The sequence below is a fragment of the Amblyomma maculatum genome, chromosome 11, assembly GCF_055883805.1.
Source record: "Amblyomma maculatum isolate TAMU_Amacu chromosome 11, ASM5588380v1, whole genome shotgun sequence".
Lineage (NCBI taxonomy): Eukaryota > Metazoa > Arthropoda > Arachnida > Ixodida > Ixodidae > Amblyomma > Amblyomma maculatum.
Genome location: NC_139354.1, coordinates 46657713 through 46766661, shown reverse-complemented (window position 1 = coordinate 46766661; position 108949 = coordinate 46657713). Strand labels below are relative to the sequence as shown.

The following is a 108949-nucleotide window of genomic DNA, read 5'->3' as shown; positions in this document are numbered from 1 at the left end:
GTTCGGTGACCTTGGCCACGATGCCAGCCCGCTCCATTCCATAGAGCCATAGAGGTATTCAACAAAAAGTTGTTGAATACCTCAGCTTAAATTTGATAGCTTACTAGTTATGTGCAATGTCCAATAAATTGTGTGGGAAATTGCAAACATTTTATTTCAAAGAAACAGCAAGAAATAATGTTTGAATACAGTGTGTAAAAAAGTGTATAGAGTGCTAATTGTGCTAAAACGCTATATTTGCATAGTCGCAACAGGAAGTATTTAATGGTTGTAAAGGAGGCTGTTGACCTCATCGCCGTGCCTCGATCGAACCTTGAGCGGTGTATGGGCAATATTGATGTTTTTCTCTTCGGCACAAACATTCCAATGTCTGTAATTTGTGTATTACTTAAGCTTTGCCTTTCATGGTATGATGCCATCCCAGTATTGGCATCTGTCTGGGGCTTCCCCTTCAGATCTATATTTGCACTCTTACAATTGGCTGCTCGCTTGATCACTGTTTTCTTAATTTGTGCCCTGTGTCATCACATATAAACTCTTCCAACACATCACCTCAAACATATGTAGCATACAAGGCATACTTGCTTGTTGTGACGTTTGGAAATTCACGCCGCAAAGTAATGCCAGTGTGCTGTGTGATGTCAGTGCATGGGCCACATTACTCCGGAGCCCTCCACTACGACTTCCCTTTCTCTCTTTCCGCTTTCACTCCCACCTTCCATTATGGTGCAGTTCAGGTGTCCAATGAACAAGTGTGACAGATACCATGCCTTTCCTTTCCTGTGAACCAATTATTACTACCTGCCATGGCTGCAGGTAGCTGGTTACACTGACCACTGCTCCAACAATAGCGATGTCCAATCCAAGAGTGGGTGCCTAGAGTGCCTTTTAAAAAAAGGAGCTGTAGTCCACAGAAAGGCAACATTCAAGTCGCAGGGTGCAGGAATGCAGAACCAGAAGGTGGCTGCCATTGGGAGAAGCTGAAGGAATGAACGGTACTCTAAAAGGAGGAGCTTATGGTGAGGCCGTTTGAATGCGCAACCTGAGGTTGATGCTGCGAAGAGCCAGTAGATGACTGCCTGGAGAGCAGGATTTTATGGTGACAGCAGAGGAATGCTCAACAAAAAGGCGAGCATGTAAGGCGTAGGAGAGAGATATGCAGCTGGAAGATGGACAAGAGTAAGGGTTGAAAGTGGAAGGAGTAGGGTACAGGAGGGGCACGGATGAGGGTTCATGTAACTTTTGCACTGGAAGGATGATTGCATGGTTTCTTTCAATGTCTCTTTACTAGCGTTCCTGTGCCTTTTGCCATATCCACAGTGAAACAAGCACTCGAGGCAAAGGCTGGCCTCGGTGACAGGAGAAGCCTGAACTCGGAACTCTGCCAGGTATTGGAGTTCTACCTGAACAGTACTGCCTTCTTCAAAGGAATATTCTCCAAGCAAATAAGTGGCATGGGCATGGCTATGGGGGCTGCAAGATCAGCCACTGCTGCCAATTTGGCAATGGAGGCCATTGAAAAGAAAGCACTCCAATCATCCCCAAAAATAGTTAGCTGTGATTTAGCTTGTGGTTAAACCTGGAGTTATGTTCCAGACATGAGTTCCAGACTGCGCAGGATCACAGAGAAGTTGTAAAGAAAGCAAACGAAATGCTGCTGTAATGAAAAATCGCAGGCTCTGGGGATATAACAAATATGACGCTATTCTATGAGTCTGGAAATGTGCAATGGTACCAGGCTTGACGTTTGCAAGCATGTGCTGTGCTTAGGATTTGCCACAACTTCAGCACTTGAAATAAAGCTGAGGACAGTCGGCAGACTAGCTTTGGGGGCATATGAAGCCACTACTAATGAGGCAGTTCAAGGTGATATGGGATGGTCGACGTTCGAAGCACGGGAGGCGAAAAGTAAGGTCATTATGAAGAATGTTGAGGCAAATAAATGAGAAGAGCTGGGTGGCAAAATTTTTCAGGCACCTGTACCATAGAGAAAGGGATTGCCTGCACCGGTGCAGTATTGATACGACATGGAGGAGAACTAGATGGCTTGCGAATAAATACAAATGCCATATGGGGGAAGACAACAATATAAAACCCACCTTGAAACAAAAAATGAAATCCTCAAAAAATGCCCATTGGCAAAAGAGAATGCTGAACAAACCGACAATGGAGCTTTATAGTGCGGCTAAGACCAAAATGCCGGGTTGGTGCAGTGGTAAGACGCCCGACTATACTGCGCCAGAGTACCCGGGTTCGATTTCGACCTCGGTGGCTGCGTTTCGATGGAAGCGAAACGAAGGGGCGTCCGTGTGCTGTGCGATGTCAGTGCACGTTAAAGATCCCCAGGTGGTCGAAATTACTCCGTAACCCTCCAGATCCCCAGGTGGTCGAAATTACTCCGTAACCCTCCACTATGGCTCCTCTTTCTCTCTTTCCAGTTTCACTCCCACCTTCCTCCCTTCCCGTACGGCGCGGTTCAGGTGTCCACAGAAACAAGTGTCACAGATACTGCACCTTTCCCTTCCTGTGAACCAATTATCAAATTACCAAATTTTTTTTTTTTTACAATTCCAAAGGTAGAGGTTTAATTTTTGAGGATGGGGCTCTTGAGGGTGAATGAATGAATGAATGAAAACTTTATTGGTTCTTTAAGAAGTAGTAGCGGTAGAGGACGGAGTCTTTGTCTTGAAGTCTGTGTCCTCCTTGGCCGTAGGTGGGCCCCTAGTCCAGGGCTCCACTGAATCGGGCCACCTCGCTTGCGTGTACTATGAGTGCCCTTTGGGCCTCTAGCTCGCAGCTGGTGAGCCGGCTCTCCTATTGTGATCCGCACTTGGTGTTTTGTACTTGTGAAATGTTTGATTCCTTCCGCACTCCCATGTGACATGCTACCGGCAAAAATTTAACAGCACAGGTGACATTTGCTGCTGCTGCAGGCAAAGCCGGGAAACGACTCGTATTATTATAGAATGTAAGGCACTTCAACCACCAGTGTACGACGCCGACGTAGTGATTCGAGAAGCACTGGGGTTTCGGGACATCATGACAGGCTAAATTATGTAACAGTGAAAGGAAGTAAAGTGACTTCAGGGATGCAAAAGGTCAAGGGAGTAGTCGAGTAGTGTTGAACTGTGCAGAGGCTATAATCAACTAACAAAAAAATATTGAGCATTCGACGTATTACGAGCCAGGTGACACTTCTCACCACCCTGTTAAAAAGGGGATGCTAATAATTATACATCTAGCAAAAAAAAAAAAAAAAAACTCGTCATTCCTTGCGCTTGCTAACTGTGCTTCAAATTATGTGCGCGTGTCGTCTGTTCTTGAAAGCTTATTTCGTTCATGTTCTCACAGCCGAACGCGCGGACATAATCATAAACTATGCAAAAGGAAAATAATATGCACAACATTAAGTGAAACGTTTATAATCGTTCCTAATAATTTTAGCTATGTAGCCATCGACAGGTCGGGCGAACGGTGGCGTTTGGCATTTTGGGCGCTCTGGTAGAAGCGCGAAGTTTGCCATCGCGCCACATTTTGGTTGGACCAGCACCACCTAGACAAACACGGAGCTAGGTCTACAGGCTGGTGCTTGAGACTGGGTTTGTACTATATTCTAGTTCACTGTACTTTGTACTGAGAGTTTAGTGAGAGGTTAGTTTTTTCGTCTTTGGCGCCGTCTGCTTCGCCGGTCGCACGAAGCAAAGCACAGAGCCACGCCAATCCATAGGCAGCAACTTGTGTCGGTCTGCTACAGTGTACTCTGCTGCAGGGCCGGTCGTTTTTGATTGTTTCATGTTGAGGGGTTGAAGGTTCAGACTGTTGAGGCGTACGGAGACCTTGTGACACTGACAGACATGACCCGAAGTGAGAGTTCTCTTCTAAGATGAAGCTATCTAAAGCTGCGCTATCCAATATGCATGATGAGCGCGTCCGTGCCATTGTCCGTGCATGAGAGTGCACCCGCGAAATCTATGGCCGCATCGGCCGACGGTAGGATATTACTGTGCTGCGGCCCGCCGACCAAGTACTGCCGAATGAACACTGTACATACATGCTAGGCGGCTGATAACAGTGGTCTATGGACATCATTGGTGTCACCTGTGTCAAGTGAACGCAAACATCAGGACCAAAGCGGCCAGGTGGGTGCAATTTCACTGTCCTCTTCTCGAATGTTGTCACCCTTCTGTTGGTGATTGCAGCCAGGAAGAATTGGCCCAGTCAGATTAAAAACTGGTACAAACACAGAGCGTCAAGTTTGCAGGCCCGCCACGGCGGAGAAAAGAGCGGCACTGCAGCGTGCGGGCCGACCAGATGCAGAAACCCGTGGGTAGGGGTTCAAGCTGTGTTTCGTGGCCCCAAAGAGCATCGCAATGCACGAACGCTGTGTGGGCATCGTAAACGATCTAGGCTCTCTGAAACTCGGACTTTTTTTTTTTTCTCGCGGTTTTGTACAAATGCATTGTGCCATGGGTCGAGTGTCTGTGCGTTCGTTGCGTGTTGGTCGCACTTGCATACCAATGTGTTGTTCGTCGTAGTGCAACACCTGCAGAGTCCATTTGAGCTCAGAAGCAGAGTCGATGCGATTTTGCGTAGGAAACTTTCGTATCCAACTGCCGTTCGGGCTACCAGATGTTTAAAACCTTATTTAAGTGATGCCACTCCACGAGCTAGAAGTTGCAAGATATTGCACTCTGCTTGCTATGGTGCATCATGAGTACCATGTGATCAGCGAGCATGATCTGCTCCCCCAGTGAAGCTTAGAAGGGCACTGCTTCCAAGTTTCTGTTCCGGCTTCCTAGGAATTCCGGCTTCCCTAGTTTGAATACTTAATGCTCTAGGTTCCTAGTGCATCCTGTACACAAATTTCCAATAACTGTATTCATCATTCTAGCATGACATAGATATCTAGATGCCTGGGCAGAGATAGCGACTTTCTTGCGACATTGACTTCCTTCCAGTGTTTGGGAACCCTCCTCTGTGGCATCCTTCATAACCCGAGCGGCTTTGAAATACTAAACCCTGTAAACCAAAGCAAAGCACACTAATACTGGTAAATATTTTAAGGTATATAACGTCACTGAACAAATGATTAGCATTACTCTATCGGAGTGCCACTGCATCCCTTCTGTATTTTCTTTCAGCATTATAAATTCTCAATATTCAGTGTAGTTTATTCACTGTAAATTTTTATTTAGCATGCTGAATCAGTGCACTCAATGATAACTCAGGAGGAAGACAACACAAGTACACTGTAGATTGTGCTCGTGTAGCCTGAAGGTGCCAATTGAAAATAAATGTGCATAAAGTGGTTGGGAAGGTTAGACAAAAAAAGTCCAGAAAAAAAATTGTGAGGGACCAGGTGGGTAAACAACACATGAAAGCTTTTGAACAACATTTGGAACATTGCCATTTTGTGACTTGCAGCAGGCTCTTTTTCAGTGAGAGGTATGAAGGGGGCATGGACTAGCTCGGTCCGTCAACGCATGTGGGGTCTCTATTGAACGTTAGTGCTCCTATTCACATTGATGTGTGCACATCTTCGACTGAATGGATTACCTGCAAGTCCACACTGCTGTCCCAAGTGACTACGCTTTTACTACCCTTCAGTGCTTCTGAAAGCTTGAGGCATTGTCTTATTAAATTGCAGGCTTCTGATATTCGATAGTAACTGTTGGGTTGTCACAATTGCTGACTACTCATAATAATGTCCTGAGAATTATGTTGACCTAGCGCTGCACTGGAACCTGCACAGAAGTGGACAACAAGGCTTGACGTAGCAGCCTTTGGGTTTGGATTGGACCAATAATATTTACCTATGCCACTGCAGCAGATGTCATGGGAGCAAGAAAGGATGCCTTTATATGCGAACTGCACCAGTTCATTCAAATATATCTCAGTTCAGAACGTAGTGGACTCGTCTTGCCTCTGCCTGACCAAAATTTCACCAATGGTGTGCCATGCAAATGCATAGTCGGTCCACTTCACACAAACTTTTCTCAAGGAAAGAATAATATGGGAATTTTCAATCATGTTTTCTAAAATATATTGGCCATCATCAGTTAGTCTCAGTACCCTTCTTTTGCAAGCCATTTGCTCTTGATTGGCAAAACAGCAATGTCAATAGTCCGGTTCAAATTTGAGGGCAATCTGTGATGAGGTTTGACATCCTGTTCAAAAGGGGCCCAGTGTTTAAGACTGATTAAATCAGCTTTTATAAACATTGTATGGAGATGTGCACACTAGAAAAGCAAAATTGCCAAAAGGCAGAGAATAAAATGCTAGAGAAAAACAGGTTCCTACTTCACTGCAGGGTGCTGGTCTTCATTGGAACTTGAACAGAGGTTCACCCACACGGTGGGATTTTAATGCTCGGGCTCTTTTCTCGAGTAATGACACCGCTCAGCTGAACAGCTAGGCTAGGCCAAGTCATGTGTCGTGAAGGCGCTGAAACAAAAAATTGCTTCAATGCATTTCGACATGTCGAACTATAGGATCCTCATGTGTTTGGCTCATCGAGCAGCTCGTGCCTGAAAGAGGTTTTTCGACCACAACTTTGGAAAGGTTTCTATGATCCATACTCACCTTAAGTTATGTCAGTCAGTTTGTCATCTTTTTGTTTGCCTGAAAGGCCTGCCACTTGTTGTACATTTTTTGCAAGGTTATATGGCTTAAAACCGATGGTGGAAGTGTTTTGGAGCACTCTTTGAATGCAAATAGAGCTAGCTTGATCATCCATTGAACAGTCTCTGCTCTTCTTAATGCCTTTAAATTCTTCCCATGTAATAGCTAGCCATACGGAGATGTCCTAAATAGTTCATCTGTTTTCTATCCCTATATTTGCACACTTCGTATCTAGATTGCACTTTGGCTCTTTTGTCTATTGCACTGGGCTCGAGAAAGAGGCGTTTAAAATTGCACTTTTATTTTGACACTTTACAATTGTTCATTGTTTAATATGAAGAAAATGTTGCTCGCTACTGACATCGATCATGACAGACTAACTTTAATATATGTTTACTATACTTTGTGTGGTTTTCATTTCTTTTGTCCCTTTTTTTTAGGGGGTGGGGGGCGGGGGATGGGAGGGAGTTACAGCTGCAGTCCTCTCTTTGCCCCAGAAGAGGGCTAGTCTTGGCAGACCTTTCATTTCAGAGAGTCCTGGTGTGAGTCAAACTGATACTATGTATTTTGTCCCCTCAGAGAATTGCCAACACGTCCTCCTGTGTCCCTGTTTGACTGGACTCGCAGACGCTGCTTCCGGTGTCCAAGTGTTGTGCACTGCTCCAGTGCAGCACTGCATTGTTCCTTCCACCAGAAGTCCTGGTCCTGCACTAGGCCTGGATGACCTTCGTGCCCCAGTGTTCTGGTGGTGGTGGCAGTGACCGGACACTGCCAGAGGCCGAGCAACGTTTTCGGTGTTCGGGCCTTTTCCTTTCTGGTGCCATGGCCACCTCTTCCGGCAACGCTGGGGATGCAATCATGTCGCAGGTTTGTACTGAATAATTTGCTGGGATGCGGATGTTAAAGGGACACTGAGGGTAAATTGAAGTTGGCCTTTGTTAGTGGAATACCATGTTCCAGTGATAATTTGAACGACTGAAGTTAGTGACGTCAGTAGAATGCCAGGAATCGGTGCTCATATAGGCCTAGGAAAGGGGAAGAAATGAAATACACGTATTGCCACCCAGTTCCTTCTTCACGGAGATTATTTTCGCATCAAAGCCAATTCCAACTAGATCTCAGGCTAGAGTTTAGTTCAGTTCCAAAACATTGATCATAGAGTCCTTCTTAGCCTTGACATCATGGGGTTGAATCCTATTTAAGAGATAAAACATGTTCCAATTTCAACTCCGACTTTCTTAGCTATAATAGTTTCTTTTGCTGCTAAAAAACATTAACATTACAAAAGAGAGCCACATAATTATGTTTGCTAACAAAAATAATGCATTGTTTGCAGGGTCTCTTTAAATGGTGGTGGTTGTATCCTTTGTCCAGCTTTTCATGTTTGCGTTTAAGTGTGCATTTAAACCAAGGAAATTAAAATTTTTGTCACATTTCTGGTTGAAAATACTTCTAGCCACACGTAATGTTGTTCTGAATCGATCAGGATTGAATTGTATGACCCATGTTGATCAGAGAGGATTTGCCCAACAGTGATACTTCAAGTTGTAATGAAACATTGAATTGCAATTGCATGCTGTTGACAACACATTGCAGCTTTTGTATTTCTTTTGTATTGTAGCCTTTACAAAAAAAAAGAAAGAAAAGAAAAATCTGCTTGTTCCAATTACCACTTTGCACAGTTCGCTTTAGTAAATCTTTGCAGTATATAACGCAGAGCAGAAGGGTTCCTGAATCGATGGCTCCATGTGGGCATGCTCACATAGCATTGCTCAAACCTTGTTCCATTTTAGCAATTTCTTTGTGTCACAGATGCAAACTGCACAGCTGCGATATACAAAGTATTTTGTCTAAGTTTACCTCTTCACTGCTTTACAAAGCTTGGCCTTCCTGAGCGCTGCTTTCTTCGCCGTTGCCTCTCAACCCCATGGTGGATAAATGTTCACTTTATCGCCATTGTCGAGGTGCAACAGCTGCACCATTTTGGTACAGCTGCATATTTCCGCGCTATGCTGCGCCGTATGTGTGAAATTGGTTAAATTTGCTCCAAGCTGCGCCAAAATGCCCCGACTAGCCGTCACAGTTTGCGATACTCAGGGACAACTTTCCACGGCCGTGATATGGCCAGTCACCACATTTCAGACACTGCATGATGCGTCACTGGCCTTTTAGTTTTAAGGTGAAAGCCTTTAATGGCTCATGCTGTCGTGACGTCATAGAGGTCTCGAACAATCACAGAGCACCACCACAGTATGCACGAATGCATGCCTTATATGGCCATTTACCAATTAATGACTAATTAAATAATTACTAACTGATGGCCGAGTAATTAATTAACTAATACATGATTAATTGCCCACCTGCTTAATGACCAATAAATAACTAATGCTTAATTAATCAATTACTAATTAGTGCCAGTTGCATAGCAGAATGCGGCACTCAGACTTTCGCCTTTCACTACTGTAGTCGCTGAAGTCCCTCATAATTTTTTCTCTTGAGATGATGTCACACCATTCTAACTCGTATTCATATTTTTCTTTACAGTTACAGTTTGTGGATGCTTCACCACGGGTCACACAGTCTGTGAGGTGAAGCATCCCCTTAACGCAAAGGGGCTATTTGTAATGAGGCACCATTGATACTGCATCGCATCACGAAAAGGGCTGTGGCGGTACTTGCAATATTAAAGCAATACTCCAACACTGTGTTTTAAGCACCTCATGCTTTTAATGGATGTGCCTCTAGTTCTTTTGGCGCTCTTGGAAGTTTTTGGTATTTTCTGGGGCCAGTCGTGTACACTAAAGTTGTTTTGATGCTGTCTCATCAATAGATTCACTTTCCTGTCATCAGATAGTGTAGGCAGTATGTCAGTGATGGCTTCTGTGTTTGTGCTAGTATAACTTTAGGTGGTACATGTGAAATTTATTCCGTGCATCAGCAGGTCAGGAAACGCGCAGCAGCCTTAGATTTTGAATTTCATAACGCCTCAGAGGAACCCAAGACTACCAAAATTAACATTTATGGATGCTGGAACATCAAAATACTATAATGTCGCTGCTCTATACACGAAATATATATCGAATATCCAGAGTCATCGCCCACCCCTGTTAATCAAGATATCGAGTCACAACCACGGAGCCATCGCCAGCCCCTACAGAAACGGATCGTGGGCTGAAGAAGTGTTTGCTTATCAGTTTTTTTGGCTTACAACTTGCTTTCTTATCTGCTTTCGGCATTCTGCCTTTTACCTTTTGGCTGCTATTTTTCTTTCCCTTTTGTCTTTCTTTCCGTGTTTGCTTTTGAATCAGCATTTTATTGTTTGTCTTGCTTTTGGGTACAGACTGATCACAGTCGCGGCTTTGAATCGGGCTATTCTGGAGCTGCCCTTACACGACACAAGCTGTGGATTTTGCAGACTGTAAAACATTTTTGTATGAGTCTTGCGAGCAATTAGGAAAAGGTCCCGTGATTAAGATTGTCAAACCGTGCTAGTTACAAAAGAAAAAAAAGCATATTCTCTAGCTGTTTTCTTTCTTATTGGGTCCCCAAAGTTTGAAAAATTAGCCTTCTCAGTTTTATGGACCAAATTCTCTCTTTTTTTAGTGTGATAGCATGCCTTGCACTACAAAGCACTTATTTACAAAAATATGTACTTGCCGGATTCTTAAACAAAATATAATAAGCGCTGGTGATCAGTGGCCCTTCATAGATTTACTTTGGATCACATTCATACAGTCCGATATTCACATCTCTTCAGTTGGTTTTTGCGCTGAAAGTAAGATTTCTTTCCTATTTAACAGCTCCAAAGTTTGGATTCGTGCTGCAAAGTGGTTTTTTTTTTTTCTTGTGAGCTGCTCCAAATATGGATTTTACTGCTCCAAAATTAAGCTTTTGCTGCTCCAAAAATTGCTACTAATCCCATTTCAGCTGTTGCGCCCCTGCCATTTTTCACACATGTACAATGCATTCAGCAAGCTGGCCTAATATACAGCTGCTGCAAATTATCTCATGGTTCCCTTTCAGCCACTATATATGTACACATGTGTGTACAGAGTGAACACAAATGTTCCTTGGAGTATGGCACACATAGGTGGGATTGTTTTTCACCTGAAGTTGTAGAGAGAGTGCCTTTTTTGATGCTAAATAGCAAACCCTTTGCGTAATATTGTGCAAACACTGACAAATTGTGCAGTGGAGTGGGCAGAGCTCTTAGGTTATTAGCACAGGCCATTAAAGGTGTTGCATCTTGTCATCATTTTGTCCCCTTTTTGGGCTTTTCATTGTGTACTGGAAGATGCCGATGCCCTGGAGGTGAAATGGGGATTAATGCAGTGATGGATGCTAGACAGGAAGGTGATATTAATGCTGGGCAGAGATTCCCGAGTGCTTCGTAAGCAAAAATTGAAGTATACTTTAAGTAACAGTGCATGAAGGTGACTTTGCTGAACCTATTTTAATCAGTACATTTAAACCTATATGTAGTTAACCTCTATGTAGCAGATTCCTTGATGTTATGAAGCTTTCCAATTCCCCAGTACTTCCACCATTGAATTGCGTGTATTTGAAAGCTCCGTGTAATGAAAACATTGTGGTGGTTGACCACTGTTGGTATCACTTGAGTATCATGGCTGGCATACTTGAGGCATTGTTCGAGACGTTTTCGTCACTTGGTGCTGTTCCTTGCGAGATGAGTAAACCATTGCAAGTTGTTATGTTCGTTGCAGTATGCAAAGTGCATTTGGTTTTCCAGAATGGCATGGTGTCGCGACCGAAAGTTTACAGCAGTTTTCGTGCATCTGTGCACATATCACAGAATTGACATAGTGTTTTGTTTCTTATATGTTGCAGCCTAAAATGGTCTGAATATTTTTTTAATGCTCTGCTACTTGATCCTGGTAATTTTTGGCATTGATAATGCACTACTAATTAGCTCTTCAATGCCTTCCAGGCTGATAAATTGACCCAGCACATGGCGCAAGACGCTACCACATCAGTGAAGCTGTTCAACCTGTCCAAGTCAATGCAGTGCTCTCCAGTGATGACGTCTACGCTTTCACAAACTGTGGAAAGGGTTATGGAGAACAAAGGTAAAGGACGCTTCTATTTTAATCAACACTTTGCTGCCCACACCCATCCCATCCATAGCCTGGTACCAATGGTTTGAGGGTTGTATGTTCCTGCTTTTCAAGTGTTCCTGGACAGCTAGTCCAGTGAGTAGCAGAGGAACTGCGACCTCTCATCGATTACCTCGAAAAGACCGCCTTGCCGCGGCCTCGCCTTTTTACATGTGGCGTATTATCATCCTACTGGCGAGACGGCATCCTCTATAAGGAAAACTATGCTTCCACAGGCACTCAGTGCCAGCTAGTGGTCCTGACACCACTGCAAACCGACGTTTTACAAGCATGCCACGACGAGCTTTCTGCCGGGCATCTCGGTTTTTCTCGGACATTGGGTCGGATACTACAGAAATACTGCTGGCCCAAGCTTACTGCTGTTGTCCAGCACTGTGTTAAGATGTGCCGGGATTGTTAATTTCCTAGGACGCCGCCTGCCAAGCCAGCTGGCCTGCTGCGACCGATTGATCTTCTTTGAGTACCTTTTCACCGTGTTGGTATGGACTTCCTCAGGCCACTTCCTATTAATCATCAGGCAACCAGTACAGTATAGTTGTCACCGTTTACCTCTCCCGGTATTGTGGAAGAAAAGCCTTTCCCAGCGAGACCTCTATTGATATTAATCGCTTTTACATCAACCTAATCCTTTGTCACAGTGCCCCTGCAGTCATTTTAACTGACAGAGGCATGGCATTTAATTGAGCTCTAACCCAGGAAGTTATGTGTTTCAGTTGCACTTATCACCATAGAACAACAGCCTACCATCCTCAGACGAATAGTCTTACTGAGCGGCTCAGCAAGACCGTCACCGATATAATTTCTGTGTACGTTGACGACGACTATAAGAGCTGGAACCAGATACTACTACGTATTTACTCGCATAATGCTCGCACTCGCATAATGCTCGCACCCCCCACATTGCCTATCGAAAATTGGAATTTTTTTTTTCCTCGCATAATCATCGCACCCCCAACATCACTGCCGCGAGAGTCGACATGTTGCACCGCGGCAGTCGACTACGCGTAGCGAGCGCCATCTTTCTAGTGCTACTGAAACTAGCTGGCCCCGTTAGGTGCGTGTGCTACCAGGAGGCGCTACCTGACCCAACCGACGATCATCATCACCAGCTCCGACCACTCCGAGCGCCTCGAGAAGGAAACGTCAAGGTGTTTCGTCAGTTTTGTTCCGCTGGTACTGCCGCACGTTCTCCCGAGTTCCGCGCATAGTTCTGCCATTTTGCGAAGACTTTCGTAGGCCTCGCTCAGTGCGTGCTACTTTTGTCACCGTGCTCTCTGTGCCGCTTCGCCATGGGGCGATACGCAAGCTACACCGCTGCCTTTAAGCTAAAAGCTGTCGAGTACGCTTTGGAGCACGGCAACCGCGCTGCCAGCAGACACTTCGGAGTCAACGAGTTTTGTGTCCGCTACTGGAGACGGCAGCACGACAAGCTCAAGGCAACCAGCAAGACTCGGCGTGCCTTCCGTGGTCCGAAGACGGGAAAGTTTCCTGGGGTTGAAACTGCACTCCTGGACTACATTAAGGCTCTACGGGCGGATGGTTGCGCCGTGTCAATAGAGCTGATGCGGAACCAGGCGCGCGTAATTGCAAGGAAAGAAGGCATCTCGGCGCAAGATTTCCAGGCAAGTAACGGGTGGGCCACGCGGTTCATGCGGCGCAATGGACTTTCGCTCAGGAGGCGGACGACGCTTTGCTAGCGGCTACCTGCAGCCTATGAAGACAAGATTGTGGACTTCCATCGCTTCGTGATACGAATTCGGCAGGAAAGAAACTTCTTGCTCTCCCAGATCGGAAACGCGGACCAAACGCCCCTCAATTTTGATATGCCGAGCAGCACTACAGTGGAGCAGACAGGTGCGCGGTCTGTGCACATAAGGACGACTGGTGCCGAAAAACAACGATGCACGGTCATGCTAGGCGTGACTGCGGACGGGCGGAAGCTGCCACCATATGTGATTTTTAAGCGGAAAACCCTGCCAAAAGGAAAGCTGCCCTCCGGAATACACGTGCGGGTGCAAGAGAAAGGTTGGATGACGGCAGAATTGATGATCGACTGGTTGAAGACGGTGTGGGCACGGCGATCGGGAGCACTTCTTTGTCCGTCGCTTCTCGTTCTTGATAGCTTCCGCGGTCACCTCATGGACTCTGTTCGCGCGAAGTTGACGGAATTGCGTACGGACATCGCAGTAATACCAGGTGGCCTCACATCGATGCTGCAGCCTCTGGACGTGTCTTTGAACAAGCCGTTCAAAGATAACGTTCGGAGGCTGTATGCAGAATGGATGGCCGAAGGCCAACACGCTCTTACGCCGGGTGGCAAGATAAAGAGGCCATCTGTGGAGCTGCTGTGCAACTGGGTAGCAGATGCATGGAGCATGATTGGCGCTGACGTGGTCGTGAAGAGTTTCAAGAAAACTGGCATTTCCAACGCCCTGGACGCGACAGAAGACCACTTGGTGTGGGACGAAGATGAAGAGGGTGAAGCTGAGGAAGCCGACGAAGCAGCGACCAGCGATAGCGATGGCAATGTCAACGTGGACTCCGCGGACTCTGAGTGATGGTGATGTTGCGGGCGGCCAGCCTTCGCAAATAAAGTGTTTCTGCAGCTAGTGTTTGTCGTCTCTGTGGTTTTATTACAAATGTAAGTCCTGCTTGCAATTGAAGTTTTGGTTAAATTTACAATAGCTGGCTTGAGAACCCCGGTTCACAGCCTATTTACATTTGCTTTCAACACTCCAAAGCATTGTTCAAAAATTTTCCCCGCGTAATTATCGCACCCCCTAACTTCGCACCGATTTTCTGCGAAAAAAAGTGCGAGGATTATGCGAGTAAATACGGTATACGTCACATTCGCATATAACACCACAGTTCAAAAGACGACGCACTTCACACTGTTTCGTTTCGTGTGCAGATGCGAAGTTGTTACCATGCTGGACGCAATGTTACTACTGCCAGATGTTACGCACCCATCACTTGCTGGTTCTGATCAATTCATTCAGTATCTGAGGCCGTCTGCCAGCTGGCTAGGCTGAGAACCTGTGCACAGCAAGTGAGTGGCGCTCAATGCTACAGCTTTCGTCACCGGGCAGTAATTTACAATCCTGGTGATCAAGTTTGGGTGTGGATTCTAGTCAGAACAGCAAGGTCACTCTAAGAAGCTTTCGCACGGCCAATATAAAGTGCTACGCAAACTTGGCGACGTCACTTACGAAGTGATCCTGCAAGAGACTGTTCGCTCCTCCAAACTGTAGGCTCAAACCGAAATCGTATGCAGTCGAACCCGGATACATCGAACTCGAAGGGGATCGCGAAATTGTTCGATATATCGATAATTCGATATACAGAAATTGGCTTGAGAAGCCACTTGCGATCATGAAAAATGATACGGTATTTGTCGCGTAGTCAACCCACGCTCATAATGAACCCACTCCCCATTTTCGCCCCCGAGAATAAAAAAAAAAAAAAAAAAATGTTCGGTGGCGCGTCCTTCGTTTCGACTGTCGCATCCACAGCTCATTTATTGGCAGCGTGCCGGATGCTGCGCAGCGATAACGCCACAACGTGTTTATCTTTTAACTACACTTTTTGTAGATCCTGTGGTGGCAGGGAGCGAACTTAGCAGAGTGCCCGCGTGATGGCTTGATTGCAGAAGCCATGGTTCGAGTTATCATGCCGCGCTTGGGGTGGGGCGGGCGTAGACCACTGCTACAAAATCATTGCCAAGCGTGACAGCTGCAAATGCCGTTTGGAGCGAACAATGCTAAAAGCCGGTGGCATGACCGCAGCCGACCGCGTGCTTTCGTTGATTCATAGATGCAAGAATAAACGACTCTCGCAAAAAAAAAAAAAAAAAAAAACTGCCGCTTCTTAAAGTCCGCAGCCGTCATAGCTTACGCTGGGCCAACGTTCAGCCCGACAAGAACAACTCTCGCGAAAGAAAAAAAAAAAATTGCCGCTTCTTAACCTCCGCAGCCGCCATAGCATACGTTCAGCCCGACGGCAAGAATAAACGACCCGTGGCTGGTGCGGATGTTAAGAAGCGGCAGGCGTTTTTTTTTCTTCTTCTTTTTTTTTTTGCGGGAGTCGTTTAACCTTGCATGTATGAATCAACGAAAGCACGCGGTCAGCTGCGATCATGACACCGGCTTTTAGCATTTTTCTCTTCAAACAGCATTTGCAGCTATCACGCTTTCTACTGATTTAGTGGCAGTGGACTCGGCCGCCCCAAGTGCGGCACGATAAATCGAACCAAGCTTGTGCAGTCAAGTCATCACGGGCACTCTGCTAAGTTCACTCCCCGCCACCGCAGGAGCTATCAAAAGAGAAACGCGTCGTGACGTTATCGCTGCGCAGCATCTTGGCACGCTGCCAAGAAATGCGCTGTGGATGAAACGTCCAAAACGGAGTGGCGCCCACTATCAACATGCAGGCGTAAACACTCGCGATTTCTGTGTGGCGACGCAGAACCCGTGTTTTGAGCTGCCACGGTGGCTCGAGCGGAGAGAGGGACGCAGTTCCAACAAGTTGGGAATTTTTCGCTCTATCGCTGCCGCTCATCGCTGAGATCGCTCAATCGCTTGCATGTGAGCGAGCTGGCCTCAACACTTTTTTTTTTTTTTTAAGAATTCTCGGGTGCAAAAGTGGAGGGTGGGTTCATTATGCGAGTGGGTTGATTACGCAACGAATACGGTATAGGTTTTGTGCATTGTAAGTGCTGTCACAAGCGGATTTCTGTATATCGAATTATCGATATATCGAACTATTTCGCGATCCCCTTCGAGTTCGATATATCCGGGTTCGACTGTATTTGCATATTCTGTTGGCTCCACAACTTGAAGAAAGAGTATTTTGTAACTAGGCCTAGTTGCCTGCAGAGTTGGTGTTTATTTAAAATGTGCATTTGCAGTGTTTCTTTAACGGCAGAACTGCATTTATATATATCTCCTCCAGAAGTATTGCAGCTGTCAAATTGGTGTTTTTGGATAAGATGACTGCAGGTTTACAGGTGGCACTTTCAGATGTAAAGAAATTGTGTTGGATATGTTATTCTTACTTCTATGAGACATTAGTGCACTCTTTGTGCGAGGGATGTATCTGAAGAAAGACATTGCTTAAAGTTATCAAGGCTTTTACTGTGCTATAAGGTCAGGCATAGTTTTTGTCATTTCAGCTCTTCTTCAGTTGCCATGCTGATGAGAGGCAGGTGTAAGCTTTTAAAGAGATACCCTTTTCCGCAAGTCTCCAGTCTGTCAGTTTAAAATTTCAGACTGCATGCGTCAATTTCATAAAAGTCACTAGGAAATATAACCCCATGGTATGGTGACCTTTCGTTGTACGAGGATCTCCAATTTGACTCATATTTATTTGTAATTTGCAGATGCAGCCACCAATACAAGCTGGAGCAGGTCTGTGCCTTCGCAAAATCCTCCAGGAGGAAACAAGCTGTACCAGTGCTCTGAATGCAGCTTTGCCACAAATCGTGCAGGCGTAAAACACCACCACAAGATGCTATTCATAGAGAGCCGCTTTCAGTGCAGTGAATGCAGCAAGTGCTTTACGCAACACGTCAATTTGGTGCGGCACCTTCGCATCCACACAGGCGAGAGACCCTACCAGTGCACACGCTGCAGCAGTACCTTCATACAAGCCAACAGTCTAACAAGGCACCTTCGCACTCATACTGGTGAGAGGCTGTACAAATTCCACCTGCGTTTCATGGTTTTTGAAAATCTAGTCGAACCCGGATATATCGATTTTCGGTTATATCAACCTCACGAAATATCTCCTTGAAAATCCCATGTAAAAGTATAGGAAAGCTGCGTCATATATCGAGCTCAATTTCACCGGTCGTTCAATATATCGAGCTACACACTACGCACTGGAAAGTGTGCCTTCCCCAAAGACGATTGCAGCACCCTCGGCCGTTTGCCGCGTGACGTTTTCAAGCCACGCGTGGAAGGAATGAGAGGGGACAGTTCGGCGACGGCTGGTCTAGGGCAGCACCGTGCCCATTCCCCAAAGGCGAGCCCATCTGCGCTTATCGTTTCCCGCGCGGCAGCACGTGTCGTTTGCAAGCCATGTGCGTGAATGAACCAGAGAGAACCGGTAGGAACGAGAGGGGAAAAACGCGATAGAGTGAAGCGCAAGGGTGTGCCGATTCCTTTGCCGAGCTATCTCTCTCCTTCCTCTCTCCCGGCTTTCATTCGCAGCAGAACGCGCTACACATGCGCCAAGCCAGCTCAGCCCGTTTTCAGACAGAACGTCAGACGCTTTCGCCAGCTTGTCGTGAACCCTCTGAGCGCGGCGGCTGACGTGGCTATGGCGCCTGCAGATGTTAAAGGGCCACTGTCCAGGGAAGGCCCTTTTAAGCAAAGGAGCCCAGTGTTTCTGATCAGGTACCGGAGATAGTCTGTGCAAAATGCTACAGTGACACGCGCGCCGCAAAGCATCGAAAATACAATTCAAAGCTCACTCATGCTCTCCTTTGGGAAGCCAGCTTCCCCGTTTCCTGCGCTGGCCCGACGGGCCACAATAATGACGTACGTACCACGAACGACTTCCATTGGTCCGTCTCGCTGACTGACGGGAGAAGGATGGGTGTCTACCGCTCGCTGCACGCTTTTCCCTCGCCACGGCCAGACTGAATCTAGCGGCGCGCGCTCCCTCGGTTTTTTTTTTTTTTTTTTTTTTCGCGCTAGCGGAGTGCCACGCCCCACCTCCCGCCAAACGCGGAGGAGGAAGGAGAATTTGTCTTGCGGAGGCTAGACGACCTCGGGCAGGAGAGTGAAAAACCTTTGCGAGGGAACGGAAGGAGAAAAGAATGACAGAATCCGGTGATTGCGGTGGCTGTAACTGCGTTATTAGTTGCTCTTTTCAAAAACATTTTACGGCCTTGCGTTCTAGGGGCGAAGTCTCACAGTCACCGGGGAAGAAAATATTTTCGACCGGAGGGTGGACAGTGGGCCTTTAAGAAGCGGCAGATCTCACTCTCTCTAACTATCTTTTTTTTCTTTTTGTGCAAGAGCCGTTTATTTTTATCATTGTGCTGTACGCACGGCATAGCGTAAGATATGGTGGCTGCGGACGTTAAGAAGTGGCAGTTTTTGTTTTCTTTTTTTTTTTGCGGGAGTCGTTTATCCTTGCATGTATGAATCAACGAAAGCACGCGGTCAGCTACGATCATGACTCTGGTTTTTAGTATTTTTCCCTTCAAACAGCATTTAGCGATCACTCTTTCCAATGATTTTGTGGCAGTGGACTACGCCCGCCCCAAGCGAAACCGTGGCGTGATAAATCTGACCAGGCTTGTGCAATCAAGTCATCACGGGCACTCTGCCAAGTTCGCTCCCCACCACCGCAGGAGCTATCAAAAGATAAACACGCCGCCACGTTATCGCTGCGCAGCATCTTGGCACGCTGCCAAGAAATAAGCTGTGGATGAGACGACCGAAACGGAGTGGCGTGCGCCATGCAAGTGAAAACGCTCGTGAGTTCTGCTGCGGCGACACAGAAACCTTGTTTTGAGTTGCCGCGGTGGCTCGAGCGGCGAAAGGGACGCAGTTCCAACATGTTGGAAATTTTTTGCTCTGTCGCTGCCACTCATCGCTGAGATCGCTCAATCGCTCAATCTCTTGCATATGAGCAAGCTGGCCTTAACGCTTATTTTTTTTTTTTTCATATTCTCGGGTGCAAAAGTGGAGGTTGGGTTCATTATGGGAGTGAGTTGATTACGCGACAAATACGATATAATTTTTTGGCATCGTAAGTGCCGTCACAAGCCGATTTCTGTATATCGAATTATTGATATATCGATATATCGAACTATTTCGCTATCCCCTTCGAGTTTGATATATCCGGGTTCGACTGTATATCGAGTCTGAATTGAAGCCACAAGCAAGGACAATGATTGGCATGCCACAAAACCTACATGCCAATCGCTGTTACTTGCAGGGCGTATCTTAAGTGCCATAACTGAAACTTCGTGTTATGTCTTCTTCTGCTCCACGAGTGCAACATGTTATGCAGGCATTCAGGGAGGGCAACTGCTTTGCATATGCAAAGCAAATGTGCACTGGATGTGCACTGTTGAGATAAAACGTAACTAATGAATAACCTGGTCTATGGTTCGCGCGGTGGCTAAGGAAGTCGGCACAAAAACCTTGAAAAGTGGGGAGACAAACAAATTCAAGGAACCTGCAACTAGCCCTAAGGAAAAAAAAAAAAAAAAAAAAACAGAAGAAGGAATGGCGGTAATTTTGGAATAGGTGAACTGCAGCATGAGACCCTCGATATCACATTACGTTAACCAGCACCTCCAAAAGCGTGGTGCCTATTAAGCCATTCCATGTGATTCCGAGAACTCAAAAGTGATTCCCGCCAGTTCATGTAAAAAAAGAAAGGAGAATATTGGGTGTGTTGACAATCATGCGAAAAGTGTTTTGTCAAAGAATGTGCTTAGGAACATTGTTTGCTGGTTAAAACCCTGTTGAAGTGCCTACGATGCAAAAGGTGGTCTAAGGAAGTTTTTAAGTTGTTCATAAAGCAACATTTAATAACCGAAATTTTATAATTTCATGTTCATCATATGATTTCATAAATGACCCAAGAAAAAATGTATTTTCTTCGGTCTATAAAAATGTAAAAAGTGTAGCATTTTAGGAATTGTGTCGCAATTATTTAAAGGCAGATTTATGCCAAACTTTCCTAGTTTGTGCATGTCCGTGTTCTGATTCCAAATCTGCATAATTTTTTCTTCTACAGCAAATAGTTTTAGATATAGCAATGAAGGCTTTTCTTTTGCTTGGAGGAGCTTTGGTTATTAGAAATTTTATATTATGGTGATGATTTCTGTTTATGAAAGGTCTAGAGTTACCAAGGAGTGTGATAAATATAAATAAGCATTCTAGTACAGTTTGAATGAAAGTTACAGCTTGTCAAAGTTTGCAGAGAATAAGGTTGTTATGGCAACTTAGACAAATTATTTAAAAGAAATGTTAACTAACTTCTGATTTAAAGTTAGCATTGTTGTAAAGTTGATGAGCTTATCTTCCTAGCAAGAAAGGAAGAACAGCAACAGCTGATGCAGAATTGTAGATATTGCTCTTCCAAAATGCCAAATGTATCCAAAGTGCACTTTTGAGAAATCAGGGAGAAATATTTTGGGATATATCTGAAGCAGCGGCTCATTAAAGTGGGTTTTGACTTATTTCCGGTATTGATGCACCACAACGTAGTTTCAATATAATTGCCTGTACAAGAAGGAAATTTTCAATGAACGGAATATGTGGTAGGAGACTGGCACTGAAACGAGTGCGTGTGCATCGCGACCTCTGCAAAGTTGGCGCTGATGTGTTGTGTGACCGTCATTCTCACAACCACATTGTACTGTATTTACTCGCATAATGCTCGCACCCCTAACATTGGGCGCCAAAACTCTGAATTTTATTTCCTCGCATAATCATCGCACCACCAATATCACCACCGTGAGTCGTCTGCTAGTATTAAGAAGCGCCATCTTTGGAGTGCTACTGAACCTAGCTGGCCTCGTGTGCACGCGCTACCAGGCGGCAATAGCGTGCTCGGGTATGTCATCATCAGTTATGCTCCTCTTTTTGTTTTTTTTTAGCTCCATGATGCTCGTAGCTGTTGCTATTTTGCGAGGTGTCTCCACGTGTCGTCATTGTTTCTTCGTTCCGTCTGTGTTACTTGCTTTGTTCCACCATCTACCATGTTCTTGGTGCCGCATCGCAGTGGGGCGTTACGCAAGTTATACAGCTGCTTTTAAGCTGAAAGCTTTCGAGTACGGGCTACAGCATAGCAACCGCGCTGCTAGCAGGCATTTCGGCGTCAACAAGTTCTGCGTAGTGCGCTACTGGAGGCAGCGATTGCAGTGTCGATATGGACTCGGATCAAGTCTCTGATCGAGAGTAGAACTGTAAGGTCTGCTGTGAGCATTATACCACGGAACGCGGGGAGTAATGATGAGGCTGCGTGCGGTAAATAAAGTGCTTTAGCAATTTGTGCTTTTGGCACTCTGTGCTTTTATAACAAGGGTAAGCTCTTCTTGAAAGTAATGTTTTGGGTATATTTACATTAGCTGACCTAAGAATCCCGATTTGCGCCTATTTAAATTTTCTTTCAGCGCTTCAAAACATTTGCTCGAAAATTTTTCCCGCATAATTATCGCACCCCCCAACGTAGCATCAATTTTCCGCGCAAAAAAATTCAAGCATTATGCGAGTAAATACAGTAATTGCAGTCAGCTTGTTTCTAGTGATATGCATTTTTTGCTCGTCTTGCATTAATAACATTCAAAAGCAAGTTCATTTCGACAAGATTTGGGAATCCACTCGTTGCTGGACGCCGTTTTGCCACTAATTCTGCCTGTCAGCGCGATCTGTCGCAATGTTGAAAATATCGCTTATGCGCTGACATGCCTTCTTTCACAAAGGAGATTCATCTGAATGAACTGCCGAGTGTAATGCCTCATTCTATGTGCTGATGTTTCTACTGACCTCACATCCTGTTTTCTGGCAATTCGACCCCTCTGCACCAACTGAAGTTCATACTGATGCTAGTGGTGTTGGCATCGGCGCTGTTTTGGTTCAGCGTAGAGATGATCAAAAGCATGTTATTACATATGTGAGCCGCTCCCTCAGCAAGCCAGAGCGCAGCTATACTGTCACAGAACAAGAATGCCTTGTTGTGATCTTCCCTGTGTAGAGGTTCCAGTCGTACTTGTATGGGCGCCCATTCACGATTGTGACCGGCTATCACTCCCTGTTCTGGCTCGGCAATCTTCGAGAACCATGCAGTCGGCTCATGCGCTGGGCCCTTCATCTCCAGGAGTATAACTTCAATGTTGTCTACAAGAGCGGGCATCGTCACGCCGATGCAGACTGTCTCGCGAATGCTGCTGCCATCAACAAAGTGTAACAGTGACAATTTTGATCACTACATTTCCGCCATCATCCCAGACTTTGCTGACGTTGAGGTTGTGGGGCCCTGCTCCGCGCACGAGGCAGTGCAGCGCACCAGCCACATTTGAAGGGTGCGCCCCATCCCGGCACTTATCACTGCCCCTCTCCCGCCGACGGGGACACCGGTTTTTGATCGATTCCCGCTCGGACCCCATAAAACGAGGCGCGTGGTCGTCTTGCTCCCTCTTCGTTCTCCTGCTGCCCACTTCCTGGCTGCTCTCCCGACCTTGTGGTAGAGCATCCGCCTCGCATTCGGGAGGTACCGGGCTTGATCCCTGGTGTCGCCAGGTACCCACCAGTTTTAAAAACGGGTGCAAGCATTCCCCCGGCCTGGTGCTCGGCTCTTCTTGGGTGAAATGCTTGGGAAAAGGGGTCATGGCCCAAACAGTTGCGCCGATGTGGCAGTGATCCGTTCCACCTCACGTGGCAAAAGCCCATTATGTGGCCCTTTTTTTTTTATTGTGCTTACTCGGCACGTCTGCATGGGCCTGCCAACAACTCGACGACTGCTCAAAGTCTCGAGTCAACTCTCCTCTCGTGGGGTCGAGCTGCCCTCAGCCTGGGGTCAACTCATCACTGAACTTCTCGAAAGTTCCAATAGCCCCACATGGGGTCACACACAACACTTCGTCGAACTTGCAAGTTCCAACCGATGGTAATCTCGAACCACCTTTACAGGTTGAAGTGTTCGAAACTGATTCCGTCCCGGAGGACACAGCGGAGTTAGCGAAGCTTCTTCCAAGCTCTTCTCCTGAGGAAGCTGGGCGCCAAGGCTGGGGGTTCGCTTGTACCCAGTTTCTGCCGGTGGGTGTCCGGCGGTGGGTTTCGAACCAACCACCTCCCACAGTCGAGACGGACGCCCAAACCACTCAGCCACGACTGCTGTATCCGCGATGGTCTTTTGCGGAAAAAGAACTACTCTTCTGTGGGTCCACGATACCTGCTTGTTGTTCCAAAGGCTCTGTGCTCCTCTATTTTACGTGTTATGCATGACGACCCCGTATCCAGACATCTGGGATCGGCTCGCACGCTCCATTGAGTTCAAGCGCGGTTTTACTGGCTGAGAATGCGTTCCGCGGCAGAACAATATGTGGCCAGCTGCATGCAGTGTCAGCGTCATAAATGCGCTACATCCGCTTCACCTGGCCTACTTCACCCTGTTGCGCCTTCCAGGAGTCCGTTTGAGCAGATTGGAATCGACCTTTTTGGACCTTTTCCCAAATTTCCAAACTCTGGATCGTGATATGTGCTGACTACCTTACTTACTATTGTGAAACAGCTGCTCTTTCATTGGCTACCGCGCATCAAGTGTCGCTGTTCCTTTGGACTCGGCCCTCTTGCGGCATGTACCTCCACGAGCAGTAATCAGTGACTGAGGCCGCCAATTCACTGCCGGTATCGTTGAGGAGCTGCTACGTCTATAAACACTCACCTGCAGGCACCCAACATCATATCACCCACAGACAAACAGTTTGACTGAACGCGTCAACAGGACACTGACCACGCTTGCCATGTATGTGGTCTCCGAGCATAAGAACTGGGACACCATACTGCCCTACCTCACATACGCTTTCAATACTGCAACTCATGAAACTACCGGATACAGTCCATTCTACCTCTTGGATGCTCGTCTGCCACGCTAAACCCTCGACACAATCCTGCCATTTTCTATCATTGAAAATCTGGATGTCGCCGAGATGCTGTTCTTAGTTGAAGAAGCTCGTCGGATTACCCGTTTGCGATCAATTGCATCACAAGAGCGTTTCAAGGACTGTTATGATGGCCGCCGGCATGTTACCTATGCTCTGGGCTACATGGTTTGGCTTTGAAGTCCAGTTCGGTGCCACGGCTTGCACCAAAAGCTACTCGCCCACTATGATAGCCCTTATGTGATCATGGCCAGAATTAGTGATATCACTTATATAATTGCACGCGTTTCCTCAACTGGTCGCTGTTCCACGAAAACTGAACTGTTGCATGTCGCTCGCCTGAAGCCATGCCACTCTCGAGAGACAGCATAACTCACCTGATGGGCTTCGGTTGCGCAGAGGGAAATTGTCACGGAGGAACGAAGACGAAGTATTGGAAGGACAGAGTTGTGCGTGGTAAAAGAAGTGGAAGTGCTGTGCTGAACGGGACCAAGATCTGACGTCCGTCTTGCGCGACCCCGTCCTGTGTGAAGGCTTAATTTGCCTTGTCACAATATGTTTAGATAATTAAATATATAACCATGTTCAACTCAAAAACGAAATGACGAATCTTAAATAAAATGTCACGCAAATCATTTTATTTTCCTTTCGTTTGAAGAGGTCATAATGAGTCACAAGGAACGTGGATACCAGCTGTACGTGATGCAATGCCAGCAAATACAGTTTGGTAGACAGAGACTTCAGAATGGTATGCTGACACTAATGGGGGGAGGCTGCCTTTGGCAGCAATATACAGGTCTGTTCTCGAGTTGTATCTGAACATAGTACAAAGATGATTCTATAAGTCAATTTGTCCTTTTCTTCCTTTTGTCCCTAGCCATGTCTGCTAGTTTTATTTCCCTTGTCAAGTTTTACTGTGTCAGGAGCGAAGTTCCATGTTCAAATGTGAAGGCTGGGTGGAGCAAGGAACTGCTTCACCCAGCCTACACAAGCTCCACGAGCTCTATTTTTTGTGCTATCATTTCAGGCCGTACAGCTATGGTGTTGGAAAAAAAAAATGCGTTTGATCGGTTTAGCCACCATCAATGATGCGCATACAAAAGACAGTCTATAAAATGGTGACACTGAAAGCTAGATGTGCACTGTTGAGATAAAACGTAACTAATGAATAACCTGGTCTATGGCTCGCGCGGTGACTAAGGAGGTCGGCACAAAAACCTTGGAAAGTGGGGAGACAGACGAGGTCAAGGAACCTGTGACTAGCCCTAAGGAGAAAAAAAAAAATAACAGAAGAAGGAATGGCAGTAATTCTGGAATAGGTGAACTGCAGCATGAGACCCTCGATATCACATTACGTTAACCAGCGAGGGAAGGGGCATAGCAAAACAACATTTGGTCACCACATGTAAGCGGCTTTGCAGCGGCAATTAAGTACCGCCACGGTTGGGAGCAGAATCTCTGCCTAAGATTTTACAAGCTGCATGATGAGGAGCTTGAATCGTTTCTTTTGGAAACAGAAAAAAATTGCCTGTAAGGACTCGGAAACGGAGACAGCCGCAGTTATCTCAGAATTGAAGGAGAGCAGAGCCTGCTCTGTGCAGTTGAAAAGGTGCCCAGACTATAACGACTCAAGTGTTTTGAAATTTTGGGAGTATAAGTTGAGGCGCCCAGAACTGTATTCACTACAGTTTTAGTAGTGCTTGCTGTGCCATCCACTGTAATCAGCTTTAAGAGAGCATTTTCTGGACTAAAGTATATGCTCTCTTGTCATTGAACCCGGATAAATTTAACCCTCGACAATGTCCTTTTCCTTCACTCTTTCTATGCTGGCAAATAAATAAAAGTTGGTTGCATTTACTGAGCACATAATGAAATTTTGGCGAGCAGCCATGATGTCATGCCATGCTTGTTGCAAATGCTGCGACTAAACGTACTACTCTAGCCTCAAATTGGTTTTAGAAGAAGGTGTATAGCGTGCCTATGCAGGCAATTATAATACTCAGCAAGACCGTGGTCGCATTGTGTCGCAGTCACAGGAGTGAGACCGTAATTAATCCGGTTCTCCGGCAAATATGATAATGACTACAACCCCAATACGTGCCAGAGGGGACCTTTGTCAGCGTTTTTCGGACCACAACCCACGGATTCTTTTGTGCTTCACTCCCATAGAAACGCTAAGCGTCCAGGTGTTTTGCAATATTTAGTCGCACATGATATATACATTGTTAGCCTTGGGGTGTGTGCTTCGTTTGACCTTGATCTGATTTGAAAGCCCTGTAATGGGAGTTGGACGAACCGTTGTACACATAGTAGTATAGGTCTTGCTCTAAACTAAAATTCTTGTGGAATTGTGTACCTGAAAAGCGCTGTAGGAAACATTGTTTTGTTTTAAATTTCAGTGCATGACAGCTTTAGTCGGTTATGTGCCAATGAAAATAATCATTATTTACACCCATCCTGCTCTAATCGTTGGTTACTCATAAGCATTTTGTTGAGGTCTGTGCAACCAGTTGGAGCTCATCGCATCTCACAAAAAACAATACATGGATTTCCAGCTTTTAACTAGTTAAATCTCGTTACAAGAGGCACTGTTATAAGAGACACTCGGTTATAAGAGACACTTGAAAATGGTTTGGTTGGTTTTCCTATGTCTGCCATGTTAACAAAATTGCATAGAAGAGACATGGTTACAAGAGACACTCGGTTACTAAGGACAACTTTTTCAGGTCCCTGGAATAAATTCTTTACTATTTAGAAGAGACACAACCCAGGTGTGCTCATGCAATGCAGCTGAAGCGCACCAATTCATAAATGATGCAATTCAGATTCCCTTAGCTAAATTCTGTTCCATATCAGCATAGTTTTTGTTGTATATGTCAAAAACTGAAAAAGAGTGCTTCCCTATTATTGGGAAGTCAAAACGACCTCGTTGTTTCAGCCACTGGCATTGCATTACTGACACCTTCGAAGCAAATCAAAATGCATGAATGACATCCAGCATATTTAACTCCTCGCTGGTAAAATTTGATCACAAGATGAAAGTTCTGAATCCCGATGCCTTTCTCTTTGTGGACAATGCTTCTTGCAGCACCAAAGTTCTCGTACTCAAAGCCATCGAAGTTATTTTTTCCCTCCAAACTCCACACTCTACTTTCCACCAATAGACAAAAGCATTTAGCACTCTGTCAAGGTGCTGTACAAAACAAGATTGGTAGAACGCCTATTACTCGATGGGCAGCAGGACTTTACAATAGTAATTGATGCAAAGTTTGCTGTTCAGGTGATTTCAGGTGTCTGGAATGGCCTGAGAAGTGAAGCTGTGAAAAACCGTTTCATACAAGCAGGCTTTAAATGTGATGACATAATGTAAAAGGGCCCATACATGATTACTGTGGAAAGCTTCCTTGAAGATGAAACCTGGGCGAGCATCCAAGAGACTGCTGAGGTACGAGAATCTATTGAGGAATTCGTATCTGCACATGTGGATCTTGTGTGCTTCCGAAGAGCTTACAGACTGTGCAATTCTCGCGCAAGTAACTGGCACATGTGCCGTAGAGGACGACTACGAGGACACTTCAGAGGAAAAGTGTCAACATCTGAGGGTGACAAGCATGTAAGAGTGCTTCAAAGGTATTAGAGCAACAGGAAGGCTTGCAAAGTGAAGTGCTTTACTACCAGAATTTGGGAAGGAATACACTCTGCACTCACAAAAATACATACTGGTATGAATAACTTCTTTAAGCTTTCCTGAACAATTCCCTGTTAATGCGCATGAATGCATTTATATGCTGATGTGCAATAAACTGATCAACACAGTGCTTTTAGAATTTTTGGTTACAAGAGAGTTTGCTTACAAGAGACATCTTTTTCGGGTCCCTTGAGTGTCTTTTGTAACGAGATTTTACTGTACTGGAACAGAAAAGAAAACTAATTGTTAAAAAAGGGGAGTAAAAAAAATACACCCGAAGTTTTTTTTAGAACCGAACCCGAACCGACCCTGAAAAAGTTTTGGTTCAACACCCTGGTTTTAGCCATAAATTTTGTTGCAATTTCGCAGGTTGGTGTAGGGAATGACGAGAATAGCTTGAACTCGTGAACGAAGTGGTTTGCAAAATGATCTGTTCCCAACTTTGCACAAAGTGATGTTTTTTTGGTATTCAGGCTTAGTATGGCAAATCAAGGCCCTCGAGGTAAATATACCTGAGGTGGATACGCAGCACCATCTTAGGTTTTAATCTTGAGAATTTTATGGACTAAATTTTTTGAATGGAGAAATTTCTTTTCAAAGTCGATAACAAGCCACAACGGCAGGCACATCCAAGCGGTGACTTCACTGCAAGACATGTACAACTGGCAACCAATGTCTTGGACTCTCAAGGGGCCGAAATTGCATCTGAAAAATCGGGCAGTCGAAAAAATACAAAAAAAACAAACGAATTTGCACTCAAAACATCTCTTTATTTACCGAGTGGCTTGAAAAACTTGTCAGACTGTTCCTGCGGGTCGCTACTTTGCCATACCAATAGGTCAGCTTGCACATCGGTGAGGGTTTTGTTCTCGCTGTAAACAGGATAATTCTTCGGTCCATTAGCTGTGATAGTGATTTCGTATTTGGCGGCAAGAATTCCAACTGCACAGCTTTGAGGTCCTTAATGTGGCCATGCGCAGCGTATTTGTCTACAACCATTAGAACTTTGTGACTTTGGTGCTCGAGCTTCCTTTCAAGCTTTGGTTTGTAATTCTCAAAATAATGTTGTGTTATCCAACCCTTCCTGTTCCTTTCGTACAACATCGGAACATGCACAACCTTAAAATATCCCGGATTTTTTTATTTTCCGATAATGAGCATCGGAAGTTTTTCGGTGCCTAGCATGTTGCTGCCAACTAGGACGGTCAGCTATTCCTTACTGTGGCAAGCGTCTCCAGCAAATGCAGTTTTTTTCCAGTAACAATTTATAAAAGAACCTGGATTTATCACAATTAAACGTGTCTTCGGGCGCAAACTGCTGGAGCAATGTTTACCACAGCGATAATCTTTAACAACAGACGTGTCAAAAGAGCATTTTCACTGCACATCTTTTTAAAGTTCAAGTTGTTTCTCTTCTTAAAATTTCGGACCCAGCCATCAATAAATTCACAACCATCAACGTTCATCTGAAGGGTCTCTGCCTTTTTCTCTACTACATCACCGGCACCTGTTTGGCAATCATGGCTTTCTGCCACATCAGAAGAGCTTCTTCAAGTTTTGGGTGTGCACCCTGGCTCACATTCTTTTGTCGTGATCCAGTATATTTCTCGGCAGCTTCGAAAATCTTCACCATGTTTTTAGTTGGTGCAATATCGTTTGCTTCGAGATTTTAAGTTTCTTGACGACGTCTGTTGGCGACCATCTGCTTTGTACTTGCCTGATAATGACAGCTTTCTTTTCTAATGTCAATCATTTGTAATTTCCTCGCTTTTTGTCAAGTTGGCAGCGGATGATGAAGGCAGTGTCGGCGCCTTACATATCAGCAAGCGATGAAATGATAAAACCAGGATCGGTTGCTGAAGCTGCTAAGCTTAGCGTTGCAGAAGTGAATAACAGTGTGCCCATGGTGCATTGCGAAGAGCACCGCAGACTATGCACATACGCGGCCGACGACTGGCTGCTTGCAGAGGAGCGGACATGTCGCAGGAGTGTGCACCTAGCGGTGCCTGCTACCAAGGGTATAGCAGGTATGCGGGGTGCATGCAACACGGGTTTGAGGTTGCAGAAAAACAAAGTGGCTGTCAAAACATGATACAAAATGGGGCCACTTAACCTTTCCTTACCGTTTCTATACGTGAATTTCTTGAGTGTTTGACAGCTGCAGGAATTCAGCACAAAGTGTTGAAATTGTAGCTGGTCTGAAGGGAACGAACTTTGATCAACTATGACTGCAATTGCCATAACGAATTTGTAAGGGGTTCTAGTTTTGAACTTGGCAACCAGAGTACCCTAATCCTTTCTATGTTATTTCTGGCTCAAATGCACCATCATTTGGCTTACTCCCGTAATATTATTTTAGCTCAGGAAGCTTGCTGCTGTTGCAACAAGTTTCATTGTGCCACAGATAGCGTACAATGCACTTTGCATTTGAAATCGTGAAGAGGTTTTATTCTGGCAATAAATTAAAGTTTGCCTGGTGATGGCAGAGGTTCAAGAGGTTCTTTTGAATCCTTTATTTTGCTGAAGACCTACTATGTTATATATCAAATTCACTTTATGTACACAAAAAAAGGAACCATGAAATCGATGAAATCAAAGAAATCAAACCAAGGTTTGGTTAGTATTAAAAGTAGGGGTGTCCAGATACTCGAATATTCGATTCGCGGACCGAATACCTAGTACTCGCGGGACTGAATATTTGGTACTCGGGTGAACACGCTGATGCGAGATCTGCCATTCCTCTATCTTCTCCCGATTTTTCAGTGTAGTAGCTGGTTTTCTGATCGTACTGCACTCATTTTTAATCTACAGCTGCCGCACAGCAGGCGGAAATAAATTTTCAATATAACAAACCTGATAGACTGAGACTAATCTGAACGCTTGGCCGTTTAAATTGAGGTCAAATTACGCTGAGATTTGATCGGCCGCAGTTCGATAAATACGATCGCTGCTGCCATTATTTTGGTCTTGTTCAAAAGATCGGGATTATGGCTATTCCCCTACCTCGATTGGTGTCTGAGCAAACACTCAAAGCGGGAAATAAAGGGACGAAATTGCGCGAAGCACTCGCTGCTATTGGGTTCCAGGAGCATGTGACCAAACTGATCACTTTTAGTTGGCTGCCGGCGTCGACTGTTTACGGCTTGGAGCCATTTTGAAAATATTGTGCAGTTAGGCCTAGCGGGCTTAGCTCCGTTCCGTCGTCATGACCACTGCATAAAATGCAGAAAATAGACTCGGGCATGATACTGGCCGAAAAAATGAAAAAAGGTAGAGTAAGAGGCCTCGGCATCACTGCATCTTGTTATCTGCATCAGTGACAAAGTGGCGTAGCTACTGGTGTTCGGCGCGACAGCGAGGAGCGGTAACTATTTATTCGAGGGGATTCCTGCCACGTACAGGCAGTGAAATAATGATGGTACAGATGAAAAGCCACTAAGCTGGTAGAGACTGCGTTAATTGATTTATGGCAGAGTGCTTTGCCACACAGTGGGTGTAATCAGGCCAGTGGCGATGGTAATGATGTACTCTATTGTTTTGATATCTTCATCTTTTATGCGGAGAGGTTTGAAACAGTCATTTCACTAAAACAAGCAGCCTTCAACTGAGCAGATCCCGGAAGCCTGTAACCACAGTACCATTCTCTAAATCCTTGAAAAATCACTGTCATCGGCCACTTTTCTTTCCTTGCCTGGAGCTCACTGCTGTTGCTTAAGTCCTTAACAAACATTGGCACCACCCCAATGTTTTCTGTTTGCATTTAGGAAATGCACTGAACAACTTCAAGTCATTACAACATTTTCTGTATGTGTGTTTGTCTGGGGGAAAATAATTTTCTGATACAGTAACTTGTTAGTGTCCCTCTGCCATGTAGTTCGGAGGGTCGGCCTCCACGGAGCCTCTCACTGCAGTTTCAGTTTCGTTTCTGCGGCCAGTGAGAAGCGCTTTCCACAGCTTACTTGTTGGAGTCCGATATCTTTTTTTAATAGGTTCAAGCGCGCTTTATAGCCACCAATAATGACGAGGAGCCAGATGAGAACGTACAGACATTGCTGTTTCCTTTTATACGTGCAATCAACCATGCGCAGCAACTTTCAGTAAGGCATTATAACTCTTGGCTCGCACATTTTTCACTAACGAAGTAAAATAGATTTTTTAACACTAGAAGCCAACACTAACTTGTGGTAATGCGCGATATATTGTTACGTTTCCGTTAGAAATAAAAAGTAAATTGCGAAGAAGAGACAGCGCCTAAAATGACCTTTGCTAATGCTCGTAGAAACTATATATCTGTCGTATTTTTGTCTAAGTAAGCATTCAATAAATGCTTGCACCAGTAGATCACACCACATATTTTCATATAGCACAGAAAGCTACAGCAGGTAGTTTTTCTGTGTAAACACAGCACTGTAGTCGAATAAATTAACAAAAATATATGGATGCTCCACAACACTGTCATCACACAACGTGACAATAGTTTTCAGCGAAAATGATAAGAAATTCTTCTGAATCAGCAATCTTGATGTCCCCCTTCCAATTCTTCCACGCCACTCATTTTGCTGCTTTTGCTGGATGAGCTAGATTCCGAGTCCAGAGAAATTATAATGGCATCCAGCTGCGTGTCAATTACTCCATCACGTTCCCATGCTTCTTCTTCAAGGCGTACAACATGGGCACAGTCCCGTGACCAATTCTCTCTTGTAACTCGGAAGACCCCTTCGTTCACGAGTTTTTCTACTGCAGATAGAGTGAACGTAGTGTTGTTGGCAGCAACGTAGCCTTTCATTTGACTCCACACCAGCTCAATGGGATTAAATTCACAATGATAAGGAGGCAGCCGGACTACGTCGTGGCCAGCGCTCTTTGCCAGAGCATCAATGCGGTACCCAGAATATCGATGTTTGTGTTGGTTTACAACCTGCAACAGTTCCGCCTTTAGCTGGTCGCCCGAAAACGGAATGTTTATTTCTGTCAACCAAGATTCAATGTCACTTTTTCGAGTACGCGAAGTTGGTACTTTTTCCAGTTGCACACTACGGTACGGAGCGTTATCCATCACTATTACACTGTTTTGATCAATGTTCGGCACTAATTGTTCCATGAACCACTTTTCGAATCAAGCACCGTCCATTTCGGTGTGGTAATCGGCAGTTTCTTTTATAGCGCGAAAAATCAGGCACGCGTTTTCGACGAATCCATTCTCACTGCCGGCGTGAACCACAATCAATCTACCGTCTTTGCCGCTTGGTGCACAAAGTCCAGTTGTTAGGCCTTGGCGAAAGGCATCTTCCCTTGACGCCACTGTGGTATCTGTCCAAACTTTATCTTTAACGGGACCTGCATTAACCCAGGTCTCATCAAGGTAGTAAACGGTCCTGCAAAAGGAAGTGAATTTATGTGGCACGCGGTTTTCTGCATCCATTGCTAGTTGAAAGCTAAATACTACTACTACTACTACTAATAGTAATAATAATAATAATAGTAATAAACAACGAGCCTAAAGTGATTTTGACGCGATCTTCGATTTAGTACGGACAGAGGTTTAAAAAAAAAAGCATGCAGACTCATACATGCAGCCCCGAAGCGGCCCCGTCGCTATAAGTGATCGCAGGGTACTTGAGACGATGCACCTGGACGGTTTTCATCGCGATCACATGACACGACGAAGCCGGCAGCGCAAGGCACTCAACTTACGTATGACTGTATCACTTCGTCTATTACGCGTCTGCCTCTCCAGGTTCATCCGAACCGCTTCCGACACTGCACTGCGCTTTTCCATAGTAATTGTCTTACAGCTCTGCAATTACAAAAATAATACATGTTTCATCCTTGCCTTCTCACATAATGCATTCAGTTACATGTCCAAAAATACCTAACAAAAAGCGTACTTGCCTCTGCTTCTTTCTCATTTCCCGCATCGTCCGGAGGTACTTTCGTCGCCACACGATGACGTCGTCTCTTTCCAGAAGGGAAGAGTTGCGCTTGCGGAACGCAAACCCAATATCGTTTAGTATCCTCTGCAACGTACGGACACTTATATTTGGCATATCCATATCGAGATCATTTACTACGTCCTCCCGTAGCTTTGCGGCAGTCGGCACTTCGTTGCGCATATAATGCTGATGCACTTTGCGCCTCAGAGCAGCGAGAGTGAAAGTGTCGTACCTTTCAAGCTCGTCTTCCCGGCTTTTTTTGAAAACAAGCCCAGGTGGTGACTTCAGCCTTCTTCGCTTTGGAGATTTAAGAGTGCCAGAGAGGGCCTCCGCTTTAATACGGGAGACGGCACGCTCACTCACACCTGTGAGCTAGCTGACTTTGCGGCGCACAGATGATATAGAAAGCTGAGGCTGACTGCTCCTTACGCCAGTGTACACGTTGCACACCATCTCTTTTGCCGGCTTGGACAACCATCAGTTTTTCAGTCTTACTTGCATCTTTGGCGAAAGAAGAAGTATAGTTTCGGAAGAACCCGACACGGCGCAAAGAGCAGACACCATCCTCTTTCAGCGCGCTCGGTGTTTTGAAGACCCGCGACAGAACTCAAGCCAACCCAGAAAACCCGGAAAAGAAAACAAAACGCTTCGCAGTCACCTTCCAACGCAAGCGTATCGTAGTTATGTTAGAAATGTGCCTAAAATCACAAGTTTTATGATTTCTATTTTCTTCAAGGCTAAACACTAATTTTAACTTACAAACTATATTCACCCACGCAGGGAGACAATGCGTTTCGGCCCCGCAGCCTTCCCAGCGGTGCCAAGAAAAGTTGACGCGGAGTATAGAAATCACATTTTTTGTGAGGATCTCATTTTTGATGAATGTTGTGCATCTCCTTGGCACCATTCAGTGGATTGCCCGATGATAAGGCATTGTGACTTGTTGTTCTATCTCTGTTGGATATGCCTTATATTGTGGCTTTTGTGTGGAATGAAGCCTTGACGGCACTGTTTAGTGTACTACTGTTATCACTTTGTTTTGAGAGCTCAACCAATGAGAAATCGTGCAGTGGCCAGAATTGTCTGTTTTTTTTTGCTGGCTACATCTCCTGCTGTGTCTTTTAATTGTAGTCTGCCTGTGGCTTGACATGATAAATTCATATTTTAGTAGCTGAAATTTTTCGTTCACATCTGAGTTAAATTTGTGCATTGTTTACTGTGTTAGGAATGGCTGCAACGTAGGCAAACCATGAGAGAAAGCATTCTTGGTGTGCGTTGGCTTTTTTGGGAGGATGCATGAACAGTCCATGCACTGAAGAGGCATTCCTCCCTACCTAAGGAACAACCTTTCCTCTACTATGCGTGCTGTTATGTTACCAACCCCTTTAATAATTCAGGTTTCTCTTTCATATTTCTGTCTTATTCTTCGTTTAGTAATTGCCGTCTTTCAGTTTATTCTCCATCATACTGAAGACATCTCAACTGTGGCTTCTACTTTTTCTTGTTTGCAGCTGCATATTTAGCCACGAAGGTGGCAGAGAGGCTAGTCAACTCGCAGTTCACTCTTTCGGCCCGTTATTTTCAACTGTTCACTTGTGGAACACGCAATGTAACTTTTATTTGTGCATGGTCTGGTGCAGAGTCTGCCAATGCAAAAACCATACCTCTTATTCCCATGGGTTTGTTGTGGGGGTGTGCTTCCAACAGAATCTGTGATATTGGTAATGCATGGGACTCATCGCAGTAATTCGTTTCAGATATCATGGAACTTATGTCACTCGCTTCATGGTGTCCTTGGCATTCAAACCCAGTGAAGGGATTGCTGTCACATAGAAAGGAATGGGTGCTTTTGGGCATCCAAGAAAGCATTGATTGTTGATTTAAGGCGCTCTGTCTCTGTGTGAAAGCAACCGTGTTCTGTTTATCCTCACAGCCCACCTATAGTTACTGCTGCCTTTGAGCCCCAGCAACTAACTTGTAATGTTGATTAAGAATGTGGTTTGCTATACTGCATATGGCGTACAGCTCCATTCATATATGCATATTCTGTTGGTTCCACAACTTGAAGTAAGAGGATTTTGTAACTAGGCCTAGTTGTCTGCATAGTTGGTGTTTATTAAAAGTGTGCATTTGCAGTGGGTTTTTTTAACGGCAGAACTGCATTTATATATATCTCCTCTAGAAATATTGCAGCTGTCAAAGAGGTGTTTTTGGATAGGATGGCTGCAGGTTTACAGGTGACACTTTCAGATGTAAAGAATTTGTGTTGGATATGTTATTCTTACTTCTATGAGACATTAGTGCACTCTTTGTATGTGCAAAGGATGTATCTGAAGAAGGACATTGCTTAAAGTTATCAAGGCTTTTACTAAGCTACAAGGTCAGGCATAGTTTTTGTCATTTCATCTCTTCTTCAGTTGCCATGCTGATGAGAGGCAGGTGTAAGCTTTTAAAGAGATACCCTTTTCTGCAAGTCTCCAATCTGTCAGTCTAAAATTTCAGACTGCATCCGTCAATTTCATAAAAGTGTCACTAGGAAATAACCCCATCGTATGGTGACCTTTTGTTGTACGAGGATCTTCAATTTGACTCATATTTATTTGTAATTTGCAGATGCAGCCACTAGTAAAAGCTGGAGCAGGGTTGTGCCTTCGCAAAATCCACCAGGAGGAAACAAGCGGTACCAGTGCTCTGAGTGCAGCTTTGCCACAAATCGTTCAGGCGTAAAACACCACCACAAGATGCTATTCATAGAGCGCCCCTTTCAGTGCAGTGAATGCAGCAAGTGCTTTGCACACCATGTCAGCTTGGTGCGGCACCTTCGCATCCACACAGGCGAGAGACCCTACCAATGCACACGCTGCAGCAGGACCTTTACACAAGCCAACACCCTAACAAGGCACCTTCGCACTCATACTGGTGAGAAGCCGTACAAATTCCATCTGTGTTTCATGGTTTTTGCAAAAATATCGAGCCTGAATTGAAGCCACAAGTAAGAATAGCAATTGGCATGCCAAAAAACCTACATGCCAATCGCTCTTACTTGTAGGACATATCCTAAATGCCATAACTGAAACTTCGCGTTAAGTCTCCTTCTGCTCCATGAGTGCAACATTTTATGCAGGCATTGAGGGAGCGCAACTGCTTTCCATCAGTGTGATGCATAACTTTATGTATCTGGTCTCACAGCGAGAATACATTTTCAGAATTGGCATGCCTAAATTTGCATCCTGTAATAGGGATATAGCTCTCTTAGTACCTCCAAAAAGCACAGCACTTTTTTGATGTGCATTACTTTTGTGAAGGTGCCTATTAGGCCATTCCATGTGATTCCCTAAACTCAAAAGTGGCCAGTTCATGTAAAAAGAGAAAGAAGAATGTTGGGTGTGTTGACAATTATGTGAAAAGTCTTTTGTCAAAGAATTTGCTTAGGAAAATTGTTTGCCGGCTAAAACCCTGTTGAAGTGTCTACGATGCAAAAGATGGTCTAAGGAAAAGTTTTTAAATTGTTCATAAAGCAACATGTAATAACTGATATTTTATAATTTCACGTGCATCGTATGATTTCATAAATGACGCAAGAAAAAATGTTTTGTATTTGCTTCGGTCTATAAAAATGCTAAAAGTATGGCATTTGAGGAAATGTGTCGCAATAAATTAGGCCCTGGTCTTTAATCTAGATGCTTTTCTATTTAAAGGCAGATTTATGCCAAACTTTCCTAGTTTGTGCATGTCCGTGTTCTGATTCCAGATCTGCATAATTTTTTCTTCTACAGCAAATAGTTTTAGATATAGCAATGAAGGCTTTTCTTTTGCTTGGAGGAGCTTTGGTTATTACAAATTTTATCTTGTGGAGATGATTTCTATTTATAAACGGTCTGAAGTTACCAAGGAGTGTGATAAATATAAATGAGCATTCTAGTACAGTTTCAATGAAAGTTACAGCTTTTCAGTTTGCAGAGAAAAAGTTTGTTATGACAACTTAGACAAATTATTTAGAAGAAATGTTAACTAACCACTGCTTTAAAGTTAGCATTATTTTAAAGTTGCGCTTATCTCCCTAGCAAGGAAGGAACAACAGCTGATGCAGAATTGGAGATATAGCTCTTCCAAAATGCCAAATGTATCTAAAGTGCACTTTTGAGAAATCAGGGAGAAACATTTTGGGATATATCTGAAGCAGCTGCTCATTAAAGTGGGTTTTGACTTATTTCCGGTATTGATGTACCAGAATGTAGTATCAATATAATTGCCCGCACAAGAAGGAAATTTCCAATAAACGGAATATGTGGTAGGAGACTTGCACTGAGAGTGCGTGTGCGTTGCGACCTCTGCGAAGTTGGCGCTGATGTGTTGTGCGACCGTCATTCGCACAACCACGTTGAAATTGCAGTCAGCTTGTTGTAACTAGTGATATGCGTTCTTTGCTCGTCTTGCATAAGTAACATTCAGAAGCAAGTTCATTTCGGCAAAATTTGGGAATCCACTTGTTGCTAAACGCCGTTTTGCCATTCTGCCTGGCAGCGCAATCTGTCGCGATGTTTAAAATTGCTTTAACGTCTCTTGCTCATCTGCACTGTCACAATTATGGTGTCCATACATGGCTGGAACACTGCCTTTAAAAGATTGTGCCCACTTCTTGCTGCCTACTGATCTCCTCCGGCTACGCCGTTATCAGGCTATTGCAGAAAGCTGACGCTTTGTCACTGATTGTAGATAGCAGGATGGGGTGATGCAGTGCCCCCACCTTGCTTATATCTTCGCTACCTTTTATGCTAATAACCATGTGCAAATCAAAATATTGCGCATTTCACGATGTAGTCATGATGACAAAAAAGCTCTAGGCTTAGCAGTGTGACCTCAGCATGGCGCCAAACTGCGAGCAGTTAATTACATCAGCCAACCAATGATTGCCATTTTGGTCATGTGCATTAGGAGACCAATGGCAGTGCTTGTTTCATGCAATTTTGTTCCCTAGTTTTTCGCTTCGGTGGGCTCGGGTCATGGTCGCCAACTGAAACATACGAATACAGTAAAAGCTCATTAATTCAAACTTAAGACATCCTTACTACACTGACTGTATTATAGTTTTTATGTTGCCACTTGACGGTTTGAGGCAGCGCTTGAAAGACGAAGAAGTTGTAGACTATCGGGCGCTTCGGCTAGCTAGGACTGTGGACTCTTGAGCCTGGGTCTTTGTGTTACCGTTTCCTGTGAACCTATCTTGACTGTGTGTCTCTGCCCCTGTTGCCGATTCCCATAAATCCCTGTCTTCATGACAGTTTTGGTGGAGGTGCTGTGTATTGCTTATAGCAGCTGTAAGAGGCTCGGCAGCAGTCGTAGCGAGGATTGGGCTGTCATAGACCGCCGAGCGCTGGTGTAGGATCTTTTCCATGGTGACCGCCTCTGTTAAAAATGAGGTAACTGTAGTTGGTGGGCTATGTACAAGACCAGCAAAAAGCTGTTCATTAACCCCACGCATCAGGTGGCGCAGCATTCTGTCTTCAGACATGTTGGGATCCGCACGTCGAAATAGTTTCGTCATGTCCTCAACATACATCATGACCGACTCGTTCGGCATCTGTTTCCGAGATTGTAGAGCACGTTCTGCTCGTTCGCGCCTATCCAGGCTGACAGACGCCTCTATGATAAGACGGTGGAACTGAGGCCATGATGTTAATGTGCCTTCTCGGTTCTCATACCATGTCAAAGCATGGTCTTCCAGGCAAAAAATGGCGTTCCGTAGCTTTAAGTTGTCGTCCCACTGATTAAAGGCTGCGACTCGTTCGAACTGAGTTAACCAGTCCTCAAAGTCTTCATGTGCAGTGCCATGGAACGATTTCGGCACTCGGGGGTTTTGAAGGTAAACAGGAGTAACTTGCATGACTGACGCAGTGCTTTGCGTGGCTGGCCGGAGGCTTGTTGTTGAAGTGGACTCTAAGGGCCCGTGTTCGGGAGGAAGGCCCAGGTTCCTCCGGCTGACGCGATGAACTGACGTGTCCACAGGCAAAAGCTCGGTGTCATTGGTTCGCGAAGGGGTGTGCAACATTGAGAAGACAATTACCCAGCCGGCTCCACCAAAACGAAAGCGTTTATTGCCTCATTGTTGTCGTCAGCAAAAGTGTCACGCTTGATTGGTCGAGACAGGATGACGTCATGTAGTCTCGACCAATCACAGAGCACCACCACAGTATGTGCGAATGCGTACCTTATATGGCCATATGCAATCAATGACGAAGTAATAATAATGAATAATTAATTAGTTAATGAATACTAATTACTTAATACTTATTAATATTCTAATAATTCCTAATACCTAATTGATTAGTTAATTACAATTTACTAATTGCAAATTATTAACTAATTACTAATAATTGACTAGTTAATTACTAATTGGTGATGTTCGCATAATTAATTTACTAATTAATGCTGCACACACGGTAAAGTCAACCACACAACAGTAAACAGAACAACTGCGAAGATACAAGGAGTGTGACCTCATCGCTGCCAAGCAGAATTCACTGAATAAATGCACTCGCAGAATGTGAAAGAGTAGTCGCTAGCTTTACTCGTATCAGCATTCATCGCTACATGCGCTTAGCAGAATGCAGCACTCAGGCTTTCAGCGTTCATCACTTTAGTCGCCAAAGTGTCCTCGAATTTTTAAAATTTATTCTGCCTGGTCCTTTCTCCCTGTCTCTCACCTCATTCATTTCTTTTCCCTTTCGCTTCGCTGTTTCTTTTTTTCCGCCGCCCCAGTTCCGGCGCCTCAGGAATTCTGATAGCAAATACTGGGATGGCAAAAACCATCTTACTGCCTTTTCTTATTATCTTAAAGGGACTGAACACTGGCCAACATATGTTATGAGATTATGGTGGAGATGAAAAGACCTTGCCTTATTTAGTGCAGATCAAGCACTACCATTTCAAAGAAAAAAAGGCTTTATAATTTTAATTTTGCTATTGAAAATCCCATAAAAACAACTGAGGCACTATCTAGCGGAGAAACCCTATTACTTTCAGTGTAGTAGCCCATGTGACTACATCTCGGCAAAATATAGCTAATTTTCGTAAGTGCAAACTGTTCTTTTTCACTGCTACTACTTCGCTGGGTCAGAAAAAAGCTTTATTAAATGGCATAAAAAAACTGATGAGAACCATTTGCATTACAGTCAAATTACTCTATTTACTCATATAATGAACCCACCTGCCACTTTTGCCTTTGAGAATTTGAAAACAGAAAGAAGGCATTAGTCTTTAGCATGCCCCTTCATTTCATGCCGACGCAGTCAACGCATTTCTTGGCAGCTTACCAAGATGCTGTGCAGGGATAACATAGTGTCTTTTGACAATGGGGGATGAGCTCGGCACAGTGCCCGGCCTTCAAAGGGGTGGCGGTGTCTTGCTCCGCTTGTTGAGTTCTGCAAGCCTAGTTTTTGGTATATTTGCTTCATCTTGCTACAGTTGAGGTGGACGTCATCCACTGCCACAAAATCATTAGAATGTATGATGGCAGCAAACGCCTCTTGAAGCAAAAAATGCTAAAAGCTGGTGTCATGATCACTGCGGGTTTTCGTTGATGTGTGGAAGGATCAACAGCTCTGACAAAAAAAAAATCATACTTTTTTCCTGCGTTATGAGCCCTTGTCTGTCTCCTTGTCAGACTGGTGTCAAATTTTTATTTCAAAACAAGTGGGTTTATTACGTGAGTAAATACGGTCTTTGGCGGAAAATTGTGCAATGATCGCCTGCTGTTTTGATGAGAACAGCGCACCAGGAACTATTTTTCGCATTACAACTGATTTTTACTGCGTGCACACTGTTGGGAGTGCCAAAGCAGAAGTGCCCGAAAAGCATAAGCGCCCGTCAGGCATCCTTCACGGTGCGATGCGGTAGCGGCATTACCTCTCATGAGCAGCCTGTGTCGCGTGCAGGATGTAAGAATATTTAGAGGGGGACACAGTATGGGCAATGCACTGGATGCATGTAACCAGATAAAGTACCAGCCACACTCCTCCTTGCCGGGCCGCTGATTGCATCGTTAGCATCGATGCAGCGGTGAATCTTTGCTAGAAGAAAAAAATACATACATAAACCGCATCATTGCGATATTAACGAACTGATATCGCATGGTACGGTTCTTCTAGGCAAGCCGTTCACATAACTTGAAGTTTTTCCGTCATCGCCAGAAGCATCACCGTTGCGCTTCGTTCTTAAGCTGTGCCTACACCATGGCTGCTGTTTATTGCATCAGTGTAGAAGCGAAGTCCAGAATAATTTATTGGCATGTCAATACTATTGATGCAATTTATATCCTAACATTGTGACGAAAAAAAGGTTAAAGATGCACTTTATCACTCAACCATTGTGTGGTTATTCAATCGAAGCAGTTTTTCCATATTAGATCCACGAATCCAATATTCGATAAGGTGAACGGGAGAAAAATAACAAAAAAGAATTCATAGGGCATCCTTACTCACTTATTTAACATGTGTGGATGGATGGATGGAATAGAGGAGTGAATAGAGGAGTAGCAGTTGCTATCATGCTCATTTTTTTCCCCTATATTTAATTATTGTTTTAGATTGGTTAATTATACCATCAAAGAAAATGCAACACCGGCCCCTACCGCTTATATATCACACAAATCACTAACATGCAAATGACTTAGTGGACGAATGGGATAAGCAAGTGAACAAAAGTACGGACGAGTTACGTGTAAAAAAAAAAAAGAAACAAATGCTGCCATGATTTGGGGATTTTTCGCCTCGAGCAAGCCCAATAGCCATCAATATTTGCATGAACCTCCGACTGCATGATCCCCAAAATGCGTAACCAGTTGCGCCTTCCATGCCCTCTTAATACATCTGCTCAGGGTTGTAGACATACAAGTAATGAGAAAGCGAGTTGACGGGCTACCATTTCACCAGGTGGGCTGCTGCTGTCAACATAACAAGCAGTCGGCGCACAGCATCTTGACCAACACCGATAGCGGCGAAAGTGAGTAATTATTTAGGTAAAGAAAAGTTAAGGCTCTAAAATGGATTTCAACAAACTAGACACTGTTCATGGTTTGTATGTGCAGCAGTTTTTCTTTGTAGCCGTATGGGTCTACTTTTGTGGACGTCAGTGAATAATTACTACCTTAGTATTTACAAGTGTCCTCCATCTTGAGGGTGCCCCTAAACGTTTGGCCAACACCGTTCCCACTGCGGTTTATAGATCAATTCCCTCTAGCCCTACCATCTGATCTGCTGACCGTCCTGGCTAGCTCAGTTGGTAGAGCGACTTCCTTGGAAAGGCGGTAGTCCCAGGTTTGATCCCCGGATTAGGATAAATTTTTCTTTAACTGGGAAGTTTCTCAGAAAGCTGTATAGCTTTTCTTTGTACAGTTAAACCTCGATATAACGAATTCGTAAAAATTGGCAGTTTACTTCGGTATAATAAAATTTTGTTGTATAGAAATTTCGTGCCTAGCATGCGGAAACATTATCAAAGCACTTGCCAGTTGTAAGGACTTCGTTTTTATTTCCTCTGAAAATAATCCATGACCTTCTTTTGCGTCTGCTTAGCTTCAATGGCCTCACACTGCGTTCATAGGCCCACAGGGATTGCATCGCTTTGCGTTCATAGGCCCACAGGGATTGCATCGCTTCTTGCTGTGCTGTTCAACTCGCGTAGCGCTGTAGCACGTCAATTGCCTCAAGCACTTCACGGTTGCTTGGGGCTTCGCCGCCTTTGTGTTATTGTCACTGCCTGGGTACTCCTGTGTGTTTCCCTGCACGTCTTGCACGATGGAGTCATTCGTCACTTCTTCGGCAGCAACATCGAAATTGTCGGCGTAGAGGAAGTCCTTCAAAGTGACACCGTCAAGAGCAGCCCCATAGGTAGCTGTCCTCAATCGCTTACGCTTGGCGCTCGATTGCCGCTTTTTGCTCGAGTGACAGCGTTTTCTGCTTACAACCACTCATGGCGGCAATGCACGCAGGAAATCAAAGCGAAGGAGAGTCGTAGAGGAGAATCGACAAACCGAGCAGAAAGCAGCGTACAAACAGTGGCTGCAGCAACGCACGCTGGAAACCAAAGCGAAGGAGAGTCGGAATCGGCAAACCGAGCGGCAAGCAGTGCAAAAACGACTGCTGAAGTGGCGGCCACGCGAGAGCGTGCGAGAAAGGGCCAATCACAAACGGGCGTTCACGCTGATGCATCAGCCTCAGCAGGCACGCGGAAGGGTCTTTGGATCGCAGCGAAGGAGTGAGCAGAGCAGAAGGGGGGGGGGGATGTGTAGCCGCCGCTCTCCTCCTTTGTGACGAAACAAAAAGTCAGAGGGAGAAAAAAAAGAAAAGCAGGAGGTGGGGGCGCGGATACTCTAGCGGCTTATCGCTTATCTCTTGCTTGTTGGGAGTGATTGCCGCGTGCCCCAGGAGGCCCGTCCGCGTGGGTTACCCAAGTTTCGCGCGCTGGCAACGTTTTTCTCTTGGCCGTTGTCACCTCTACGGAATTTTCGGCCTTTCGGGTAAAATTTATTTGTCTGAAGATTTCGTTGTAATGAAATTGCAGAAACAATTACTTTGCTATATCGAGATAAAATATGCATGGTTTCCAATGGGCATTATGTTATGTATTCCTTGCTCCTTTGTTATATCAAGGATTTTGTTATACTGAAGTTCGTTATACCGAGGTTTAACTGTAGCCGTATGGCTGCACTTTGGTGGGCGTCAATGAATGATTACTTCCTTGTATTTACAAGCGTTCTCCACCTTGAGCATTCCCCTAAATATTCGGCCAACACCGTTCTCACTGCAATAATCAATAAGCTCTCGCCCTACCATCTGATCTGCTGACCATCCTGGTTAGCTCAGCTGGTAGAACAACGTCCCCAGAAAGGCGGTAGTCCTGGGTTCAATCCCCAAATCAAGACAAATTTTTATTTAACTCTGAAGTTTCTGAGAAAGCTATATGGCTACACTTAGGTGGACGTCGAGCGTAATTACTTCTTTATTTACAAATTACTCCACCTTGGGGGTTTCCCCTAAATATTCGACCAACCAACACCCCTCATTTCTTATCGTCGTAACTGCGAATAAAGTCTCGGTGTGCCAATGCAATACTGTGACCTGTGCACAATCTTATTTTCTAAGAACATATAAGTGATGGAATTCCTTATCCCATTTTTACCTAGCTTGAATCGTCCCATTCATTAGAAATGTCCTTACAACGCTAATGTGTTTGTGTTCATTAGCTGATTTATTATGCTGCTTAGGTGCACCACATCACATATTTTTCTCCAAGTCTCTAATGTAGTTTGAAGAAAACTGATAACCTTATTTTACCTCTATTGTTTTGTATTATATAAGTTATGCTTGGTATTCCTTTTTATTGTGACATTCTCTTCATCTCTGTACTGAACACTGTACGGTATTGCACTGGAACAGCAATGCAAACCAGAACCAAACCCAGATTTTTGTGCCACCTTGGAACTGAATGCGAAGCAGAACAAATCGGAGGAACTGTTCCGAGCCTGTTCGTGGCACGGCTGCGACCCACTTTCGCTGGCAACTTACCTTCATTATTTTTCTTTTATAGCTGCTCGTAAGGTGCTCTTCTCGCTAATTTCCAAACCGCCACTGCACACCTCGAACATCACAACAATGTTAAAATATTGTCCCTTGCAAAAAGATGACAAGAACATTGCCACATGCATAGCATCAATCTCTGGTGTCGGGCTATTGTTTCATCCCGACGCGGGTGGCCGCTGCACTGCGAAGTGGCGTCGCTCATGGCGAAAGTTGTACCATTCCCATTCAGTGAAATTATAGCATATAATTTGTAACTTGAGTTACATATATTAAGGTATCAAACCGGAATTTTTCGGGTTCGGTTCGGGTTTGGGTTCAGCTTTGGCTCCGGAGACACATTCCATTCCAGTTCGAACCGGTTTGAACATGCCCGAACCCGTTCAAAGAGATTCAGAAAAAAAAGCTGCTTACAAAACACAAGGTCCCTTAAGCTGTTCCTCTTATCGCCAAGTTTTTTCTGAACCGATTTGAACAATTTCAGGCAGGATCGATCCAGTTCAATCCGAACAAATGTGTCTCTGGAGCCGAAGCCGAACCCGAAAAAATTCCGGTTCAACATCCTTACCTGAGAAAAAAAGAAGCAGAGAAAGAATGGTGTAGAGGAAGAGGGGGGAGGGCAGTACAGTGGAAGCTTGTAGAACCCAGTTAGCCTCTAATTTAAAGAAGGAAAAATTAAAGAGCACTGCAGAATCTGCATTGGAGTAATGCAAAAGCACGGATGCTGTTGTTGGTTGCTTCTAGTTGCTTAACTCACTTCTTGTTTACCCATTTTAGTCTTTGGTACTTTCAAATTACACGCCAGTCCCTTCCCATCCCCTTTTTTGGATCTACTTCCGGTTGCGTGACATCACATTAATTCACTTCTTGTTTATTCATTTTTGTCTTTCGTACTTTCAAATTGCTCGTCAATCCCTTCCTATGCCCTTTTTCGGCTCTACTTCCAGTTGCATGACGTCACATTATATTCACTTCTTGTTTACCCATTTTAGTCTTCGGTACTTTCAAATTGCATGTCAATCCCTTCCTATGCTCTTTTTCGGCTCTACTTCTGGTTGTGACATCACATTCTTGACATCACCCTAATTAACTGATTTAATTAACTATATTACTATTTCATACATTCAAATGTGGCACCAAGCCATTTGCTAATGAGACCATTTTTGCCTTTAATTTTTTATTTTTTACCTCTAATTAATTACATAATTAGCCTATCGGCCTAATTATCTTTTTGCACACATTACATCACCCTCTGTCAATTTGCACCACTGATTAACCTCTATGACTTCTCAATTCCAACTGTTATGAACACAATTTTGTGTGTTTTGCCTTTAAATTACCTAATTACCTTATTGGCCTAATTATTATTTCGGACACAACAATCTGTCACCCTCTTTTGATTGACACCACTCATATGCTCTACCACTTCTTAATTACTAACGTCTGCTGTGGACAACTTTTACATTTCTTGCCTGTAATTAATTACCTAATTGACTTATTGGCCTAATTATTTTTTCTGCTGCAACATTACGTCAGCCTCTATCGATTGACACCACTCACTAACCTCTACCACTTCTTAATTACCCGCAATTGCTGCAGACACGATTTTGCGGACGTGGTCCACGAGTAGAAATCTGTGAACATAGCGAAGTAACGCTTTCGTGTTAGTAAAGTAACGAATGAATAGGGGTCAGATGAGTGCGCGTGGAGAGGGCAAAAGAGCAAGCAGACTGATGTGCTAACCAAGGAGGCATAGTCAGAACAAATGAGGCAGGTGATTGTTAATGCTTTGTTATCAACGTGCAGCCGCTTATTCATGGAGCATCTGCAATATTCGTGTGACAAATTCTTCGTCTTCTACACCTCTTTTTAAGCATGCTTGAAGTCGTGATTCCTGGAACGACGTTTAAGAATGGACCATGACAAAAACAACACTCCTAAAATGTTTTCCTCATCAGCCACAATGTATGAGAAACTGGCCCTAAAAAAATGCATGTTCTCTATTGAAAAGGATTGCCTCCCAGTGCGTCATGGGCCACTGAGCAAACTGCCATCTTGTAGGGCTTAGATGAACTAGAGGACATTACCTGACACCGGCGTGGCAGTAGACTCGATAATTCAAACCGATAATTCGTATTTTCGGTTAATTCAAAGAAAAATCAAATTTTTGGTTGGTTCGTCATGTTTTCAATGTACAGTAGACACTCATTAATTCAAAGTCGAAGGGACCGTAGGATTTTGTTTGAATTATCAGAAGTTTGAATTATTGGAAGTTCTCGAATATATGACTCTGAGCAAGATTACAGTGCACATTATAATTAAGTATCCACTTAAATCACATTTTAAGCACTTCTCTTTTATTACACAATAAAAACACCAGAGGTGAAGGATCTAGAACAAGTTTATTGGAAATCTATAGCTGACTAGGCCGTTTGAAATCATGAATTGTTGATTGCTTCTTTTTTACATGTACATTCAGAACAAAGTTCTCTATTCCAGTAAGAGCAGCCAGTTCTTTTTCAGAATTTTCTGCTGCAGTCAAAAATTTCCGTACCCCATCAAGGTAGTTGAAGGCTTGTGCTGCTGTCACAGAGGATTGCTCTTCTGATTCCTCCTCTTCACTTTCGCTGCTGTACTGTGCTGGCAGCACCTCAGCTACCAAGTTGTCCAGAGTGTCTTCCCTGCACACGCAGAGGTTATCGTCAGCAGCTGCAAATTCACTGAGGTCAGCAGCTATGTTGTGTGCTTGGAGGGCAGAAAGCATTAGCCTTGCATCATCGCTCTCCATTTGGAGGCAGCCTTCATATTCATTTTGAGCGCAGTCAGGCAAAGTATCATTGCTGTGGCCTGGTATGAGGAAGGCATGCTGGAAGCAGTTCCATATCGTTTCTGGCATTACTGCACTCCATGCGTCAGCTAGCGTTCCCACCGACGACAGCAATCTTACACTGTACGACTTGGAATTGTCCATGCATACTAGCATCCTCTTAATGAGTAGCTTCCTGTAGTTTGGCTTCAGACATTTGATCACCCCCTGATCCAGGGGCTGGAGAACAGCAGTTGTGTTTGGAGGGAGGAATTCAAGACGAATTGCCTCCAGGCCCTCCACATCACCGTGAGCAGGACAGTTGTGAACAATTATCAGCACTTTTCTTTTATAGTGCTTGAACATCACGTCAAGATTCCGCAGCCACTCTTCAAACAAAGATTGCATCATCCACGCACGTGAATTTGATGCATATGAAACAGGTAGAGTTCGGATGCCTTTAAAGCACCTCGGATGCTTTAATTTGCCCACAACAAGTTTGGGCTTGTGGCTACCATCCATATTGTCACAAACCATGACTGTGAGTCGCTCCTTGCTCAGCTTACCGCTGATACAACGTTCCCCCTTGCGACAGAATGTTTGCTGAGGCAGCCACTTGAAGAATAGTCCCATTTCATCAGCATTATGAATATCAGCCGGGGAGTATTCAAGCAGTAGGCTCTGAAGATGTATCTGCTGCCAGTCGGTAGTAACCGCCTCATTCACCGCTGCCGCTTCTCCACTTAGTTTTGAAAGCGAGGCCATGTCGCTCCTTGAATCGTGACGCCCATCCATCACTACACTTGAAATCGTCAATTCCAAAATGCACAGACAGTTCTTCGGCCTTCTCTCGCAATATCGGTTCACTTACTGGTTGATTGGAGCTCCGAGCGTGCTTAAGCTAAAGGAGAACCACCTTCTCAACCTCCGGATGCATCATCATCATCAGCCTGACTATTCCCACTGCAGGGCGAAGGCCTCTCCCATATTTCTCCAATTAACCCGGTTCTGTACTAGCTGCATCCACTTGACCCCTCCGGATGCGCGGCCTCCCTAAGCCTTTTCCTGTCAGGAGCGAAGCGACTTGCGTTGTTTCGCAGCTTGTCTTTCGCTTTCACAATCGTCAGCATACTTTTCGTTATCCCATGCTTTAATGACACAGGAGTCTTCTTCGTTCCAACCTCAACTTCTTCTATGGCTGCCAATTTTTATTTCGCAGTGAGCGTCAGATACGTCTCTCGCAGAGACATGGTGCTACCGACGCGGGCAACCGACCAGGGAAAGAAAAGCACGAGCGGTCACGTAATTCGCAGTCGGCCGACGCTACTCGCGTCACTTTCGCATCCTTTTTTTTGTTTTCTTTTTTCTCCTGCAGTTTTGAGAATTTTGACAAGCGCAAGCGGACAGTCGTCTTTTCTACAAGTTTTAGGGTTAAGTTTTCTTTTAATTTCGAATTTTCTCCATTCAACTGGCTTGCCACAAAAAGTTGAGGAGTGCCCTTTGGGAGGCTTTTGTTTCGTTTCGAATCTGTTTGTTAAGGCTTTTTTTCGCTTTCTTTTCTTTTTTAAGTCATAGTGCGCTTATTTTCGCATTTTCCACTGTTGTAGTGTTATAAGAACTCAGATTTTTCGCCAGTGGCGGAAACGATAGCCGATACTTTTCCGGTATGGACAAGCAAAAAGTATGAATTAACTGAATTGCGGTGTTTGAATTAAGCGATGTTGAAATACTATATCTTGCATTGTGGTCACGTGTGAGGCCTCACCTAAGAGACATGCTGAATGACACTAGACGAGTAGGGAAAGAACTACGATTGGTTAGCTAGTGAATGTGCGACCGAATACCACCATTTCCGCAGGCTGGTGGGACGGTGCAAAGCTCATAAAAGTGAAACCGAAACTACATAGTTGGCCTATTATTGAAGAAGAGGCCATTTGTGTTCAGTCACACTGGTTCAGCAAGCAGCCACCATCTCCCTACCTTCCAGTACCGTCGGCTGCTGCGCCGGTCATATCGTGCCAGTTAGGCTTTACCCACTCTTCCTGGTTTTACATGATTGTACTTTCTGACTCCGTTTTGGATGTGCACATCCTCGTAACTAAGCTGCCCTATCGTAGCTGTTTCTTTGACCATGGGCTGGGTGCCAGGCTGCCCGGAAGCGGCTGTGTGAAGTTTTGACTACCTGTAGCGGGACCAGCTTGCGCTCAAATTGGCGGTCTTTTTTTAAGGGGCTTCAGGACGTTCTTGGTATTCAAACCAATTGAAATTGTAGATGCCACATAGGAAGGAGTGTGTGTTTTTGAGCATTCAAAAAGCATTAACTGTAGTTTTAGGATGCTCGGTGTGATTGTGAAAGCAACTAAGTGTGTGCATCCTACCACAGAAGTAGTTGATTGAAGTCTGTGGGTCCCAGCAGTTAGCTTCTAATGTCAACTGGGCATCTGGTTTGCCAGACTGCTTATTGCACAAATCACGATTTATATTTTCATACTCTGGTTCTATAAGCTGAAGGAAGAAAGAGGATATTTATTGAGCACCATATTCAATCGCAATATTCTGGTATTGTTATAATGGAGTGACAAGTGAAGCAAACATTTCTTGTCAGTGCTTCACTTTAGGTGTTTCCCTTTGAACATTTTTTTTTCTGTTTTCATGCTAATGAGACAGGTGTGGGCTCTTATGGAATAATTCTAGATTTCAAGTACGCAATTATTCAGGGTCTAAATTTCACACCACATATTTTATTTAACAATGGGTTAAAGAGGACATCTTCATTGTACAGTAGCTGTCTAATTGACTTGTGTTTATTGCTAATTTTCAGATGCAGACAGTAATGCAAGCTGGAGCAGGTCTGGGTGTTCAGAAAATTCACCAGAAGGCAAAAAGCAGTTCCAGTGTCCCGAGTGCAGCTATGCCACAAATCACTGCGCTCACCTAAATCACCACTACAGGGTGCACACCAGAGCGCACCCCTTTCGATGCAGCGAATGCAGCAAGTGCTTTGCTTGGAAATTTGATTTGATGCGGCACCTTCGCACCCACACAGGCGAAAGACCATTCCAGTGCACACATTGCGTGAAGAGCTTTAAACAAAGAGGCGACCTAACAGTGCACCTTCGCATTCACACTGATGAAAGGCCCTACAAATGCCACCTATGTCCCGTGCTTTTTAGAAATGTGTCGAATTTGAATCGTCATGTACGACGCCATGAGCAGGAATAGTAATTGGCAAGTCGCTTTTGTAACATGTCAGTTGCTGTTACTTGCAGGGCATGTATGAAGGGTCATCAACTGGATCTTCACCCGAAGTTTCCTACTGCTCCATCAAGTCACAGCGTGTTATGCAGGCTTTCAAAGAGAGACAAACAGACATCCTTGAACTAATTTTCGGAGTTGGTGCATCTAAACTGGCATCTTGTGGTCAGTTATGTAGCTCTTTTAGCACCTTCAAGAGCTCTTATGTGTGTTACTGTGAAAACTCGAATCGGTGTTGATAGACTGGAGTTGGTTCTGAGGCAGCCCTTTCATAATTAAATCGCATGAACTTGGAAGGTTGTGAGCATGCCTGTTTCTGCTTTGACTTCTTCGAGATGTCTTGTGTTACATATAGCTTTAATGAGCGCTTCTTAAAAGCCTGTGCATGTGTGTTCCATCTTGCATTCATGACTCATTACATACTAGGAAAGCGGGTAGACATCCCCGCTAGTACGCAGACTGCGGTGAGGTGCACTGACAGAAGAATGAGGCGTGATCGGCAAAAAGGGCTTCGCTTGCTGTGGGAAAAATGACTGCGTTTTACCATGGAAGCTCGTGCTCGTCGTGTGAGCCGTCAATTGCCCTTTGACACGCAGGTGAACTTGAGCTATGAAAGACCGAGGTGATGCGACAAAATTGCGAGAAAGACACAGATATGGAGCAATGCAAGGGAGAGGTGGAACACAGCAGATGTTATGAGGACGTGGAACTGAGACTAGAAGCACTAGCGCTTGTCCTGTTGTCCATTTGCTTTCTCTTGTGTTTCGGTTTCTTTTGCGCTGCCATTTCCTACAAGAGTAGTACTTTCGAATTGTCACATCTAAGCAGTCTTCAATGTTTCTAGCAAATTTTGACATTTAAGTTGAAGTTGTCACTACGCAAGTGACTGAAATCTATTGATTGCCTCCTGGAATTCTTCACATGCTTCACAGTAAAAAGGGATGCTTTGAGATTTGAGAGGCACTTACTTGGACATCTTGGCAAACCATGCTGTGTACTTTCTCAAGATTAGACGACTGTGCATTGCATTTCCATTTTTGCATCCCTTTTTCTGTTTAACGATTTGGTTGTTCACTACAGCTGAAAGCTTATGCTTAGAAGGTCCACGTTCCTGAAAAATGCTGCGTTGGTGTCTCATTTGCAAAATATATTAGTTGCCTGAAGATGATGTTTTTAATACATTGGTTTTTCATTCATGAACAGCAGTGCAAATGAATTGCATTTGTCTGCAACATTAGTGCTTGTTTCATGTCAAGGTTAGATTTTATTAACAACTTTGTTTTGTTACTCTGTCTCTCAACCACATTGTGCAAAGTGCAAACAGTGGTTATTATATTGGAATTATAACTCTGCAAGGTTATCTTTAACTAAAAGGCCTTGCATTGTTTTTATAGCCATTAATAGAATTTTTTTATTTGTTACTTAGACTGTGTCTAAATAATGTAATTTTGACACTTCCTGTTTTGTGTTGATGCACCATAACGGGAATTGGTTTAAAGCCTTACTTACTATGAGTGGTGTGAGTAGGAAGTGTAGACATGAAGTGACAACACAAACATAATATGATTTCATATCAAAATTGTAACACAAAGACTCTTTATGCATCATTCAGGGTGGTTTAGTACCATTAAGCATTCATCTGCTAGTCAAATTCAAGGCTGGTTTGTGATAAACTTGCAACAGGTGATAAAAGGCTAGTTTTTGAACTGGCGACATGTATTTAACTTCAAGTGTATGCCGTTGATTGTTCAAGTAGATGTTCACTGAGTTGAACAGGAGCTGTGCCTTTCCTTTCTTGAACTGGCTAAGGATTTTCAATGCTTTGATAAACTCGAAAGCTAAACTCCTAAACAAAATGATGTCAACCCATGCCAAATGGTGCTTTCACACATGCTAACCAATTTAAGTGAAGTTAAACACTGGGTTATTATTTTGTTTTTTTACGCATTGTCTTCATTTTTGGTTGAAGCAGAATTGAAGTAAGCTGGCATATTTTCATTGAATTTTCCTTTAAAGAGCTCTTTCTCTGCGTTTCTTATGACACCAGTCTCTTTGTGGCATTCAGTTTACACATCTATGCAAAATGATTGTGGTAAATTTTGAAATGAAAATAAAATTCTGTCTTCTAAATCAAGACCACTTCTGTTGTTTGATGATTGGGCCACTGTGCACATGGCCATTGAATCACCAGTTTTGTTAGCAAGTGTGGGTGTTCCAAATATCCCAAATGTATTAATGGACTATTTTCTGATACACAGATTTCACCGAAACACCCTTGTTATAGACTGTCATTCGGGCATTAAATCACAACAAGCCATTTTAAACACTTTGGATACGAATGGATGCTAATAATGGATTCATAAAAGCAGACCAGATCATAGGTGGTCCACCTCTGTCATGGTGCTCAGTGTGTCACTACGCAAATGTGATCCGATTTTCGTGACATTCATGCTGAAATTGAAGATAATGTCTAGTGATTTAAATGTCTCCATTATTTCAGGTATGTTGTAGAGATGAATCACAGAGACAAGTCTTTATCGAGTCTCCACAAATATATTTGGCAGGACCCGCTCAGCCAAGCGGGAACGGGATAGCACGCTGCCAGCATTCAGTTCAGCAGCCACAAAAATCGTATCTGCACGTGCTTGACAGGCGTGCTGATGCTTTCGTCTTCTGTGGCCAGACCACGATGGTATGCTACAGGGCCCCCTCTCTGCGATGAAGCCATGAGCAAAGGGTGAATGGCAAAAAGCGGATACTGCTGGTACGTAATGTATGCGGCGAGGACTGGCACTGTCGAGAGGGGGTATGCAGTGGCATGGTTGGCGATGACTTCTGAGTCAAGGTAGGCAGATTTAAGATGGTCAACGGATATCATGCTTTCCCAGCCATCGATGTGCAGTAGAAAGTGCTTAAGAGCAAACCGAAGCACTTGGAATGGACCATTGTATTGGGGCCATAAGGGCGAGCGTGTGGTGTTCTGGAAAACAAAGATGTGAGTGCACTGCGGGAGGTCGGGGGATACGTGAACACGACGAGCATATCGACAGTGACGTGGTGGTACGACAGTGCTTATAGCGCTACGTAGGTGGCAGACGTAATTTGTGAAGCAGCAGTCGTGGATGGCGCGGGTTCGAAGCATTCGCCAGCTCTGATGCTCGGGTAGAATGTCGCTGCGAAGTGCGGCGCGGAGACCAAGATAATGAAGGGTAGGTGCTTAATTCATGGTGAAGGGAAAGTGGACACCATAAGTGAAGCTTTAAACTGCTGATGAGAACGGTCAATGATACTGTTGAAAAGGAGAAGGGACTGACAATGTCGACCTGCAGGTGGCTGAAGCGAGCGTCCAGGGATGGGAAGGTGCCAAGAGGTGCCGCAGTGCGTCGGTGCACTTTGCTTTGCTGATAGCTGAGGCACGTGTGCGACCAGCGGCGAATGCTGATGCGAGGCCACACATAACGAGCTGTAACAAGGCACTGAGTTGCGTGGATGCTAGGATGGACCAAAGAATGGAGGGCATCAAAGTTGGTTCGGCGGTATGATGGAGGCATGTAGGGGCGAGGTCGACTGGTCATCGTATCACAGCAAGAGGAACGGCACATCAGGGAGCCAGACATCTTCCAACACCGGAGAGACGTGCTTGCAAAGCCATTGCAGCTCGGCATTGGCTTATTGAGCAGCAGCCATAGCTGTGAAGTGGATGATTGGAGCGTCGGTAATTATTTTCGACTTTCCACTGATGTGACGAATGCCGCAGGTAAATTCGGAAATGTAGGCGAGCTGCCTGATTTTGTGAGAAGCATAAAATGTACTGCTGTATGCCAGCGTGGACGTCAGAGGTTTGTAGTTGGTAAGGATATAAAAGGTACGTCCCTCGACAAAATGGCGGAAGTGCTTTATGACTGAATGTATTGCTAGCAGCTCTTGGTCATAGGTGCTGTAGCAGGCCTCTGAGGTGCTGTAGCAGCCCTCAGAGGCCGCAAGCTTCTTGGAAAAAAAGGTGATTGGCTGCCAAACACCAACGACGAACTGTTCCAAAACCGCGCCAACAGCAGTGTCGGATGCGTCAACCATGACGAACATCGGGACGTCGCGTAATTTTTTATTCAGGAAGGACTGCCTTTTATACTTAAAAAAAAAACGTAACATTCATGGGTTAGAAAAAATAAACAGATATCATGATTAATGAAAGTTTCCTTACCCACAGTAATCTACAAATTGTGAGAAAAAAAAAACAGTCAGTTTCGCCGACTGAATACTGATTGCAGCCACGCAGTCTTATTCTTGGGAAGGCTATCCGACGGTTTTGCTACGTCTCCCCGTCTTACCAGATAAAACATGCTTGAGACACTTCGCGTGACACTTGATTACAATTTCTGTACAAAATGCATGTGCCCTTAAAGACCTGTTTGCACCCTCTGGAGTTCTGACAGTGAAGAATCTGGTTGGAACTGGGTGCTTTGTTTAGGGAATCATGGTTCTCTATTAGGCGTGTATTCAGACATCGCCCAGTCGCCCAATGGTTTTGCCACAGGACAAGAAAACTTGATACACTACCCCCGCCCTGAATGACAAATACACCTCATCATGGCGGACACTGCATTTTTTTGTGGTTGCTATGCCCATTTCTCAAGCGCATGCTGGCCGCTGGACATATCTTCACTAGCTTATCTGCTTTGAAGACGACTTTCCTATTTACCAATTTTCTTCAGGCGGTGTGAAACGCCGTGAACGTAAGCGCGATGACCATCGTCCTATCTTGCGATCCTCCATTTTTTTTCCGACGAAGTTTCTTTTTTTCATCGGCTTGACCATTCGCTCACAGATTTGTCCCAGAGTCACTTCTAAAAAACCCGCTTCCATCAGGCGACCGGCTTGGAATTTTAAGGAGGCCTCCATTCTGTGCAGGCACAATTTCGTGAGTGACGCCTTGAGGCATGTAGAGGCTCCCGCCTGCTTGACGGTATTCTTGAGTGTGTGGAGTCAAAACTGAGCAGTGATTTGGCCGACCGGGGGAATATTCCCAACAGGTATGTCCTGTTGAAAACATAACCTTCATGTCCAAAAACTATACATACCTTTCTTTGGTTGGCTCCACTGAGAACTTCAGTCCATATACGAGAACTCCTAAAAAAATCTCCTGACTTCTTCAATCATTAACAGTAGGGTCCTTGGTGCGCGTGAAGAAGTCGTGAGATTTTCTGAGGAGTTCTCTACACTAGTTCTCGTAGATACTGGTGCAACTGTTTCTGTGGTTAGTATGTGATTTCAATGCCTGCTGGGACGCAGTGATGTTCAAGTGTGACGAAACCCCAACGTTTTGTGGTTTGAAAGGCGAGCCGCTGCATCCTTTGGAGTGTGTAATCTTGAAGTTCGACTGGGTGGAGCCGTTAATCTAACGGAATTCGTTGTTATTCCTAGCTCTACTCGTGACGTCATCTTAGGAATAGCCGTTTTGAAGTTGTGCGGAGCGACGGTCGATTGCGCAAGTGAAGTTTATTTTGAGCGTATGAATGTGCCCAGCCTTATAGAAAGTGCACGTGACGCCAGAAAGGTACTATGTGTATCTCAAGATTCCATCGAGACATCGCAGGCTGTAGTGTGTGTTCTGGTGTTCGCTGCCTTTGGCAAAGGTGAATGTTTGAAGCGCTATACTCCCAGACAAGTTTTTGTGGCTATGCAGCCAGATACAAAACGCACCCACTCACTGCGGAGCAGAATATAGTCTTTTGAAAAAGTATGTCGATCGTGCTCTGGAATTTTATATCATTACAGAAATGCCTATATGTTGCTGTTACATCAAGATTTTGCTACAATGTAGGCAAGTAAAAAGTTATTGCAGAGCATTTTAATATCAGTACACACCAATGCGCAAACTAGGGAGCCTACATATTTCGCCGCGGTGCCCGGCTTAGGGTGGTGACATCTCCTGCCAGGGTTGTCGATTTTGTCCAAAAACAGCCGTCAAGCTTGGTGGGCCGCCATTTTGGTACCCAGCTTAAGGGTGGCATGCTTTGTATACGTAGAACCAGGGTGAGCTAAGAGGAGAAATTGGCCGAATTAACTGATAAGGAACATTATGTGAATTTTTGTGGGGATCACAGCTTGGCAAATAAACCGAAATGACATTCCTTAGTAGAAAATATCGTTAGCAAACGCATTGTTTCAATGTGTAGCATTACTTGGCTGATGAGCGTTGTGTACCTAATGTGTAGATATAGGGTCCATGGCCACTGTGTAGTGTTTTATTCTAAGTACAATACTACAACTGCTATATAAATTTAAAGCTTGTGTCGAGTATAATAGAATAAAATTATGTAGGCACAATAATTAATCAGTTAAGTGTGAATAAAAATGAACTTTGCACTGCAATATCAAGTCATATATCATTGGATACCTTGTGTCGACTATATTGCACGTGACTATTTGAAATTGTTAATTACTTGCCATTCGTTAATTAACTGTGAATAAAAATTGAACTTCTCACTATAGCACCAAGTCATATATCATTGGATAGCTTATACAGAGCATGTTTGCACTACACTAATTGCCGGTTTAGTTAAAAACTGTTAGTTAATTGTAATTAACATTTAAATTCTCCTTTAGTTGTTTTCAGATAATCACTGTTGATTACATAATTTTGATTATCACTTGCTTTAGGCTGCAATGCCAAGTCATATAAAAGAGGATAGCTTATATCTAGAACGATTGCAATACACTGATTGCCGGTATTCGTTAATTGCCATTATTTTATTACATATGATTAAAAGTTTAACTTCAAACTATAGCATCAAGTCATATATTATTGGATAGCTTATACAGAGCATGTTTGCACTACACTACTTGCTCGTTTAGTTAAGAACTGGTAACTAATTAATGGTGATTAACATTTGAACTTTAGTTAATATTAATTGCCATTAATTCGATAATTGTGATTACCACTTAAAATTTAGGCTACGTCAAGTCATACATCACAGGATAGCTTATCTCCATCACGATTGCAATACACTAATTGCTAGTCTTTGTTAATTACCGTTATTCAATGAAATGTGATAAAATATTTAACTTCAGACTATAGTATCACGTCATATGTCATTGGGTAGCTTATACTGAGCATGTTTTCGCTACACTAATTGCCAGTTTGGTTAAGAACTGTTAACTAGTTAATGGTGATTAACATGTGAACTTTAGTTAATATTAGTTAATCACCCTTAATTAGATAACTGTGAATAACACTTCAACTTAAGGCTAGAATGTCAAGTCATATATCACAGGATCGCTTATATGTAGCATGATCGCAATGCACTAATTGCCGGTCTTTGTTTAAACCTTTTTAACCCCATTTACAAATTTGTATTTTGAGAATTTTTAGATCCTTAATGAAAATAAATTAGTTTGATACCATTACTTAATTTTCCTTATATTAGTCTCACCAAACATTGGCTGTTTCGGAGAAATTTCACACATTTGAACTCCTTTTCCAAGTTTTCATTTTTCCAATTATTTCAATTACTTAATTGTTCAATTACAAAGACTTTCTTATTTAGCCTCATCAAGCATTGGTGTTTCATTATGAGCATTTTCACACCTTTGAAACCACTTTTTCAGTGTCTCGTTTTGATAATTCAATAACTTCATTCAATAATTACATGCTCTAAATTTTCTTATTTAGCATCATAAGCATTGTATTTACATTCTGAGCATTTTGACATCTTTGAACCCCATTTTTTATTTTTTATTATTTACATCTCACTCGTCATTGCCTATCACACCAATCAGTCATCAGTCACTCGAACCACAAATTACCATCATACGATTTTTTACGCGGCCCCCGATTATTTCCAGCACTTGGTTCAGCTACTACAACAACTACTACTCATTTTTCTACTATGCGACGGCTTTTCTACGGAACGAGTTGTATAAAATGCATCAGTTAATATTTCCCGCAGTGAGCAAATATTTCATGCAGATAGCAGCGAAAATAAATCACACCGCTGCAATGTACGAACGCCAACGCTCTCCTTCATGTAGAGCGCCCGGCAACACCGATTTAGTTGGGGACCAAAATGGCGCCGCTAGCTCATCTGGCAAAACTGGTCTTTAGCGGGCGGTGGCAAGTGCCTCTTCAAAGAATGGCCACCTAGGGAACGTACATGTTGCGCCGCGGCGCCCGGCTTAGGGTAGTGCCATCCTTTGAAGGGGCACTTGCCGCCGCCTGCTAAAGACCAGTGTTACCAGATGAGCTAGCGGTGCCATTTTGGTCCCCAATTGAACTGGCGCGGCTGGGCACTCCACATGAAAGAGAACGCTGGCACTCGTACATAGCGGCGGTCTGATTTTTTCTTGGCTGCTAGCTGCATAAAACATTTGCGCACTGCGGTAAATATTAAGCGATGCATTTTATACAGCTGATTCGGTAGAAAGGCCGTCGGCATAGTAGAAATAGTAGTAGTAGTTGTAGCAGTAGTCTGAACCATGTGCTGGATATCAGGGGCAGCGTAAAAAATCGTATCATGGTAATTTGTAGTCCTAGCGATTGATGATTGATTGATGTATGATAAGCAATAACGAGCTAATAAATTGTAATTATAAATAAAACAGAAAAAAAGAGAATGGGGTTCAGAGGTGCCAAAATCTGAGAATATAAAGCCAATGCTCTATGTTATGAAAATTTAGGGTGCGGAATTGATCAATTACTCAATTCCAATAATTAAAAAGAAATGAAAAATCCGAAAAAGTGGTCTCAAAGGTGTCAAATATTTGAGCATATAATTAATGAAATAATTTAATTGACAAAAATGAGACACCGAAAAAGGGGTTTCAAAGATGCGGAAATACTAAGTGAAAAGCCTATGCTTGATGAGGCTAATTAAGAATGTTTAAACTTTTAATTGAACAATTAAGTAATTGAACTAACTGGAAAAATGAAAACTTAGAAACGGGGGTTCAAAGGTGGGGAAGTGCTCCGAAAGAAAAGCCAATGCTTGGTGAGGCTAATGTAAAAAATTAAATATATTTCACAAATGTAAATAATTTTCACTAAGTATTGAAATATTCTTAAAATCAAAATTAATAAACGGGATTTAAAAGGTGTCAAAACGCACAGAATGAAAATCGGATGCTTGTTGATGCTGAATAATAAATGTAGTGTGTAACTGATCATATAACTGAAATACTTTGAAAAATAAAATCTTTGAAAAAGGAGGTTCAAAGGAGTCAAATTGCTCAGAATGGAGAGCCAATGTTTGCTGTTGCTAAGTATCGATGTAGAAAAGATAAAAACAAAAATGTGCAGTCAATGATTTCTATTAGTTACAATTCACTGGGCGCTTATAGACAAACGCCGCCAATGAGCATACTGCAATGATACTTGATATAAGATACCCCGTGATATTACTTGGTGCAGCCAAAAGTACAAGTGTTAATCATAATGAGCTAATTAACAGTTAATAACTAACCCGAAATTAGTGTACTGGAATATACCGCATAAAAGCTATCCTGTGATATATGACTTCACATAACTTAAAGTTCAAGCATTAATCACAGTTAACTATAACAGTTCTTAATTAAAGCCGGTAATTAAAGCCTCACCAAAACACCTTTGGAAGTGTTTTGGGTGTAACCCCAGTTGGTATGGTGGGCATTGAAGTCGCGTAAAATGACTAGGGCATAGCGGCAAGTGCAGAGGAGCGCTGAAGGGCCTTTTGGAGGGCCGTACCAATGATAATAGCTTGCCTCAGTGCGACAATGGTGAAGGATTTCGAGATGCGCACAGCATTGCAGCAACGCTGCGGTGCACCAGTGTGGCAATATTTGGGTGCGATGTGAGAATTAGGATGAAAGGAGGTATTACCGCACAGTTTTACGGGGTTCGTGGAATGTTATGGCGGAGGAAAGTGTGTCTGGAGGGACGTACTGGAGGTGGAGTTGCAGGAGGCTCTGTTTTCCACGGAACTCCAGATAGTTGCACTGCCAAAAATAAAGATGCGGGAGAGGGCGAATACGTGCTGGTTTTTACATGATCACGAATTGAAAGATACAAAGAAACAGCACTACTGAGATGGGACAGGAGAGCAGAAAAATACAGCGCATGTGTTTGTCTTCAGTTCTGTCCCGTCTTAAGCTCGGTTCACACTGCGGAAACATGTGGTCGACTCTGTCTGGCGACAGTGTGTTCGCGTAATGCCAGCTACCCTCTCACACTGCTTTAACACGAACTGTCCGGAAGTACGTATTTGTCGCCCGGCTACACGGAACGGAAACTTTTGCAGGAACCCTTGGTGAACACTTTGTCACGCCGAAAAAAAACAACTTCGGCGACGCTCCTTTGCAGCCGCGAGCGACTCCGGTGCACAAAAGAGGAAGGGAGTCACCCGGGCGCCATCACAGCTGTTGCCAATCACGGCAGCGTGCCCGACTTCTTGCAAGACGCAGTACCGCGGAAGACAAAGCGACGAAGGCAAGATTTTTTTTTCAAGTGATGTTTGCGAGCATGAAGACCATTAAAGACGATCAATCACGGTTACATGCATGCTGGGGTAGTGTGTTGTGCCGAGATTTTCGCTCGGCCAACGAACAGGTCGAACACTGCTGACGGCCGCTGTTTGCATTTAATTTTCGTTGCCCAACTCTGTCATACCGAGGTAACACCCCGGCAACGTACCTTGTTTCTTAGCTTCTTGTGCAGTGTGACAAGCTGTTCGGAAACAACTGTCTTGGAAAACAGGTCTCCGAGTTAACAGGCAGACGTGGTTTGGACTTGGGCGTGAGTCCTGCCACTGTGTTGGTATTGTGGACCACTGCCGTGGTCAACCACCTGCCACGGTAGGGACCGCCAATGTCCACGTATTATGCATGTTGTTGACCATAATGTCGCTCCAGTGCTTCCGCACGCGTCTGGCGACGGCCATTATGGTCAGAGTGTGACATGTTGTGAATAATGGGTCTGACCCTGAAGGTGCATCTTCAGGGTTTTGGCGCTCATATCCGTTTCTCAAAGAAGCGTTTTCAGTGAAGACATTGGGTTTGATGGGGGTAGTATATGTTGGCTAAAAATGAATGACATAGTGCGTATGTGGTGTATAATCTCGGTGATGACAGAAGGCGCGTCGGATGTATCAATGCGTATGCGTTTGAAATGTGATCGAGCTACACAACAAACGGTGAGTTGCGTTTTGCATCTAAGAGGCTGCTAATAAATGCGGCTGCCATGGCACAGTAGTCGTACGGTCTGACTAATGTACCACCGCTAGTGGGTACTAGACAATATTATCGACCTGTTTTCATCCAGTCACAGTTCCTCATATTAAGTAATATGGTAATTGATTTGACTTATGCCATCCCCAGCGAGTCAAGCAATAGAAATTCCAAAGGAAATAATCATTCCAGAATGAACATCGGTGGATGACATCGGCTGGAATAACTACATGCTTGTGTCTTGCGTCACTAGAGCCCTCTTAACAATCTTCAATAACTGCTCATACTAAAGGTTATGCATTGTTTCAAGACAGCACCTGCGAATGACTGCAAGACGGGACAATGGAGCAAAATGAGATGAGGTTCTACTCTAGTAACACAATTAGGTCGGGCGAAAGCACTGTTGAACAGTTCGGTTTTACAATTTAGCAGTGATAGTAATAAATGGTTCACAGGAAAAGAAATGTGCAGTATCTGTCACACGTGTTCTGTGGATACCTGACCAGCGCAATAAGGGAAGGAAGGTGAGTGTGGAAGTGGAAAGGGGAGAAGAGGCGCAGTGAAAGGATACGGAATAATTTCGGCCGCCTCTGGATTTTTAATGTGAACTTGCATCGCACAACACACGGACGCCTCTCGGTTTCGCCCTACATCAAAATGCAGTCTTGTTAGTCGGATTCACTTTCAGAACTAAAGGTATACATTTGGAAGCGCATATGCTTTTAGCTGGAGTACCTGTCGTAAAACAGCCTAGAATGTGACCATAATATAGATGCTAAAACGGAAGCGGAATGGCGTGACACGTCTTGAATGTTGCGCTGAGAAAGTTTGCGTCAAGAGTTTGTTGAGAAATCACTTGATATTTTGGTTGTTACTTCCTGTCCACACTTTCTGCTCATGCCATTCATGATCCCATGATGCAAATATTGCTTTCGCTTTAATAAAAATTAAGGCGAACTACATGTTTCGCTATACAGCACAGAAACCTACATAAGAGTCATCCAACCATGTTGTCATTCGCTCATCTTATTTTTTGCCGTCTCCTGGTACGTTTTCCATCTCTCGAAATTCAGTTTGTTATTATAAGCGAGCATTGGTTGCTCTCCATTTGCACAAGATATCCCGACGAGGACCATTTGTTCTTTATTTCGACTAGAATGCCATTAAATTGAGTTTGTTCCTTCGCCAACTTTCCACGATTCCTATTTCTTAACGTTATACGTCAAACTCTCCAAAAGCGCGTCAAAGTATCTGTGTTCGATTAAATGGAAGATGGGAGTGTTGTTAGGGTTTGCCCCAGGATGATTAATGGACTGGAACACGACATTTGTTTGCAAGGTTCGAACAGCAGTATTACAGAACTCCGTCGGTCCGACAGGAACACTGAGCAAAGAGTATAGTTTTCTGTTTGCAACCAATTTATTGCCTACATGTTTTAAAGTTTACCTCCTAGCTTTCCTTTTCTGGTTTTAGCAGCCTTCTTCTAGGCTGCCTCGGCAGGTTACCCTGAAAAGCCACCTATGGTTACAGCCTAGGATGGAAGAGAGTGAACGTGCTGCACTGCGGATAAAATGGAAAATATGATATTTAGCAATGGAATGTCCGTAATTTTCAAATATGAGCGCCTCCCCGCGTCAGCTTGCTCCAATCGCCTGGGCTCTACCTTCTGCGGCGCCAATATCAAAACGCGCAAATGGCGTCACATAAATGATGCTTTGTGGCAGAGAGCAAGTATTGCTGCCATCCGAACCTACATGTTTCGTGTATATCACCTACAGTTCCAATACTGCGACTACTTCGCTTGAATTTTGTAATATATATCGTAATCGCCGGTCAATTTTTCACATGATCTTACTGCCGTCAGTAAATATGAGTCATCTTTTTTCAGGTTCATTCAGCTCTGTTTATTACGCTTAAGGCACTAGACAGATACAAAGTTATTGCCTATGTATGCTATAGGAACGCCCGGATAACATTCAGTAATGCCCCTTTCCTTGTGTCGCCGGCTCAGGAACCAATTGATTTGGCATTTTATGGTGTCTGGGTGGTCTATTTTTAGGTTTAGATTCAAGTTGAACGTGATGTGTCTCATTTCCGTAACTGCTAATCTGGCGCACAAAAAATTATCATCTTGAACTGTACACCCAGTAGTGAACACTTCCACCGGCTGACTGCCATCGCGAATCATATCTAGCCAGTGTCACTTTAGTGAAATAATTTGTTAATCCCAAAGCCACATAACACCAGACATAAGAGAACTAGGGGAGTGTAATTTATTTTGTCTGGTTTATCTTTCCTCTATTATAGCCTGTTGTTTTTCGAATATGCATGAGCTTTTGGAGTTGTATTTATGTATTTTCAAATTTGGCACCGAATGTTCCATAATATTAACGAGTAACATTTGAAATGTCATAAAAATTATGCTGCTGTAAGGTAAAGGGTCAGATGGTACTGTAATTGGAGGTGCTGGTATCATATTGGGGATGAATGTAATCCCTGTAGTGAGGTGACATGAAGAGGGGGGGGGGGGTGATTTCTTGCTCACTATTCATACCGAATGTTATGAACATTCCAAAGTATTTTCTTGTAACTCCTTCCAACGGTTTTATGAGTATTTTTGTTCCCTCGTTCTTGGAACGCGAACGCAAAGCATTTCTTGTAAAAAAATGCTCGGAAAATAAAATATGATGAACGCATGTCAATATGGATGGTATATCGACACCTCTAAAACAGATAACATTCCTTGTTGAAAATCTTCTTACGGCCGTAAGGTTTGAGGATAACGATGAGAAACCAAGGGGACATACATTTACGACGAAACACTAGTTGGTAGTGCTTAGAAGAAAACACAATAGCTCTGCCTTTTCATATAGCGGCAAGGTAGGGGGCTATGTTCTGATGATATTGCTAACTCTTAGGTATCCGTGCTACTCACGTTTATCTGAGGCCTTGTAAATAGCATAAAGATATTATTTAAATAACCTTATGAATACAAAATAAAACAGTTTCGAGTAGTGAAGACTAGTCGAGATGGTGAATTGAATATGAATGTTGGGCTTATCTTCTCTTCCCGCTTCCCGCATGAAAATTCTCTTAAATATGGTGTCATAATACCCAAAAATGTCACGAGGAACTATCCTTGGCGAATCTTTACGCTGAACGGGTGGCCTTTATGCGTAGGCGCGGATAAAAATTAGGAGTCTAAGTTTTGTGCCATTACAGCAAATTTTATTTTCTGTTTTCCCGTTTAGCAGCATATTTCAGAACAATAAATGTACACAAACTAACAATTTTTGATGAATGAGCCGGCATTAAACTTATGACATTTAAATTTCTCATGGACTTTTGAACAATGATTATAAATTGTTCAACGTCAAGAAATGCGTTTTGAGTTTCAAAGCAAGAATCAAAATAAGAGAGTGCTTAAGAAAATAACTAAAATACAGTGCTGGCTTTTTACATTTTACATGAGCTTGAAATCTCGGAGGAAATTTCTAAATGTCAGGGGCTTTCTTAGATAGTACATTTCTTTCTTTTCAGATTAGGTGCTCAAACAAAATGCCATTTCGTGCAATGAAGTGTGACGCGAGTACGTTGCTTACAGCCAATATAAAAAGCATAGGCTAGTGTCAGGGGACACGTTTTGGCTATCATGGCTGTCTTTGCGTTTATAGCCACTTTGCAAATTCTGTGTGTCTACCCTGCAGCGGCAAAAACTTCTTGGGTGCCACCGGAAGGTGGCGCGGACGTCAACTTACGGAACGCAAGTTAATCTTTTACCATAGTTTCATACTTTCAAAATTAATGGATATGTTCCTTTCGTAGATTCATTCATTGAACGGCGCTTGCGATGTTTTAGAGATTATATACTGCGAATTCCTAATGCCCGTTTCAACGACAAATAAATGTCGTTCGTAGAGCAATATGCGTTGTAGCACTATAGTTCAGTAATTAAAGTTTTCTTGCGGAAAAGAGGACGACACAGAAACATACAAGGAAGACAGGAAAAAGCGCTAACGTGCTGCTAATTTGAATATGACGGGTGACATAATAACAGGTTAAAAGATGTTCTTATCAAAGCAGGCGAGCGTTTCAGAAATAAAGAAAGAACGGCCTAGATGACTCAAATGGGTGTTTTGCCTATCAAGAAACGCAACATCCTCAATACCGATTGACACTGATTATGTTTTAACACATTCACTCCCACACATCCTTGTGTGATAAGCTTCAATCAGCTCCCGCACAAGCTCGTCAGACATCCTGCACATGAAGATAGTGCGTTGGACCTCTTCATCGCACATCATTAATTAATCTGCGCCGGCTGTTGTGAAATAGTACTTGTCAGCAAAAAGAAGTTATGTTCTCATAGGCGCTTATTATTACAATAGCCCTATTGCCCCACTCATAACGTGCTACACAGTACCAAGCGAGTGGCTTCCAGTAAACTGTACCTGTGGTTTTTCAACCCTGTAAAAGACCTCCTTTCATTGCGTGGTTTGTTTTCTTGTGATAATGGAAACAAAGTAGACTGCACGTTTGAAAATTGGAACCATTTTATGATGTGTGGAACGGCGATAGTGCATTAAGTGTCACTGAAATGTGGGAAGGCGGTAATGTCACAGCCCCTTTGCGTAGATCCCATCTCTTTGCCTAGTCTTGCGCTCAGTCGGGTAATCTAGAGACGTGTTCACCACTGCATCGATGTTAGTCTTGACAGGACTCACCGCGCAAAATTTCTCAACCTGCTTAATTGTTACCGTTGCTCATTCCGCTCTCACGAGGGTGCTTTCAGCTGCACATAAACTAAAGCCGATAACATCGACCTCGGTTCGCGTGCATTCCTGTGCACACAAGCGCTCCAATCTTGTGTCTGCCGCTGAGCAGCACATTATTGCATTTACCACCCGTAATGGGCGGTTCGAACTGGCCGTCATACCTTTAGGTCTAAAGAATGGTGATAGCCTGAAAGTCGTGAAGAAGAAATAAAACATAGGCGAAATTAAGGAGTAAGCGTAAAGGACACATGCGGTAAATTTCATTTTTATTATGGATAAAATAAATTAGCTGAGGACGTTTATATAGCTGTAAGGTAGTCGAAATGGTCAGCAAAACAAAGATACTAGCAATAATGGAGAGCAATCAAACGTTCCGCCAGTGACGAAGAGGTTGAGAAAGCTTTTGGATCTATGGAAACGGGGAAAGAAGCTGGGCAGGATCAGGGAATTACAGTTTTTTTGAAGGATGGTGGAAATATCGCGCTAGAAAAACTGACCACCCAGTATACGCAATGACGGATCACGTCAATGTCCTGGCATCTTGGAAGAAGGCAAATGATAAATTAATTGACATGAAAATGGAGGATAAAGACTTAAACAATTACAGAGCAATCAGTTCACTATCCGTTATGTACACGATATTTACGAAGGGAATCGCTAATAAAATGAGGACAACATTTGACGTGAAACAAAAAAATGATGAAGCAGGTCTTCGGAAAAGGTACGGAACCATCGATCATATCCATACTATCCCCCAGGTGATAGGAAATGCTCGGGAGATAACTAGCCACTATGCATATCATTCATGAATTACGAGAGAGTATTTGACTCAGTCAAATCCTAACAGTCAAGCATGAATTGGGAAATCGGTACAGATGAGTCATATGTGAACTTTTACATACTGGAAGATATGTTAGTGGTTGCGTAGCAACCCTGGTTCTTCATAGACAGAGTCATAAAGTTCCCACAAGCAAGATGTTAGGCAAGGTATCAGTATCACAGCTTGCTTAGAGGAAGTGTTCAGAAACTCGGAATGGGAGTGGTTAGGGCTAAGGGTTGATGAAGAATACCTCATTAATATATGACTTATTGACGACATCGGCTTTCTAAGTAACTCAGGAGACCAATTGCAAATAATGATCTACAAAGAAAAAGCAGAAAGGCACGCCTAAAATGCAGAACATTAATTTAATGGTCGCACCATCGAAAGCGAACAGCAGTTTAAAAAAGGTAGCGAGGCACTGGAACTGATATACAAATATTTGTATTAGCACAGGCAGTAACCGCAGATCCGAAACACGAAACGCGAAATAACTATGACAATAGATTAGAATGGAGTGCATTTGGTATGTACTCGCCGAATAATACTAGGAGCTTGTGGTATCGCTGAAGAGCATAGCATATAACAGTTGATTCTTACTGGGACTCACCTATGGGGCTGAAATGTGGAGGCTAACGGAAATCGTTCTACTTAAGTTGAGAAGAACGCTGAGAGCTATGGAACGAAAAATGATAGGTATATCGTTAAGAGATAGGATGCGTGCAAAGTGGGTCATAGAAGTAGTTCGAAATGATGATATTGTAATTGAAATCAAGAGGAAGAAATGGGCATGGGCAGGACATGTAGATTGAGGAGAGAATAACCGATGGCTGCTAATGTAACAAACTGCATACCAAGGGAAGGAATTTGTAGCAGGGGCCTGCAGAAAATTAGGTGGGATGATAAATTTAGTAAGTTCGCAGGAGACAGATGGGTGAAGCTATTAGCAGAACGGGTTAATTGCAGTAATAGGGGAGAGGCCTTAGCCCTTTAGTAGGTATAATCCGCTGATGATGAGCTGCGGGTCTCTATAAATGCCCCTACTACTTTCGAGCGTATGATGGATAGGATTATGCGTGGCCTGAAGTGGGATGCATGTCTCTGTTACCTGGAAGACTTAGTGATCACTCGCCTGAAACAGGTCCTAACAAATCTAACGAACCCCGGCCTGCAGCTCAACTTTAAAAAGTGTCTTTTCGCTGCTTATGGATTGAAAATTTTAAACCACGTTGCGTTCGCGGAAGGTATCCGCCCCAAACCTGCCAAACTTGGTTATGTGACGGCCTCCCCAAAACTTACTAAATTTAAGGAACGGCGCAGTTTCTTGTGCTTCTGCTCATATTTTCGGCGTTTTATTTGACACTGCTCTCATTGTCGTCACACTACTGTTGGGTCGGGGAAGCATGTTGGCTATATGTGTATTTTTTAGTGAATAATTTGGCTGAGAAATTTTAATTTTGTCTTTGCAACAGTGAGATGTGTCTGTTGTGTCGAATGTTTCTGTTGTTGATGGTGTGCAACTGTTTCGATGGAAATCCATGGTATGTGAGCAGAGAGAGAAGTATGTAAAGAACTTTGCAAAGTGGAGCCTATGTAAGGCGCGCAGTCACGAATGTTGCGCAACAAGTGAAGCGTATTCGACACCATACCAATGCTCGCCCCCATCTTTCTCTGCACGCTGCCATCGCTGCTGGAAGGCTTGCGTACACGCCAACACGCCAACTTGATTTCGTATCCTCAAAACATATGCAAGGTGCGTTTCGACCAACCCAATAATTAAAATTCCGCTACATTAAAGAACAATTAGCCCACACCTAGAATGTAGCCTCATAGCCTCGCACAACAGACACCGCTACAAATAAAATGTCACCATCGCTACATTCCATTCATCTTCAAAATTCACAGCCCGCCACCCAATGGCCCCGCGGTATCGCTTACGACAGTTACCAGGAAAGCGGTTATTGTCAGCGGCCGCGATTCTTGTGTTCGGCAATTTTATAGCCGACCGCACAGCTGGGGCTACAAGGAAAAGTTTAGAAATGGGAGCTGGTGTGTACTCAGATAAAAACGAGATACTCTCGTCAATGATACAAAACATTCAACACGCATCGGGAATAGTACAGAATTGAACCTAGTTCCCATATTACACTTACCAATATCGTCTCCCGTTGTATGTAGACAAATGCACAAATCTTGCCAGGTTGTGACCGCTGTTTCCTCTTAACCATATTTCGTTCTTCTCGGTGAACCCAATCTAAAGGGAAGCTCAAAATCTCTGGCTGCGAGAATTCCGCCATCTCAGAAATTCAGTCCCGAACACAAGATGATCTTTAAACACTGGGTGACAACGCTAACAGAACATGTCTTCTTGGCAACATGCTGCGTTCCTGCCTTATCGGAATACAGACAGTCGACAGCCACTGCTAAGCATATGGGAAGCTCTTGCCAGCTTTTGGAAACGTTTGTTAGTTAATAAGCACAATAGTTCACTCAATGTCCGAATGGAATCCCTTGTAAGAAAACTCGAAGCATCATGCGGGGACAGTTACCCCAACTACAATAAGGCAGCTCTGCTACCGTATGAGTGAAAATCTTGCTCTAAAGACGCTTGTAGCTTGCGCCCTAAATGCTTCCTGGCATCCGAACACGCCAAGAGTAAGAAGCGACGCATTGTCGCGTGCATCCTCTACAAGCTGGACGTTGGTGAAGAGGTCTTACTTCAAACCGTTAAAAACTGCTTTCTTACCAGCATCCAAAAGACCTCCCTACGCACCAACATGCACTCGAACCTACAACTGCAGGCCGAGATCTCGGAGTGGGAAGTACGTGCAGCAATGCTCCAACTTCGCGCTACCTCTGCTCCGGGGGTGGACCACATAACCACCATGATGCCCCTACAGGACGAAAGATGAACACGCCATCTAGGGCGTCGCCGACATTAAAATGAACGCTGTCATGTAGGCCTCCTTGTTGAAACGTGAACCATGCCAAAGTCACATATTCACATGCCAGGCGAACCCTTCGCTAATGAAAATCCCAGACATCTCTGTCTTACCTGCGCTTCAGCAACATCTTTCAACATGTAATACTCAAGGCTGTAAAACCACATGCAATGGATCACATCTTCCTTCACATCATGTTAGGCTTCGAAAGGTTGTTTTGCGGCAACGTTTGCGAAAACGCTAAAACCTTGAGCGCCACAAACACACCAGGGCATGGCCAGCTCCAGATTACAGTAAATCCTCTGACACTGTCCAGCATTCAGCCTTCTAGCAAGTCCCCATTGAAGGACTCTGTTTTTAGTGATATCGCACCCACTCCAACATCGGCACCTAATTTCCTCTGCAACCGCAGAGCAGAGCTAATACGGCATGGGTTCTTCTATATCTCCCTTCTTGACCCTAGGCAGGCGAGGCACCCTGCAAGGCTCAGTGTTCTCCTTAAGCCCCTAGGTGGTTACGCTCCCACCTTTACCGTATAATTCGCTCAAATCACCAACCCCGCTCCCTTCTGCGTCGTCGAAATCATCATGTGGACCACCATACGCAATGTCTGCGCTATGGAAGACACACACCTGGCTGGAGCAGACACGGAGACCGAGCACGTGGCCTCTATAGGCCCCGAATGCTCTCCCGCTAGATCCGAACACCTGCTTCGTCCCCCAGTCCCCTATCGGCCGAACGATTTCCTCTTCTCACTATACGCATCTCATCCGACGTCCTCCAATTAGTGGAAATACACAGAGTACACGTACTTGATATATCCCTTCAGTAGAACGGCCTCAACATAGACACCACCTCCAACCTCGCGAACAATACCCATATAACTAAGCGCCTAATTCGATGAATAGCCAGTAGTAACCAAGGAATGCGGCATTACGATTTCTGGTGCCTAATGCAGGCGTTCGTTATCAGCAGAATAGCATACTTCTTTCCCTACATCTAACTCCCGCGAACAAAACAGTACAAAGTAGATGCCCCCACTCGGCAGGCTTACTAGGCTAATTTAAATCTGGCCGACATACGTCCAACGTCCGGCTACCACACATTTGAATTACACAACACGCTGCGAGCACTTAGGAAAGCACTCCCACGATGGAGGTCGGACGGTTCTCTATAGCATCTTCAGGCCGACACATTCCGGTGTGGCTGGCACTGTGACAGATCAGCTCTCTATCTGGCCTCCTCCCAGCCTTATAAATTCCTTGTTGTGCGCCTTCACTCTAAAAACGTCCACCATGTCACCAACAAGCGATACGCAAAATTCGCGTCAAACCACTACCAAAGATTACGGCCAAAACAGACAGGGCACATACGTAGACGCGGCCGAGTACTTACCGCGATGTGCATGCACTCATCGTTATCTTTCAACAACTCCGCCGCCTAGCCTCAGGCACCATAAGCCTTTCCACCTGTCTAGAGGCAGAGGCGGTCATTGCGCTAACCATCTTCTCTTCCCCTACCTCATTCATGCTGAGTGACTCTGAAACGGCTTTTCAGACCTGCATGCGTACTGCTCTACACAGCCGCATGCAACATTCTCAATTCTTCCCCATCTGACCCCAATCAATACAACTACGTAATTTTAAAACCGGCCCGCGTGGCCAATCCCCGCAGTGAAGGTGTCCATTCCTTAGCCCAAGCATCTATAAATCTGTCATGAACACACCGCTCATCCGGGCTGTTTCACAAACCGGCCGCTCACATCAGTTACCCTCGACCTCAGGGAATGAAATCTCCGACATCCCACAGTACACAAATTCCTGACCAAGAAGAACAGGCTACCTGTAGGCAGCTGTATGCAGTCCCGTCCTTCTCCCAGCTTTCGTTGCTCTCATCCATCCGGGCAAGTACTCCCCGGAGAGCGTAATGTGCGGCTTTCTCATAGCTGATTTCCTTCACATACTGTACATTGATGATGAACTCTAGTCCCTCCTCTCTTTGGGGATTGACAACTTTTCGGGGTTTAGCAATTCACGGACTGGAAAGTAGGGAGGCCATGGTGTACAGCTCCAACCCGGCCGCATAAACGCAGATAGTGGACTGAGCAATGCAAGTCGTCGAAGGCCACAGGCTACCAGCTGCTACTCGTGGCCACCATCTAGCCCAACAGCACACATAAGAATCCCTACTAATGAATGTTTTTACCATTACCTCAACTGAGGAGTCTTGAAACATAAGAAATAAATGCAGCAGTATAAGCTCCATATGCAATTTCGTCCATTACAAACAACGCCTCAGGAGATAGTTTCTTTTGCAAATAGCCTTTCGTGTGATTTCAACACAAGGAGCTGGTTCTACAGTTCTAGAGAGGCGTTTTCATGTAGGCCAGAGTGTGTCAGCTCCTGATAATGTGGTCGGTAGGCTCCCATACAATATTTTGTTGCAATAAGTGTGCGAATTAGTGGATGTTACGCCCGTCATGAGCGATTGCGCGACGTTGTCGTAGTCGAAACTTGTTTTAGGCAAATATAATTACCCAAGTACACCTGAGCTATCATTAAAGAAAATTCTATAAAAAAAGAAACCTGCGAAAAATTGTATTGCTCATATCAGTCGTAAAAGCCTACCTCACCAGGCGGTTAATCTTGCACGAACACATTTTGCGTTGCAGTTTTTGAATACATCTCTTTATATATGGACAATGTATGGAACATATCAGGACCAGCCATCCTGGTGCAAAGTAGATCGCACTATTAACATAACCGAGAAAACGGTTTGGTTCACAAGGAAATCCCCGCAGCACTTCACCAGGCAAGTAGGCTTACGCTGGAATTATAAAGAAAGGTTGGCTTGAGGAAGTAATCGGGCCATTTCTCATCTTTCACGTTACTTAGGCATGTGGGTGACGTGCTTCGAGGAAGCTTTTTTGACTGGCAGCGAGGGCAAGGTCCCACTACAATGGTAGTTGCCAGGACAGGTGAGTATTACATTTTATGTAATTTTGCGTATGATCGTCATTTCATTCCGGCGTGTTTGTTTTATTGCGACAAAGTCCGGTCAACAAAATAACAGGCGAACGAAAAAACTGCTTTATTTCTTGTTGCTCAGCATCAAACCCAAGACAGTATTTTATATTCTAGCAGAAAAAGTATGTTGTGCCGCCACAAAGTCTTACTGGTCAGGGCTCTCTAAACTGATCCTGAGAATTCCGGTTAAAATCAAATAGCGAAGGTTCTGCCCGAAGGAGGATGAAACAGAAGGCTCCAATGTTATGTCCAATGTCAGCGAAGTTTAAAGAGCGCCACCAGGTTGAACTTATTTTTGAGCCTTCAGCGGTTGTCGCTTGGGTACAGAAAACCGCAGCAAGAACAGCAGCGCGGCTTATTCGATGGCCCACTGCATCATTGAAGTAATCAAAACTCATGAGTTCACGAAAGTGTGAACTCATCGAGAGCAGAATTGAAAATAAATTTTCTCCTCGACGCCTCCTTTTACATACGTTTAGTGAAAACGTACTCTTAAAACCTAATCACCATAATGATAGAGCATTCGAAGCCACCACTGTGTAACAAAATTTTCGATACCCCGAATCATTACATTTATTTTATTTATGGGGTTTAATCCCAGTCGAAAAAAACTATGGAACTGTGTCAAAAATACGACCACATATCTTGTAGTTTTGTCGTAACCATCAGATTTTTTTGTAGTTCTGTAGTACTTTTCTGTAGTTGTGTAGTTTTTCTGTAGTATATTTCTGTTGTCTGTAGTTCTGTAGCACTTTTCTGCTGTAAATACAGAAATTTCTGATGATACTATAGAATGTTCTGTTGTCACAACAGGTTTCCTGTCAAAAACCGTACAGAAATTCTGTCGTAACATCAGAAAATTTTCTGTAGTTTTTTTCCGACTGGGATGTCCCAAAGCGAATGAGGCAATGAGAAATGCCGTAGTGGAGAGTTCCAGAAAAATCTACCTCCTGGGGTCTTTAATGAGCACCGACGTCGCACAGATCATGGGCGCCTTGGTTTTCTCCCACATCGAAAAGCGGCCGCGGCGTAGCGGCCCGGATTCAATCCCGCTTGCTTGGGAACAGCAGTCGAATGCCCTAACCACTCCACCTTAGCGGCAGGGCTAATCACCACATTTATGGTTTGATGCTGCTGGCTCAAAGACAGTCATTTGTGTCTACTCTTGCTGATCTCTGTTCGCGTAAATGCTGTTTGCAGCGGGCCTTACTAAGGATCGATTATTTTGTATCTTTTATTCTATCTGACATGTACTTAGTGGCATGTAGTCGCTAGTAGACATGTTGTATAAAAAGCCACTGGGGAGTGATATATAGTTCTTGGTCTTCAGACAGGCACCTTAACCACTACTCTACGGCGGGTCATTATGATTATGACTAGCAGCTTACCGGTATCGCTCAAGAGGAAAGTATACAACACTTGCATCTTCCCTGTACTCACCTATGGGGCTGAAACGTGGAGGCTAACCAAGAGAGTTCTACTTAAGTTGAGGACAACCCAGAGGGCTATGGAACGAAAAATGGTAGGGGTAACATTAAGAGATGGAAAGCGTGCAGAGTGGGTCAGAGAAATAACTCAAGTTACCGACATTCTAGTGGAAATTAAGAAGAAGAAATGGACATGGGCAGGACATGTAGTGCGAAGAGAGGATAACCGATGGTCGCTAAGGGTAAGAACCTTGATTCCAAGGGAAGGAAAGCGTAGCAGGGGGCGGCAGAAAGTTAGGTGGGCGGATGAGATTAAGAAGTTCGCAGGGGTCAAGTGGATGCAGCTAGCACAGAACCTGGTTAAGTGGAGAAATATGGGAGAGGCCTTCGCCCTGCAGTGGGTATAATCAGGGTGATGATGACGATGATATAGTTCTTTAGCTAGACCGTAAGAGTGCACCTGCATTTCTTAGGCCTAGTGTATCGAAATCTGAGGTACTCGAGTTCAATTGCCATCTTGCTCTGAATTTGCTTTTCAGCGTAACGCATTTACTGTTTATGCCTACATGCCGTATTCACATCAGAGGTATTCATGCCCCGTTTTATTCTCATTCTACGCAATTTGATTTAATTTTAGCTTGACCTCTCCACGCGTGACGTAAAACCTTTCGACGAAGCGATATTTTTCGCTACGTGCCAACGGCCCCAGTGCCGCGCAGCAGGATTTTCCACTGCACGAGAGCCGCACCATCGCTGCCACGCTGAAATTCACAATGCTCCCTACCTCTCTGTTACTATTTAACGGTTAAATAATGTTTTAACGACTACCCACTGGACGGTTCTGACCACTCTAAGCTATCTGAGCGTCAGTTTTGGGGCGAAAGCGAAGAGCCTCAACGCCCTGGCGCCGTCGACGTGTAGAGAAAAAATAGACGCACCAAAATGCTTGGACATTACACGGGGTTTGGCAGAATTGAAAAACGAATAAAGCTGAGCATTAGGTATGATTAGCATGTCGAAACATCGTGTAAATGTAATGATGACGTGTGCGTCTACATAAGAACATCACTGAGAAGAAAACTTTCGATCGAAACCAGGATCCTATTTCGCACTCTAGAGTTGCGATCCAGACACGCTGCTCCTAGGCAGTGGAGGCTAGTTTGTAATTATGGATAAACCGGGCTTTACATCTGCGCTTTGCAGTCTATTACAGATGTGTTAATTAAGGACGCGTAGCAATGTGCACTTGTGGGAAGCACTTCCGAAAGAGTAGTTTATAAGTGATCGGCGAAGGAAATGGTGATGTGTGAGTGCACGTGTAATAAGGATCCGCTGACGGTTAGCTTTAAATGTGTCACTTCAAATCCTTAAAAGCGGAGCTTATCTATCCGCATTTTTTTCTCGCAATTTCAGACAGCGGAATTGAACTCGGACTTGCCCAGGCCTGCTTAGAAGCTCCGAAACAAAGTTATTTGGATAGAAACTGATTACTGAGTTAGGCTGATCAGTACACATGCAACGGTACACGACGGACTCTCTTTTTCTACATCCTTTGTCCAGTTTATTTTGCTCCGTGGAATAACTGTTCTTTCGTATGATTGTAATTTGCTTTGCCATTTATCCTGCACATCTGGCTTAATAGGCTGGTTAGTGCATGCGAATCTTTACTTTAGCTCCCATTTTTTAAGACATGATCAATACGATTGCACCTAATAAGCATGAGCACAAATTTTCAAGACATGCTTCATGATTTTGTTATCTGGAATGTTAAGAAATTGTAGAGATGTTACTGTTAATTTCACAATCAATATTTGTGAGGCATTGGATCATTTGTGAAACAACACGACGATTGCACCCTGCGCCTGTTGCACCAATATGCGAAAGAATAAGCTGCATTTATTTGACGACATTTTTTACTTAAGCAGTACAAACAATTCTTTGCGGCTTAGTAGTAGCCTCCCACACTTGGGTTCTAAAGATTCTGGCGGGTTCACAACCTGTCTAACTATTGCATGCAAAAAGAGCTACACGAGTTAGAAGCTACTTCCGAACAGATCTCGCCACGGGGTATCACCAAGCAAAACAACACGCTGACCAGTCAGTTCCCGACACTGTAACCTGCCAACAATTCGTTCTTGGAGGCATGCTTCTAATGCGAGGCATGCTTTGGGCTTCCAATTTTACGCATCCTGTATTTCGCCTTTGTGCACAGTCAGTTGTCCTACCCAATCGGAAAAAACTACAAAACAGTTTCTGATGTTACGACAGAATTTCTGTGCGGTTTTTGACAGGAAACCTGTTTTGACAACAGAACATATCCTGTAGTAACATCAGAAATTTCTGTAGTTTCAACAGAAAACTGCGACCGAACTATAGCCAACAGAAATATACTACAGAAAAATCACAGAACTACAAAAAGTACTACAGAACTACAGAAAAATGTGATGGTTAAACTACAGGATATTTTGTCGTAATTTTGACACAGTTCTGTAGTTTTTTTCGACTGGGTATTGTCTGGAAACATGGGGTGGTACATATAAAAAATACCTAGATCCTGTTTCTCACCTTCAAAAACGAGCTATTCGTATGATAACTTATTCAAATAGTACATACTCCAGTAGGCAACTTTTTCAGCAGCTTCGCATCTTACCACTATCAATGGCATATAAACTGAAGATAGCTGAAATAGTAAACACTGTAATAATATCTAACAACCCCCTGCCCCTTAGTTTATTTATATTACCAATGAAACAAACAAGAGCTGCAACTAACAACCTATTTAATTTACCACTTTGTTACAATATTACGGCCGGAAACTCATAGAATATAGTGGAGCCCTTGTGTGGAACGAAGTCCCAAATGAAGTTAAGGAAAAAAATAACTTTTCGGCATCTTTAAAACACTATCTAATTTTCACGGAACTGTCGGAATAAATTGATTGTGTGTGTTACTTTTGAAGGTTTTCTGTATAAGGTCTGCAGTAACATTGTACTTGTTTTTCATTTGGACCCATTACTAGCCGTAAAGGCTATGGGTCCAACCAACTGTTTGTGTACAGTATTTTAGCACAAATAAAGAAAAAAAAATGTTTGAGGCTATGAGGCTTCCGACGGTGAATGAATGAATGAAAAATTTATTTCCACCTAAAAGGAGCCCTCATCTCCCGCCCCCGGCAGGCAGGCCGCCGACGCAGCTGACGTCAGACATCTTTTTTTCTGACATGGTAGTACTAACACGCAGGAGATAAAACAACGAATTTCTTTTGGTGAGGTCCGGGAAACTGGGATTGCTTCCAAAGTTGCTCAGCGGAGTTTCGTATCGAAGGAACGCTTGCACCCCATCTTGAGCGGCGATTGGTTTCCAAACATCCACCTGCCGCAACCGAAACACATGCCCAAACCAGAAAGCTATCCTCCCCGCCGTCTTCCTGTACAACTTAAATTCTTCGTCCTCTCTGAAAACGAGAGGGAGAGAGAAAGATGGTGATCTCTTCACTGAGCCAACGGACATCCGAGACAGAGGGAAGGGGTGTTGCAGATTTCGCGGAAGACGGCAAATAACTGTAAAACGAGATAATAATATCGCCAGAAAGCACTCAAGGTGCAGCGGTAAACTAAAATCAACTGAAAATTCATTCAATGCAAAGTACAAGAACTCAAACCCTGACAGAAGCAATTTACATCAAAACAATTAAAGCGGGCAATGATGGTCTTGCAGTCTGAAAATGTATGGCTAATATTTTGTACTTTCTTCCTGTACTGCTTTGAACTGTTAAGATTTTGTAGCCGGTATTTATATTCCGGCCATGAATATGCCACCACGTAGACTTCAGGTCAGCGTGGTTTGTCCTAATAATTTTGTTACAGATTTAAAAACAGTGCTATTTAGTGTTTGTTTGCAAACGTACAAAAGGTTTTGCTTTTATACCTGTTTCTTTTGTCTCCCCTATTGTTTTTAAAACAGGGGGGCTTCCAGTTGACGTTGAAGAGTTGGTCGACACTGATGAATTACTTACCTGTGGTATATTCTATACAACAAAGAAGCAAATATACGCGGGACGTAAGTACATATACCTCTCCGAAGGACTACCAGACAATTGCCTCTTCGATGAGCCGTTAGAACTGTGTGAACCCCGATGTAGCCTATCAGCAAAGAATCTGATATATTTTTTTCCTGTAATGTTTTGTAAAAAGCCAACAGGAACAGGAAAGGGTTATTTGATTTGTTGACACCGAGCCAGATAGTCTGTAAAACATGTAAGTCCAGAATTATTGGTAACAAACAGAGTGAGAGGAATTGCCGCAATTTTGTGCTCATGTTAAGTCCCGCTAAAGAATTTTAATGCAAAAATGTTCTCTGTAGCGTCTTTAAACTAGTACCGAGAGGAGAAGAAATCTCACAGAAGTCGCTTTAATAAGCTGAGGCAGCATTTTATTGTCACTTTACCAAGGCAACATATCAAAGAATAATATTCTAATAGCGTGACTATTATTTAAACGTTCGGTTCTTAACTTAGCTAATACAATTTGCGTTATGGTGTTTTTGAAGCACATGAACTTAGTCATCTAAAAAAAGACGGGGAAAAATATATATATACTTTTGTTCTCGTGACTTTATTTTACTTCAATGTCATGATTTACAATTAGAAAATTGCGGTTCGTTTCTTAAACAACTTCTTCATGATGTACGATGGCTTGCAGTAAGTGCTATTTCATATTGACTCAGCTATGAGGTGCTCATTAAAATGTACATAACAATATAAACAAAGCTAGTAGTGATCAAGTCCAAGATACTTAGCTAGCGCAAATATGGAAGGGAAACGTTCTTGTCGGCCAGTTTCCAACGTGCGTTTGGTATGCCAGCGAATCGTTAACATGGCAGGGACACTATTATTTAAGGAAGAAGGAGAAAAGATACGAACTGCGTGGTTATAGGGGACATTTGAAAAATGCCTTATTTGAAGGCATATGCTTATAAAGTGTTGAAAACTTCATTATCGTTCTCCCCTCTTATCAAGCCTTTTACATCTCCTACACATGCATACTCAAACCGGAGGCGCATACATCTCCTTTATACGATGGATTCGATATGAAACTATTTGCCCTGTCATTTATTGTTTCCCATCTATCTTCCAGTGCCCTCATGCTTCTGCACACGTACGCATGAATATTTATTAAGAGTTCAGAGGTTAAGCGGATCTAAGGGTTTAAAGTTTGGCTCTCCTACGCGATTGGCGTGATTTGAATAGAGATTGATAATATATGCTATGTTTCGCGGAATATTTAGACCCTTAATAGATAGTGTGCAATTAAGATGCAGGTAAAGTGCTTCTTGGAGTGGCTTGTTGCATTTATTTGTTTTACGCTTTTTTTTCCTACTAGACGTTATGTGCTTGCAGCACAATAGCAGCTAAAAGGTTAATTTTATGAGCTCATATTGACTTCCTGATGAATTTATATCTTTCAGAATCTCGTGCCAGCGGGCAAACATATAATGCCTGGAAGGTAATTAGTTGTAGTGGTTCCAACAGGGTTTGCTTTCGTAGTTCTTTTCGCTTGCTTATAAGAATGCCTTTTATGTTCACTAACTGCCGCTTCACAGCTCTTTGTCATACTCTGTCCACATACTGTTCCACTTAAGTGTACTACACGACGGGATATCGCATTTCCGGTCGAGCGCTACTTGGCCGCACGCTGCGAGCGTAGGTATTCAGTGTGAGGTGCATGGCTTATCATTTCAGAAATAGCTTATCATTTAATAAACCTACCATCAATATATAAAATCAAGTCAAAAGAAGTAAAAAGAAAGAATATAAGGACGTGAGCTTTCACAATGCCTGTGTATACGAAACACAATACCTGCGTATACGAAGCAATGTTCCTTGCTAAACGGCTAGGGGCGACTCATGCAGCCGATTGTCCTACAGCTTTCAGCTTTATCGACGGCATCTTATAATAAAGGTACTATTAATTCCAATGCATGTCGACAGCTTTCCAGATGTCTTGGCAAACTATCCCATCTGTGGCGATGGTACACTCTTTTCACCTGTTAAGTTTCGTATGCCCCTCTGCGTCTTGTATATTGTAACGCTACTGACGACTATTTTGTGTTGGGTGACAGAAGAGAAGAAAGAGGCGGTGGTGTTTGCAGCTAGTATAGGCCTCATAAGGCTCAGTTGCGATAGTGAATGGCCCTCCGTTCGAATATGAACGGAAACGCTACACAGCGGAAAGGACAACCAGACATTCCTTTTCTGTGACTGTAATTTCCCTCTGGCTTACTCAGGGTACGACTTGCGTACGCAATAACATGCTCTCGTTCGTCGTGGCGTTGTACAAGGATTCTACCGAGACCCATTCCACTGGCATCCGTGTAAATTTCTATTTGTGCAGCAAGATCGAAGTGACGCAGAATAGGTTTCGATGTTAAAAGAAACTTCAGCTGACGAAATGACGCGTCGCACTCCGGTGTCCCGTCGAAAGTGGCGTTTTTGTATCCTAAAAGAAGAAACATAAAACATAATAAGCACACATCCATCAAGTGAGTGACAGTAAGTTAATGTGTCTTTTTTTAATTATAATAGTCAACGGGTAGGCAACGTCAGCAAAGCGATGTATAAAGCGTGGAAAATACAACACAACCCTAGAAACTGTGAAGCACTCTTATGGTCGGCTGGGGTTTAAAGGACTCAATAGCGGCTGTTTCTGGGGATGTGGCATAACACCATCACCATTGACGAGATGTCCTTGCACCAGCGTTTAACGCTCTCCAAAGCAGCGCTTTTTTCGAATTCAGAATCAGGGCGGCATTTTATCTTGTAAGTAAATATGTATGAGATTTAAAGGCCTGATGCGGCTCAAGCTATATGAGACGCCGTATCGGAAGCCTCGAGATAAATTTAACAATCTGAGGTTGTTAACCGTGTACTGCCGCCACAGCACACGACCTCCTAGCGTTTCGCTTGAATCCAAAGGAGGCACTGCGGTCGGGTTTGAACCCGGGTCCTAAACATCAGTTGGGCGCTGGCACCAAACAGCTGGCTATAAAAATTTTATATTTCGGATATTATCTGTGTACGATTAATTGCACTTCGTAATATTTTGCAGTGTAACAGATGGTGCTCCTATTTTACAAACCATGCAGTTCTCAGTTTGCACCTCACTTAGCTTCTTACGTGCATTGTCCTTCAACTAGCAGAGTAATATACAGGCCCGATTATTGTGTGAAATCGAGGGTGCCCTGATGAAAAACAATGTTTCGAACAACAATGTCGATCGAATTCTGCGGTAGAAGTTCTATGTAAACAAGGAGGCTAAGCATGTTTAGCAGACACTTATAATTAAAATTTTCACGTTTATTGCAAGCAACGTTAGTATCTACAAATAATATTTTATTTGTGTGCAGTACATTTTTGACATTTTACAATCGCGCCAGTGCATAGTAATAAAATATGTATTTTTTTCGCACCATTAGCGTCTCGGAACGAACATTACTAGGCCTAGGGAGGAAAAACAATGCACATATTTGTGGAATGTTCTAATTCAAGTCCCACAGACACACAAATAAACAGATACTCCGTTCATTAGCCTGAAATACGGCCGATTTATATGGATATATGTTTTGCGACAGAGGTGCATAAAACTGAGAATATTGTTTCTCTTTTTGCAGAGTTCTATGATTCGTGTGAGCTTCGCGTGAGGGGACCAAAAACGGGACCGAACGTGACCGAAGAGTGCATCAAAAAGTTCGTTGACATGTGTGATCCAGAAGCATCTGTTTTCATTTATATGCCACCCTCACAATGCATTTCGATGCCTAGATCGAGTTTTAGCCACTCGCTATAAGTTTAAGACTTCGGGTGGAGTAGTTAAAAATGAAATAAAATTTTTGTCCATTCAACCTTTGTACTTGAGACTGCAGTCTACTGCATCAATTAAAGCTTGGGAAGGCAAAACGGGTGCTTATTTTTTGAGGAACAATATATCTAATAACTATATATTATCATTTTACGGGAATTCCGTAAGTTTATTTGAAATTGCAATGAAGCGGTAGTGCGCAAAAAATCCTTTTTTTTGGTCCTTCAAATCTTCGTGTACAAATTGTTAATAACATAATGGTATCCTAAAAGAAAAAACATAAAACATAATAAGGCACACATTCATCAAGTGAGTGACAACAAGTTAATGCGTGTCTTTTTTAATTATGATAGTCATTCTTGGTTTAGGTTCAGTTTGTGATAGAATAAAACATTATATGTGTTTATTTATGCAATATTACCATGCTGTCCACGTCATGTATTTTTGTGTTCACAGTTATGACTGAAGGTGTGAGCATTCATCCTAGACGAGTTATGCTTTACGACTGATAACAATGGCGTATAATGTGAGCATGCTCAAAATACGCTGGAGCGTGCAGGCTTCAGCGTATTTTTCAACTTATAAAATAATAAATGATAATTCGTTTTAACTTTTAAATCTTGAAGCCCAGCATATCAGCTGTCAGTCTTTGAGCACGTCCACTTCAATGTTCAAAAATATAGATGCTTGCTTGGGTAGGAAATGCCAAGGCGCAAGCAACTAACATAGATATAAAAATGAATGTTTTCTCGAAGTTATTTTAAAGCTGTCTTCCTTCATACTTCGCTAGCATCAACATTAAGGGTATCAAGTTTAAACACAAGGAATGCGTCAGAATGCGAATCTTAGAAATAATTTAAATTTTAAGACTTATTAACAAAGAAAAGAAATTCGCCACTTGAAGTCATATAATCTTTCGGGAGTAACGAATCTTTTTAAGTTCAGCTTGTTGTTTGGTTTGTTAGGGGTCTCAGGCACTGAGCTGGGAGACCAGGGTTGACTGCCGGCCACGTTCGCCGCATTTCGATGGAGGCGAGGTGTAAGACGAGATTGTAATATTTGATCCCAGTGGGTGCTAAAGAACAACAGGTGGATGAAACCATCTGGAATGCTCCAGTAAGGCACCTCTTATAGGGCGATTTGATTATGATTTTTAAAGCCCTATCTCAAACAACTTATGGACAACATAAACGCTTGCACTCGCACACATTTGTCAATATAATATAAAACACCGCTAGGCAGGCTTGTACCGAAGTTTTCTCCTTGAAGCCATACTCTAATGTGGTTTCACTATAGAGCTAGAGACAGAACTAGAGTATAGTACTGACGTAATAGTGGTATTAACAGAGATAATGAACGAAAAATAAGGAGGAATTGTGTGCTATGCGATGTCAGGGCCCGTTAAAGAACCACAGGAGATCGAAATTTGTGTAGCCTTTCACTACATCATATGTTATCACCTGAGTCGCTTTCGAACGTTAAACCTATAAACTGGAAAAAACTTGACAATTAAGTTAAAGTGACACAAGACACTTATTTCGAGCAGAACTATAGCGTGTGCTCCAAAAAAGTTAAATTTGATTAAACCTAGGTGAAGTTGAAATAGCTTCTTTAACTTTTCACACCATTACTGTCACTGAGCGATATAAAATACAATAAAACCTTTAAAACTTGTGAATTCAGTAACTTTATATTCCGGGAGCGAAATGCCAAGATATAAGGTGAAATGAGCATCAAATAAACACATAAACTTGGTGCAGTCCTTTAGTTAGAGAAATGATAAGCACGAACTGCTTGATCGAAAATGTTATTTATTACAAGACATGCGTGCTCGAAATAGTTCTTGAAATATAATATAAATTCCTGCTTGAAAATATATTGATGCATAAGCCATTCTGCCATTGTGCCATCCACAAGGCCGTTTTACCAGCGTCCTCAACAAGGACTTGTTATGGGAGCGCCTCCTCAAAAGGCAGTCTGGCATACTGTTCACTAGCAGCTGCACTTCTACCACAGTGGGGAAGCCTATATCGCTTTTACGCCTAGCAAGAAACCGGGATTTGGGTTTTCCAGGTAACACCTCACGTTGCTGCTCGGGCAGAGACATCGTGAAATTAGGAATCCCTGAGCGTCCACTGACCTTTGTGCACCGGCTTCTCCTTCTGTGCGCAATATGCGGGCCAGCCAACGCAATTTTACCGCTTCGTTGTCGGGTGGTCATCAAGCTCGTGCTGGAGAAGCTAAAGGACGCTACCTGAGGGTAACAGATTGTTGGCCGACGAAGTCCCGAAGAACACTCAATGACGTCATTGCCTTATTATGTACCCCCGAAGTCCTCTCACATCTTCACAATGAGAATGGGATGATAATATTGAGGATATCCTCTCACAATGAGGAAATCTCGTGCAGCGACTTCCTTTTTTGCGAAGGCAGGCATCGCTTGACTGATTTACTTACCACAATGCGGAATTTTGTATAATATACTGAAGTTTCAGTGATGTCATATCAAGACTCAATTGCAGCAGTCGCCTTGTTTTTTTTTCTTTTGATACCGATAAAAAACGGTCGGGTGCTTTGGGGTTGTCCGCCCTTATGATGGCTGGTTCATTTCAAACAGTTCCCAACTTTTCGCACCATTGTCACATCTCGTCAGCGATTACGTCACCACAAGGTGCACCCAGTACCAGCAATACGACACCGCTTTCAAACAACTGCACTCGCTCATATTTGTGCTTCTGCTCTGACTCTGATCCACACAATGCAAGCAACGTGTGGGCGCCAGTTGGCTTACACTAGCTGAATTTTGTCTCGTGCTGAATCCGCCTGTTAGTGGCAAGCATCGAGCACCTCGTAGACGCCTTGAGATAAAAAGACGCGATGGTGGCTGAGAAGTTTACGAGGTGCCCCATGACGCAGGGCGTGAAGTATGAAAGCGGCGACGTCGCGAGCACCATTTGTAGGCAGGGCTGCATTTCAGCGTACCAAGTAATGTGATCCATAGCGCGATGATCCATCGATTACATGCTGCCGAGTATTGAAAGGGCACATTCAGGTCGATGCCCACATGACTGAAAGTGTGAGCTGTGCAAGAAAACATCTGTAACTGGTTGGCAGAGAGACATGGAATCGACTTCCGCTGCTGACATGCAGCACAGTAGCTAATATAGCGGCTGATAAAGTTGACGTGCCCTAACAGTAGTACTGTTGGTAGAGACCCTTGTATGTCTGTAACAAGTCTACAAGTACGTTTTGTGGGTCAGCATGTTGATGGGCGCAAGGATCTGAACGAAGATCTCAAGGTATAATAAAAAGATATTTGCAAACATCCGGGTGGTTGCGTGTTCAATACAGATCTTCCCGGAGGGGAAAATGAAAAGCCTGAAGACGAAGGACTTAGTGGGAACGAACAGGCAGAGGGCACGTCAAGGATGCAAGGACATCAAACAGCGAAGGAATCCAAGAATCCCGGAGTTGTTTCAAGGACAGATCCTCGGCGGTAAGGCCCGCCAGCGGGTATTCGAATAACTTGTAGCTTAAATAGAAAAATGTAAGCTTGCTTCTAGCAAGTGGCAGTAGGCGTTTGACACTGGTCGGACACTGATCAGTCGACAGAATTTGTTACGCCAAAAAACCGCATGACATAGATTTGGGAGCAGCTGGTAACTCAGGTAGCTGAAGTGATATGGCACACTCCAAAAAGTGTGAGAAAAGGGTGAAAATGGGGCAAGAGGGCTAGTTGCACATTTAAGAGGGCTCCAGAAGTAACTTTGCTTCTGGTAAAACACGGACCCCAGCCACTTACTCTTTTTAATCAAGGATTCATCTTTCTTACCCCCTTTACCAGAGTTGATAACCCTTTCTCTCTTCCTGCTTACAAAAGAAGCGGGAGAGTGCGTATGCTTGTTTTACGCCATAGATCACTCTTACCTGCATGCTTTGCAAATGTATTCGTTTATTTTCATCAAAAAAGTGATCCGCATCGTTTACCTTGCCTTTATGGCCACTATAGGGAGGTTCCCGGTCAGATGTGTACGTGGATCACAAGAAGCAACTAAGTGGAACCCTTTCGTTTTATTTTGTATTGTTAGCATGGCAAAAACTTTTGCTTTTACTATTTTCCGGGTTTAATTGTGATGCCTGCTTACGTTCACCTGTCATTGTGCTTAAGCCGGCAGACTGTTGAAGCACTGTTGCAGACTAACATGGTTGTGATTGTATTCAGTTTATTACAGGTGCGCATTCTCGTACCTTTGAAAACTCTGTACAACCTCTCTCAAAAGGTCAAAGCACACAGCTGCGAAATGATTCTCCTCGTTTTCTGACCTCAGAGGTGTTGTCAACTACTCTCACCGGCCGCAATGGTGGCTTACCTATTTGCCTTACGGCAGAACCGTGTGCCCTAAATGTGCCCTACCACCTTTCGAAAATTCATTTCCAAAAAGTGAATTTGCTAGGGCCGTATGTACAGCATTGCGTGATGTAATGCAGGATACTTTACGTCTCGCATTGTCGCTTTCATTATATAACTTTTTTGAATGTGAAATACACGTCCAGCTCAGAACGTTGTGTACTTGGACGCACTGCTACCGTGGACGTGAGTCCTTAAGGTGATTATACTGACTATTATGGCCACAATGCGGCAGGTACCACAGGGGGTTCGCTAATTAGTGCTGTAATGAAAATTATTAATTGTAGCTTCGTTTCCCCTCATGTCAAAATAAGCATTGAGCATGATACCTAAAGATACGATAATAAAACGCTTCTGTGAAGCACAGCTGTACTCTATTTTGCTACATGTTCGGACTGTAAGGTCAGCGTACAATTTGAGATTTAATTTCCTGAATTTGACTGCCCCAAAACGTCTACATTCTTATACACGCAGCTTTCCCTCTACAGTGATTTTATTTGTAAACATGAGTGACAAGCCTGGCGACAAAAGTGTGTGTTTTTTTTCGGGTAACGCGTCCTGCACATGCGCATGCTCCCCTCATTAGCCATTCCTCATGGCACACCATACACCAATTTCGTACCTACATGTTCTTCCACGAACGTCCTTCTCTCGATCAATGAGGAAACGAAGCTTTCACGCTCCGGAATGTGAAAAGCTTTCCAACGAAGCTGCCCACTTATTTCTACGCTCATTGAGCCCCCGCCGAAATGCTTTTTACACTGGTCACTCTCCACTGTATTTATGGCCCACTAGGCAAACCTGTAGATGAGTCTCTCATAGCCCGAGTCGCTTTGGGACGCTAAACCCCACAAACTAAACCAGACAAATCTGTAGTTGCGACTGGCAGTCGCTGGAGGGGAGCGCGAAATTGAATAAAAGGCAGGATAGGATAACGCCTGTTAGAGGTCCGCAAGCGTTATTTTTCCTGTATGTACAGAAAATGTCAAAGTAGGCCTCTTCTATTGAAAGATCACTGTACATGGCAGAGGGCATATATTAAATACCTACAGAAATAGCATTGACTAAAGTTTTATTTTACCACCATCACAACACCTGCCGTATTCAGGGTTCAATAGAGGGAAAGTGCGTTTTGGATAAGCGGATTATCACGGTGCCCAGGATCCCAAGTAGCCACGTGCAAGGCGTTTCTGAAAAGTTGGCAGTTGTGGTCAGATTACTTTTCTATCTGTTCTCTGTTGTTCGTTTATTGGCAATAATTAAGAAAGAATGCATGTTCGGCATGTTATAGCTGCCATGTCGCCCTCATGGTTTATGGTTTATAGGATTTAACGTCCCAAGGCGACTTAGGTCATTAGAGACGCCGTAGTGGGGGAATCCGGAAGTGCCGACCACCCAGGGTTCTTCAACGTGCATTGACATCGCACAGCATACGGGCGCCTAGTTTTAAGCCTCTATCGAAAAGTGACCGCCGTTGCCGGGATTCAATCCCCACATGGTTGGGTACAGCATTCGAGTGCCCTAACAACTGCACCACCGCGGTCTGTCTAATTTCGCACTCAGTAACAAAAGAGGCACCAAGAGGGAGGAGAAGGGGAAAGGTGAATGAAAATCTAAACCGAGTCGGGAGCGGAGGCACTCGGACAACGATAGAATAGCAGATGCGCGAGTGGATGAAAGGTGGTTGCTGTGTAGGGGGTACGTTCACCTTCTTGGGATTAGGATTAATTCGTCACATACGTGGCGGAATTCGCACAAGGCGGTTGTCGTTCGGCCGTGAAACAGACGTTTCAACTTTATCGAGAATTAGAGGAAGCGATCTAGCAAAGAATGGCAAGGTTTACTTGCTAGTAAGTAATGGGAAATTTTCTCCGCCTGTCGTCATTATCATCATCATCTTGACTATACCCACTGTAGGGCATAGGCCTCTCCCATATCCCTCCTATTAACCCGGTCCTGTGCTAGCTGTATCCACTTCACCCCTGCGAATTTCTTAACCTCATCCGCCCGCCTAACTTTCTGTCGCCTTCTGCTACGCTTTCCTTCCCTTGGAATCCAGTTTTTTGCCCTAAGCGACCATCGGCTATCCTTTATTCGCACTACGTATTGTGCCCATGTCCATTTCTTCTTGATTTCCGTTAGAATGCCAGTGACTTGAGGTATTTTTCTGATCAATCTGCACGCTTCCTATCTCTTAATGTTACCCTTACCATTTTCTGTTCCATCTCGCTGCCTGTACGCGTTGGTAAATAGCTAGCGCGTCACTACATATTTCACACTGCATGAACCCTTCCTGCGTAAGGTTTTTATCTACCTTGGCCTCTCCCAACCCATACTCGAATTGCATAAATGAAAATAGCTATACTGCATCTTTGTTCAAAATTCCGCCTAAGAGCTGCCTGATACGTTTTTCTTGTGTGCAGCTGCGTGTAGCTGTGAATCATTCTTATCTTTGTAGTTACAGGGATTAATTTCGTTCTGCCTAGAGTCGGAAGAGCCTTGGGCTCTGTTCAAGTTCTCAAGGGTACCAGCTCGATGGCTTACAAAGACACTAGTTAGTGGTATTCTTCGAAACGTACCTCAAATTCAATGTATACCACGGTTTCTTATTCAAGTGTTCAGATTTTGTCTTAAATATTAGCAATGGCGACAACCACAAAACGATAACGTTAATATTAAAGACACGGTTTACAGATTTTCTATTCGATCGTTTTCTTCACTCAGTTGGTGAATTCGCTTGTATATCGTGTCGCAGGGCAGCCACTACATTGCGGCATATCGCAAGCACAACCGAAGGGGAAAATAACAGGCGGATAATTCATTGAGGTTTTCAACCTGGTTTTATATACAAGAAGTATTGAGGTTTTGTTGTGGATTCCGGATTTTAGATGGTAGGATGAACTTCAATGTAATTTATTTTTCTTAGAGCAACTTTGAAAGCGGCTCGGCATCGACTTGGAAATGTCAGTCTAGAATGGTACTCATTATACCAACTGACATTAAACGAACTCATAGCTGCGATCGACTTGGGCGCATGTATTATGTATAAATTATATGCCCTAAGATTATCTGCATTGCTGTTTTTCAGACCACGTGAGCTGTGAAATCCATGTGCGCACTATGCATTGAATGTTGTCATTGCATTGCTCATGTAGGTTCACTCGTTATGTTAACATAATCATGACAGGCCCCAAACGGTGTGCGAAATTGTGATGCTACATTCATTCATTGAGTGAACGTCATCGTACGCTTACGTAGAAACCCAGTAGGATGTCTGGTAGCTGCAAAGTTATGGGAGCCCCACAGCTATGAATATGCGTGTTAAATATCTGCACGCAATGCACAAAGTTTTGCAATAAAAGCAGATAATTCAAGTTCCAAACCTTAATGCAGGATTTCTGTGATTCGGGACATTCACTTTACCGGAATGAAGCCGTTTGGAAGCGCCGTTGCTGCAACTCTACAGCTGAGTAATGTAGTGCGCACAAATAGCGCTGAACACCGCGATCTTAACAATACATCTCGTTGGGTATAACGACGCACTAAAATTGGGATCACGTGGGCCCAAGAAAGGCAACGTTACAACTCTGAGACGGTACAGGGGGACATTCAAAAGTACAACTCATATCCTTTCAGAGAGTACCGCAATTCCTTTTTAGAAGGAGTAAAGTTGCACTTTAAAGCGTCGAATACAGCCCATTAATGACGGCACAACAATATGCCTTGCGAATGTGAGTTTGCACTATCTGACGCAGTAAAACGTTACTCCTTCTGGGGGCAAACGAGCACGTATTAGAAAAGCATAAGTTTCAATTCCTTGTGACTTAAGAAAGTGTGTCCGAAAAAGCGAAACTTTAGACCTTAAAGGCGTATATTTACACTTCACCAAATGGCATAACATTATCCCTCGATAGATTAAATTTACACCATTCGCAGTTAGTTCCCGACGGCGCTGCAATATTACACTCAAATGGGCCTCCCACAGCATCAGTGGACTTACTCAACTGACATAAGTGTAACGAATCCATTTAAGCAAGTTGCACGAACGTATCTGCATGGCCCTATAAGAGTAGCGTCTGTTACTCAGCATACAAGCGTCGCAGTGGACTCGATTTTGATCTCAAACAGGCTGCCGAACGTGGAGATTCCTGATGATTTGGTCATGACATGCGGTCTGGTGACATCACACAAACTTGCGATGAATCAGGGCTCAGTCCCATGTTTTTCCTTTCAAGGTCCGGACTAACTATGGTGAAAGAAATCGACGAATGCGATCTGGTATCACCCTTTCCCATTGGCAGCGCCTGTTGCTCGATGCTTCATTTTCAGGCATCACGGCTTCCACTTTGTTCTCACGCACTAACGCTAACAGGTGGTGTAGATAGGCCAAACGCGAATTAGGAGCATTAGAACGTCGCGTTTCTCTCCGGTTGTGGTTTCAGTTGGAGGTTCAGTTCTCAAGGATAAGCTGGCTTCAGAGAAAGCTCGGAGAAATCCGAATGTTGAAATCCTGCTGCTAGTGCTCTATAAATTTTCGAGCACCGCACCTCAATGCGGCACTGCTATAGCTGTGTATTCTAGATTCATCGTGCAAGGAAGGAAAAAAATGAAGACGACGACGTACAAAGCACAGTGCAGGAGTGGCAGCGGTAGAGCGGCAGGGAGAGTGACAGAAGTATTGCAAGAAAAACCAACTCATTTTTGCCAAATCGGCCAGACTGTAGCGGTTGTGAAATAAAGGCAATAAAGATAAAAAGCGGTGATGACGAAATGGACTCATGCAGTGGCCAGAGAAGTTGATGTGTTTCGCCGCCTGGGGTTAGAAACCCGCACGCGGCCCTAAGGTTGTTTATTTTAGTTTATTTTTACTTTAACTACCGGCTGAAAACATCCACCCATCAGAGACCAAGAAGTGGCAAAGAATACAGCGGCGAAATCGGAGAATGATGGCTCTTAAGCTAGCGAATTAAAAGGCATGTGCGCAAAAGACGGACCTGAATAAAAAGTACAAAAATCTAAAGGAGGCGTCGTTTTCTTCATGGTTGCTTGAAGGTTGGGCTTTTTTTACCCATTGTGTTTCTTTTTCGTGGTATACGCAAGCCTGCGACGTATACGAAAAAACAAAAACGATGCAGTTACGTGTACCTCTCTATATCCAAGTTCGGCCTGCAAGCCGGTTTCCTGGAGAATCACAACTGGGCTCAGCGATGTTCTTGTCAAGATCCTAGACGAGTATACCTGCGTTTTAAAGAGCCTCGCCCTCACACATTATTACCTAAGGCTTCGCACCTTAATGCCAAGACAAGATGTTGTCAAGCGAGGCCGTCGAGGGTCGCACGAAGCTGCTGAAGTGTTGACTGATTGTCACATTATACTACTTAAATTTCATTCCATGCATGATCTAGGAGACATATTAGACACTATAGTACTTCCAAGTGCGCGCTGACTTTGTTGTTTCTTCGCCATAAAAGTATTGCTCTGCATTAACTCAGCTATTGTGATCAACAGAACACATAATCACTCCGCCATTTCGCATGTGCAACGAAATGAGCACAGTTAAACAATAGAAAGCGCCATTTCTGGGAAATGCGCACTTGGAATGCGCTATATCCAATGCTATCCTCCGAATGCCCCATGCGACACCTCGCATACAGGTGTTATACGTTTCTGACTGACTGGCAACTGCATGCTATAGCGGTATCATTGCCTTGCTGTCGAAGTGCGATGTTATTTCTGAGTCGGTTCTGGGTATTTCATGCGGTCTTAGCCTTGAATGATTCTGGTCTTCTTAGGTGAGCGGCGCCTAAACCTAAGATTAGAACTGTGGCGGGCATGACAAGAATGTACACACATGCGGCTCACAGGTGTTATACTTTTCTGACTGACTGGCAACTGCATGTCATAGTGGTAGTATTGCCATGCTGTCGAAGTGCGGTGTTCTGAGTCGGTTCTTGGTATTTCGTGCGGTCTTCGCCTTGAACGATTCTGGCCTTTTTAGGTAAGCAACGCCTAAACCTACGATTGGAACTATGGCGGGCATGGCAAGAATGTGCACACATGCGCCCCACAAGAACGTAACCCACCGGAAAAAATAATCAAGCGCTTGAAATCGATGCTGATAAACCTTTAGCAGCCACACGTCAAGAAATCACGGGATGAGGAAACCTGAAAGGGCCGCCCTATATCAGTAGCAAAAGCAAATGGCCTTGTCTTATAATAACGGAATATGGACAGCTGCCATCAGCTTTGTGATAACGGGAATGTAAATGTTATCCAACTGAAAGAGCCTACGGGAGCAAAATAAGTTTAAAGCCGGTCACTTGCATGGCGTTTTCAACAGGTAAAACAAATGTCGAAACAATTATTTTCTCGTCTTCAGCTTCCGCACACTTTATTTTGGCGCTTCTGTTCAACTTGCTAGCTGATGTCACTAGCACGTGATAACACGCGAAATCGACACGCCCCATCTTCGCGCTCTATGTCAGTTGCATGACCTTGGGCTCGCTTTGGCTTTTCCCTAGAACCGTGCTCTTTATTTCATGATACCATGCAAGGAGACTTGTAGGCTCACGTCCTCACGGTTCCGTATTCAGCTGAAATGAGCGATCACAGCTTCGTAGCCCTAGCCACCGAACGCTATTCTCTGGCTTGCCAAGTGAGCAACGTCTGCAGCCATGACAGAGAAGGACCTCGAGACACTACGCGACCACCTCTACCAATTGAAACCAAGCGAGCAGCAAATTTACCGAGAACTATATTTGCCACAACCTCTAAGCTTCGATGCACAGCGCTCCGACATGCCTTTCAGTGACATATACAATTACCTCATGGGACTCCTTTGGATGGAGCAGCGCCTGAACCGTGTGGCCCAGAGTTACCTTTGGCTAATGCCTCGCAACAAATTACGCCCCTGGCGGCTGTATATTCTCGGTTTTACTGCGACCCATGTCATCGAGTGTCCAACACTGTTCGAGGACATCGCAGCTCAACTGCGCCTTCCAAACTATTCCGTGACGTTGCAGTGGAACGCCCTATCCGGCGTGTTTTATGCGTGCTTCCTCGCCGAGGACGAAGAAACCGAACCAATCGAGCACAAAGTGGTGTGCATTGCCCTGTGGTCCGGACTACCGTTGCTGGCAGTCCGACTGGACGGAGCCAACATTGAACGTCGTTTCACAGCAGCTTTGACCGCTGCGCTCCGCAGCGATCGTTTCTTGCCCCTCGGCGAGATTTACGAATCCCTGGATACCGCTTTCTGCACCGGACGCAGCACTTTAAACAGTTTTTATCGCCCTGTAAGATGATGACAAGAAACTACGTTCTTTTAGCTGGGTTGCTGTCTCCTCAAGTCATACTATACGATGGTAAGCGCTCTGCTCTTCTTTTTGAACCATTCATATATTGAGGGATAACTTTACAGAATTGAGTTCTGGTGACATCTCGCACAAGAGTGGTCAACTTGCCATAAAATGGTGCATTATGCAAGAACATTGCAGTAAATCGTGCCTCTTAGGCTGAGTGTTCACACTTCTTTGAGCCAGTAGCCAATTTTTGATGTTTTAAAAGGGACCTGTCCTGATTTTCAGGGACGGAGAAACAGTCAGTGTGCGTATACAGTCGGCATAATTGTGGACGTCCGCTGGATGAGCAGTTATTTAGAGCATACACTATGCGGATGTCGTAACTATACTAACATGTTCCTTTCATTTACTACTATGCACAAAAAAAAACAAAGGGACTGATTCGCAAAATGTTCTCAAAACCAATAATTTCCGACAGGAACAAACCCTCATTCATTTAAGTTTCAGACTTGCTGAAAACAGGTATTCCTTTCTGAAGCACCTTTGGTCTTGCTTTTGTTAAGGAAAGTTTGAGATTTTTTGAGGCATGGCTTAAACACGTGTTCCGTTTAGTTTCCATGTTTTTCGACACGCGAAAGAAACGACAGCTATATCTATAACTTTTGTTGTCCTGAATGAACACATGTTAGACAGTGCATTAGACTGAAGATCTACTACACCACGGTATTTCTTGTGTAAGGCAGCGGATATGCGCGATCTCTTTGTAACATTTTTTGTCTTTGTTGAATCAAAAAGGATACGCGCTATCTCTTTGTAACCTTTTTTGTCTTTGCTGAATCAATAATCAACGAAATGAAACTAAGTCAAAATCATTCAAGCGGCGGGACTGACACTGGGACTTATGTGCAGAACCAGCATTTGAGCGCTAGGCGATGCCTGGATTACAAGAAGGCCCATGCAACGACAGCGAAGGGCGGACGCAGGGTTTGATTGCTTCGATGATCGCGTAAGTGATAAATTTATTTTTTTACCAAACTAGATACGCAATTTATCTTCCTGTAAGGCCTAAAGGGTGCAGGAAAGGAACAAAAGTACATAACCACTAGGTAAAATGTTTGCATGCGCCAGCAAGGTTTCGCCAAGAACATAAATTGTGCTTCCTGGTATGAATAAGTTAATTTCTAGGGAAAGGGAATTGCAGTTTCCTAACGTATTTCTTTGTGCACCTTTGGAATCCCGGCATGCATAACTCCCAGACTAAAATTTGCCGGTTTTAAAGCATGCGTTCAATCAGGGAAGGCAGCAGCCTGGTAAGTCTGTGGCTGCCTTCACAGAAATGGGATCTCAAAGACTCTCTGCAAAGGGGAGCTATAATAACTTGTATATGTATCAGCAGCGCGAAGGCGAACGAGAAAAAAGGCGGATAGGACAGAGCGTTGAATGCTTAACTTTATTAGCAAAGAGTTAAACCTGCATTAATATACGCAGTAGATAAACGCCCACTAGGGGGAATATTTAAGGTAACGTGACAGTCATGGCGCGTGAACGAACTGTGTCGCGGAGAGAGTTCAAACAAATTTTGTAGAATGCAGAACGTCCGAATCAAAACTGAGAAATAGTACAAAAAAGCTATGCCAATGGTTCAATTTTATAACTTTGCACGCAGAATACAAGCAAAAACAACCGGCTATCTGTTAAGATGTTTACCGCAAAAACGCACAAGATTGGATGCCCTTTACGTGTGGTTCTGTCCGAAAAGATGACCTGGAAAGAACAGGTCGCCAAGTTTCTTTCAGTCAATGACTCCTTTCTTGTAAAACTAACACCGAAGGTGTCAGGTTCCAGTATTGGAACACAACAAAGACGTTCCATGGCTTTTTCATTGATAATAAAGACCTGTATTATTTCATTTCTCGGGATGACTTCACCGAATGTGTTCGTGACACAATCGATAGACACGGTGTGGTGGCCTTTCAAGGTGAGCGTGGCGTATCTACAGATGACTTCATTGAGCTGCTATGCGCTTACCTGTAGATCGACAGTAACAGAGTGGAACGGTTCGAGATTAATTCAAAATCAAGGCCCAGGCATCTCGCCCATATTCAGCGACATTTTCCTGGCCATGAACAGCAGATCCTTGAAGGACTAGCTCGAGCTTTTAAGTGTTCTCGAAGTTTTCCTGTACGTTGACGACTTCTTGATTCTCTTAGATTGCGACAGTGAAGCATTTCCAACAGAGGCAACTCAAGATCTTCATGTTTTTTAATATTACCTCTTGAAGTTACCAATAAATTTCGGGAACAGAATACCATGAGCTTTCTTTTTCGGACAGAACCATGCATGCTCGGTAACTGAACGAAGAGTCAATACGCCAATCTTACCCTATAATTAAGCTCACTCAAAACTGACAAAAGGAACGTTATGAAATCAACTTTTAAAAATGCACTGACAAAAACGTGTGTGCACAACTTGCCGGACGGATTTTCTAATAAATAAATTGTTGAGGTTGACGCAATCAGGTCTCCCCCAATTTCTCCTTTCGTCTGTAGCTTAAATTGTCCTGAATGGTATCAGGCACGAAAGTGAAGCACCAGATAAAAAGCGATGTGCAACAACAAGGTTGCTGTTCTGCCTTATCTGCATCAAATATCGCATAATCTGAAAAAAATTGTAGGAAAGTAGGCGTAGATGTGGTCTTTTCAGCCCCACTACCCCTGTCGAGCTTGTGCAGGGTTAAAGGTACGTGTACCATTATGCAATGAGATATTTTTGTATATTTTGTTGCTAATTTCATTCCTGTAGCCAGCTCTTAGGCATACACATGCCATGCAGAAAAATCCTTAATTGAAAGGTTAATGCAATGCAATAATGACGGATATGGGGCGTCGCTCAAATTTTTCTGCCCACTGGCGGAGATCTGAAAGCAAAAACAAATGTGTTATCTGATTTAAGGAAACAACCGTCCTGAAGCAACGTAAAACCTAACTGAGGAGCGAAATTGTTGAGGCCGCCTACATTTAAGGGCATAGGAAATGTGCGCAAGTATCCGTTCTATCTCACTCAATTTTACAAAAAATCAACTTCCTCTCTGGTTTTACGACTTCCCTGGATTTTAGAGGCACACTTCATATGTAGCACATTTTTTGTTCTATTCGTGTTAATTCTTGGCGCTGATACTTTATACCACTATCCTTTTGCCGGTTCTTTAATTCCCATGTTATAACACAAGCGTGTATTCAAACATGTTTTTCCATCATTCTTCATTTCTCACTCCTGCGCCCTAAACTCAGTTTTTCCATTTGTTTTTCCATTCGTCATTTGTGCTTTACCTTAAAGACATTATTCTCTTGTGTGGCTATAGGAACAATGCTCCTCTTTTTCTCTTATTATCTTTTGATATCCAAGGCAATGTGAGATTCCCAGTGCTAACTGCTAACTGACACATTACTTTGATTGTTTCCCTTGGTGGGTGTTTAACTGGTGGGTACATAAGTGCCGGTATCAGTTACAATTTGCAATCAATTTCCATGTCTGTCATTAATACCATATCTACAGAGAAGTGACGGTGGCTTAAAATTTCAGAAACCATTACAGTGGTATGGGAAAGATTGGCAACACGGGCACAAGTGCTTAGAAATCTCAAAAAATGTCTACAGGCGATATAGTCTGGCATGTAGGAGGTTAACATAGTACTTGCCGCGATTCGTTTATATACTACGGGTTATCCGCTAGTTATCTTTGAGCTAACCTTGATACGACTTCCAAATACTAAATCAAGGGCTGGATAGCAGAGCTTGTATGGCAGGCTTTAGTGTCAGTAATCAGCAGAGAACAGGTTGATGGCTTTGTTCCTTCAAAATTTTCTTAGCTGTGGCAGACATAGGTGAAAATTTCCGGAAAACAATATGCGATATGTCTCCCCTCTCATGCGCAGTAGTTACTCGTCAAGGGTAAATAAAGATGTTTGAAAAAGTCTAAATTTTAATTCGATCCACATAAAGACCGCGTTGTTTGCGGTGTATTGTATTTAATGTACTGAGCACAGTGAGCTTATTCGTAGCAGTCGACTTCAGTCGCTCAGCACACTGCCTGGTATTTCATATCTCCTTACAGAGTGGAAACACGATGCACGAAGACAACATAGACAATTTATTCCTCAGATAGCTCGAATTTTTATGCGGGTTCTTAGCCCACTCTCGCCCGAGTAAAATGTCAATCTGATTGTGCTTCAAGAAACTGATCACGTCTTTTATCGCTAGCTAGGCTTATTGCGCACTTGGGACGCGCACTACCGCCCTCGTCGCAACTTTGGCTGATGTTGCTCAAGTACTGGGGCCCTGTCGTTATTGGTTTTGTGCTCTCTGTAATCAAGATTACATTCTTGGTCCGCCCTTAAATAAGACGCCTGAAGCGCAATTCCTTGTTTGTCTCCGACAAAAGTGCATATAATGTCCGTATGACACGTCTAAGAAAGTTGTTGTGGTAATCTCGCAATGAATATTCCTTACGCGGGGAGGAACGACGCATAGCGAAATGCTTCAAAATGACTCTCTAATTCCCACAGTAAAAAAATTTGCCGATTGTTTATCTTGATTAAACCGAAAGTTTCTTTACTTGTGGTTAGACATGCTAAAGCTCTTTGGTAACCATAGCCGGTCAAATGGAACAAGAAGATTAGGAAGATGCCAAGAAGACAGAAAAGAAGGCGGGAAGCAAGAGGATTCAGAAGACACCCAAGACAATGACAGAAGAGAAGAAGACCGGGCGCATGCGCAATTGTGGTTGGTGTAGACACGGTAACCTTGCCTTTACATGGTGCAGTAGAGCTTTCGGCTCAAAATTGCACGCACTCATTCCGTAAAACGATAGGAAGCATAAACGCGTGAGACGAATTATCCATTTACGCGCCAACCACGTTAAGACTCAAGATGCTCCTTGCCCATTCCTGCAACGCATCTCGTATGCAAAAGTTGCAAAAGTGAACCTGGCGATATGCTCATACCCAAGGCGCCTAAGCAGTCACCTTATTCCCATCCTTTGTATACAAATGCATAACTGCTGCGGCGTATGTATTTCGTTTCACAAAGTATTTGTAGTGTCATCAAAGGCAAGGACAATCTGAGCAAAAGGTGATGACGCGCGCATCGTGACTGTGCACATGCCATTGTGCCGCTGTCCGATACAGGAGTGTAGGAGCGCATTCATTCATTGCGCGTCACCTTGATTTGCCCATATCGTCCATGCCTTTTGAAGTGCGGCGAACAGCTTGTGAAATAAAGCGTTTTATTTTTCGAAATAGGGTATGGCCCTTACATAAAAATTTCTTCTGGCTTTGAATTACAAGGAGCTTTTCGCACCACCACATGCCTTTATATTTACCTCAAAAACAGAATTACCTTAAGGCATCTGCATTGCCCTCCGAATCCACAAAGGAATAAGATGTCTAGGTAGTCTAGAGACCATGCCGTCGGCGTCCGATCGGATATAAGATCTCGACTGAAATCCTCCATTAAAACAGCTCTTCCACCGCGCGGAGCAAAAAAAAAAAAGCGCTCCGTATTGCTACTTGAAATATGCAATTAGTGGAATGTGGCAGGCAGTCTTCTTCTTGACCTTTTAAAACATGGCGCATACCCACATGGGGAGATTGTCCAAGGTGTAGTGGTATATACATGGAAATCTCATGACCCATGAAGATAGCCTTTTTTCTTTTTTGACGATAGAAAAGAAAAAATATAGAGCGAAAATATTTCTGACCTTTACGGAAGCGCTCAAATATATCGCATTAAGGAAAGCCCCGCATAGTTGGCCAATGCTTGAATCGGCTGACTGACGTATAGCTGCGATTTATGCTCGTTGGCGCTCGCGCGCGCACTCAGGGGGCGCTATACCTCAATGGTACATGGCTTCTCTAGCTCCACAAGTCCTTTGATGGTCACATTTCACTATGTTCTCGCCCTTTAGCAATTTATTCATCTTAAAAAGCGGCACTCTCGACGCAAGGTGCTGCCCACAGGTATCCGATTGCTGCCCAAAAATTAAAAGAAGGAAACAAACTGAGAATCGGCTGGCATTGTCGCATGTATTCGCAGAACGCTGTTCCGTAACCCCAGTCGTCTCTTGCTTGTGCTAATCGCTCTCCCCCGCCATTCTTTATAGCTGATAAAAATCGCTTCTTGATGCGATGCCGACCGCAAGTGATTGCTTCAAGCAGACCAGGGGAGAAACACGCACTCGAACTGACCAGATTACGTTAATAATGCGCGTCACCAGCTGTAATGTCATCGGCAGAATCACAGGTATATTTGGCACTCACGGAAGCTGAGGTTGAGGCGTAGACGACTTTAGGGCCTCAGTGCTTTACGCCTAAAAAAAAAAGTATTTTTTTTTTCAGAGAACCGTTTGAGGCCACGTGCCCTAGATATGCACTGAATTCCTTCTAACGCGTCTTGCATGCAAAACAAAGAAGGGGAGAGCAAGAAAATTTTCAGCACGCCCACTGTTGACGTCACAGTGACGTCACTATACTGCCGTAGCAGGAGTGCAGAGCTGAAGCATAATGCTCTATGCCACTGTCACATATCAAGACAGTTTACTGAATGCTGCAATTGAACGCAGTCATCGCTCGTTCCACTATCACTCCTCTCGCCGTCTCTCGCTGACTGTAATCATAAGATGAACTAGCTTCAAGCGATGCGTTTCTCAAAATGTCGGTGTGGTTCTCATAACGACACAAGTAAATGACAGCGGATGTTATTTTTTCTGCTTGTTGGAAGTTCCATCAACAGAGCATTCTCCACTATATACGACAATGTATTTTATAACAAAGCGCAATTTTGGAAACACATTCATGAAATAGAATAAAAAATTATGATGGCATGGTCTTCGAAGCTTTTCTAACAGCTGCATCCATTCTACTGCCTGCTTTGAATTGTAGTTGGTCTAGTGGCATTCTGAGTGTTTCGCTTCTCTACATATCTTTAACATTGTCATAAGAATTTGTTTTCATTTTTCTTTCAGCTGCACTGTGGTCAGCTGTTGATGAACGGGCGCCTGTTAAACTGCTGCCTTGTCAAGAAGGCAGAACGGCCAGCAATTAAGGACGCATACCCCACACTGGTCGCACAAATCTGCGACAACATCCCAAGATAATATACCTCGGCTGCGCTGTCAAGCACGGGGTCCGTCAGGAATTACTCAGCATCGCTGACCATACCAATATCTTGCATTTGATCCGCCGGATGCTTATCATCGAACAGGAAGACAGTTGCTTGGCATGGGGGTGAATGTGGCTCTCCTTGACACATTTCACTCACGTTCCTTAAGAGCCAACCTTAACGGGATGGTAAGCGGCAAATGCTGACCGCGAGCGTTTGGGTGATTTGTTCTGACATACTTGACAAGGCGCGGAAGAAAGAGACGAGGACAGGTTGTCGAGGACAGCTTGGCGCTTGTCCTTGTGTGTTCTCTGTCCTCGTCTCTTTCTGCGCGCCTTTCATGTCAAGTGCGTTGGAACGTTTTCACCCTAGGTATGGCCATGTATAATTTTTATGCAGCAGGCCACGCGTATTTTAGAAGCAAATATATTTGACATACTGGATTTTTGGCACCACTAGAAGCCCTGCACCAAATAATGTTGCACTAACTTGTTCAGCTAACTCTATTATGGTTTATTTATTTGATATTGTTACCTTATTCACATTGTCTTCCAGTGCCAGTGTCATCTTGTTTTGTTATTCAAACATGTGCTTGCGGCAAAAGTTCGCATTTTAAAGTTTCATGTTTTTGACAATTGTACATACCTCACTTGTACAAGCATTTATAGTTTTTATTCTTTAAGCGACTCGTTGTGAATTCATGAAAAAAGAAATAAAAATTGCTATTCCTACAAGAATCTCAAGTGGAACGAAAAAAGGAATGGCGATGCAAGGATATGACGCGGCAGCATTAACTGCTCTCGTCAGCTGCTCTGCTTGCGCGTCCTTTTTTTAATGAAGGGAACGCCCTCCAGACGCTACCCACAAACATGAGCGCAGCCTAGCGTAGGGGAGAGAAGGCTGTACGCTCGCATGACAGTAGGATTGAAGCAGATCGAACATGAAAAAATGTTCTGACGACCCGGCCATAAAGCGTACTAAGCGAGAGTTGCTTAGCGCGAAGGAGAACAGCATGGTCGGCGCGCATGCTCATTCTCCCTGTATTTTCGCTATGCTTCTCCTCGGTGTCACTACACACGGAGAAGGACGCTCGCGCGATACATTTAAAAGAGTGGCCGTCTGTACTTCGTAATATTCACTAGTTACACTCCACGTGGTAAATAAAATCATGCTTCACACTGCCCCCTTCAGCAAACGGCAAACAGTTGTGCAGAAAAATCCTTTAACCTTCTCGCCTTAACAAAATCCCGACATTGAGAAATAGAGCCCTGTCTTCGGAGTGATACAGGGCCCCATATGTCACTGAAAAACAAGCTAATGCTATACGGGCATTCACATCAAGCGGTGTCTAAATTTACTTTGGTTCTATTGTTCTTTCCTGTGTCGACTACTGAATCTCTACTCTCATGCACTTAATAGATTTGGCCGCCTTGCCCATGCTAAAGCATCTGCGCGGCCGGCATTGTCTTCTTCCGATCTATTGTATTTATTTTAGAACTTCCTTTAGCACAGAAAGGGACCCGCGTTCGCATGATATAGCTTTTGCGTGTGACTGCCAGGATGCACACATATATAGAGGAAAGATAAAACTTTACTGATTATCGTTAATTACCGTAGCTTGAGGTTGCTTGAGTTAATCCTCTTTTATGATGCGGAAGGTCATTTAGCACACTTGCGTCTGCTGGCCGCTTGATGTGCCAGGGTAGACGTGTTTGTCATATTTTGGGCGCTATTGTTTGCCTTGCTGAAGAAAATCCCTTACCACGTTCAGGGGAGATGAGCGAGGAAAAAAGGGAACGGAACAGAACACAGGAAGCGGCGGGTAATTGGCGAAAACCATTACCGACACCATTACCACCACCTTCATCATACACCGCCCTCATACACAGTGTAGGGTGAAGACCTCTCTCATTGTCCTCCAAATAAATCAATTCCACTCAAACTTCTTAATCTCATCCGTCCACCTAATGTTGTGCCACTTTTTGAGACGCTTTCTTCCCTTGAGCCCACTGCGTCACCCTTAGCGACAGTCGGTTATCCTCTCTTCGTACTGCATGTCCTGTCTAAGCTCATTTCTTTTTTGAATGCAATGTCATAAAATCTGATTTATTTCTCTGACCCACTTACTTGTCGCTCTAGCTCAGCTCATCCAATGCTTGTTCTGCCCTGTTGAGGACAAAAACAAAGGAAGACATGAGGGAGTCAGCTGAAATGCGAAGTGCTCACTCACACTTACGGCATGTCACCTGTTTTAGGGTGCAGGATGCGACAAATTTTTGCAGGCACCACGCGAAAATAAACTAAATTGCGTAGAGACAGGGTTTTGCTGAAAGTTATTTAGCGTGAGAATTGTAAAAGTCACAGCTGCAGTATTGTTGCGTATAAGTTAACTTGTCATGCACTCACCCGTACCATTTGCTCCATTGTTGACGCCGTATTGACCCCTGCCATCGAGAAATGTCCAGAAAAATTTTGTCATAAGGCTAAAATTCACTTTCAGAGATTTCATGAGCAGCCAATCTCGAAAACTTCAAAGAAACGTAAAAGCGCAAGCGCTAAGTGCACCCCTAGCTGCCTTCTTCGGCAGTCCAGAGCCGTCGTTTCCCTGCGGCACCTATAGATGGCGTTACAGTGCTCTCGGAATGGCGGCGTTCCTACCATCCATGTTCTGGTCTATGATATATGCAGTGTTGGTTCACTGATTGGAGTGGTTGGTAAAGTTATCGTTGTCCGATTAATTAGAGAATGATATTGGTGGTTAGTTAATGAAACCAGGATGGTGTAGAAAAAACGCTTGTGTCACGAACTTTGAACACGTGTGATGAAACTTGTGCCCGGTATGGCTGACAGTATTGAGGCAACGTCGTCTGACATTGCATAAGCTGGGTGTAATATTGTGAGGGCTTCATTTGGTAATATGTCTTCTCGTGATGGTGGTGTTCGACCATCAGGGAGACTTCTTAATACGGATGCCGAGAAGCTACAAAAGCTGCTTGGATAAAGCAGCTTGACGGTTGGAGCAAAGGCGGCACACCGAGGTGCAAGCATGCTGATAACACCCTTACTGATCAAGACGCAAATACACTACTATCAGTTCAAACCTATGTTTTTTCCGAGAGAAATCAAACTACATATTTTGGGCAGTCAATTTGGCTAACCCAGCTGCCGACCCACCGTCTAAGGAGGTCGAGATATACCTCAGCAGAATGCGCTTTCAAATTCATATGAACTAGTCCGTGGCCTTGACCTAAGACTTGACAAAAGACCCACCATGCAGAATGGCCTCCCCAGCCTTAAGAAAGCGAGGATATTACGCGTGTAGGAAACCGCGTTTCTCTCCTTTCGCCTTCACACTCTCGTTACCTGGCGCGACACTCCTCCGAGCTTACCCGAGTTACTTCGAGCGAGGCCTCAAAATGACAAGCAGTGTTTTCCCCGAATGTTGACTTCAATGCTCGCCCACTACAATAGCGCAGTTAGAAGGTTATCACACATTACATCATGGGCAGCCAGACACGACAGGGCATATAAGAAAGCTGAGTCAAGCACCTTTATTCCATATACGTTTATTGAGCATTTAGCAAGACTTATTTACTTCATTACAGAGTCGCAAGTCTCAAAGTTTCACATCTGATGCAAAATGCAAGTAATCTATTACTGTTATGATTGCGCTGTGTGCCCTCCGTGGGCTCATTGTCATTTTTGGAAAGAAAAGATGAGCATCCAGGACATTCGTGTCTCTGGGAACTCAGACTAATGGCCAGCCTTTTCCAAGAAACCGCTCAAACCCACAAGAAAAAGCCAGTGTTCAAACAAAAGAACATTTATTCCTGATATTTTCACACACCATGCCACATGTTTAGAAATGCGCCAATGTAACAACATGCTAGCGATTGATGAAACAAAGTGCACAGTCCGTGAAAATTGTCATGAAGTATTTATGGGATGCTTCGGTACGGTCCCCAGCATATCATCAGAACAGTCTTTAAATCGTGCAACCTTTCTCGATTGGCTCCCATTTTTCGCGAACCTGATCATCTTCGACGTACCCATCTTTCATAAGATGATTAAGGCTAAGCGATTCAACCCGCAGGCAAACTGATGAGTCTCTTGTCTGCCTTGTCGGCCTTTGAAAATGTTTAGAAGCACGTTAGGCGTTTACTTTGATGACACGATCGTCAGAGTCCTTGGGATGTTTGATGCTTACACGGATTTCATGCTCAAATGGCCAAATAACGGCTTAGTCTACGTCACCTACATGCAGGCAAAGCCTTGTGTAGAGTTTTACGCCTTCATCTTGTCGTACGAACTGGAATACAGGTGACAGGCAATAGCCGTAAAAGTATACTTGCTCGCTCTGGTAGGTTACGAAGCCCATGTTCATTGGTTCTTTTAAATTATTTCACATTTTTGACAAAAAAAAAAAAATAACGCATTGCGAAATGTCGTTTTGCATGCCGCAGAAGGCGCTGGAGGTTTTTCATTGTTTTCTGGCTGGTAATATCAACTGCGGCCTTCACTGTTTTCATCGCAGTTGAAATTTGTGAAATGTTCTCGTGTTTAGATCGCCGTGCTGGACAATCCAGCATTCAATGTTTCGTCAAAATACCCTGGTATTCCGAGGTGATCAAGCGTGTTAAGTCTTCTCGTGAGATCGTCCAGTTTCTCGTTAGACGCGTTTATTTCAAGCAGCACTTTTTCCAGATAGTGATGAAGTTTTCCTGCTCTAACGGCCGCTTCCGTTCTTTGTGTTTCTCTCAAAGTTTTGATGGCCTGGTATAATTCATTAATCCCATCAACATACGCGCTAATGCTGCCTACTATCCGCCCTAGATATTCTTGGATTTCACATGCACGCTTTTCCACCGCCCCTCCGAACGACGTAACGGCTGCAGATTCACCGCTGCAGTCGGATGGCGCTTCACTTTTGAAAACAGGGGAGGTCGCCGCATTGCAGATTTTAGATGCCCAATAACGTCAGAGCAGTTCACTGTAGTGGAGCACTTGGGACAGAAAATAGAATGCTTACATTCGAGCTGGAAATGTTGGGCGATCCTCAAAACCGCTGCCACTTATTAACAATCTTTTTCTTCAGTCCAGAACTTTACCTAGAAAGTTAAATCAAACATAAATTGGTGTAAAAACGTACTTACTTTGATAACTGAAGTCATTGCGACACCTGGAGTCTTTCTCTGTGCTTTATACTGGGCACTGAACTTGAGGGTTCTAGTGAAAGCCAAAGTAATTAGGACAGGTTATATGCTTATTTCAAACAGTCACAAAATTAGTACGGACAAGAAAGCCAATTTTTTTGTGTCATGCGCGCTCTTTGCGTTGTATATAAAGGCTTCCAAGCATTTTCCTCGCAGACAAGTAAAGATTACAATGACTTGATTTGAAATACAACAGATTGCAGTGGTCAGTTCAAGCCCTATAAAGGTAACCAAGCATTTCCAGAGCAGTAATCGATTACTTTGGATTACTTTTCTTCGAACTCTATTGCTATTACAGGCATTCGAACTGCAATGAACTATTGCAGCATGCTGTAAGGTGTTTTGACCCCCAGTTAGTTTTGTATAGGCGTTGTTTTTCAAAATTGTCTTCGCTGAATGCTTTCTCGTGAGGACAACATTCTCTTAAAGCAGGCGGTAGATCATTGGATGTGTTATACCCTGCGAAACTCTACACACCTGCTTGTATTTTCTCAGGGCTTCGATGTCAGTTTATACATCCCCGATTAAGTGCCGAATGAGTATGAGTTTGCATGGGTACATGCTCATACTGCTCTTGTTATATTCCAGTATTTGTGGTTGTACCGCACGTGTACCCATCTCAATATGCATCTATGTTGAAGTTCAGAGTTCTCTACTGCTTGCTTATTCTTTACACTTAACCTCAGTTTCGAACTATAGCAATTTGAACTATCGATTCGGCCGTCTTGTGTCCTATGGTATAGTTGTTTACTCAGGTTAACTACAATGTGCAATTTTTTTTCTCTCCCCCCCTCCCCCCCCCCCCCTCCTTTACATCCCTCTAAAGATTCACAGTATCTTCAAAGAGAAATAACAGCAGCATAATCTCCCGGTGCATGAAGTTGGGCATTTAGCTATGCGTTCGCAGTTGTGCAAGAACATTTTGCAGCCCGTCAGCATGCTGTGCTGCTCCTGACCTTTACTTGCTTGCTATGACTCTGATAAAACATATCGATCCACGCCACTTTGGAAGCAGAATAACTGGAAACATTTCATAAAGCGTGCACGTGGTATGTTTTTTAAACATGAATCTTAGGCTCGGCGTTCTTTTTCATGTGAAACTGTTGCTTCAAAACCTGAAATTTATATTGCAACGAACGTCTGTCGCGCCTACCAATAATGAATTTGTCGAGGAAGCAGCTGGTTA

The 108949-nt window shown here is 43.8% G+C and overlaps 1 protein-coding gene and 1 pseudogene across 4 annotated transcripts; one reads left to right on the top strand and one right to left on the bottom strand.

Annotated features, from left to right (window-relative positions):
- Nucleotides 1-3523: 3523 nt before the first annotated feature.
- On the top strand, nucleotides 3524-53774 carry LOC146173735 (uncharacterized). 4 transcript variants are annotated; one of them, XM_084583983.1, is made up of 6 exons: nucleotides 3524-3599; nucleotides 7249-7488; nucleotides 11570-11708; nucleotides 17134-17439; nucleotides 36619-36924; nucleotides 51209-53774. In XM_084583983.1, exons 2-6 carry the CDS (start codon nucleotides 7342-7344, stop codon nucleotides 51607-51609), a joined length of 1299 nt encoding a protein of 432 aa, XP_084440109.1. In that variant the 5' UTR covers nucleotides 3524-3599; nucleotides 7249-7341; the 3' UTR covers nucleotides 51610-53774. The 4 variants fall into 4 exon arrangements, with proteins under 4 accessions (XP_084440109.1, XP_084440110.1, XP_084440108.1 ...); XM_084583982.1 differs by lacking the exon at nucleotides 3524-3599 and adding an exon at nucleotides 3686-4139; XM_084583985.1 differs by lacking the exon at nucleotides 3524-3599 and adding an exon at nucleotides 3688-4139 and having other exon boundaries at nucleotides 51657-53774.
- LOC146173736 (uncharacterized) lies at nucleotides 32583-34125 on the bottom strand (annotated as a pseudogene).
- Nucleotides 53775-108949: the final 55175 nt, after the last annotated feature.

Coding starts and splice junctions, on each gene's coding strand:
- LOC146173735 (XM_084583983.1), top strand. CDS start 7,342: ATGACCTTCGTGCCCCAGTGTTCTGGTGGTGGTGGCAGTGACCGGACA. Junction 17,440..36,618: donor GCACCTTCGCACTCATACTG/GTGAGAGGCTGT, acceptor TGTAATTTGCAG/ATGCAGCCACTAGTAAAAGC. Junction 36,925..51,208: donor GCACCTTCGCACTCATACTG/GTGAGAAGCCGT, acceptor GCTAATTTTCAG/ATGCAGACAGTAATGCAAGC.